Source organism: Argiope bruennichi, chromosome 9 (genome assembly GCF_947563725.1).
Source record: "Argiope bruennichi chromosome 9, qqArgBrue1.1, whole genome shotgun sequence".
NCBI classification, from domain to species: domain Eukaryota; kingdom Metazoa; phylum Arthropoda; class Arachnida; order Araneae; family Araneidae; genus Argiope; species Argiope bruennichi.
Window position 1 is genome coordinate 51,429,810 of NC_079159.1, and position 122,930 is coordinate 51,552,739.

Sequence of the window (122,930 nt, forward strand, 5' to 3'; positions counted from 1 at the left end):
ATACTTCGTTTGGATGAAATATTAGTCCTTTTCTGCCGTTAGGGAAAAAGAAAGTATCAATCATTAAAACTCTCCGACAGGAAAATCTAATGAAACCGGGAGAAACAAGCACCTCTATAAATACATGCGCCACTTAAACGATAATATAAATTAGCCCTTTCTAGTTAATTCAAAGCAATATTCTTTTGTTAGAGCAAAAACAAATTAAACATTCTAGACATTAAAAAAAATGCGTAATGACAAATGCCAGTACTGTAGTTGAAAATGAATAAGCAATGCTTGCATCGCTTGTCAAACCTAAATATTTTTATCGATTTTAATTAAATTGTTATCTAGCATTTTTAAGCGACATTAAGAAGATATTTTAGAAATCTTTTCAGAGAGAACAATCTAGTTACAAAATTATAGAAACTTCCTTAGTAAAATGCCTAATCACAAATCAAACGCTAAAATGTCTTAATAATATGATAATCTGTTTCTTAACACAATCTAAATTATATAAGAGGATCGGATATTTTTTAAATAATAAAGCAGCATATTATTTCAGGATTATAAAATAATATCATTTAAAACTTGCTAATAGTAATTAATTAGGAATGCTACTAGAAAAATGTCCCAGAATTAATTTAAAAAAGTTTTCAAAATACCGCAACACCATTTCGAAAAATCATGCGATCCTAAAGTTGTGAATATATAGGACATTGAATACATTCCGGCCCTGGAGGTATAGAACTACGCGTCAAATTCCGGAAACTAGTGAGTCTTCTTGTTTGCAATATTAGTGTATTGTCCGTTTCAATATCCCGAGACTGCCACTTTTCAACGATTTTACTTCGTGAAGGGGTTAGACGCGGAATGAAGAGTGCATTTCCGGATTTCTTCGTCATTTTTTGCCTTGATTTCTACCGCATTCTAGAATGTATCGATGCACTCTACTGCATTCGATACTTTCTGGCTCAATCCCCCCCCCCTCGAGTATGTGAGTGTCTTGTCTTTTCTGATCCTAAAATTTTATTTAAAAATTGCGTATTGATCATTTATCTGGCTAGTTCCATTGATACTGTATATTTTCTACAGTTCTATTTTTTAAAAATTTATTTGCATTTATTATTAAAAGCTTTGAATTTTAGAATTACAAAGCATAATTTTATAAGCTAGTTTGAAATGTTATTAATTTTTTTTTTCTTCAGCAGAGCATTCTGTGGACTATCATAAAAAATATTAAGTAATTCATCAACAATCTTAAGAACATACATTTTTATCTACTCATAACATATTTGATTATATATATGTATATATTGTTTGACTATTTAAATTTTATTTCAGTAAATTTTAATAATCTATTTTTATTATGCTATTGGGTCGCTCTATTTTATCCATTCAGCAACAGAATATCTACAGAACTTAAAAGTTTTATCAATACTTTTGCCTAGTGAATATTTTCTTTAATTTATGACCACTGAATAAATAAATATTTCAAAACAATTCATTATTACATAAATAATGAACTTCAAAGTTTTTAATGAATTTAATTTTTATTCATCTGCATATAAAGCATACTTACACATTTATCAAGTAAACGCAAGGTGTACTCTCAATTTTTTGAGCCACTGTATATATAATCATTCTTCGTATCCTAAAGAATTGTTCTTTGAATGGAAAAAAATGAGTTTATTTTGCCTCCTAATGCTATTCATTTTAATATATAATTGACTTTCGACTTCGCTCTGGCTGTCGGTACTTTTTTTAACTTTATATATGTACAGATTTCGTCAGTATTGTTTAAGTAACAAAAAATGTGGCATTCAATAATTTAAAACAGGCAGATAACTAGCGGAATCCCATAATCGAAAGAATCCACTTATGCATATTTTTTTATACTTCGATTTCTTTTCCATTACGAATCTGATTTAAATAAATGTTAAGACAATTTTACTCCTACTAAAATGATGTGTTGAAAACTATTGATATTAACAATTTTTCATACTGTTATATCTACAACAATTATTATTGAAGTTTGTTATTCTAAAATTTGATATATCCATAGTTTTTAGTGCAATTTTTCCAACTATTTCAAATTCTTTTCGACTATATTATAATCAGGGTAGTAATTAAATGATTTTTTTTCAATATGTAGTTTAAATTAAAGCTTTGCATGGTATGATATCCAAACAAATAAAGTAGTTCGAAACGAAAGGTTATAAATGTAATCATTATTTTATTTTCATTGTTTAAAAATTTGAAAATTGATGATAATTGGACATTGCTTGATAATCTCGAACTCTTCTTTCAATTTTTGCTAAGTGTTTCTTGACGTCGATTTGAGCTTCAGCCGGTTAACAAAAATGAGACATTTCAAAAAGAACATTGTTGTCTCTTGTTTTCCGCAGTCCTTTAAACTTTTCGGACCTTTCGTTAATGCAACGCCATGCTACCACAGTTTCAAGGCTAAAGCCATATTGACATCCATTATATACAGCTGATGGCTTTCCTTTTTATATTTCGAAAACTCCAGTACTTCCGATTTAAAATCGGATCATAGTAATGGAGATAAAAAAAAAATCAAACACACCAAGCACCTAATCTAAAATAAACTTTCAAAAATGTTCCCAGCGTTTTTAAAGAAAATCACATTTACTATGATAAAAAAGGCGAATATTTCAAGAAAAAGAACTGTCAATCAGCAATCAATCTCTTTTCAATATGAGAAATGGGCATTCTCCGTAGCTCCTCCAGATAAACGCCAAGTTTTCCTGCAAAAGGTAATTAAATCCCATTAAACCTACAATGTTAGCGCACAAAATACTATTTAATGAGTTAGAGCAAATGCGACTAAGCGCAAGTTCCACAATCCCGATTTTCCTGTTACCTTTTCATCTCTTACCCCATATGTCCTGCTGCGAGTATAATGAAAAACAGAAACACACACAAAAAATATTAGATTTATATATGCTTTGTCCGAAAATTAAATAGCTAACTTAATACAATAATTTTACAAAATCCGATACTCCATATTTTGAATATCACTTATTGCATAACATTACATTACAGCAAAAGTTTCCATTAAATAACTTATCAAATTACTCATCAATGAACCAGCTACATCCATTGGCAGGAAACAGAGTAAGCTGGATTTTAATACAGAATAATTGAAACAAAATTATTATTTAAATGAAATTGATTGGAATACAGTATAGGACAAAAGGTGTTTCGACTTTGATATCATTATTGTACTTACTGAAAAGCCGAAATTTAGTAAATAACTGATCATTTGTAGTGAAAATTGTTCCTTTCGACCATGCACATCATAGCTCAATCGGCTTAATGAAGCACCTCATAGCTGAACGGAAGGTTGCGGGTTCGAACACAAGCGAGGCAAATTGCCAAAAAAAAAAAAAAAAAAAACCGATTTTTAATTTCGATTTGCTTTATGTCAAAGTTATGTTAATTATGCAGATCTATGTAAATTTAAATTCCCAATTTTCTGAGAGCCTTCAAAGTCTGGAATGTTCTTTAAATGTATATAAGTAGTTTCTCGATCAGTTAGATTAGTAATAAAATCTTGAGTGCGTTCATTTCCATTGACTTTACTACATTTACCTCATCTATGCGACAGTTTGGTGGAGGCGCCGGGTACAACAACGACAGCGGAAGAGTTACGCCAAAGCCGACGTATTCAAGGACTCGATCTTGAATTTGGTCTCCTACCGGATTCGACTAGACAATTAAGGAGAATGGCCGAAGGAGGGGAAGCCGATCAGAAGTTCGCAGCTGGGGCTAGTTCTCCTCCGAGTAATATCGCACCAGTTCTAGTTTTGACCTACCAGCTCCCCAGAAGCCCTTGTATATTCTCTGGAGACAACCAGGAAGACGCTAACAGTGGCTCAAGGATTTTGATAGAATAGCGAACTATAATCACTGGGATGACCAAATGTGCCTAACGAAAGTCATCTTTTACCTCGCCGGAACAGCTCGACAATGGTTCGGTAACAATGAAGACACTTCCACTGACAACTGTTTTTCGGAATTCACTGAAAAACACATTTTGTCGTGCAGCTGATATAGTTGCATTCTGAAATAAGTACTTTCTTCCACATTTCTGACCTATCCTTCGCTATTTAAAACTAAGCATATCTCTGCAAATTTTCTAGATAGAAATGTAAAATTTTTTACGTATAAGTGAAAATAAAAAGAAAAATTATACCAATTCACTTTCAAAATTATGATAGATATATAAAAATTTAATTTTTGCAATTTTCAAACAATTGCCTATCTTGTTTAAGGAAATTTTGTAATTGGAAGTATGTTTAGATGCAATATTTAAAAAACAAAACAAAATCTTGTGCCTAAGTGCAACCACCTAATGCTTTTCAGAGAAAAAAAATAAGATTTCAGAAACCCTACTGTGATATTAGTTTTATCTTACGGCCTAATATTTAAATATTTACTATTGTAATTTTAAATTTTGATTACGATAAAGGTCCTATCTATATGAATCTGTAGTTTTTGCAAGAAATTCAAGGGGAAAAAAGAAAAAGAACGAATAAAATATAAACTAATATATTTTCTAGCTTTCTTTTGTGCATAGATTTAAGACAAATTGAAAATTAGGAATAAATCGTTGGCAGCACTTTTAAGAAAATAGGCAGAAATTTGCTACTACATTACCTGCGAATAAAATTTTAGCTCATGATACTGTATCTGATAAGTAAACGTTTTAATATAGTATGTATGGATGTTGCATTTACATGCCGATTGCTGGTAGATTGGATTATGTATAGTTAAATCTGATAGTAAATAAGCTAGAAGATGAGGTAATATATTTGAGATTTGAAGGCACTTCAGTCATTATCAACATTTTCTTATTGAAAAGTATGTTTTTTTCCCTTGAGAATTAACCAGCAGTTACTTTTAAAATTACTAATATGATTCCTATCTTATTTATTTTAGCCAAAACGCTTATTATTTTTTGATGCAACTTATTTGAACAATTTCAACGTAAAAAATACATTAACTCATTTCATGCGTCAGCTTGTGGAATATATATATATATACTTGCATGTATACATGCATATTGAAAGAATTAAACATTATTGATATACATTTAAATTTGAATTAAAGCGGTTTATATATATATATATATATATATATATATATATATATATATATATATATATATATAATATATAACATTATTTTATGTGAAGCAGAATGCAGTTTGAAGACAGTGAAGATACATTTAATTTCGTGACGTCGTTTTATTTCATTTTGAAGAAGTAGGCATATGTACAAGCGATGAGCACACAGAGTGACACACAAAAGGAATGAGGAAAAAGCTCTTGGACATTTTATCCCTGGTCTTATATAACCTATGATTTTGATAGGGAAAGTATTTCTTCATAGTGCTAATATATTAATAAGATTCTGATAGGGATTTCTGACGCATGTCAATCACATGTAAGGGAAACACAGGGATCTTTTGAGAAAGAATGTGCTTACTGGACATTTTTTGCCCCTTCACGCCGAGCGTGTGAAAGTATCGGCGTTTAGCCGATTCAGCAGTTTTATAAAGTTTATCTTGAATTAATTAAGTAGAGAAAGTGGAATTGGATCACGAAATAAGAGAATTTTTTTAGAATGAAGTTACTATGAGACAAATTAAGATAAAATCTTGGAAATTAATTAAATTGAAATTAAAATTTAAAATATCATTATATATATATAGATAGATATAGATTCCATTTTATTAAATGCAGTTAAACGGGAAGAGTTATAAAGATTAAATCCTGTATTACTGTATTAAATTTGTATTACGCATATCAAAATTATAATTTTTATAAATGTCTTCTGTGTGGGAAAATTATAAACGTGTTCTTTTATAATATATTTCTAAAGCCCACATTCTATTTATTATTTTCAACACTCGTCTGAAACGCGGTAAGGGTCATCAGCAATTTTCTCATGGGAGCGTCGTTTCGTTATCAAGGTCATGGAGTATCATTCTCACTCTGACAGTGATTGATTACCATTTGGCGTACATTGTAAAATCGCCAAATCTTGCATGCAAAGATAAAAGTTATAATGTGGTAACCTTTTTAAAGCTTGAGCGCAAATGCCACTACTTAATGAGTTTACGCAAATGCGACTGAGCGCAAGTGACACACAACCGGAAAATCTCGGGCCTGAGGGGTTATGGAGCCAATTTTTCTTCCCAGATCATCTTGGGCAGCCCTCTCTTATGATGGGAGAAAAGTTACACCAGAGAGATTACTTACACCGGAGGGGGGGGGGAGATTAAAAATCAACTAAAAATTTTATTGATATGTGAGATGATTTAGAAAATATAGCTCGAAAATGCAACAAGCGAGATGCATGAGTTTTTACATATGATCCAATTATCAACAATGTTAAAGATTTTGAAAAAAAAAAAAAAAATACTCCATCAAACTATATCCTTAACATTAATTCAATTTTTGATATACTTTGGTAACGATAACTGAGTAAAGGACGAATTAAGATCAGATATTAAAATATCTGAAATATTCTTACACCAAATTTCAGATCCATGCCATATTCTGGATGAAAAGCGTAGAGGACTAGACTTTTAGGCTTGACTGTATGTGAACGCAAAAATTAAATTCGAATCTGGTTGGGTTGATAAAATATGGCACGACTTCTTGACACCGAAATTAAGGATCAAATAAATTTATTCAAACGAGGCACTATTTGGAATAGAACAGCTGAAAAATGAAACAAGTTAGATGGATGAAATTTAACGTATGATCTGATCTAATTATCAGTAATATGAATAATTTAGAAAAAATCCATTGTAAAAATTTACATTATCCTAATTTATGGCATTTTCAGTTGTATTAACTCACTAAAGGACAAACTAAGATAAATATATATATATATACTAAACTAAGTATATATATATATATATATATATATATATATATATATATATATATATATATATATATACTTACACCTATTTGTAGTTGCATGCCATATTCCAGATGAATTGTGTAGAGAGTCTGACTGTCGGCTTAATTGTATGTGAACACTATAATTTAAGAACTAAATGTGCTAGATGGGTAAAATGTGGCACGTCTTCTTGACACCGACATATGAGGTCAAATAAAAATTTATTCAAACGAGGCACGATTTGGAATAGAACAGCTGAAAAATGAAACAAGTTAGATGGATGAAATTTAACGTATGATCTGATCTAATTATCAGTAATATGAATAATTTAGAAAAAATCCATTGTAAAAATTTACATTATCCTAATTTATGGCATTTTCAGTTGTATTAACTCACTAAAGGACAAACTAAGATAAATATATATATATATACTAAACTAAGTATATATATATATATATATATATATATATTCTTACACCTATTTGTAGTTGCATGCCATATTCCAGATGAATTGTGTAGAGAGTCTGACTGTCGGCTTAATTATATGTGAACACTATAATTTAAGAACCGAATGTGCTAGATAGGTAAAATGTGGCACGTCTTCTTAACACCGACATATGAGATCAAATAAAAATTTGATTGAAACGGGGCACGATTTAGAATATATTAACTCGAGAATGGAATTAACTGGTTATGGTTGAATGAAATTTAACATATAATCTAATTATCACTGATGTGGAGAATTTTGAAAAAAAATCCATCCACACCTTTTTGTATATTTATCGAACATTTGTGGATACTATATATGGGTAAAATTAATCTGGCGTATTATATATATCTACGGGAAATTGTAGATCTATGTCATATTTCAAATGAAAAGCGTAGAGATCTGCGCTGTCGGCTTGGTTGTAAGTAAACACTATACATTAAAAATTGAACATGAAAGGTCGATATTTAGTGATGATTATTATTTCGCACAATAAGCATCAAACAACAATTTTCCTAGCTGCAAAACACTCCAAGGTTAAATCGTATTTCTATCACATCTTCGTGTTCAATAAGCGTATTTTAATATCGTCATTTCATGCTGTTTGCCCCATTTATAAAGGAAAAAAATAACAGTAATTTTTATATGAAAATTTAACAGCCATTACTCTCCGATGATTTATCGATTCTTTGGCAAAACAATTGCCCGCCAAGGTCAGACTGAGTTTTCTGCTGTCTTACAAGTATTATTTTTATTTGACTCATTCGATTTTGATCTTTTTTATACTGTAATCGATATCAAGACAATGATTTCAATAGTCTGTTAATGTTCGTGAAATCATAAAGGAAATAATCTTTTCCATTAATGCTACTTTTTCAGTTCATCGTTTGTAGTCGGTGCCTGACTTGCTGATCCTGCTTTGTCACGAAATTCTGACCAGTTTGACATTTTGTTCCAGCTCCATTTGTTGAAGTGTACCGTTTCATAAAACTCTTCGACATTTTTCGCTTTTTTTCAATATTTGATTATAAAACATAAAGTAAAAATTATTTTATTCGATGTTTCTATTTAACGTGTTTAGAAATTTTCTTTCAGAAGGTCAGGTCAAGCGGTGGGAAGAAATATTAATTAACTAAATAAATTGAACAATAGCCGGCGTCCAGGCCAAGTAGTAGTGTGTCTCCCCCGTGATCTGAGCGCCGAGGATTCGAGTCCTGGTTCGGGCATGGTTGTTCTTTACCCTATGTTCTATCTATGAGGTGTGTGAAAGAACCCCCCCCCCCTATAATAAGGAGTTATGCAAGCGACTGCGTGGAGCGCTTTCCTACGACCTGTCCGCCTGCAAACGAGGCACGCGTCTCCTCTTGACGCTGTCTTGTGGTTTTCATGGGTCCTTTGATGCCTGTCCAGTTTACCGACAATTTGTCGGTAGGTCGCTTAGAAACTTGGTCCTACCGGAAGCACTTGATCCAATTGGCTGAAGCTCAGCCCTATTCTTTTTTTATTATTAAATGGTGCTGAACGTGAAAATAAATAGGTGAATTCTAAAACGTGAAAATAAATAGGTTTTATTTTGTGCTACCATTTAGCTTTTAAATATATCCCGTATCCCATTTCTAAAACAATCACTGTTCATTCGGATTATTTGGACTGGGGAAATAAGTAACCATAAAATGCGAAAGATATGACTAAAATTCTAGGCTATTTCGGACATCATTTTTTTTTTTGTTTCGTTTTGTTTGACCGAATGTGTAGAAATGTTCTGTTAATGATAATCCGAAATCAAAAACTGAAACAAATTTCTTAATTAAATCTTATAACTTTAAGTGAGCAATTCTTGTATGTATATAAATTTATTTCATGTATCTCGGAAACGGCTCTAACAATTGGGGATCAAATTTTATATTTAGATAAGGTGTCGCTTTTTAAGTTTATCTATATCGCCTTTTCAGAAAAAAAGCGATTTTACACACAAAAAAAATCATTTTTTATAAATAATTATTAGAGCTTTTTTCGATCTGATCTTACATTGACAATGTCACTTAGCGCCATCTCGTAAAATTTTGTGGTACTTGCATTGTTACTATAGGATGATAACCTTCTGGTACCACAAAATTTTGTAATATGGCGACATATGACATAATCCGAATATGAATCCGTTTGTTTCACATCCAGAAGCAACAATGCAATCATTGTGTTAATCAATTTGAATAACAAGTTAAACTTACTGCATCCAAGAATATTTCAGTCAAATGAACAGTTCGTATGTAGGTAAGATTGAAAAATATTCATATGTAGTCAGCATGTGATTTGTATCTAAATATTTTCTTCGAAGAAGCATCTGCTGAGCGAAGCTCATATAATATGGCGAACTGCTTCTCAAACAATGCAAGAAAACAATAATAACAGTCAATACATATAATACATATACAAACACACACACACATATATACTGTAACATTCCCCGTTTCCCAGTACTGATAAGATATTTACAGTCAGCTGTGTCATCGCTGTTACTTACTAAACTCCTCAAGATGGCCAGATGGTGGATCTTTTCACCTGGGTGGTCTCGCCCCTGTTCATTAGCGACTACAGTGAAAGGACACATGTGGGAATTCCTCGTCCAAGAGATATTGAGAGTACCTTCAAAGAGAAAGGGGTGTCCAAACATCTGGATGCTAAATATTTCTCATTATGAAAGGACTGTGATAACTCCGTGTTCCCGAACAGTCAGTTATGAAAAGTGCATCATTAAAAAGACCTTCCCACGACCCACTGGCGCCGCTGAGGAAGCATATTACTTGACCGAAAGAGAACTCAAATGACCAATGTAAATTAAGAGGCGGAGATTGTCGCCGAAATAAAGTGAGGGGATTTTTGTTTTTTAGGGAGAGAAGAAACGAATTGCAGGCAGACTGTTGGACTACGCCCACGAGTCCGGAGTCCGGAGAACTACCCCTGGAGTGGTCTTGTTGACTAACAGCCTGTGAGTTGCCTGTGGTGTTGTTTCTCCGTATTGATGGAGAACTGAGTTTCAAGAAAACTTTCGACTTCGACTGTTTTGTCTCCTAGTACAGGTGTAAATAACTATTTATTTAACCAAGATTAGAACAAGTTTTTCTTTTGTATATATAGGGCTGTAAAATAAAGAATTGTCTGGAAATTCTGCTTCGTTATTAGATCAGTCTAGATCAAGACATTACAACACACACACACACACACACACACATATATATATATGTTTTACATCAACTTAGCTTATCTGAAAGGTGTGGATCTGACATGACTCTAATTTTTTCACGAGGAAAGACAGATATTCTCTGAATGGATGTCGATCAAAATTTGATAAGAATTATACAAATTTGGTCTTAAGTCCATATACCAAATTTCATCCGTCCAGTTCTAAGTTTTTTTCTTCAGTTGTCAAAAATGAGCTTTTTCTGATTCAAGGAGGGCTAGAATGTGACGTTTCGTTAAAATCTTTCTGCAAGAAAGTAAAAAGGAAATATTTTTTTCGGAATATCTGCAATTACAGTTAGGGCAATAATAAAACATTTATAAACTGTCTAATTCTTCATATCTCATATAGTCAGAATTTTTTTATTACGCGGAACACATCTCCATGTTGCACGGGAGACCACTGGAATTCATATTACCTTTACAATTTTGATACAGTCACGGGCTTAAATACAAAATAAATACATATTTCAATTCATTATTTGCCAAATTTTTCTCTAATTTTTTGGGATTTAACATTAAGCGGTGCGCGGCTGCTTTTCTCAAAACTTTAGTGACTGAATCGGTAAAACATTAATTATATTTCTAACCTGAACGGTTCAGAGCAATTCATTCAAAACTCAACTCTAGCAGTTGTAAGACTCTAACGTAAGTAATTTATTTTAAATAGTTGGAACCTGGCCGTGACCCTGATAAACTCTGAATAATATGTGCGGTTCGCCGCAGCCAAAATATTGCGCCCTTTGAATCACAATTAGAGATGCATAATCCACGATTTTTTGAATAACAAATAATTTTGCTATTGTTATTTTTAAATATTTGTTCCCAATAACTGTTATTTCAATCATATTATTAATTTAAAATTATTATTTAATATTAAATATAAAATTTATTAATTGTAATTAATACTTAATTTACTAATTTAAGTAACGTGTGATTGAATTAATTTATCTATATCAGCTTACTTCTTAAATTTGATTTTTTTCAAAATTATTTATTTAATTTCTGTATTGGAGTAAACCATTTTCTGAAAAATTTGAATTAAATATAAATGTCATTTCTTTAAATGTTTACTTTAGTTCTAAATTCCACCAATAGATGGCGCCAGCAGTAAATGGAATATAAACAAAGTGAAATCACAAGCAATTAAGAACGACTTGTATGGAACAGTGCATCAACACATACGAATACCAGACCGCTTACTCTCATGAAGTGGAGCGGCCACTTCACACTTTCCAGTGAAATCACCGCTCCGATAAATTTCAGTGATATGCAATTCAGTGATACGATAATTCCAATAACCGGTCCGTTCACTTTTCAATCCGTTCACAGATTTCTCCTTTTCTGTTATGTTCGAGAGCTTCCATTGGACAGATCGTATCGATTGTTACTTTCAAGTGAAGTCACCGCTCCGGTCAATTGCAGTGATATCGTATCGATTGATACTTTCTATCGTGATCCAAAACCTGTAATCGAAATATTACCAGTAAGATCGTATGAAGGATTTGAATCACACCCCTCTTTGAAAAGTATTGATCACTTGTATTTGTGACTTTTTGATATTGGTTACGTAATAACCGCTCGTAAAATATTCGTCATCCCTAATCACAATATCTTGTTAGATGATTATTCATTAACGAAAAAGAAAAATACCAGCGCTTGCAGTAAATATTTTCGATTTCATTTCACTCGCATTGATTGGCATCGATTATAATAATTTTATTTTGCTTGATATATGTGCCGTTTACTGTTTTTCTTTTGTCAATTTCAAAATAATGTTGATTAATATAAACATATGAAACGATTTGTTTCTAAATTTTATTGTGTTCAAAATAAATGGTAATAATTCTGGCATATAACTTTCACACAAGTGCAAGCAATAAGTTGGCAAAATTTTATTGCAATCGGATGAATGGTACAGCAGAGAGAGCCTAAAATACAAACAAATAAAAATTCATTTTTATATATTATTGGGTTGGCAACTAAGTAATTGCGGATTTCACTCACAGATGGCTTCAGTTGAATTTTTAGGTTTGCAGATGTAGTACAAATGTAAAACACATTTTGTTATTTGATAGTTGGCAATTCAGCTGTCAATCAGTAAAAAAAGTCTTTTGATCGGTTGCGTAGTTTTCGTTTGGCGTTCGTTGAAAAATGGAAAATCAAAACGAACATTTTCGTCAGATTTTGCTTTTTTTTATTTCCGCAAAGGGAAAAACGCATCGCAAGCTCATAAAAAGTTATGTGCTGTTTATGGTGACGAAGCCTTAAAAGAACGGCAGCGTCAAAATTGGTTTGCCAAATTTCATTCTGGTGATTTTTCACTCAAAGATGAAAAACGCTCTGGTCTTCCAGTTGAAGTTGATGACGACCTAATAAAAGCTATAATCGATTCGGATCGACTCAGTATAACACGGGAGATTGCAGAGAAGCTTCATGTATCACATACATGCATTGAAAATCACTTAAAACAACTTGGCTATGTTCAAAAACTCGATACATGGGTTCCTCACGAACGGAAAGAAACGCATTTAACGCAACGCATTAACAGCTGCGATTTGCTAAAGTTATGAACGTGGGATTATGATGCTGCCTGAAAGATGGCAAAAGGTCATTGGTGAAAATGGGCAATACATTACAGAATAAAGTTATTTAGTTCCATGAAAAAATTGTCTTTGATTTTCTAAAAAAAACCCGCAATTACTTAGTTGCCAACCCAATAGTTTACACCCTGACCAATTAATGTTCATTTCGAAATGTCAGATAGAATCATATTCAAAATTATTTTACTGAACATAAAAACGTTCTACTCCGATTTCATCTTTCTATCAACTTTAGTTATTTTCATCGATTCATACCAGCTTTTACTCTCATGGCATTCCAATCGAAATTTTCTTCTTATAAGGTCCATCAACTCCTTGCCTACACATTTCATTTGTCCTATGCTTTTTTTCCCCCTTTTCCCCCGCTGTCACACCCTGCTCTTATTTACCAAAGAACTCAAACTAGTGAGTGAGAGGGAGAGGACAATGATGAAAATAATCTTGTGAGTCACGTGGGGGGATTCATCCATGTGAAAAAAACCCACACATTTTCTTCCACTTTCCCAAGTCCATTGACTGCTGGCGTGGGAGCCAAATTGGATTCCGTTTGTTTATTTGTTGGAGAATCATTCGAACGTTTTGTTATATCGAATATAAAGAAAAAGGATGACAGTCTGCCCATAAATCATTCCTTTAATGACATGCACGCACTTTCGCTTGACGGCATCTGTCTTTTCGGATATCGTGATGCTAAAACATCCCCCTTTCCTTCTTCCTAGTATCTATTGTCTTCGTGAAATCGTTTTGTTTACGAATTCGTAACAGTTACTTGAGCTTATTGACTGAAAAAAGGTTAGTTATAGGGTTTATTAAGCTAATGCTAATATAATCAATTTGTATCGGTCGGCATATCCGAAAAGTTATTAGATATGATGTGAGGGTCATCTGAGGGGAGGGGACGAACTGGTCTCCGCTAAAGGCGTAGGAAAAGTTTTGGAGAAAGGCAGAACTGATCATAAAAAATGGCATTTAAGAGTTAGACTAGTATAATCTATAGCACAAAATAAATAAATAAATGGTCTTCCAAGTCTGATAAAAAAAAAATACGGAAATTGTTAGCTGATGTTCCTGGTGTTATCTACTTATTACACTTTATTCAGTTGGCTTGAAATTACCAGAGAAAAGTATAAAATTTGATTAATCTGTGTTAAAAAAATTACAGGGTGTTGATTTTGCAAGAGGAGGTATAAAAGGGACGAAAAGCTAACAAAATTAGCACATAATGTGCGTACATGGAAGGCACAAATTTAGGAGTTCTTTCAGAGTCGTAGTAATCACTATGGTACACCCCTACTTCAACTGCATTGATTGCTGATGGGATCAATGCTGTTTCTGATCAATCGGATCAGAAACGGATATATATACATATATCCGTTTCTGATCCGATTTCTTTTTGATCAGAATCAGCCCGAACAAATGCAAATTTCAATTATGGAGCTTAGAAATAAATTTCATATCACAAAATAATAATTTATTATATTTTTAATACTTATTACATTGCATAGATTCATCCAGTAAAGACTTCTAGAATGCATGATAATAATAAGTAATTATTTTTATAAAGTTAATATTTAATCAGATAAATAAATTGTTAATAAATAAACAAATTGCTCTATAAACTTATAACAAAAAATGTTTTATGTGAATTTTTAGAATAAGGTTGCAATATTCGAATTTTGTTTTATTTTCTTGCAAGTTTATTAAACAAAATTTATCAATAACATTTGCATTTTTTCACCTCATTTGGACCTGACTGGAAAAATGAGTAAGAAAGTAAATTGTTCTAGAGTATAGCCAGACTTTAAATATTTTATTCTTAGTTTCATTCGTTCTGCAAACGCGATAATGACTGGCAAGAACAGCATAATTTCCAGAACAGCAGCAAAATTTAGATGCAATTCAAGCAAATTATTTTTGAATGAAAATTGCATTATTTGCATTATTCTGATTCTGGAAGTGAAAAATTCGATATCCTTAAACTTTTCAAAGTCGCTTTTAAGTCTTTATAACAATAGATAAAAATATCTTCTGTCATTTTATTAAAAAACATATTTACTCTCTTGCTCGTAAAAAAATAAAGAAAAAAATATAATCATCTTTAAAAGACTATATAAATTATAGTTTTTTTTTTTTATGGCAGGGGTTTCTGTTATCGACCATGAAAAGATAGTCATCGTCGAAAACTTTCCCGGTAAAGATACAAGAATCGTATCTCATTCACTATGTGACGTCATAGAAACCTCGAGTCATTAGCTGACATTTCTGACAAAGTTATTATTGCTTGGAATTAGTTCTTTTATATAAATGCCAGTATTCGAATCACTACTAAACTTTGAAAGGTATGTACTTGAAACTGCCCATCTTCAAACCTACCTGATGCTTTGCAAATCAATCATTTAATGCCATCATTAATGCCATCGATTAGTCGATATCTTACAAACAAGTATTACAACAGAAATGCATATACGCATAATTCGAAGGAAAAAAAATCTGGCTAATGCTAAAGTTTGGCTTAAAAGTCTGAATACGTATAGAAATAGAAATACAAGAAGAAAAAAAAATGATTTTTTCCTCTTCAGTTATCTTTACTGAAACGTGATTGTCGAAAAATAAAAATATAGCAAACGATTTCAAACACAAGAATCATATTCTGTTCCGTCTTCTCAAACCACGAATAGAGCCGACGAATCGATATTTTTCTTTCTAAATATAGTTTCCTGGTCAAACCTCAAACAAAACTCAAATAAGATATGAAATTGTGTTTTGATAGAGTTGCAGCTGTGACGTCCAACAACCGTAAGTAGTTACAGCTGCGCTCATATTAAGAGTAAATATATGTTTAAACGAAATTGATTAATACAGCAGACGGTTCTTTTTATTTTGTTTCGAGTGGCCTATGCTCCCATCCTTTGGTACTGATCAATATCATTTCTTTTTAAATTGAATGCACTTGAAATGGGATATCATTTTTATCGGCTTTTTAAAAACGATGGTCGATTGATTTAGATGTGACAGTTAAGTAAGTTTTGACGTAGGAGACATCTGTAATACATTTATTCATAATTTTTAATAAAACGGAAAAAAGTATCCGATAAAATGAAATATGAAAGATAATTTAGGAATATGAAGAAAGTAGTATTTTAGTATTTGGTAATGGTAGAAGTATTTTGGTTTCTTTTTTTTTTTTTTTCTTTTTTTTTTTCTTTCAGAACACAGTTTTAAGAACTTAAGAAGCGTCTCTACTTTAACAAATCTTCATATCATTACCACTAAACGTAATTAAAAAATGTATATTTAAACTAAAATAATTTAGAAGTTCTAAAAACCTTTATAATATAAAATGAAATAACTCAACTAAGTATTGAAACGAATTTTGTAACGAAAAAGAAGTTTTATGTTTTTATGTAAATGGCAACAGTGTGAAAAGAATTGGATGTCGAGTTTAGTGTGGTTGTGGTTTTATTTTAACTAACCTGCTTTATTATAATTTGGACAAAATGTCTTGTCTAAACTAAAATTTAGTTTAAATATATATATTTTTAATTACGTCTCGTGGTAATGATATGAATATTTGTTAAAGTCGCGACAAACAGCAAATATGAGTTTGTTCAAATAATGATAAAACTTTTAAAAAAAGAATAGAAGAAAAGCATATAGATGTTTTTTATATGTTCCATCTAACAATTTTCTATTACCACATTTATAATTCCCTCACAGTTAATAAAAAATAAAATTTTCAATGAAATCATTAAAAATTATCAAAACTATTTAAATATTGTAGGTAGAAAAAAAAATCGATTTACTAAATTTTAAGTAAATTATGTCAAGGAATAAAACTTTATTCTATTCGATTTATTTCAAGTTTTATGACCACCCACCCTATATATATATGTATGTATATCATATAAAACACAGACATTATCTAGCCAATTGGCCAAATGCCATTCCACTTCACAACATTATGGTTGCGAGAAACTTCAAAACAATTCATATCGTTTTCTCGATATTTTGACCGGAATAGCAGCGCCATCTTTGGGCACAATTATTAACTATATTCATCACATATTTTGTTCATTGACACCGAATTATAGGCGTTCTGACCGAATTTATAAGAACTTTTAAATCCAAATGTTTCGATTGCTTAGACAAGGATAGAATCTGGATATATCTTACCAGTGACGGATATGCAGTTCTGTAAGCCACTTGGCTGATGGGCCGTGCAGGCGGTTACAAATATTTTCATTTCTCTCACTCTTTTTTTTTTTTTAAATATTGTTATAAATTTAATTACCATATAAATTTGTCAGAAAAATAGTATATGATTTATAGAATTGAATATTCTATAGAATTGAACTATATAAATTATAGAATTGAAAAGTGTTTGAATATGTAAGTAAAGAGTGATGAATTGTACAAAATAAAGAAAATGCTATCAGTACTTAGTCAAGTATCATTAGTAAAAATTCCTATCTGTTTCATTACGGTTATTTATTGTGATATTTATGAATACCAAATATCTGGTAAAATAATATTGAGAGAAATTGTGAGAACTCAATTATGAGTCGTAATAAAATAAATAAAGTCGTGCATTTTTACGAAGTTACTGAAATAAAAATTAGAACTCAAATCACTAATCAACTTGTCTATTAAGATAAAAATTTGAACCTAAGTAGATGAAAAAAAGTAAAATATGCACAGTCAAAGGTTTCAAAATCTCTAAATACTTCATTGCATCCAACAGACGAATAATTACTAAAAATATTGTCACTTACTGAGAGAGTTATATTATTCATTGAAAAGTTTGTTAATTTCGAGTTTTCCGGTATTATTTTTCTATAATATATATATATATATATATATATATATATATATATATATATGCGTTTATCTGTAAGGTCTCAGTACAATAAATATTAGAATTAGATACCAAATTGACTTTGATGTGAAGATGAACGTTTTCGAGAGATTTTTTTTCCAAAGCTTTCATTAAACTTTTAATTAATTAATCATTTGAAACAAAAAGAAACTGAATCATATCTTGAAATTTCCTGTTGTTTTTCTCTACATTAAATAAAGGTAAACAAATCGAAATCATCTCACCGACTTCGGGTATGCAGATAACTGTAGTCTTCTCCCACCCCCTCCAAATTGTAAGCTTTGGATCTCGACCCCCAAGCGGGATAATGTAAGATGGCGTAGCAAAAACACTAGCAGGGATACCCTCTGTCATAGTTCTGAAATTTCTGTGCGTATTAAAAATAAATATTTATCTTCTTGTTTAGTTTCCATACGTATTTATTCACGTGGAAGCATGTTGTCTACGCGGAAGCACTTTTCGTTGATGTGTAGTTGCCAGATACTTTTGTGCCTCAAAAAAAAGAGAAAAAAATGTTCAAGAATCCTGTTCTTAGGCAATAAGATGATCACCATTTTCAAAAATTTTCCTTTCAAGTAGGAACAATACAATAATACTCAAAAACACAATATAATGTTAAGGAATCATGGGCAAATAAATAAATAAATTAATTAATTAAGGTCATGTTCATATCAAATAACAACAAGTAGGAATGGTCTCCTCGAAACTTTCTTGCATACTCCCTAATAAAGGTGATATTTCCCCTTTCTCCATACAAAATTGTGGACATTAGGTAAGCCAAGAATATGAAATAGTGCTCAGATTTTTCTTTTTTGATATAGTGTGTTTTGTTATGTAATAAAGAAAACTGGTACTTGTGTATTAACTGCACGCAATGGGTGGTCCGTATTTCGAAAAATCAATCTCTGATGACTCATTGCAGACATACGGTTAATACGCAAATATCAGAAAACTGAATATGTATTTTAGATGCCTTTTTACTGACCGACAGACAACAAACATTGACAAGTGCAGACACAAGGTCATGTACCAAATGTCCAAATGTTAAATGTACCATTTAAGTCATTGCATTTTTGAGTAGTGACGTTTACAGTGCATGCAAAAATATGGATGGCCAACTCCTTGACGGATTTGGTTCAAACTTTGACAAGGATTTACATTTTAAGAAACATTACAAACCTGTGATTGAAATGTTTATCTATATGGCTTTTCTTCTTCTTTTGTTGTTGTTATTGAGTTCAGTTGCACTTGAACAACAAGACAAATAGACTTACCTCCTCTCAACGGTTTTCATTCAAAATTTGATAGAATCCATATACCAAATTTCATCCATCTAGCTCAAAGCCTTTTTGAGCTATCGTGTTCACAAACAGATAGACCTAATTCTAATCAGCAGAAGTGGTCTCTCCAGAACATTCTCGCATGCGCTGTAATAAAAGAGGTGTCCAAGAGAACTCTTGGCATGGCATTGGCGTACAATAGCTACAAAATATTAATCTGTGGCGTGAATGTAGCATTTTTACTGAATTTGTGAAGTTATCCTTGGCGATTATTTTATTTGCTTATTTATTTATTTTGGCTATTAATTACTGGCATGTAATTAATAATATCCGAAAATCGAATTTCTGTTTTAGACAAATATTTTCGATTGAAACAAAAATTTTACACAGAGCTATACTTGTAGCCAAAAAATCCCATATCATATTTTTAAGTCAATGCGTTTTCAGAGTTATCGCGTTTGCACGTTTCTGAAAGTACAGACCGACAGACAATCAACCTATTGTTATATATGGCTCAACATTTTATAAATGTTTAGAAATGTATATCTAGAGATGCTAAACTATGTACTACATTTCATTTATTTAAATCTCTTTTGTATTGTAGTTATCGTCAACTTTTATTCGAATAGCCGGACAGCCAGACTTTCTCATAAACGGATTTTGCACAAAAGTTAGAAATCTACACATTTGATCTGAGGATCGTATACCAAATTTCATCCGTCTAGCTCAAAGCGTTAATGAGTTTATCTTTGTCACAGATGAACATTTTTCAAAGTTGTGTTTTACGAACTCAGGGAGATGTAAAACATGGAGATTCGTCGAAATCTCGAGTTGGAATTTTTTGATGCTCACTCTACTTTCTCTATAGTATATATTCGAGAAAGTAAAAATGTATCTTCTGGACTCTAGAAGGTCTGACAAGCGTAGATTCATCGACACCTTGAATTCGAATTTTTAATCGATTACAATTATCCCTATTCTTCGAATACAAGAAAATAAAAATGAATCAAGGGAATCTCTTCGGCTTTCTGATATGCTTATCCATTACAGCACTTTTTATTCGGCTCGCTTTATAAAAGTCTGCATTCCCTGAATGCATCATGAGGGTAGAGGCTGGTAAAAAGAAAAAAAAAAAAGAATCAAGATCACAGCAAGTCCATATGAGCGAAACTCCCCCATCCGTCCACCCAAGCTCTGCACCAATAGACATAACATTCATTATCTCAATACAAACATGGTTTAAAAAAAATATTTTACTTTTTGTTTTGAAGTTTCTCGTCCGACTTAAAAACTCTGGGCTATTTTCTAAAGAGGATTATAAAAGGAAGAATGCGAACCGAGTTTTCCACGACATTGAAATAAAAATTAAACTTTTTCCTAAGGGAATAAGTGATTTGAAAATCTCAAATACATTTATTGGAGTTTACTAAATTCTTTTAAATATATAATGTTTTGTGTTCCGTGCTTTAAAAATCAATATATGGATTCTGGAGGAATTTTTTCAAGAAATTAAAAACTGAAATTTATCAACAGATCTACAATTTTTTAAAAAACGATATACCATATTGCCTTTTTCTAAGCTATTCCATTTTTAATTTATCGTGATTTCAACTATTTAAAAAGACATACACATATAAATATTATTTTAACACACATATAAACAATACTATTCTAAAACATATAAATAATAAATAAACTGGGTGATAACACATATATAATAAACTGACAGACGAAAAATGAATCGTTTGCTAGATCTGGTGCAAAATTTAATGCTATCTAAATTTATGACGATAAAATTATTTGCCAAAATTCATCTACATCTCTTACTGCTTTGAGTCATCGTATCCACATGCAAATGGACTGACAGACTTTCTTGCAAAGGATTTTGTCCAAAATATCACAAAAATCTACAAATTTGGCGGTATAACAAAATGTCAAATTCCATGCGTATTTTGAATTATTGCATTCACAGACAGACAGACGGGTATAAATTTTTTGACGATTGCAATCTTTGCTTTTTGTGAAACTTTGCGTTAAAAAAAGTGAAAAAGAAACGTTCATAAACACCAATGACTGAGTTTAAAAGCAATTCCTTTTAGAAATTAAATAGCAAAAAAAATAATATATCTATGGCAAGAAGTTTGCAGATCAAAGTAAGAATTATACTTATTTGATGCATTGATGTAAATCTTATAATTAAACTAGAGTTGTAGTAAGTTATAACGTATTTTCATTTTAATGAATATGAATTTTTTTATTATCATTGCGGCTTCATTTTCATATTATATTACTTTTATCGTCTGGTGAATTTTTGATAAAAGCAGAATATTCTGCTTTTTAATATACTAAAAGAGAATCATTTTTTAAAATTTATTATTTTTTATTTCATAATTTTTTTACCTTTAATACACCTCATTACTCATTATTGTCAATATCATACAATGCTATAATGATTTTTTTTCACAAATTCACTAGTAATAATTCAAAATAAAATTTTATTCAAATTAATCGATTAATGATTATCAAGTTCTGAAATTTTTTAAAATAGTGTATTATAATCAGAAGCAAACAATTATACAAAGTCTCAAAAATATGGCCTACAAGGAAATGTCTGAAACATCAATTCCAAACTTCTATTTTTACGAATCCGTAATTCACTACGCATTAAAAATCAAGCTCGTAAAAAAGAAGCACCATTTTCTATTTTCCAGAAGTCTGGTTGTCTCTTAGTCCATCTCGTGTGATGTGTGTTCAAGCTGAAAAATTGCAATAACTGAATTCAGTGTCAATGCCGACGATCGTAAAATCAAGTCGATTAGGGACAGAGATGAAATCGCAACTGTGATTCAGCTGTCGTGTTACGTGAGGTGTATTTATTTATACAACAACAACAATCAATGAAGGTCGTCTTCAAGGTTGAGGAAATGGGAAAACATTTCTACTGCAGTTTTGAAAATTTTATGAATCCGCATTGGATTTTAAAGAGAAATGTAAGGATCGATTTCTGCTGAGGTCAAATCTGCTGAGAAGACCGAATATGAAAAGTAATGAGCATGTTGCAAGTGAAAATATATACATAGAATGACCTAAATGCAGGTTATCGACTTTAATTAGTTCTAAAATCTAATTTTTAAAATTGTTGAAGATAGATATAGTATACTTCTAATTACAAAAATACTTTAAATGTCATAAAACTATTTTACATTATCTAATAAATAAATGCATTATTAAAAAAAATCATGAAATTAAAAAAAATTTATATGACCCTCTGATTTAATATTTAGGAAACTTTCTGGACATACTACCATTTAATAAGCTATTTATAATTTTTAAAAAATTATACTTTGAGAACTAAAATCTGACCGAGTCATAAAGCTTTGAATGTTTTAAAAGATTTTGAACTATTTCGCAAGCTGTCTCAAAAGAAATAAGCTAACCAATGAATGGCTTTTCTTCAAAGTAGACGTTAATTGACTTACAATATTGAAATTTATAGCTTCATAATGCAGCTAATTTTGGCATATATAGGCATTTGACATCTAGACAGATTTCATCCCAAATTTGATATAGATCTCCAAATTTGATGTACGGACCACCTACCAAATTTCATCCATCTAGTTCAACACATTTTTGAATTATCGTGTTCATTAACAGAGATTCTTTTTTTTAAGGTCGAAGACTCATCAAAATCTCGAGCTCGAATTTTTTGCCTACTTCAATATTTTCTTTCTATATATCTCATGCACAAGAAAGTAAAAACGGGTTCATTTAACTGTACATTTAACTTCAAAATTGGTGCAGAGGGCAAAAACGTCAAAAATCCAAAATGCCCCGCTTAATCCAATACCTTTTATAACCACTTTTTTCATATACATATAATGTCCCTTTTTATAATAATATATGTGTAACTACATTTGTCCCGTGACTTTAAAGTCACGTGGATGGTCTTCGTTACAATCTCCAGTATTTAATCGTCTTCACCTCTTCTACAACAAAAACTGCTTAAATGACAATCTCTATCTTCTTACGTGCCGTTTGTAGAATTTAATACGCTCATTTGAAATTCAGGTCGCAGCTGAAAGGTGAAAGAATTCACACAGTTTTATTCAGCGCTTCCGCATTTAAATTTCGCCGGATAAATATTTTGAGTGGGTGAAAAATAACTAGAAAAGATGACGCTCTGTGTTATTTAAACATTTTTTGTTTGTTTGTTTGTTTGAAATGAACTACAGGAATATTTACACCTTAGAATTCTCCACGACGAAGTTATTATGGAACGATTTTATGTTACTGATTGAAAGGTTCGAATATGCATTTAGCTCTCTTTGACTGGTATCAACAACGACACACATGCCGGCTCGTCGCTCTTCTAATTTACGCACCACACCAACAAGCGATTGCATGAATATTAATTGAAAAAAAATGCAAAGAGGATTCGGAGTCTGGAGTACATAAGCCTGATAATGCTTCAGACGTGATTTGTCCATTTTCATTTTAAAATATACTCTTAATAATAACAATAAAGTACGCACACAAAAATGCATCTCATATAATCACAATGTCTTTTAGTATAAGTCCAGTAATTAAAACAATGAAGAGTGTGATTGTAAACTATGATTAAAGATTTATTAAAAGCAGAGAAATATGTTAGATGAAAATTAAAGAGGTTGCATTACAGAACTTCTAAGACATTTTTAAATTTGAAAATGATGTAAAAATGTTTTTGTGGAATAACATTCCCCGAAATAAAAGAAAAAAATGCAATAGAATTGATTAATTCTAAATTTAAAATATAAATAAATATTTAAGTACTATTTTTTTAATGTATAACTGTTATCAATAAAGTAATTGCTTGCAAAATAAAGAGTTCTAATTCCAAAGACTTGTTTGGTAGAAAATGTTGAAAGATTTTTTTTTATTATGTAATTTGCAGATAGGATATATATATTACCAAATATTATCTAAAAACAAAGTCTTATCCAGGCTATAAGTATTATCATATTAAAATTATTTTCTCAGCTTTAATGATTAAATGATTTGCTCCGTCTTTTAGCAGAAAATAATTTTTATTAAAGATTTTTTACATTATTACTTTAAAAACTTTTTATGAAAAATTCTTCACAACTTCAGTTTTATTTTTTTCAATTTCATCAATATATAGACGATACCTAGTATTTATTATACAATATTTTTGATTGAACTGACTGAGCAGCTGCAATTTTAAGCACTGAATTGGCAGTGTGCCATGACGCTGATTGAAAGTCCAACTTTTAAACAAACAGACTTTTTTTGTTTATTTTATAAAATGGATGAATATTTTTAAACTCACTTTGGATAGTTTATGTTCACGTCTTTTCTTTTGTTACAGTAACAATCAACTTCTTAGAAAAATTTTAATCAAAATTCAGTGGATATTTTTGTTCGAAAAAGACAGATCCATAACTTACTTACTAATATTAAAATGCCCATTGATTTCAAATCAGAAATCTATTGCTATTAATATTCCTGAGATGTTTCTATCATGTTTTTTAAATAGCTTCAAAATCAAATTGTAGGCTATGACCTCTAAAGACTTCGTGGAAATTAATAGGCACATTTCAACTCACATAAACAGCTCTAGGGTTAAAAGAACATTAGCGATTTAAACCTACGGTTAAACCATTTGATCATCTAATTTTTAACTTTGTTGCCACTTTTTTCTATCTTAATGATATACGAAAACGTACAATAATCAAGTAGCATGCACAAACTCAATTAAAATTAATAATTGCCAATAAAAAAAATCGGTTTACACAAAACAAAACTCAAACGGCTTTTAGATTGAAGTTGGAGCACTTTTTGCGTGGGCCCCTGAGCCCGGAAACGACCGGAATGGACTCTGATACCTTGATCACGTGACAACAAAATTTACCTTAAGGCAGCATGTGTTCGACAGGTCAATGTTATTTGAAAAGTTTCAGCAGTAAAAAAAATTATAATAATAATAAAATAAAATAAATGTATGCACACTTAAACGGAAACACAAGGCCGGAGTACAGCCAGAACTTGCAAAAGGCCAACGCCTATTTCAAGCGCACGATTCGCTTTAGATAATAAATTCTTTAAAAAAGGATCGGGTTTACAACGGGATACAATCTAAGATATATCTTAAGTCGACCAGAAGACTTATCGAATATTGCGATCAAACATGGAAGCCAAAGAATTGAGATATTTGATGATAGCGGCTTTTTGATTAGAAGTCGGACAGAAAAAAATTGAGCTGACAGAACGAGTAGTTTGCATTTTGATAGGTGACGAAATCACGTTTTATTTCGGTTTGTTATTATAATTTTTTTTTTTGGCAGCGTCATGATTATACAGCTCATTTTAACATATTCGCTCGACTATATTATTAGGCTTAACGAATGAGAACTTCCCGTCTGCTCGGCTTCCTGAGATTTTAATTATTCACGCTGTACTGATTTTAAAATGTATTTTTAGATTCTTTATTTTATAAGCAAAATTCTGAATTCAAAAGTCAATGAATTGTAGTTTTAGCTTTTTTTTTATTAATAATATTTAAAAAAATGGCTACACTCACAGTTGTGTTCGATTATATTATATATAATGTAAGTGTTCGTTTTTATTCAAAGTGGAATTCCAAGTTTATGATTATTATTAATGGCAACAATTCACGCATAAATGTTGAGTTCACTTCGTCAAATTAAATATGTCAGCAACTGCTGATTGTTATTTGAACTTTGAAAAAGTTTTTATTTATTTTATATTATTTTTGTGATAGTTAACACATTTTTTTTCTTATATATTAGTACTTAAAACATTTATTAGCTTATACAATACCATTTTTTATTCACATCATAAACATTTATATTCATTAGCGCCACTAGAAGAAGTCTAAACTCAGTTATATTGAATTTTTTAGGATTTATAATATTTTTATTACTTTTAAATAAATTATCCATTAGAATATTTTTTTTATAACGTGACCAATAAATATGTACAAGATATCCACTCTAATCTTGACTCAATATCTAATTTCTTATCCGCTAATGGTATGCATATACTTTCAGATGGAAAAATACTCTTAATTGTGTTAAAAAAATTTTTTTGTATTATTTGAGAATAAGTATATTTCTGGGGAAAAAAAAAAAAACGCACACAAGGAAATTTAAACTTTTATATAATTCTTCTCCAATTCTTTTAGTTATATTCAACTAAATATTCTTAAAACGATTACATTTAAACAAAGGAGAATTGTTTCATTTTTCTGTGATCAAAACTGACGAAATTATGAAGCTCTGAATATCCCTATTTTCGATGATTTTAGATCATTTCAGTGACTACCTCAAGGAAGATCATTCAGACATTCGTGTCAAGTGAGATTGCTCAGCTGTACATTTATTAAATGAAAAACCATAGAAAAAACAATTCTGTAAAATATAATTTATTTTCATTTAGCGTCTTGGGGCTATTCCAACAGTTATGTAATGAACCATGATTATTTAACACCCTATATATTGATAATAAATGAATTTTAAGTCATAGAAGTGATTTTGAACAAAATTTTATTATTAAAATTTTTCTAAACTAATTATTTAAATAAAATTCTTCATTACAAAACTTGATTTTTAAAAACTTACTTAAATCACATTACTTTACTTAAAATTTATATTGTTTGCAACTTCTTTCCCTCCTGCTGCGATAAAATTTTCAAACAATTAAAAAAAAAACTTCAACTTCATGGAAATAACCTATTATTATTACACATTCTTTTTTAAAATTTAACCTCTTCAATGAGCAATTGTAAAAGACTACATCTATGATTATAATTTCAAAATTCTTAAATCTAGGTGTTAAAAAGAACGAATGCGTTTGACTTTCATACATTTGTACAATATTAATTTCGTAGTATAAAGAAGAAATCGTCTGCATTTTGTGTCTATTTTGTATGAACATATGTATCAAAAATTCGGCACAGATCCTCACTTTTGATGTCACGATCGCATCCCTAATTTCTACTACTAATAGTGCATTTCTGAATTACTACGTTCATATGCTTACAAAAAAAAGAAATCGATTGACAGTCAACTTTTTCGGGAATTCGGTAAAATATTTGACATTTATCTTTAGTTTTGGTGATAAAACCTGGCGAACTCATATTTTTAGTTCATTACTTTTTAGAGTTCACATGTTTACATGATCAAGAGTGATCAGACAACTTACTTTGATGGTTTTCATTTCAAATTTAATGGGAATTTTAAATTTTGGTATATAAAGCCAAATTTTAACCGTTTATTATATTCTATTTTTCAATCATGACATTCATAAGCAGACATAATTCCGGAAATGAACTTTGAGGGCAAAGAAAGATCTAATATCTGGAAATTCATTAAATTCTCAAAGTCAAATTTTTTTTCCTTTCTTTTTTTTATAACTACAATATTTACTCTTTTATACATTTCGCATATCAGAAAGCAAGATAAAAAATATCAATATTATAAATAAAATATAACATCATAAATAAATAAGAAATAAATCTATACTTATAATAAAGTTCAATGCGTGTGTGTTTACGCTCTACAAGTCAGACCGTTCGACCTACAGATACCAAATTTCGCACATACATACCTTGGAGGTCGGGAATGGGCACCTGGGGTCCCTTTTTTGAATTTTTAATTAGAATTTTACTTATTAATTAAAAACTAACTTTCCCGCCAAATAATCTTTTCATTTCTCCACCGCCAAATGAGTAAGACTAGTTTTTTTCCCACTCTAAAGAGGTTAGGCTTAACAAATTTTCACCCAATTATTTCAAACGATATTGTTTATTTTCTTAATGTTTCATGCATTTAAAATTAAACATTGTTAATTAATCAATCTTTGAGATTCATTCTGAAGTACTTTTGAATTAAAATAAAACAGAATAAAGGGAATTAAAAATTTCTAATCTGCATAGCGTTACCCCAACTAGCCTAGAAAATTCACGCATTTGCGTTACCATAATTGACGTTGAAAATTCAGGCATGCGCATTGTGTTCTGATTGTTGACACCTATTTTCAACGGATACGGACTTGGTTTTGAAGGTTTAACATGTTTTCGACCGATTATTTCAAATGATTCTGTTTATTTTCTTAGTGTTTGATGCATTTAAAATTAAACATTGTTAATTAATCGATCTATTCATGATGAATCTGAGAAAATTTTGTTAAAAACTTCTTGAGATATTATACAAATTATGAAAGATATTCTTTAGTGCCCATAAGGTTTAAATACTCAGAGATTCTGTTTTCAGTATTCATATTAAAAAAAAAAAAAAAAAAAAAATGCTTCGTTTTAGTAAAAAAAATGTTCTGATATCAATTGAATTTTAATCATTTCCACTTTAACTTAAATTCTACGGTAATTAACAGAAAATTAGAGAGATTTATATTATGTTACGGCTGAAGGCCTTTTTAATATTATGAGTAAATTATATGACTACCAAAATTTGAAGCTTTAAAATATTTTGATAAAGTAGCTTTAAAATAGGAGTTACATAAAATATTTAATTATTAAAATTTTAACGAGTATTAAGATTGGCGAACCGGCTGGTCGCCAAAGGCGGCTAGTATATAATAGAAATAATATAAATAAATAATAAAAAAATATAAATAAATAATAAAAAATAAATAATGGAAATATCAATAATAAATGACCAACCATAACTGCAACTGTTGGCAAATTTTTATTTCTCACCTATTTTGATATCAATAAAAAAAAAAAGAGAGAGAGAGGTGGGGAGGGGAGAAGAACAGCTTTCGATTATTCACCAGCTGATGAAAAAAGTAAAAAAGGTGTTAAAAATGCAGCCTATTTTTGTTCTCACTTTGCGACACGTCATAGCAGATGGTGAGTCAAACGTCTGCTCTTTTTATTCTTTTATTCTATCAGAATTTTTTTCTTTTTCTTTTACTTTTGTGGAGGAGTTGAAGCCCTCTCTTGAAGTATTATTAAAAGAGGGATAGGGGAGCTCTATACCAAACGATTCCAAACGTGCTTCCGTTCCTACTAAGAGAAATGATTGTTCTTTTGTTAGATCGGAAGCAGCGTCTTTCACTGAAAGAATACAGGGGAAGGACTAAAAGGATGGAGGAAGGAATTTGATATTCTTTGAAATGGTCGAAGATATTATTAATATTTTTATATTACATTCAGATGCGCTAAGTATATAAAGGAGTATGTATTGTAGTCATAATCCAGTGAGAGTGGTCTTCCCGAAACTTTCTCGCATACACTCAAATAAAGGTGTTATTCCAAAGAAAGCCATGAATGGAACTGGAATATAAATGTTAACCTTTGGCGTGAATTTAGCATTTTTACTGAATCTACAGTGTGATCCTTGGCGAGTTTTTTGGCAATTTAATCCCTCTCATGCGGTTAATAGTATCGGAAAATCAGATTTGTGATTTAGAGGTGTTCTTCCTGATCGATTGTAATAAAAATGTGTCATATAACAATATCTGTTACAAAATCTCATATGAAATTTAATATATATAAGACATTGCGGTTTTGAATTATAGTGTTTACAAGTTTTTGAAAGTACAAACTAATAGAGAGTCATCCTCTTGTTGGATTTGGCTCAAAATTTGATAGATGCTTATACTAATATTGTTGCGAATCTGTGATGCGGCTTCCCAGCATAGTTGGTTCCATAGGAGGTCCCAGAGCTTGGCTACAAATTTGGCGACTTTGGCGCCAAAATAGATTATACCCGAAACATCGGGAATTTTCCCGATCTGTCCAGTAGGAACGGAGATTCACCTCGAACGTTCCAGATTGGTTGAGAGGCTTCTAGCCCCGCCTCCTGAGACCTATAAAAGGAGCAGCCCGCAGATGCCGGGCAGTCGCGAACCAGCGCAGTAGAAGAGTAGTCGGAAGCGAAAGAGTAGTAGTCATCGTGAATTGAGTCGTGGACCAGTGGAGTCGAAGAGTAGTCGGAACCGACGATAAAGGACTGGCCTTCCAGAGATAAGAGGAGCAGCGACGGAGTGAAGCTAGTGCTGAACTAAGCTGTGTGCTACTGTCTGTAGTAGAGTTTTGTATGCTGCTGTGTATGTTGTTGTATGCTGCACGTCTCGGCTGAAGATAATCGTCTTCTGTGCTGTATATAGTTGTCGTCTTTGTGCTGTCTTGTGTGTCTTCGTGTAAATAAACGTCGTTGTTTTATTTTCTACTGCCGCCTGCTGATTGAGCGTTCTCCACACCATATCACTTCCACTATCCAAACGAACCCCTGAAATTTCGTAACAATATGTTAAATACGTGTACTGAATTTTATCCATCTAGCTCTCTTCATTTTGTAATTGTCATGTTAACTTATATTGGAACAACCGTACAGGCAGAACATATTTTGCTCAAAATTTGATAGAAATCCACAAATTTAGTATAAAAAACCATATACCAAATTTCATCTATTCAGTTGTAAGAGTTTTTAAGTTATCTGTGACAGACAGACAGATGGACATTTTCCAAAAATCGGTTTTTTTTCCCCCCGAACTTAGGGAGGTTTAAAACGTAGAGATTCGTCAAAATCTTTGTTGATTATAAACTTTCTCTATATCGCCGAAAAGAATAAAACTATGCCGTAAGTGACATTGCTAGTTGCTAAACCACCTAAACCTGTTTGCTACTTATTCTATTCTTCTGAACCAAGAAAAGGTACACAATTTATACTTCCAACTTCATAACTCCTTGAAACTTAATTAGTAAAATTTCATCAATCCTAGCTTTAAAAAAAAAAAAAAAAAAAAAAACTATTTACCTTCAATACAAAATGAATTTTTTTTACTTTTAATATAGCGCTAATGGAGCCGATGCAAATGCATAAATCAAAGTAGATCTTTCTGAAGGGGTTTGTTCTATGTGTTGAACCGGAAGGCGTTAAAGTGAAGAAGTTGATTAATTATTTTCTGCTGGTCCTTCTGATTACCTATGGGGTTCTGTTGTATCTGTTATTGGGTGGGGTTGTTTCATGGTAACTTGCAATGGCGTCCGCATGACTTCAGCTACGACGAAATAAGATTCTGCATACATCCGTCTTCGAATTCAATTGACATCCCGTAACGGCAGTAAGAGGGCAATTGCTGTCTATAAATTCTGAATTAATCAAAGTCTAATTGTTGGATATGAGTCCAAATTTGAAAGTCTACAATTCTAAAATTGTTATTTTAAAACGTTTTACAATTCTAATAATAAAACCAGGTGCCATATATCTAATTAGCTGTGTTTACGAGAAACCCTACTCGCATGCTCAAGTATATACTAATACGCAATTTTCACGCAGATAGGTTTTGTATTTTTAACGTAAAGATCACTTACCAAATTTCATCTAACTAGTTGAGTTACCTTCACAGATAGACAGACATTCACACTTTCTTTTAAAGAATGTTTTATTTGAACCAGAGAGATCGGGAGGGAGATTTTCCAAAATCTCATGGTAGATTTGCACTGCTTTATGTGTGCATCTAAAACATGGCTTTATATAGCAAGTATCCGGATAACGGAGAAGACAAGGGGGGGGGGAATGAATAATGTTTTTTTTGTTGTTGTTTTTGTTTTTGTTTAAATTAAAAGTTTTTGATCTGAGAAGAAGATTTTAATTAAGGGGTTTTTAAATATTTAATAAAAAACTTTAAAACGAGTCTTCAAAAATAATTAGATCTAAGGTGAATTAAAATAACATAAAAGGTAAATTTTATGAAATATTTTAATTTTTAAAAAGATTGTGTTAAAACTTTTGTGATTATATAGAAATAATCTGCTATATAGAGTAACATATCTGGTAAAAATGTGAGATCGATATCTGCATTATTTTTCGAAGAATTCAATTTTTTTTTTTTTTTTTTTTTTAAAGTTACCATGTTAACGACCTTATTAATACTTTTCTATCGATTCGAATACGAGGGCAGGGAAAAAAAAAAAAAAAAAAAAAGACGAAGAAAATCCTATTTTAAAATCGATTTTCTATAATTTTAAGTAGTTCTTAAACAATCTTTAATAAAAAGAAAAAAAAATCTGTCTAAAAAAACGCGGATAGCCAACAAAAATTAAAACAATAAAAAAAATACAGTAATATATTTAGTTCGTGCTTAAATGCAATTCGACATGCGAAGGTAAAAGGCTTGGGCATTTTCTGTTTTTCGGCCAATCTTTATATCAATCACTTCATTTAAATATTTTAAACATTATTCGTTCATGTCAATTTAAAATGATTGCTCTATCTGACCACCATTTTATAAATTATAAAGCTAAGAGCCTTCCAAATCGATATCGATTAGTTCTTGAATCTTCATGAAATACTGGAAGCAATCAAACCAGTCAGTTTTTATAGTGCGGTTAACGGTTTAACACCCTTTGGCGACACTGAAAGAGATGCGCTCACCTGCCTTCAAGCCCTTGACTACACACAACAATCAAATAAATATTGCGGAAACGTAACCATGGCGACGAATATAAAAGGAACCGTATGGTTGTCGTAACCTTGGCATGTGCTACTGACGGAGCTTGGGTTTGAGCGCCGAACAAAACGAGGAAAAATGGGGTCAGACAGTTTAGCGCGGTCCGAGGACAAAGGAGAAAGTGATTTCCTGAGCTGAATTTTTATTTAGAATTCCCGAGATTTACTGTTTTATTTGCATTTTTACAGTTTTCGGTAGATCCCTTTAGCGGTTGACCCCTTTTTAAAAATAAGTGTCGAGGTCTTCGCAGGTCACTAGGTCTCTATCCTTGTTGTCTTTATTTCTCCCTCTTCTTTTTTTTATATGGTCTATTCTAAGCATCTTCAGATTCAGTGTTTCTTGCACCTTTTTTTTGTTCATGGCCCCTTTCGGTTGCACATATTTTTCGCACCCTCCTCTCTAAGTAGTACAAATATAAAATAAAAATAGGGACAGCAATATAGAGCAAATAAAAATAAAAATAATATATTTAACATAATAATTTATAATAATATATTTTATAACTTAATATTGTTTAGGAATTTATAATTTAAGTTTAAAAAACTTGTTGTTTTATATAAAGATGATTTTCTACGGCATTTTTCCTTTTAAATATATAAAATTGTCGCTACCTAAAGTGGTATAAAATTTGAAAATAACTAGAAAAGTGAGATAAACAAATTTAGCTCCCACTATTAAATAAGAATAATCGCTACTTTAATTATTTTTTGGTAATTTTAAATAAAAAGTTTTATGTAAAAATAATTAAATAAATTAATTTTCCTTAAAAAATTTGAATTATAATTAGGAGGGATAAATATATAATTTATATAACTAAAATCAAATTAAAATGAAACTTATTTAATATTACTTGGTAAATTTATAGGAACGATTTTAATTGCAGACTATTTTTCTTCATTATCTTCACTAGCAAATATACACACAAGTAACGCAATTAATTTTTCGTTCACAAGTAACGCAAAATTAAAATATAACTAAAATAATGAGATAAACAAATTTGCTCCCACAATCAAATTAGAATAATCGCTAATTTAATTTTTTTTTGGTAATTTTGGATAAAATGTTTTATGTGAAGATTATTTTATTCAGTATTTTCATTCTTAAATATATAAATTATTTGTCAGTTCAAGGTTGTACAAAATTTGAATCATAATTAGACAGACAAATATGTAATTTTTGTAACTGAAATCAAATTAGAATAAAAACAAATTTAATATTTTTTGGTAAATTTATGGGAAAATTTTTATATGCAGTCGATATTTCTTCATTATTTTCACCAACAAATATAAATTTTTCGTTCACAAGTAATGCAAAATTCAAATATAACTAGAAAAGTGAGATAAACATATTTGCTCCCATTATCAAATAAGAATTATGGCTAATTTAATTTCTTTTTGGTAATTCTAGCTGAAAAGTTTTATGTGAAGATGATTTTCTTCATTATTTTCACTCTTAAATATATAAATTTTTTTTCGGTTCAAGGTTGGACAAAATTTGAATCATAATTAATATAATTTATATACCTGAATTCAAATTAGAATAAAAACTAATTTAATATTACTTTCTAAATTTATAGGAAAGATTTTGCATGCAGATGATTTTTTTTTCATTATTTTCACCAACAAATTTACAATTTTTCGCTTCCAAGGTAAAGCAAAATTAAAATAAGTGTGCATTTGTATTATACACAAAATGCCATGCAGGGAATTAAAAAAATAAACATTTTTTTTAGATTTTTCTGAATAATTAATTTTATTTACCGATCATGAATACAGTACTGTTCCGCTTTTACATTTGTCGTTGGTCGGTGAGATAGTGTCACAAACAGGAGGAAATTGTAAATCTTAGATAACTTCCTATACAGGTTAAAAAAAAAAAAAAAATGTCGTTTGAAATTTGAAGACATTAAAAAGAATTATTTGTAAAGACAAGAAAATGTTAAAGACGGTAAGTTAAATATGGATAATATTGTACTTTTTAAAATATTTTTCTAAATTTGAGATTATAGCAATTGCTTGAATAATAAGATAACCACTCGAATGATTAAAAAAAAAAAAAAAAATCTAAAATAGGAATTTCAAAGCTTTATAAGTTCGTCAGTTTTGATCCAAAAGAATGGTAGATAATATTTTATATAAAATACTATTGTGCTAATAGTATTATACTGAAATTTGTATTGCCTAATAAAACAAAGAAACTGCATAAAAAGTTAAATTTCATAATTTTTTCAACTGTATTAAGTGAACAGAATCAAATGTAAATCTTTGCGCTATTATTATTATTTTTCATTTTAGATTTCCGTTAGAAACATTTCCAATTCATGTACATGAGCATGTATTTTTATAATTTTTATCCTCTTAACTGATTTTCAAAATAGTTTATTTTTAAAATGATTTTTGTATTTTTGTTCGCAGCATATAGATGGCAGCACATTATACGTTCTTTATTCACACCAAGGATTTGGGAAATTAAGATTTCAATAATACCACACTGCACCAAACCAGCGTTTTCAGTTGGACGAACAGGGAGCAACACAAGTAAATCAAATTATCACCTGTCTATGTCGATGATCGATAGTAACATAAATAAAGACTACGTATTTTGACATATATTTTGAATACATATACATAATTATATTTTGTTATATATATTTAAAATTATATTTTGTAATTGTGTTAAATAATTAATACATCATATTCATATATATTTGTTAGTATTTTTGCTATAAATTTCTGAAATTTTTTTTATATTTTGTGAAAGAAGCATTGATGTTGCTTGTATAATGTGTTTTTTAATGAGCTTCCACTAATATAACTCTTTCAGTTATCCAATATTTCTCTGGTTTGATATCTTTTGGTTTACCGAGAGCCCAATGTAATGGGGGGGGGGGGAGGGGACTGATTTTTGACTTTGTTCTTTCTTTGTGCAATAGCAAAGGGTTGCTTGGTTTCGGTATCGGAGGATCCTTATCTCGAGAACCAGTCCCACTCTTGTTAGTATTGTTCAAGAGGCAGAGATAAATCTTTGGCTAGTAACGTAGATTTCATAATTACTTTATATAACTTCATATTTGTAAAGATGGAATTTTTATAATAGATTTTTCACTCACTTCTTGATGTATTAGATACAATTGTGTATCCCGGATGATAATACAATACGTTATTATCATTTGGAGCACATATAGCTTCCATATGAGAAACGGTGTCTGTTAATGAATTAAGGAAGAATCGATTACAAGATTCAGTGTTAATGAAAACAATGATTTATGAAATAAATGCAAGATTAAAAAAAGTAAATGTTAAAATAAAAACTAATTTTAAAAAACCGCGCTTATATTTATGTACATTAATAAAGAAAGTAATTTTTTAATCAAAATTTTGAAGGTTAAAAAAAAAAAAAGAATACATAACGTGAGATGCTAAATTCCAAGAAGGTAGACTACGATGAATGGTAATATAACCAAAATTAATGCTATGAGTAAGAATATTCTAAGGTATGAAAAAAAATATACCTTAGAATATTTTTATGCAATAATATTTATATGCAATAAATAAATGAAAAATGCATAATGATTATGATTCAGATTGTTTACTGATAGTATTTATATAATTGCTCGATTTTTTTTGTTATATTAATTTCACCTCCAAATTTTTGTTAAAAATGTTATTCTCAAATATATTAATATAAGCGCCTTTTTGTACAAAAAGAATTTAAAAATTGTTTTATGGTAAATTGCTGGATTATGTGATCTAATATGGATTGAGGACTATTCGGAAACTCGAATGTTCTTAAATCCTGACATGCAAGAGGAAAACGAGCATACATCCAAGAAGAAGCAAAATTAGAAAAAAGAAGAAGGAAAAATGGCTTCATTTTCATATTAACGACGAGTACAGTTATATTTATTTGTTTCGTGAGAATCATTAATTTTTATAGCTTCTAGACTGCTTTTTAAGAGACCATTGTCGTTAAGTTTGAACAGTGGTCAGTTAATATTTGTGTTCGTTTTGCAGTGTGTCATTTCAGACCACAACAGAATGCACTCCTTTGAATCCTGAACAAATTTATCGTTGCCCTAGGATTTTAAAAATGTTGCGTCATGGGAAGAATCGCAAAAATATACATCACACGCTTATGGTTTGAGGTATTCTTTGAGAAACTATAGTAACGGCTAAAATTGTGGAAACCATTTGGGGGAAAAAACGCATTTTTGAGATAAGATTGATGTTGCCATGATTATCTTATCTCATTAAAATAAAATTAAATATTATTTTTAAGATAATTTAACTAAGAATTTTATTTCGATTAAATTAAAATCTGGGTTATTATTCCTAGGCCATTCCAATAATGAAATACTGGGGAAAAAAAAAATTGTTTTTAGTTCTTAGTAATTCTATAAAATAAAACAAATAAAGAGAAACTCCTTTTAATATATAAAGTAATAATAATTGATATCAGGAAAGGGTAAGAACTTTTAAAATAATAAATACGAAAAAATAGAAAAATTTTCATAAACAAACCATATAAAGGGCTTTGAATACAACAATTGTATAGTGAAATATAAGATTGACATCTAAAGTCCTGAACATTTTTAAAGAAGCGAAAAATTCTTTATTGCTCTTTAAATTAGTAAATGCTTAAAAGCTGAATTCTGTTTTAGCATGGCACCATACAAAATAGTTCAAAATGCTCTAAAAGGAAGATTGTTTGAGCTAGAAATACCAAAATAAAAAGTTTTTAGAAAAGACACCTACAAATCACAAAAATATTTAATAACTTTTGTGAAACAGGCCGAATATTTGAATCTAATGATTAAAATGACACATTGTCGTGTGCCGAAATAGCTCAGTTGGGAGAGCGTTAGACTGAAGATCTAAAGGTCCCTGGTTCGATCCCGGGTTTCGGCATAGTGCGTTTCTTTTTTCCACTCTTCATTTTTTTGCTAAGGTGTGTAGTAACAATTTATTTTATTTTTAAAACTGTAATTCCGTACTTTTGTTTTAAATTAAAAACACTTTTATTAAAGGACGTCTTTTAAATTTTATAAGAATTATTTGTTAAGTCTTCTAATTTTTAATTCATAGTTTCTTTCATATTGCAGAGACTCACTTACATGTACATAGTTAATAAAAATGCAAAAAAAGTTAAGGGAATATTAAATAATGAAAAATTTTCAACTGTAACAAGCAAACATATATACTTTTCTCGAAATTAAATTATTTGAAAGAGGATAAAGTGAAAGAGGACTAAATTTTATTACAGAGGTACTTGGTTAATTCGAAATAAATAGAAACACAAAGAGAATGCGATTTTTTCAAAAATTCTTATTAAGAAAAACTGATTTTAAAAGTAATTACAACAAAAGAAAACAATGATTTTTAAATTTCAAAGAGAGTTTTTGAAAATATTTAAACGTTTTAAAGAACAGTAAAAAATGACTAAACTACCAATAAGTACTTTTTATAAATAAAGAAAATGATGATACATTTACTCTTAATTCATTAAGAAACAATTGCATTAGATGAATTTAAGAAATGATATGCAGCACTTGGAAGCCAACAAATGTACTGTATACTTCAAAATAAACAGTACAATTCATATCTAGCGTAAAATTTTAAAAATTGAAAAATTCTGCATGTTTTTTTTTTTTATTGAATATATTACATCAAAAGTGCAATATATTTCAATAGTCAATTAAATGAAAAAATAAATTTCACTTTTTATCATCGGAGAACATAAATGTCAGATGTATTTAACTAATAAAAGCAATTCTGATATAAAGGCAGTAATTTATAATTTTAAGTTTTGATTATTAAAACATAAATTCGAATTACAGGCTGGCTACCTCTTCATATGTATGATTAAGAAACTTAACGGACGTGGGAAAAATTCGATTATAAACGAATTCGAATTTAAAATTTGCGAATTCATTCAAAATTGGCTACAATAAATTTATTCCCTTTCCTTAGTGTATTTGAATTCAATATTAAAGATCTGAACAAATTTGTTGCCTTTGAAACAATTATCTTAATTAAATTTTTTATCCTTAAATTTAAATTAACAGTACGCGTATTTTGGTATTCAAAAAAGAATATAAGATCTATTAATCTATGATAAATTATATCGGATATTTTTTTAATCTATAATAAACTGTTACTTGAATCTCAGAAATAAATTCAAAGCAATATGGTCTTTCAGTAGAGCAAACTACTTGGGGAAACTTATTCGGCAAATGAAAGTATTATTTCTTTACGTAACATTTTCATCTGATTAGTTTATTCCGGATTATCTAGTTTCATTCACATAATTAACGGGAGATTAATTTTTTGATTGGACTCAAATTTCTGGTTATTTGTTTCAAATGTTCTAACTTATAAAATTTTTTACCTGGTACTTGTGCTGCCATCTATCTTTATTTGACGTAAATTAAAATGCAGAAATTTGTTGATGCTCGGGTGCTTTTATCTATATTCAAATATTGATACTGTTTTTCATTAAAAAAAAAAAAAAAAAATTGATGTCAAGCGCAAAACATTATTTTGACTATTCTGGGCATGCACATAAACCACTTCAAATTCTGTATTAATTCTTTAAAATATGAAAGTAAAATATAAAAAAAAATGTGCTAAGAAATGATATAAGTGTACGAAAGCCTACCTCTAATAAATATGAATGCATAAGAAATAACAAAACAGAAAAAATATAGTTGTTGTTAAAACTCCTTTTGTATATTTGTTTCAAGACATTAATTATAATTGTTAAACTAATTACAATCATGCTAAATTTTAAGAACAATGCAACTTTATTTTCTTATGTTTTGTTTCTTTTTCTATTAATTAAAAAGAGAATATTTTTTTGTTTAGCGTATGTATAGAGACATTTTAATAGCAGATATTTTGTTTAGAGTACTTTTTATAAAGCAGATGGCTAGCTTTAAATGTACGAAATTTGGCACAAAGATACATTTTAGGGTGAAAATGTTCAACTCTGAACTATGCTTTTAAAAATTTAATTAATTAAAAATTGGGTGAAACGGAAACATTTTTCCATAATAATATCCGAAAATATAGTATCAGGAAACAAACGGATTTTTATACCACCTAAAAATTTTAAATTATCTTTTCTCTGATACCAATTTACTTGTACCGATTTTTATCTAAATTTAATAAATTAATAAAAAACATTTTAAAGTTTATTTTGCGATTAAATTTAAAATTCATTGTCTTCAAATTGTTTTCATTAATATGAAATCATGTGTTTGTTGTATCATGTGTTTTTTTTTTTCAATTATAAATAATCAAAACATTAAAATTTGGACTTTTACTAGTTTATTCTTAAAACCTAAATTTTTAATAAAACTTTTAATTTGTTTTATTTTTTGTTATTATAGACAAGACTTAACTTCAAAAAGAAACAAAAAGAAGAAATTTTTATAGTTGCACATTTCTAAACACTATTCATTTCTATATTATAATTAGATGTACAAAAAATTTATCATCGCTTTTTAAGTTGTAGTTCTCTTTGCATATTGATAAACACTAAATTTCTTAATGTATTAAATAAAAATTCCTTAAAATATTTTTTTAATTATGAAGCATATTTAATATTACAGGAAAAAAACTCAATATTAAAATAGTTCATTTATCATCCTGTTCCGTTTTATGAACACGTTTCGATTCCGCAAGTAAGTTAGTTTATACTTAATCATTTTCTTTTTCTGATAAAATTTTAAATTTTAGGTGCGATAGCATTAGAAAAAGATCATAAAAGAACATTTTGTACTGAACTAAACAGCTGTAAGGCTTCTGAAATACATCGAATTTATATAGCTATAAAAATTTGAAATTTAAAAATATTTTGCAGGGAAAATCAATTGAACTAAGCGACAAATAAAAGATTTTACTGAAATAGTTCTCTCTTTGTAATTTTGGTTAAGTAGCCGGTCGACAGGGCTACCAAGAGGTGAAATAAAATTTCATTGAAAAAATTATTTTAATACATCAAAATAAATTGTTAAAGAACGGTTTTTATTCATCAGCGCTTACATATAAAATGACACCACTATCTGCAGTTTATGAGAAGGTAAGTAAGTGTAAGATGTATACAAAACATTTAAAGAAATGAATTACTGATGAAAATTCTTTTTAAAATAATGAACTATTGTTTTGCGGTTTATTTGATATAAGAAAAACAAATTTCACAGTTGTTATTCATTTATTTTATTATGTTTTTTTAATATTGTAACAACAACGTACATAATTTTTTGTAATGCACAGCACGCCACATTCACATATAAAATTAATTCAACTTGTTTTTTAATATCGTCATCTATGACGAATCAGCAAGTGAGGATGACGAATTAGGTCACGTGACCACTCATAACGCATTGATCGAAGCAAGCATCCTTTCATTGCTTGGTTGGGCAACTCGTTGCGATTGCGGAAGCAGATCCACTTGCAAAAGCTGAGCAGATGTTCCAACTGCAAAAGAAAAAAATGTTTATTATTCACTTTTGATTCACTTGACTTGTTTCATGGTTTTTAATATGTAATTCTGTAATCGATTTATCATTCATTTTCTAATATGTCAGAGTTTTAAGGGTTTGTGCCTTTACCTTTTCTGCAATAGCAATACATTATTTTAATATTTTTAAAATTTTAACTGTTAACCGATGACTTAAATATATTTTAATCGATTCGAATGACTCCACCTGGTAAATAAATTACAATAAAGTGCCCCCCCCTTTTTTTTTAAGATTTCATTCTATTTATAATAAAGAACAATACATTATAGACTTAAAAGCAAATAATGTTTAAAAAAATAAATTTTTATTTTTTTATACAGCTGAAATTTATAATACGGAGAAATAGAAGAAGAAAGAAGGCATTAGTGTACTCCTTAAAATAATATTGAATGAATTAATACAGTTTAGCTACAGTAGATTTTTTTCCATAGTAAAAGTCTAGGCTTAAAATAAATGTTTAATTTCATGGAATTCTTTCTATAATTTTAAGATGCGTAAAGATTATATATGGTTTCACATAGTCCCCCTCCCCATATTCAAGCAGCTTGAGCAATAACTTACAATGGATGAATACAATAATAACAAAAAACACGATACTGCATTTATATTAATTATTTTTATGAGCAAACAAAGATTTTTCCAATAGCTTCAATAAAATGCAGTGTTTTTCTTTTCTTTTATTTAGTATACACAGAAAAGCAAAGGAAAGCACTACACTTGAGTAATACTGATAGAACTTAAAAATTTAAATTTACTTTAAAGTGAAATGATAAGCATTTTTTCAGAATATTTAATAATAAAAAGTTAAAGATGATTCAATCTTATATTTCAAAATATCGCAGCATGAAAATAGTTTCATTCATCTACCTTTTATTCATTAATTATGTATTTACTTTTAATATACAGTAGCAATAATGAGCACACACACACACACGCACACGTACACATGCGCGCACGCATTTTATATTATTGCAATATAATTACAGAAAAGAATTATATAAAAATTTAATAATTTTAAAGATGATTTAATGAATCTAATTTTCCAAGAGTCCTTTAAATATTTAGAGGACACTCCACATTTTCTAACTAGGCTACTGAATTATTGTTTGAAAATTATTTTCCGACTTTTTTTGTTGTTGGAATGAAGCATTTTGAACTATATATTGTTAAATGCAATTATCTTTTGCAAAATGCTTCATATCTCTCTCGTAATATATTATTAAAAAAGGCAGAAATAATTTAAACTTAATAATTAAATTTTTTTATATTATAATGAGGGTTCAAATTATATTAATTAATTAAACATGCTTGAATGACAAGTATTAAATATTTTCTGTAATTATTTTTTCAAGAACTGTGGTTTTTTTAAAATTTTTATGATACATATTCTTTATTATAACTTTATAAACATGTAATTGATTTGAAAACTAGAAGGCATCCTCGGAATTCCATAAAAAATTTCTAATTTTAAGCGTTTTTTAAAAAGTAAGTAAAGTAAATAATTGGTATATTGAAATATTGCAAGTGTAATCTTTACATTTTTGCTAATTAAAAAAAATTGTTAAGGTTCTTTTTTTTTTTAATTTGTAAGATTAGTGGAATTTAAAGATCTTTATTCAGAATTAACAAGAATAATTTTTAAAAATCTTATTCCATTTTTGAAAAAAATAATATGCTCTGTTATTTTAATAAAGGAATGATTATTCTTTATATATACTATTTCTATTAACTTCGCGGTGCTGTAAGTTTCTAGTATTTTCATGATGAATGATTCATTATTAAAAACAGTTTTAAAAAATGCAGCTAAACAACAGTTTAGAAAATTACAATGAGTCTATCTTTCTTTTTTATTTATTTTTTTTTATTTTGAAATTGTGTATAAAAAGCAATTTTCCCCCAACGAAGTATTTTTCATACTGAAGAAGGTCACCAGATGGCAGCAAAAAATACTATGACGAACTTGTTTTTTTTGCTTCATTCTTGATGTTACCTAGCCTCCCTACAACCGAGGCCCATTAGCTCAGTTGGTTAGAGCGTCGTGCTAATAACGCGAAGGTCGTGGGTTCGATCCCCCCATGGGCCAAAATGTTTTTGTCTGACGAAATTTGTTGGTTCTAAACTCTAAAACCTTCAGAATGCAACTTAAATAGGCATTTGGCGTCATTAACGCCTGTAGAACAAATTAAATTATACATTTTTTTTCCACCAAGAACACTTTTTTTTACAGATCAAATTCAAATTACTCAATAGAATTTTTTTATCCTCAAAAATACTATAAAGCAAAAGATAAGTTTCGTGGTAATTGCTAAATTTCTAATTAATAAAAAATATTTTTTTTGTAAAAAGCATTAAAATGTGTTATGGATTTCCATTTTTGTCCACCAGTTCTTTGTCCACCATAGTAATAATACTAATTAAGTCATGGCAATCGACTTTAATAATATACAACCTATTACAACAACAAAAAATGTTTTAAATTATATTTACATAAAAAAAAAAAAACAGCGAGTAATTTTATTAGTTTGTTATGTCTTACACAGCAAAATCATTTTGAGAATGAAATTGGCGAAATAGGTTCAGTTGTTAAGGTTGTTGGGAGGGGACTGTCAAAGCTTTATTTCGCAATATTTATAAAAACTGGAGAACGTTAGGAAGCAGCCGATCATTGATTATGTAACTAGAAGTCGTAAGCTTTCATATGAAATAAAAATTTTCGAATTCAATTCTGTGGATATGGCTAAGGAATTCTGTCATTCCCCCCCCCTCAAAAGTCAAGTTCTAAGTTTCTAAGATTTTAGAATTCCAGAAAAAGTTTCAGAAATTTTAGAATTTTTAAAAATTAATTCTAAATTGATTTTGAGTGATAATTAACATTAGTATAGTTTATAGGTTTTTATTCAAATACAGAACATTTCCTTTTCAATTCGGGATTTAAAAAACTAGTTTAATTCGATTAAATAAAGAAATTTAATCTTGCAAATGATATTCAGTGTTTTCAAAACGATTGCAAACAAAGGGATTTTTAATAAATTTGCTTGGTTTTTGCTTGATAAAAAAATTTAATTTTGTGTTTAGAGCGTTCTTTTTATTTTTTTTATTTTTACCCCTTTTCTTTCTTTCTTTAAATCTTAAAGTTTTCTTTTTTTTCCTTTCTTTTTTTTTAATAAAAATAAAGAAGTTTTCAAACTGACGGTGTTTGTGGAATTAAGAATTTAGTGTAAAATTAAACAATTTAATTCTTTATATTTTCTTTTTATATGCATATCTTTTTCATTTAAAATTGTGAGTAAATGTTTTTTACTTACGAATGACACTGCAGATCAAAAACACCAAAAACAGAAGAACTTGAATGTATTCCATCGTTCTAGATTGTTGAGGTGCTCACTTATTATCTAAAAATGAACAAATGAAAGTGAAAAAATTATATATAATTAAATAATAAAGGAAATTGAAAATTTGAATAAAAGGGAAGATATTTGGATTATTAGCCATTCAAAAGGAGTTTATAGGGCTACGAGAAAACGACTTTTACAATTCCGCGTTGCAAACGATATTTAAAAAACAAAGAGTAAAAAGCTTTTTAAATTGATGAGTCATCACTGGTATTAACAAAGGCTATTTTTTTCTTACTTTACGTATAAAAAAGCTTATAAATCTTTTCCGAATTACTTCTTTAGTTTTCTTACCTAAAATCTCTCTCTATATATAATGGTGTACATGTATACAGTGTGTCTCAAATAACCGCGGCTTTTATTCCTGAAATATTGATCATAGACATATACTGTAAATTACAAAGTTGCGTAAAAAAAGGTGTCAAATGTTATGAAATCGATTAAAATTTTCAGGGGATTAAACTTCAAAACAAACAAAATTTAAATTTTTATTCGGACCCCGTACAAAAAAATTCCGAATGAGTAAATTGTGCACCATTCTCTAATGAGGTCATGTACAAAATTTCAGCAATTTATCACAAAAAGTCTCAAAGATATGAAACTGAATAAATGCTGACTTAAACCACTTTTCGATGCCTGGATATGAGTTGGCAAAGATTAATATTCATGTCGGATGTTCGTGTTATAGGGGTTTTATACAAATTAACAAAGAAAGTAATGATTGAATAAATAAATAAATAATAATTTTGCTATTTATTGGTTCAAAAGTATTAAAAATGTGTAGAAATAATAACTTAAAGGAAAGATTACTTAAAAGAAAGATTACATAAGATTTTTTACAAGTTCACTAACTGTGCTATTTTTAAGTTATATTCTGTAATTCATGATATAATATTTTAAAGTATTTTTCAGGAATCATAGATTCTAAAATTTGTATTTATAAAGCAAATTTTATTTCCTTATGATGCATTCCTGAGTCGCGTCATCTGCACTGAAGCTGTAAACATTTGCATTTTTATTTGTGATTGACCCTTCATAAACTTTGTTTTAATATATCTTTGAGAGTTTTTATGATAAATTTCTGAAATTTTGTACATGGCCTTATTAGAGGATGCGACACATTTTACTCATTTGGGAATTTTAAAAAATTTAAATTTTGTATTTTTTAAAGTTTAATCTCCTGAAAATGTTAATCGATTTCATAACATTTTGCACCTCTTTTTACGCAACTTTTTAATTTACAGTATATGTCTGTGATCAATATTTAAGGAATAAAAGCCGCGGTCAAGGTTTTTGGGACACCCTGTATAACGATGAATATGTATACTCATACACAATTATGTTATAACAACTTTTAATAAGTAGCGCATTTTAGAATAAATCAGTCATTGGTTAACTGCAACTTTTAATAAGTGTAGTAACAACTTTTAATAAGTAGCAAATTTTGGAATAAATCAGTCAAGGGTTAATGCCTATTGGCTTATCTATTTGTACGCTAATCCCGACGTCCTGGCATAGGGGTAGCGCATCTTCCTCATGATTGGGGCGTCCCGGGTTCGAATGCCAGTTCAGGCATGGCTGTTCTTCATCTGTGAGGTGGGTGAATGTGCCCCCCTGAAAAAAGGGGTTGTGCTAGCGAATGTGTAAGTTTCATCTTCATATGAGCTAGAAGTCAGAATTCTGCCCTCGGGTGCTCAAGGGTCTTTACCCTCAGAAGCTACTGCCTCCCTTTCCGTGGTAAAGCGGACACGACATTATCATCATTTGTATGCGAAAAATACAACGAGTAAGATAAATGAAATTTTGTAAAGAATTCATATTGTTTTTTAATTTAAATTCTGCTCCGTTTATATAGGTATTCAATGCCACTTTCATCACAATTTCAGTTTCTACTATGCTCTTTTATAATGTCATCAGATAAGAAGGAACAATGTTTTTCTACCTATGCAGCCTGCTTTAATAGTTTAATCATCTTGAAAGTTAATATTCCAGGCGAACAATTTTGTAGTCAAAGGGATTAAGTTTCGAATAAATCTGGAATCACTGTTGTACATTTTAAATTCTTTTAAACGAAAAGCAAAGTTTCAAATTCATGATTTCTTTTTTCTTCATTATCTTACATCAGTTTAAAATATCAGAAACGCGTGATGATCAGTCAATATTTTAAGGAACATCGGCGTAAGAAGAAATACAGTTGCAGTTACATTAGGAACAACCTTGAAAACTTTGTTGTGAAAACGATATACTGCAAACAAAATTGAAAATTCACCTTAAAACAGCCGAGTCACTAAGAATAATGCTTTGCATTCGAGCATCCTTTACATGTCTGAAAGTTCGTTTTGAGTTGCTATAATGTAATGCTAACATCCCTTTCAAAATTTCCCATTCATCGGTCAAAGAATCATTTTTTTTGGAAGCACAAAGGTATGAAATTATTCCATATTTGACAGTTTGTGATACATCTTAATCGTTTGTATTTCTATCGCGCAGATTTCGCAGTTAAAAAGTGTATCTCACATCGTTAGTTGAAATCGTTTGCTAAATTAAAACAGTTTTTATTTATTCACTCTTTTAGAAATATTTACAAAATTGAAATATTAAAGCTATATTTTATTTCATAAAGAGCATTATTAACTAAATTGGCATAAAGTAGGCAAATAAATAATGTGATGTATACTTTTCATCTTTAGTTTAATTTAGTTAATGTGCCATTTCTTTAAGCATGCGTCTACCAGAAAAAACAAAGTAATGTGTGTATATACATACAAAAAAAGACCATCCATGATCTTGAATCAAAATATTCAATATATCCATTATCATTTTGCAATATTTTAATTGTAATGGTTTGCGCAGGCGTACGAGATTCACATTCTTAATAATGTCCAATTGTTTTATTTTAAACTTTTTTTACTCATTTTTTTTCCTTGCATTTTGTTTTATTATTTCATCCATATCAAAAATAAAATGGATGATAGATTTAAATTTAGATATATTTTATTGTGTCATTATGTGATGTAATTAATGAGATCGTTTTTTAACGAAAGTGTAGTTTTGTTTCTATACAAGTCTGTTAAAAAATTAAAATAGAAGTCGTTAATTATGATCCCAATATTTAGAAAGTTTTATTTGTCTGAAAAAAAAAAACATCGAGATTTTCTCAATCTCCGAATTATGCTTTATGATAACGCTTAAAAATAAAAAATAAAAATATTTTAATTGCTTATGCTTTAAAATACAATACTTATGCTTTAAAATAAAAAAGAAGATAAAATTAAAAATTGTTGTACCAGTGGAGTGTGTTACCAACCATTCATAATTATCATCCATAAAAATCCTTTCGAATGCACTTGATTATTCTGGATTTTCCTATTATTTTCGATTTTATAATTTTTATGTTTTTCGATGATAACATAGGAAGCAATTAAATGAAAATAACCACTTTTATGACATTTTAAAGTCAAAATTTTTCAATTCGATTGTAATAATTTTAATACACTGCTATTTTCCCCCTGATTATCGTATTTTTTTAATCATAACTTTTGTAATAGGTATAAAATCAATCTTTACTTTATATTAAAAAACAGGCCACACGTTACAACCTCAATAATTAAAAACTAATACTTTCATGGTAAAAAAAAAAAGTGCACATTTTTGAAACAGATCTTTCTTCATTGTGAAATTAAGTTTAAAATCTAACTCAGATTAGTGATTCTGGTTTGTAGACATATGCCAATTAGGTGAATTAACTAATTTGGTAAACTAATTAGGTTACAGTTAAATTTACCAATTTAACACTTTTTTTTTCAGGTTATATTCAGTTTGAAATTGTAAAAACATTGAACCAAATGCATTTATTGAATTTAAGTGAGAAAAAATTTCCCTCATAACTTTGAGGACAGAGAAAGATACGACGAATAAAATAACTTTTGCCAAATTTTATAGATCTAAAATGGAAAAAAATCAACAGAATTTCGAAACTGATTTTTTAAAAACAGATTACACTGCTTTAGTTATATATGTTTCACATACATGGATGAAAAAAATTCCTAAAAGAAAAATGAACTCAAAAATAATTTATGATATTGCATGATTGCAGATATTTAAGATATTAATAAAAATGCTCAAAACTTTTCCACTCACAATTCTTCTACAGATCTAAAAGGGAATACGTATATCATTTTTTGCGTAATGTTTTTATGCGGCGGAAAATAAAATAGGCCGATAAAAAGCAGTTAATTAATGGAGTATACAAAGAAATTAAATTAAATTTATTTATTAAACGAAATTTATTACAAAATTTGGAACTAACATGGTTTCATAGCTACAGTGGCTCAAACAATTGAGAGTACACCTTACTTTTACTTGATAAATCCGACTTTCATTATAAATAACACATTACCGAGAAGTGCAAACATGTTTTTATTTTTACCCATAAAAAATGGTTTAATTTAGAGTAAAAATAAAGAAAAATCAACGAAAAACTTCTAAATTGAAAAATTTCAGAAGCCTTTTAAATAAACATACTCAGATTTTTGCCTCAAAAAATTCAGAGTACACCAATGAAGTTTTTGCAATATCACGCATAGAAATAAAGTGTCACTATTAAATTGCATGTCTTTTGGCTCTTATAATGGCCTCTAAACGTCATGGTACCGATTCAAACAATTTTTGGCGGTATCTGAAAATATTTTATACCATTTTATATCTAATTTTGTATTTATGAACCACCTTTTCGAGTATGGCCCACGAATATTCAATGGCATTGATGTTGGGGTAATGTGGTGGTGTGTGTAACTGCTGTTTACAATGAAAAAAACATTACATTTTGATTTTAAGTGCATTCTGTTTGGGGTCATTGTCCTGCTGGAAAATGGAATATCCATCTATACCCAAATTTTTAACATTTTCCTTTAGATTGCTGCGACTGTATGGTTCTTCCAACTTGCTGCAGAAACTTCTCAAATCCTAGGCAAAAGTGTAAGTGCTGAAATTGTGCGAAATGCCATTAGAGAAGCTAGATATAAAAGTCGCATTGTTAGAGTGAAACCGTTCATCAGCTTGCAAATTCAAATAAAGCATTTAAAGCTTTCAGAAATTCATCAATTGAAGACCAATAGCTTTTGAAAGGAAGTTATATTTAGTAATGGAAAAAAAAAAAAAAACTCAACATTTCTGGCAGTGACAGCCATCGTACTGTATAGAGAAAACCCAATACTGCTTTGGATCCAAAAAATTTACGTCCTACTGGTAAACACGGTAGTGACTAAGTCACGATTTCAGATTGCATGGCTTCATCCGGGGTAGGAAATTTAACTTTTATAGATGGCATTATAAACCATATGGTTTACTTAGATATATTTTGCAGCAATCTAAAGGAAAGTGCTAAAAATTTCGGTTTAGATGGAAATTTCATTTTCCAGTACGACAATGACCCCAAACAGAATGCTCGTAACGTCAAACTGTGGTGTCTTTTTTATAGTAAACAGCAGTTACATACACTACCACAGTACCTCGACATGAATGCTATAAAATATTCATGGGCCATATTCGAAAAAGTGGTTTAAAAACACTAAATTAAAAACAAATCCTATTTGAAATAAGTGTTGCAAGAAGAATGGGATAAAATATCTTCAGATACCGCTAAAAATTGATCGGATCGGTACCATGACGTTTAGAGGCCATTATAGAAGCCAAAAGACATGCAGCTTAATAGTGACACTTTATTTCTATACAAGATATTGCAAAAATTTCATTGGTATACTCTCAATTTTTTGAGGCAAAAATCTGAGTATGTTTATTTAAAAGGCTTCTGAAATTTTTCAGTTTAGAAGTTTTTCGTTGATTTTTCTTTATTTTCACCCTAAATTAAACCATTTGTTATGGGTAAAAATAAAAACATGTTTTCTCTTCTCGGTAATGTGTTATTTATATTGAAAGTTGAATTTATCAAATAAAAGTAAGGTGTATTCTCAATTTTTTGAGCCACTGTATATTTAATTCGACAAATAAAAAAAAGGCGCAAACGATTATTTAATTTAAAAATAGAAACTGTTATAAAACTATTGGTCCAAACGATTAATTAAAAAGGAAAAATGGGAGAAAAATCAGTAAATATTTTTACAAGATATTTTAAAAATAGAAGTCATAATTTAAAAAGAGAGACAGAGAGAAAATTCGAATATTCTCTCTTTCTCGAGCAACAAATTTTTCTTTTTGGGTTTTATAAATTTCAGAATTTCTTTTGTTTCATTTGTAATTAATTCTTTCTGATTAAACTTCATCAAACTTGATTTAATCTGTGGAGAGAGAATATGTAAGATTGGAATTTGTTTTGGTAAATATCATGCAGCAACTTTGAAAAGAGAAGAGAGAGAAATCTTCATTTGAAAAAAAAATTACGGTGCTTCTAAAAAGAATGATCTAAAAACCGTGAAATAAAGAATATAGAATAAAATCTATCCATTTTATTTTGTGGAAGCTAGTATTTTATTTACTCCTGGTTTTTTTATTTATGTTATTTCATCATTTCAGCTATGACGATAAAAAAAATCACTCAGTATTTTATTTTTGACTAAAATGGATCGTCTCTTTGGATGTCGTTTCACCTTAATCACGGTTGGTTACATCTTCGGTCTTTTACTATTCTTCTATCAGATCAATTTATCTTTTGTCTCAAATCGACCATTTATTTGCTATGTCTTAGTCATTCAACAGAAACGTCAGTTGTTTCCTGGTAACATAGAAATTCCATTAAACATTTTGTGTGTGTTTTTGTGTTTGTGCGTCTACTGTAAATTCTTAAAGATTCACTACGAATGAATCAAACCACTTTAAGAAATATTAATCTATTATTTTAACTTTGATGATAGATTTCGCCATTTTACTGTTTCATTTAATGCACCTTATGAGGCCCCTCTTTTAATCAGGACTAGATTATCAGATAGGCAAAGCAGATAACTGCCTGGGGTGTCCGTTTGTCAAAATTATTTTCGGTGTGGTGGTTTCAAGGTAATATAATTGCATGCTTCCATTCGATTTACAAAGAAGATTTATTCAAATTAAAATCAAGAAACGTTTAAAGTTTAAAATCAGTTAAGGTTTTTTTTTTTCTTCCTCATAAATGAAAGAGGATTATCTTAAGAACATTATTCTTATGATTTCTTTTTTCATGTTTTCAAATTCGTATCAGATCAGTGTGATCCAGTTTTTTTTCTTCACTTGGCTGATTGACTTAATGGCTTTAGCAAATTTTGCTTCGAACTAATTAGATTATTTAAAAAATAATATAATTTTTTTAAAAAAATGCATTACAATTTTATGTTTTTATTTATTTATTGTTTGCTCGGGATACCGAATCCAGCTGTTTAGATGAAGACTTTAATCTAATACCCTTTTAAATTTCGATTAGTTATGATATTTGTCACTTAAAAACTGCTTATACAGAGGTTAAAAAAAATCAGTAAATTTTTATCTGGTCTTTAAGCTGAAAGGGAGATTGAAACTGGCATTATCTTAGGTCTTTACAAGGTTTAATCTGGCTCAGCTTTTAATGATTAGTTAATTTAGTTTCACATTTTACTCCATGTTTGACTTAATTAATACTAGTCGCCTTTGGCGACCAGCCGGTTCGCCAATCTTAATGCTTGTTAAAATTTTAACAATTAAATGTTTTATGGAACTCCTACTTTAATAACTTCTTCACTAATATATTTTAAAGCTTCAAAATTTAATAGTCATATAATTCATTCATAATATTATAAAGGTCTTTAGCCAAAACGTAATATGTATCTCTAATTTTCTACTCTCCCGTAGAATTTATGCTTTAAATTAAAGTGGAAATGATTAATCTGCAATTAATAAATGAACATTTTTTGCTGAACATATATGAACATTTTCGGCTGAAATAATCAGCCGAAAAATCTTAAACCTAGCCTCATTACTGTTGGGGCAAAAAATTGAACCCTTACTCATTTGGCGTTGGGGAAAATGAAGATTTTTTTGGCGGGAAAGTTAGTTTTTAATTAATAATTAAAATTCTAATTAAAAATTCAAAAAAGGGACCCGAGGTGCACATTCCCGACCTCCAAGGTATACATGTACCAAATTTGGTAGCTGTAGGTCGAACGGTCTGGCCTGTAGAGTGCCAACACACACACACACATACACACACACACACACACACACACACACACACACACACACACACACACACACACACACACACACACACACACACACATAATGATCTTTATTATAATTATAGAAGATACAGATGTTAATGATTTATTTAAGTTAAATTTTTATTTTAATAACTTTTTAAAAATAAATAGCTTTTTATTTATTTTTTAATATACGGAGCGTATTTTTTAAGGAAGTACTGTTTTGAAATTCAGCCGCCTGCAGCCGCTGTTTCACGCATGCGCTTTTATTAGCTACTACTGTTAACTTGCCACAGAAGCCATTATAGAAGAACTAGACAGGATTTACATTTGTTTTTCAGTTTTTAAAATATCTTAGAGGATTGAAAATCCTGCCGACTGTGAAATACGCTCTTTCTTCCGTTTGTTGAGTGCGAAAGGTCTGAAAGCGGATGAAATTGATCAGCAGATTAGTGAAGTATATGAAATTATCATTAAGAGCGAAGGAATAGAAAAAAAATGAGTTAAAGCATTTATAGGTGGCTACACGTATGTGCCTGCTGAGGAACGAAACTGGCCATGTTGTATCATAACTGAAAACGGAAAAAGAAACGAGAAATGATGAAGAAAGCTGATGGAAAAGTTAAAACGGACAGACGCATTACGATTTTATCTTTATTTAATGAATTCCTTTCATTTTCATCGAATGAATTTCCAGCAATTAAAAAAGTATTGTGGTGATCAGGGCCCAAATGGTCGTGCTGCAGTGATTATCAAATCAGGGGTAGATTTCTATAACAATCGGTGGCGTATTTATGTGTTTTGGCAGTCCTAGGCAGTAAGCATTGTGAAGGCCCTCATTTAATAAAATGATCAATTTAGTTCCGCATTTAAATAAATTTAGTTCCGCCATTTTTCAAAATTAATCAGCAATTAATGATTTGTGTTATTTAATGTTTAATATATATTTTTTGTTAATCTTTTTTTTTGTTTCATTGACTTAGAGAAAATGAATGTTTTACTTTCTAATATGCAAAGTATAAAGAAATTATAGCAAGCGCCAAAAAATTCGAATTCGATATTTTGATAATTCGGAGGAAAAAAAAAAACATTATTTGGAAAATGTTTGTTTGTCTGTCTGTCTGTGACACTGATAATTCAAAAACGCTTTAAATACCATAATTCAAAAACATCATGAATTAAATATATTAAATTTGGCATGGTATTTTGTAACTACAAGTCTAGTTTCTTGTCAAATTTTGGTTTCATTTGGCCGAGAAAAATCCTCTAAATCACAAATTATATTTTCGGATGTTAGTAACCGCTTGCTAGGATTAATCTCCAAATAACATGCCAAAACCGACACGATAGATTCAATATAATTGCCAAATTCACGCCAAAGATTAATATTTACTAACTATTGTGCGCCAGTGCCTTGCAAGGCGTTCTCTTGTATAGCACCTTTATCACAGTGCATGCGAGAATGTTGTGGAGAGACCACTCCCACTGGTTTTATTATGACTCAAGATTGTACTTCACCCATTTTTCACAAATTGTCATTGAAGTAGAATTCGTTGTTTATAAATACTGTAATAATTAAGTAAGCGTAATGAAGCTGATTGGGATCTGATCAGTATAAAATATTCTTCAGGCATATTTTTCTTATAAGGGAAGTTATAAAATTTTGAGTTCTATCTCTAATGCATAGAAATAATACTATAAGAAACATGGAAGTTTCGATGATATACGCTTTCATTTAACTTAAAAAAACATGGAAGTTTCGATGATATACGCTTTAATTTAACTTAAGAAACATGGAAGTTTCGATGATATACGCTTTAATTTAACTTCCATACCTATAACAAACTTTTCTTAAAACAAAATCGTGCTGTTTTTTCACGTTTTTGAAGTCTAAAAAGAAAGTGGCGAAACAATATGCCTTATTCGACCATTATACTCTTTGCTCGCTAGCTAGGCAGTTATTAAAAAAAAATGTGCGATCTACATTTCATTCACATTTTTAATATGCTAGAAGGTTGACATTTTTTATGCCTGTGTAATCTCGATAGCATTTACTATTTTAGCATTTTGAAAGCTAAATTTTCATTTAATCACCATTTAAACTGAATTTTTGATTCTGTACATCGGCTCAATCCGATATGCAGAAATAATAGATCTCGAGATATAAACAGTAGAAAATAATTAAAATAAAAAATCTTACTCCTTAGAACACTAATAAAAATTTGTAATTAAATTATTTTTTGCAGTAAGAGAAAATGTTTTTATAGTGTCATTTTGCCCATATCACTTAATGAAGTTTTTTAATTATTCCGATTCTTAATTTACGTAGCCGCAGAAAACCAACTGCTAAATTTGTGGGACAAAAATCATAGAATTTAGTTATGAAATCATGATGTAATGCATCCCGCGTATTAATCGTAAAATTTTGCAATTTATTATTTAATTAAACATTTTGAAAGTTTAATGCTTAAAAGAAAAATTATCGTCTGATTTAAAGCCTTTCGTTTAAATGAGAATAATATTTACCGAACAATTTCAGAATATTCAAAGAATAATTTTAGGGAATATTTTGTTTACAAACTTTTTTATCTAAAAGGAAGTCATTACTTAAGTTCCTCAAATTGCAATTTGACCGTAATTATTCAGCAATTCCATGAATTTTATATCGCAGCTCCCGTTTCCTCCATGTTATCATAATAGTAGTTCCGAAGGAGTGACCAAATCGTTTCCTTTATTTATTTACATTAGAAAGAAAACAAAACAGACGGAACTGTGATGCAAGACATTGCACTACTGACCTAGTAAGTCCATCTTTATCTGTAAAGGTCTATTTTTAAACTATTATTAAATTATTACTATATTTAAATTATAAATTAAATTATTACTATATTTAAATTATAAATTAAATTATTACTATATTTAAATTATTTTAAATTATTTAAATTATTATTTTAAATTAAAGGTCTATTTAAATTATTATTTTAAATTAAAGGTCTATTTAAATAATTATTTAATTATTTTATTATTAATTAATTATATTTTAAGAATACTCATACTAAAAAAGGTGTGCGTTAAAGAATTCGGAGAAAAATTAAAAACTTGATATATTTATAACATGTAAAAAATGAAAAGGGTAAATAATTCTCTTGTATTAATATAATGTTGTAAAGTCGAATATAATGTTATATTCAAATATAAATAATTCAATAGCCAAATTTTCATGAGCTCAATTTTTAGGCGTCCTGCATCCCCCCTTCCCCCCAAAAAAACCCTCTTTATTTATTTAATTTTTAGAAATTCGGTCTGCCTGTACATAAAGAGATAACTCAAAAGTAAAAACTCGGCTAGTCTAATGATGACAAAGTGAGTTTGAAGTAAAAATAAAAGATTTATGGCAAATTTTGGATGAAATATTCAAAGAGCACTTTATTCTTCAGTCCCTGTGTAACTCAAAACGATAACAACCAGCTAGATTTATGAAATTTGGTATAGTTAAAAATATAGATGGGCATTTAATTTTGTAATAATTTAAAAGCGCACTAAGCTAGATGGATGAATATTAGAATGTCATCTTCACATGCAATGCCACCACAATGAGGTAGATACATGAAATTTTGATGATAACTCAAATAACTTGAAATTGTCGGTCCATAAACAAAATTTGGAGGCAATAACTCAAAAAGAAAAATTTTTCCTCCAAAAGCATGTTTTTTTGTCACTTACAACTAAGCTAAATAAAAAAACACATCATATTGTAAACCAGCTGCTTTTGGTGATTAGATGATTCGACGGAATTAATGATAACCAAAAATTCCGATGACTTTTTTTTTGTGCTACTTGGTCTGAGTGATTTTCTCAACAAACTGTTTTTTAACTTCAACTTTTGAAAGACATATAAGTCATGCTATTTTAGAAACCTTTTTATTATCTGTCGTATTGTCATTATCTTCTTGTATGTGGTTCTCTAATTTTCTATCACTATCTTTATATGTCCAGTAATATCACAAGAAAGAGCAACAGCATTAAAAAAAATCTTCACCTTTACTCGCTTCTGAAGTAAAAACGTAATTAAAAGTTTAAAAAAATCGAAAACTCTATTTAAATTATATCATACGCTTAAAAACTCACTCAACATGGAAAATAAGCCGAATTTTCATATTTTAATTATTAACAATGGGGGAAAAAATGTGAATATGAAATATTAGTAGCAACAATGAAAACATTTTGAATTTCACTTCAGCAATGAATTAAATTATATTGTTGTAAAATATGCTTAAAATATTTTTTAAAAATTTAATTAACAAAATTTAAAGTTTAAATAACAATCAAGACAAAAATTTATGTGACAAAAATTAGTATCTATAAAAAAATAATTTTTGGAGTTTTAAAATGATGCGGTTATATTTTAGGAAGTTATTACCGATAAACACCAACATTTCGTTTAATTTTTAAATAATTACAATTTTAATTAAATATTAAAAATTTGTTTCGAGATGCACAATGCCTACCATCACTATTATATTTGCGTGAAATTTGGTAGCTTTAGATCAAACAGTGTAGCTTGTAGAGCGCCAACACACACATATACAGAAACATAGACATACATTCTTTTTTATTATTAGACGAAACGGTATGCGTAAACAGACCCACTGAACTTTTTTTTAAATAAAAGTAAAAAAGAACTTTAATAAAAAAGATTGCAAATTTTTTTGTGTAGTTTCTTTATATTCAAAACAATATGAGAAAACTAAATAATGTTCCGAAAATTCAAAAAAAAAAAAAAAAAAAAAAAAAAGGGGGGGGGCATTTTACAAAATAGATGGAGAAAAAAAATCATTGTCAACTGTATTTCAATATTTGTTGAAAAATAAGATGCCATTGCATACGCAACAATATATCATCGCTGGTATGTTTCACAAGTTTTGCAAAAGATAATATATCTCGTTCTGCACTAAAAGGGTAAAAGTTATAAAATTTGTGTCAGTTGTCTGAATGAGAAAACTGGTTTTATTTTCTTTAGTCATCAATTTTTTAAAGCATAATTAAAGAAAAGGATATTTTGATTCTCAAATTCACGTCAGTACAAAATGAATGAACTCAAGTACGAAATTTTATGCCATGTATTATTTTTTAACTTAACACCTACACATTCAGTATTTTTGTAACCTAAATTTTTGTCCTTTTTGAACCAGATTTTGGTATCTTTAATATCTTTTTGTTTATTTATTTATTTTTACTTTTTCGTATGTGATGTTTACAAGGAGAAAGTATTATAATCGTCAAAAAATAGGAATTCGAAATTTCGATGAATCTCCACGTTTCAGATTTCCTTGACATACAAAACACACACATATTTTTGGGATTATTCTCTCTATTACCCTCAGGCCTGTCTATTTGCTTGCGAATATAAGTCCACTTCGAGTCGAACTAATCAAATTTGGTGTGTTGTCTTTACTTCAAATTTGTAGATTTCTAGAATTCAAAATTGTAGATTTCCGTCTCTCTGACTGTCCGATTTCAAGTTAATATGATATGTACAAAACTTAAAGGGATAAAATTTGGTACAGAGATTTTACACTTAAATTAGAAATTCGTATCAAATACAATCAAATTTACATTATTCTATATTTTGAACCAAATCCATTAAGGAGTTGTGGAGTTGACCATATGTCGGTCTGTGCTTTCGCACTCCTGTTATAAATTAACTCAAAAATGCACTGAAAAATTAAATTTGGTGCACAGTTTTTGAAATTAAATTATGGACCCTCATCAAATTTTACACCAAATCAGTAGGCAAGATTTATATTGTTGAAACATGAATTATCTATTAACTATAGTACTGTTCAGATGTTTTAAAGAAAATTTCCTATTTTATTTTTATAATGAAATCTTTTCCAATTTCTGAATTTAAAAATATATATATATACTTTGAAATGACTGGTATTCATTTAAAACACTTCTTCCCCCCCATCCCCTTTCATTTACAATTTCTGCTAAGAATAAAAAAATTAAAGAAAATTCATATTTTTTATTCGAAATTTCTAATCATAACTCCCATCTAATTTATTCGATTTTCAACTTGAAATATAAGAGAAAAAGAAATCGAATCCATGATTACTCACGGTAAAGCTAGTTACCCCCCCCCTCTACTAAAAAAATCGAATTTAGTCACAAAGAGGATTTTTTGACGTCATTCCCCCCCTGGAAAAATGGATTGAGTTTTCCTAGGGGAATACCACCCCCTGATAGGTGAGTATAAGCTTCATTCGTTCACTAGGGTATGATGTATCAAATATATATCCACAGTCTTTCAACAAAAGTCGACGGAGCAACTTTGTTTAAAAAATTTTCTCACCAAAAAAAGGTAATATTTTGCTTTTTCTACAATTTGTTAATTCTGGAAAACGGAGCATGCATATGCTTTATTTCGCTTAGTCATTTTGCATTACCTAGAATTTTCAATATGCATTTAAAATATTGTGAACAGTGACACGGAGATATATATTGCTTGTTTAATCTATTGACTGTGACAGATCATACTGACAGCATAGCGAAATCTATGGTATCACTATGCGCAGTTAAATAGTTCTGAATATGATAATTTTTTGTTTAAAAGTAATTCCAATATATCAACTCAGTACTCCAAGCTACACAATTCAAAATATATTAATATTGGATTTAAAAATTAATTGATATAATGGAAGGGATATAAATTCTCTCCGTTATATAGTTTGAAATTCATTTCTACTGATTTTAAAAATAGTTGCTATAATGGAAAAGTACGTCGTTGCAGAAAATTAAATACTTTTTAATACAATTTAAATGTAATTAGCGATTTTAATCATTGATTAAAAATAGTTTTAAATAGTTTTTAATAAATGATTTAAAATGGTTTTCAATAGTTAATAATTATTGATTAAAATAGTTTTGAATCGTTATATTATTAGTTTTTAATCGTTGATATAAATGTAATTAACAAATTAATGATTCGAAATATTAAAAGAATGAGTTGTTTGGCCTATTTTATGCAGTTTGAAGCAGAATATTATGGAATTAAAAATCAATTAATTTATTAAAATGCATTGCGATCTAAAAGTCGAAATTCTATGCAAAATTCAGATTCGTAGAAGCACGTAATATGTCATGTGATCGTTCTTCAAATTAGGTTGCCATCAATTTGAGAGAAATCTACGAGATACAGAGAGGTTTTCAAATATTTTAAGATTCTAGAAAATTTGATTTAGCTGAATTAACTAATAGTAAACCTCTCTACAGTTTTGTTATAAATATAGAGTAACAACAGCCTAATCCAGCAGCTAATTTCTAAACCAATTAAGTTAGGTATATGCTTCCATTGGAAATAGAATTAGAATGTTTATTGACTCAAATAACAGAAAAGGAATTTTATGTTATTTGTTTCAATAAATGCACTGATGAAAAAAATTACAAAATTCAAAATTTCTTAGCCTTATAAACTTATAAAGAGATATTAATTTAACATTTATATAATTTTAATGTAATTAGCGTTTAATGTAATTCTAACATTTTTAACAAAAGAAAAAAAGCTCTTTCTTTTGTGACTAAAACTGACTGAGTTCTAAAGATTTATATTTTATTATTCCGATCAATGCTTCCTCGAGCAATAATCGTCTGCTAATTGGAAAACTTTTCGCTAAACAGCCATTGAAGTGGTGTAAAATCGTTTATAAAAGTGACATTCAATATTTCATTCAAAGATCAGCTTTAATTATCGAAGAGTAGACAACTTTTTCGTTCAAAATTCTAGAACTTTCAAATTATTTTATTAAACGTTATTGATAGGACTAACGGATTTATAAAAATTTAAAACTTATACATTTTCCTCCAGAGCATTTATTGACTCTAAAAAGCAGCATTATTTTATTGTTTAAAGCATTTTTCCAACTGAAACCATATGCTTACCTTTAACAGTTTCGAAATTAAATATTAGGCTAGGACTAGAATTGTCAACTTTATATTGCACTATTGTTATTTGGTTGATGTGCTTGTAGTTTTTGAATTAAAAATTTTTTTTGAATGGCAACAGCTGAAATTATTTTTTTTTACTTAAAAGTATCTGATGTATTTTGCATGAGCAATACTTTGCATAATTACTGAGAGAAACCATTGTATTTTAAAACATGTGATATATATGTCTTTATTTTTAATAAAAAGATGATTATACTCGATGACTGAAAAATATATTCTTGAAAAATGACAATATGCGGCGTCATATAAGTGTTGCGTTTTATGTCTCATTTATTTGAAAATTGAACAAAACGCGAGGAGTTGCGTAAAGTAACAGAAATGCATCAATTGTGCACACTTTTTAACGGCAAATTCCAAGGAAAGTTGAATTACTTTTCTGAACAAAAAGTGGTGAGAATGCTGCAGTAAAACAAAAGGCATCAATTTATTTATGAGTATTTACAGTAATCATCACTTCCACTAGCTTTCTTTTCATCTTCCAATCATACTTGAAAGCCAAAATTATAAAACGACTTTATGACTCAGGTTTTCATTAACTGCATTAGTAAAATTGAATTGGTGACAACGAAGATATTGCCCGGAAAAGTCATAAGGTGCAAAAACTGAAAAATATGAAGTTTGTAAAAGGGAATTAGTTGAATTCATAAATACTAATCAATTGCGAGAAGACGCAAATTGCAGAAATCGCCGTACCATAATTCAAATAATTTCTGTCAAATTGTTTTACGCAACCACTACAAAACACTGAAACATTATTCTTTATTCACAGTATGGGCATTTGTAGAAATGCAGGATACGCAATGCAACAAAATTTTTAAAAAAATCACTCATTATTATTTAAATTTTTGTTATTTGATTTTCTACTTTCATTAAATATTTTATCCGTTCAATAAATTTTGATTAACAATTATGTTAATTTTTTTTTTAGTATTTCAAATGCATTTATAACAGGAATTGCATCACGGAAAAAATAAATAAATTAATGCATGATCTTTGCTTTATTACATTCACATTGCCATTTTGAAAAATTAAGTATTCGTATCGCATTAAAAATTAATTTTTTAGATGATAATTTGAAATTAAATACTGAATGTTGCCAGGTATTTCATAAATCGTAAAAATAACTGAAAAAAGTTTGCAAACGATTTCTAGTACTTTATATTCTTTTTGATTACAGTAGTAAAATTATTCTTCTAGTAAAACTGAAAGCAAAAAAATAAATAAAATAAAATAAAATAAATAAATAAATAAAATAAAATAAAATAAAATAAATAAATAAATAAAATAAAATAAAATAAAATAAATAAATAAAATAAAATAAATAAATAAATAAAATAAATAAATAAATAAGTAAAATAAAATTAAAAAAAATTTTAATAAAATTTTGGTTGAACGTATTTTGAGGTATGCTCTCAAAAATCATATGAAAAACAATAGTTAAGCTCTAACAGTTATGGTCACAGTGATAAAATTTTAAAATTTTCAAATGGCCACACTAACTTTTTTTTTTTTATTGGAACGTGTTCTCCATAGCAACAAACAATGTTGTAACGGTATCTGTAGCACGAAAATAACCAGCGCTAGACAGACTAAGAAGAAAAGAGAAAACAACTGTTGATGTGTCTAACAGAGACGTGAAGTTCAATAGATTCCATTTGGTATGGAACTTTCTTTGGTTCTAGGCACCATCTACCGCAAATAAAGTGTCATCGTGGTTAAAGAAGGTTAAGTACAAAATTTGTGAGACACAATAAAATATTTTTTCTATTGTTTCTCTGTTGTAATCGGTTATTTTTCTCCTTTCTTCTTAGTATAATTCTTCTTAGTATTCTTCTTAGTCTCCTTTCTTCTTTTTCTCCTTTCTTCTCTAGCGCTGATGATTTTCATACTACAGATACCGTTCTACCCATCTTCATTGTTTGTTGCTATGGAAAACAAATTCCAATAAAAAAGAGCTGTTGTGGCCATTTTCAAATTTTGAAATTTTATCACTGTAATCGTAATTATTAGAGCTTAACTATTATTTTTCATAAGATTCTTGAGCGCATACCTCAAAATATTTTGAATCAAAATTTTATTCCATTTTTGTGAACGGTATGAAAGTTATGGTCTTATATATTGGGATAGATTTTTTTTTATATAATCACCCTGTACTACTTTAAATTCGGAAATAAATTCATTTTCAAATCAATTAGATTCGTTCATAGAATATCTTTGAAAGGAGTAAAATCCCACACTTTTATGTTAATGTTAAGATTCCTCCCCCCCCCCCCCGATATCTTAAAAAAAAACTTTACATCTAACATTCCTACTAAATAAAAGGTAAAAATCTAATATTAATAAATTTTGCTTTAAAAACTGAACATAGTTTTTAGTTCATTATAATTGAAAATATAAAAATATATACACTCTTAAAGGTAAGCAATCATAAATATTTTTTTTAAAAATCTACTTATAAAACAATATTTTAAATTTACATATTTGCAACACTAAATCTACATTTTGAGGAATGAATGAAAAAGCTATTATACTTGCATCTACACTTTCATTTAGTAGAAAAATTTTCTTGCAGTGCTTTCAAAACCGTGTTATAAAATGTTATGTAATGGGGTGATTTTTATGTTCGTATTGCTGCTAAAATTTATGATATTTTCCCTCACGTTTCTAACATTGTTTCGCAAGTGTTATATCATTTCATTGTTTTCTGACTTCACACTTTTTATTTCAGGTTTAAAAATGAAGGGGTATCATCAAATTATCACAGTGTTCATCATATTTTTGATTTCTCTGAATTTTTTCATCAGTGGTGAGTAAGCATTGATTAGATTATTTATTTTTCCAAGGAATCGGCATTTCCGTTATTTTTGGAAACTGAAAATGATTCTTCATCTCTATTCAGTGACGGATTTAGGCCTTTTGGAGCCCTAGACAACGCACATCTCGATGCCTCTCTTTTAATAAGATGGGCAATTTATTTCACATTTCAATTCCATCAATACATTTATTATTTATGAGTAATTTGTATTAATTTTTTTGAAAATTTACATTGTTATTTATTTATTACTAGCCGCCTTTGGCGACCAGCCGGTTCGCCCATCTTAATGCTAGTTAAAAATGTTAATAATTAAATATTTTATGTAATTCTTACTTTAATAGCTTCTTCATCAAAATATTTTAAAACTTCAAATTTTGATAGTCATATAATTCACTGATAATATTATAAAGGTCTTCAGTCATATGTATCTCTCTAGTTTCTTTGTTAGCTCCCGTAGAATTTGAATTTGGTAGCTGTAGGTCAAACGCCAACACACACACACACACATACACACACACACACACACACACACACATTCAGCTTTATATAAGTATAGATGTCTCATTCGTCCATTGATTATTTATCCACACAAAGCGTGACATGATATTATGTCTCATCCCACAATGTAGGCAAACATGGCTTCGCAAAATCCATGTTTCACGCAATAATATTTAAATATGTGCTTGATGTTCAGTAATAATTAAGTGAGTAAAAAGAAACAAATATGAGCTTAACAAAGCTTCAATATTATCCTCTTATTTTATAAATCATAGAATTCGCTTTTAAAAATATTAGGAAACTTGACTGATCACATTTTTTTTGTTTAAATTGCTAGCAGCCCCTTCTCCGCTCAGCAGCCCTAGACAGCTGCTTAGTCAGAAAACCAGCACCGTCTCTAATAATAATAAGTACGAATATATGTATGTGCACGTCTTTTGGATTATTATAAGAGCAATCGTTTAACATATAGTAATGAAATTTGGCTTCAAAATACTTTGGAGTGTGAGAAGGTATTCATAAAAGTTTAATTAGAATATTTTTATTGATTGATTAACTAATGTAGCCCCATCCGTGTTTTTGCTATATTGTTTTTGATCGTTACAAGAAATGAAAATTCTGTAGATTTTTCATCTTCTCTTCCTTATAATGGATTTTTATTTTTTGATTTCCTTTAGTTCATTATTTTTGGAAGCTATAAGAAAACCTTTTAAGTAAATAAGAGAAGCTGTATAGTAATGCTCATTATTCGACCATATACCAAAGTTCATTTATCAAGCTTTTTGTATTTTATTTTTAAAAACGGACAACCAACAGGTGATAGACAATAAATATCGTTTGCCAAAATTAGGCAGATATTTATAATTTTGATATAAATATAATATATTAAAATTTGCCAGTGTAGCTTGTTGTTGATTTTAATTATCTTATTCACATATGCACGAACAGACAGATTGATAGACGGTCAACGATCATGGTCATTAGATCTACAATCCTTGTAATAAAAATATGAGCCAAATTTTATTTATCTAAATAATTGCAGCTTTGAGTTAATATATTTACATACATACTCCCGAAAGAGCAGATAAATAGTTTTTCCTAAACGGATTTCACTCAAAATTTGATAGAAATCTTTAATTTTCAGTCAAGACTGGATAATAAATGTCATCTGTTTAGCTAGCTGATCGCATTTTTCAGTTATCAAGTTCATATATTAAAAAAATCCAAAATTAATTTTTCTTAGATCCAAGGAAGTCGAAATCTGGAAATTCATCAAGAAATTTAGAAATTGATTTTTTTCTAATAATTATAGAATTTTTTTTCATATATCCGAAAATATAAATGGCAAGGAAAGAGACTTATGTCAATGGAAATAAAATTTTCATTCAAATATATTTAGAGAAATATTTTGTTTTACCGAGATTAAATAAGTTGGAAAAACTAAACATGCTTTTCTGTGTGAAATTTATTCCGATCTTCCTTTTTATTGATACAATTCTTTTTTATTCACAGGAACAGCTGCTGAAAACTCGAAACGTTCAGTGAGACAAAAAAGAAATGTCCTCTGCCATCTTGGATTGACTGGTTTCATTTCAGGAGTATAAAAAAAAATGTTTTTCATTCTTTTTCTTTATTTCTTTTTTTAAAAATAATTTTTAAAGATTGTAAAAATTCGAATATGGCTTCCTCGATTGTTTTAGGAATGTTAATTTTTTTTTTCGAGAATCCTACTCATTGGCGATATTTTGCCAAGATTATTAATTTGAAAATGAAAAGATAAGTTTAAAAACTTCGGCCATGATGGTATTATTATCATGAAATATGGCCATAAAATCCTTCAAGTGAATTTTCTGAAGCAGAACAAATATTGCTTCTTACTTGATATAATTCTAGCTGCAAATACGAAAAAAAAAAAAAAAAAAATCAGCATTAATATTTATTTACTAATTTAATTAAAACTATTTTTGTCTAATTAGATTAATGGAATATTTATTCTTATTACAAATATTTGCAAGACCTTATGCATTTCTAATAATCATTTCTTTCGAATTTATATAAAATCATACTTTTAGTTTTTATTGAATTGATATTGCTTTGGCACTTTCCCAATTTTTTCATTATTTCACATATTTATTGTAGAATATATCTGATATATGCCTGATTGAATATCTCTGAAAATATGCAGTGCAGTCACTTTACTAAAAGCTAAACGCCTTTGGTGACCAGTTGGTTCATCGTAATATAAATTATGTTTAATTTCACTCAAATCTCTTATGTATTAATTAATACTCATGATTTTCTAGAAAAAGTGTTTTTTTAAAAATAAATTGCTTTAGTCACTGAAGCCGTGTTTGTTACCTATTCTCTTTATTATTTACCGTGTAGACGTCGTATTGCTTTAAAAAGGAGATGTAAACATAAAAAAAAAACTTTTTTATATAAATCTTTCTAATGGAAAAAAACCCAGATGACGTCACATTTGCATGCAAACAGCGTAAATTACAGTTGGATTACCCTTTTGAAATCCAACATCTAATAATTACAATTTTTTCTAATGCGGTAACTTGTTTTCCGTTTATGAGCAGTTGAATCCAAAATTAAAATAATACGGCGCACTTTTCTTCCATATTATATGAGGGAGCCTAGCAGCATATTAAGTGGATAAAAGCATGGCAACTATAAAGACACCCTCAACCTGCCTTGGTACTTGGAAGTGAATTAAATGACCAACCCGTTACGATACATAACATCGCTCACTACATGATAGGTCCATCACGAGTAGCATTTGCGCTATTACATAGAGGCACGGCCTATCATCGGTGATGGGCCCGGAGAACAAAAAAGCCATTTTTGTATCTACCAGGAAAAGAATACCAAATGCCATTTCAGAAACTTCTCCCTTTCATATCTCAGTTGCCCCCCCCCCGATGGTACATGAAAGATGGCAATAAGAAAGATTAAAGAACAGATAGCATAATCTTACAGAACACCGGTTACTTATTTAATATCTTAGAGGCCTTTCTTAAGAAATTCCATAAAAAAAATCCGAAGAAGTAGCATATTAAAATGAAAATTTATACAGCATTGACAAAGAAATTAAAAAAAAAATATGCATAATCCTCTTTTGAAGCTTTCAACAACCGAAGAAAGTAAGTGAAATATTTTATGAAACAATAAAAAAGTTATTTCAATTCCATAGCAACGATGAAAATTATAGTTACAAAAATTAAAATTTTTTTTTTGAAAACTAATCAAAATTTAGAAAAAAAAAAGTAGTTTCCAATTGAAATAAAAACTTTTAAATAAATAAGGTTCCAATAAAAAAAAAATCTCAAAAAAAAAAAAAATTTCCCTCCGAGATGCACATTTCTACCCTCCGAAGTATTTTTTGAAACTAAATTTTCTATTTCCAGCAACAGCGCTCTGCTGTATAGAGAGCCGCCACACTGACCCTATTGCCAAAACGTTGGCCTAAGATTAAATTTTGACTTGTGACCGAAAATTAAAATATAAATTCAGCAAAACAAGTCTTCTAGTAAATATAAGAATATATATATATAAAAAAAAAACATACACACACACACACACACATGCACAAAAACAGATTAGGAGCGTGGTACATTTTAAAGACGAAATTTCGAACATAAAAAGAAATATAAAATCATATTAATATCTGAAGTACAATCAAGGTTGAGAAAAGCCTTTCATCTTGGCGTATTCAGAAGAATTTCCCGTTAAGATAAGTATTTGATTCTATTGTTCCTGGGTGTTTTTTTCTTCCTAATTGTTGAATAAGAATAGAAATATTCCTTTAATACCATTTCTGTGAACGAATATCGTTAGTTAAGAATAGAAATCAAAATTGGTTAGATTCGTATGAGTTAAAGTAAGTATTGGGATTTCAGGAAGAAATGCAGAATGCAGTTCATGTTAAATGTTCCGGATTAGCCGGTACGGTTCCGATTTTCACATGTTTCTTCAACTGAAAAATCCTGATAGATATCCTGCATTTAAATAAAATATCATAGCTCATGTTTTGCAGTTTTCTGACATTTAAAGAAATTAACATTTTTAAAAAAATTAGTTCTTGAAGATTTCTTCTGATATTTTAAAATTTTATTCCAGCCTAGGATTCATGTCATTTACTTCTAAACTTCCCCTAAATAATGTCGCAATTTCACGTCTGAGTAGAAGAACCTTCCGTTCTAATCTTTACAAATTCCGGTAATTTTAATTAAACTCTCTCTATGATATAATACCGCTAACAGGTTTGCAATAGCCATATCACATTGCCTACTTTAACCGGAGCTCAGTTTTATAGTTTCTTGTCATTTCCAGCAGAAATTTGTCAAAGTGCACTGTATGTCGTCATGGGATGATTTATGGAAATAATTGTTGTTTTACATTGATATAATAGTTATTAGTTATTTCAAATTTTTCAGTGCAAAGAAGTATTCTAAAAGGAAAATTTTCATTATTTTTGAGGAGAAATTCTTTAAATAAAATCAATAGAAATTTTTTTAATAAGTACAATTACTTTAGTAAAGATTCAATTCAAGACACTCATTTAAAGTAAAAATGACATAAAATAATGTAATGCCTTTTATACAATGATAGATTGCTTTGTGGTCAAAATGATGTTTTGAAATTTTTGAGTTGTTAGTCCAGGGCTACTGTTAGAAGAACTACGACTTATTTTGTGATTGTTTACTTGAATATATGAAAGTTTGAGTGTCAAACTCCGGATAGGTGAAGAAGAAAAGATTGAATTAAAAAAATATTTTAATTGTTAGGGACCATACATATTTAGGAAAAAATGAAAATTAGAGAAAAGGATTAAAATGCAAAAATAGCCTTCTACAATAGAAAAATCAACCAAATCAATAGAAAATCAATCAAAATCATCAAGAATCAATTCATCGAAGTGAATCCTCATGTGTCATCACCAATTCTCCTTCTGGCAAAAAACCTGAGGAAAAAGAAAGTTTTGTGACGCCATATTTTTTTTCAGATGTTGCCATCTGGGGGAACTAAATTCCTATCGCACATATCTATGGCATTAGTTATCACCAAATATTTCGCAAAATTTCATAGATGCGTATGAAATAGATGTATTTCATATAGTATTTGGCAGAATGCAATGGCAAATTCAAGCCATTTCGATGATTCCAGAAAGAAGCATTAAACTTCTTTGAGAGAGCATTTAATAAAACTTCTGCACTGTATTTGTAGACCTTTCTGTTTTATGTGTACTGTAAAAATAAACTGTTAAAAATCAGCCAGAATTGATACTTATAGACCTAACTCTTTTCAGATATTCTTCGAAGTACTGAAAGGCATGAATAAGTATGATCCATTACCCATTGGCTCTTTAATAGATGGAAAATTACAAAATGGCTTATTCGAAGGCTTATCTTCCTTGAAAAATAACTCCAATATAAATGTCGACTGCGAAGGTGAATTGATAGTGTTGAGCACAGTTCTAGATGTCAGTGGAGCTTACATCAATTATCAGTGGTCACAAAAGATTTTTCCAGTAACTTTAAGTGGTTCAGTCTGGACTAAAGTTAAAACCATTCAATTTGCTTTGGAGTTGACTTTGGATATGACATACGGAATCAAGATGGATGTCTCAAACTTAAAGCTGACCAAATTAGATGGTTTACAATTCGGATTCAGTGGACTGGGACCCCTCAATCCTTTGATAAAGATCTTTGGCAATGTGGTACTACATCTTTGGGAGCGTAAAATCACAAAGACGATCGAAAAACTCATAAGAGATACTGTGGAATCAGAACTCAGCAAATTTGAATTCTCATTTAATTAAAAAAAAATATGCTATTGTTGTACAAAGTGCATCAAACTGTATTTTTCTGCCGTGATTTGAGGCAACATTTAGTCCACAATTAAAATTAGTATTTGAAATTTATCATTAGCTGAATCCTGATAAAATAAAAATTTCAATGAAAATAACTTCAAATTATAACTGTGACAAGATTATTAGTTTAGAGATCTGAATGTTTTATGTATTCCTGAATCTCAATCTAATGGAACAAGTTGGAAGACCAGACTTGCTGATTATTTCCCTTCTTGCACGATGAAAATAGTTTTTTTCCTCCATATAAAATAGTTTTTTTCCCTCCATAACCATAATTAAATATAACTCATTGTTGTAATGTATGTATGCATGTTCTAAGTCAACAATTAACTGAACTTTTGCATCTAAATGACTAACAGAATTCACCTAAAGTTTAAAAACTTATTATTTATGAGTAAAAAAATAATACTATCAAGTTTATAACGTTCAGAAGTCAATAAAATATTTAGTTAATTATAAATTAAACGAAATTTTGCCATTTTCCCATAATAACTACGGAACAAATTATACTATAAGAAATATTTTTATACTATCTTAAAATTCAAAATTTTGCCTTTTCAATTATACCAATTTTATTTCAGTATTTTCTTGTTCGATTTTGTTAATTTTTTCAATATGGAATAAAAAATTGCAGACGATTTTGAAATAAAAAAATTATAAATAATCCATTGTTAGATTATTTTTTATTATTATTGAAGAACAAGATTATAATTGAAGAAATGTTCTCTAATACATTAACAGTATTCTAAAAGAGATCCAAAAGAACATTTTAAAGATGATTAATAATTTACAACAGAATCAACTATTTATTTGGTTTATTTTCTGTTCATTTTATTAATGGAAACGATTTTATTAAATATCTCAAAAGTTCATTAAGAACAATATTTGCAAACAAAATTTCAAATAGTTATATAATTAATATTAAGAAATGCCAGAAATCTGATATTGGAGATTTTAAAAATTCGGAAGTTAAATTGAATTAATTGAGTTAAAAATCTCTTAAGGTCATCAAACAATTTTGTGTGTTATAATATTTTGTGTAAAAACAATTTTTACATTTAAAACTTTTGACATGAAAGTATTGTTAATCCGAGGAATTCTGGTATATCAGCTATTATTTTAAAATACTTTTAATATAAAAATTTAGTGGATTTTAAAGAATTGAACAAACTTTAAAAAATGTTTTGTTGTATATTTAGAATACAACTTAAGAGTGAGAAGTTTCGAATCGTTTTGAATGAAAATAATTCTTTCTTCTAAGAGTTGTTCGATTTTTTTTCTCGCAGAAAGTAACTTATTTAAAGATTATATGGGCAGAGAATAAAGCATTTAACACTTGTTTTTTCGAAATAGTTGCATCAGAAAAAATTGGAGTTAAAATCGGTTTTTCAAACGAATTATCATCATTATCGGTTATATATCCATTTATTATAACAATACCATCAATTGAATCCAAATATAAAATATTTTTTAAAACATTATAGGTAGATTCAGGTACTTTGTAAGTAGGAGGTATATAAAATATTTTGAAATTTCCCTATACAATGCATCTTGTAACTGAAACGATTGAAATTGAAGTCGAAGTTGCCGTATCTTGAAATAATGAAACACAAATAATTTTATTAATGCCTTATCTTTTGGTATTTTGTTTTGGCTACTAGATTTTTCAAAAAATATTTCTTAGTACACTTATTAAACCAAACTTTGTGAAATGTTTTCATTGTTATTCTTTTCTGTCATTAATATATTTTATGATTTGTTATTAAAAATATTATGTTATAATTAGCAGAAGGTGCCTTTCATATGGATTTAAACTAAACTGATATTAACTATTGACTGGCATTAAGTTTTGAAAACATTAAAAAATTTGTAAAGTTATAATGAAAGTAGAAAGGCTTTGCACATAAAAAAAAAGATTAAAAAATTTTATATAAAATTTGGGAAGTCTAAAAAATTTAAAAGTAAGAGAAATATCGATTACACTACTTCCAGAAATACAAATCAAACATTAATTCATTCACTGCCAAAGAAATATTAAGACGCTTAATTTTACAGTAATTTTCTACCATATCTCGTAAAGAGCAGTGAATGGGTTAAAGAATAAATACATGCCCATGAGGAAGTTTAAGGTGTATGTACATACTTAAAACTTCGAAAATCGTTCAAAATATTGAATATTTTTTTATTGCTTAATAATGTTCTCTGATCCTTTAGCTTTCAAACGATACCAAGATGTTGTCAATATTCGAAATATGTCTCGAGTTATAATTATTTTTCTTGAGGTGCTTTCATTAAAAACTCTAGTTACGATTTTTTTTAAAACTCATTTTATGAAGAATGATATTTTTCCACTATGTTGCTTCATTCAAACAATTATAACTCAACAAGAAATTAACCAAATACAGTTATTTATATATCAAAATAATTTGCATGAAAAAGCGGATATTTTGTACCTAAAAAAGTTATATTTATAGAAATAAATTTTTAATTGCTATTTAAAAGTTAAAATTGTAGAAAAAATCTCGCTTTTTCTATTCATTGTTGATGAAAAAAAAATGTTTAAAAAAAACTATATATTTTTATAACTTGATTGAGGCAGACAACATGAAGACAAATAGTAGGCATAATTTCTAACTAGAATTGTGTGTGTGTCTGTACAAATTAGAATTTAAGATATCATGTTTCAAAAATATGCTAATTAGCTCATTAAATATTATTTAATTAATTAATAATTAGTGTAATATGGTTTTTTTCTCACTGAAATGAGTTTAAACATATATTAATGACCTACTGTAAAAAAACAGGATTTTTAAAGTTAAAATTTAAAAAAAAATCTTCTAGTAGGTCTTCTAGTAAAAATCTTCGTAGTACATACACCTTAAAATAAAATGTTTTATATTCCACGATTCCACGTTTTAAAGTAAGCTTGTATCTTGGTACGCATTTAGATAAATATGTGAATGTGTTAGTGGAGTAAAAATAATCTATACTTATAATAAAGCTCAATGTGTGTGTGTGTGTGTGTGTGTTGGCGCTCTACAGGCCAGGTCATTTGACATACAGCTATCAAATTTGGTACATGTATACCTTAGAGGTCGGGAATGTGCACCTGGGGTCCCTTTTTTTGAAATTTTAATTAGAATTTTAATTATTAGTTAAAAACTAACTTTCCCGCCAAAAAAAATCTTCCATTTTTCCCACCGCCAACTTTTCCGCCAAAAAAATCTTCCATTTTCTCCACCGCCAAATGAGTAAGGCTTCAGTTTTTTTTTCTCCCAACAGTCATGAGGCTAGGATTAACATTTTTCGGCGGATTATTTTAAGCGATTCTGTTTATTTTCTTAATGTTTTATGCATTTAAAATTAAACAATGTTAATTAATCCATGTTTCAGATTCATTCTGAAGTACTTTTGAATTAAAATACTCACAGAATAAAGGAAATTAAAAATGTATAATCTTCATAGCGTTACCCCAACTGGCGTAGAAAAATTCACGCATTTGCGCTAACGTAACCTGCGAAGAAAATTCACGCATGCGCATTGTTTTCTGATTGTTGACATGACAACCAACGGATGATTTAAATTATTTTTAGGTTAGTTGCATGCTTTTGTAAGTAAATTGCATTTATGTCAGTTATATATTTTTTGTATATGCTTATAGTTTTAAGTACATCGTTTTTTAAGTAGTTTTTTTTAACCTGTTTTCAATGATTTAAATTATTTTTAGGTTAATTGCATGCTTTTGTAATTAAATTGTATTTATGTTAGTTATATATTTTTTTTGTATATGCTTATAGTTTTAAGTACATCGTTTTTTAAGTAGTTTTTTTTAAACCTGTTTTCGAGCGATTATTTTATTCGATTCATTTTATTTTCTTAGTGTTTGATGCATTTAAAATGAAACATTGTTAATTAATCGATCTGTTCATGATGAATCTGAGAAATTTTTGTTGAAAAATTCTTGAGATATTACATAAATTAAGAAAGATATTCTTTAGTGCCCATAAAGTTTAAACGCTCAGCGACTCTATTATCAGTAATCATATTATTAAAAAAAATGCTTTGTTTCAGTAAAAAATATTATTCTATTAATTGCAGATTAATCATTTACAATTTAAAGCATAATTTCTACGAGGGGTAACAGAAACTTAGAGAGATACGTACCACGCTTTGACTGAAGGCCTTTGTAATATTATGAGTGAATTATATGACTATCAAAATTTGAAGTTTTAAAATATTTTGCTGAAGAATCTATTAAAGTTGGAATTGCTTAAAATATTTAATGGTACGACTGGAGTATTCCGGTTCAACCTATTTAATTATTAAAATTTAAACGAACATTAAGATTGGCGAACCGGTTGATCGCCAAAGGCGGCTAGTTTTTTAATATTTATTACCAATTATTTTGCAAAAAATATTCCTAACAATGTCTGCTGATTTTTTGAAAGAAATTCTTGTTTGAAATCAGTTTTTCTATCACATTAGTATATCATGTTTATATTTTCCATCACAAGTACACATGTCCAAATATCAATTTCTGTGTACATTTCTGTGTTCTGTTAAAATTACAGTTTTTCTACTTTTTGTGTTTGCTTAAATAACAGTTTATTCAACACCTAGCAATAATGTTAATATTCTGGATTCTTTTCATATATTCCAGAACATTAAACTCTGTTCTTATTGGTATAAAAAATCATAATTATGTTCTGAATTTTTTCAGATATTCTACGATTCATTAAACAGTGTTCACAAATATGATCCAATGTTCATTGGTTCCTTACTGAATGGGAAGCTGACAAATGTTGAATTTCAAGGCTTGTCCACTTTGATCAACGATTCAAATATCGATGTCTACTGCCAGAACGAAATGGTGGTCCTTGACACTCTTCTGAGCTTGACAGATGTCTCCGTCAGTTGCGAGTGGTCACAAAAAGTGCTGCTGACCTTCACTGGCACGATCACGGCTACAGTGGAAGACATCCAGTTCCAAGTGGATGCCAATTTGAATATGGAAAGTGGAATCGTGTTTGACATAAATGTCGTGTTGACAAAACTCGATGGAATAAAACTTGGTTTTAGTGGTCTAGGACCACTGAATCCTGTGATTAAAATGATTGGGAACTTGATACTAGATGTATTTAATCGTGAAGTTTCAAAGAAAATTGGGAAAGTTTTGAAAACTACTTTGGAATCAGAATTGGGAAAATACAACACGTCTTTTTGAGTACAAAAGGCATAATAAGCCTGTCTCTGATGAGTTAGTGGATGTGACGTAAGAATTGCACGATATCGGACGAGTGCATTGTGATAAGTTAGGGAGGAGGTATGAATCAGAGTTTGCCAAATATAATTCCGTTTTGTTTCCGTAAATCTTGGGATTGATCATATGTTAATAATGGAGAGCAAGTGAAAAAAACTGCTTCAAGTTCGACACAATAGCATTTATTACAACCCTAGTATTTGTTAACGATTCGATCTCCTTTTTATAATATTTTCTCTCTCTCAGCAAATATCCACTTCAATCTGAGATTGACTGTCACCCATCAATTCGTCAGAGTCATGCTATATTTGTACATACTGTAAGAATTAACTGATGTTATATTGATACGATTTCAAATTTTAATGTTAAATTAATAGTTATAGATAATGTGTGAAAAATTTACATTAAAAATGTTTCTATTTATGAATATTGTTTTTATAAGAGCTATAAGTAAATACAATTATTGATTTAGGAATCTAGTTTAGGTTCATTTTTGAAAACTTCACATAGACGGGTGTAATTTATCATTCAAAAAACAAACCCAACCCAATGTGTTGCAAACTGATCGTTTAAAAACAATAATAAATTTTGCAAAAGTGCAGCATTAAAATTTATTTCTAATATGTTTCAGGGAAATGGTTGAACCCCAAAGCATTTATTTGAGAGTTGACTTATAGTTTCATAACAACATTCCTCGGACATTTGCTGCTAATTAAAATAAAGGAATTGGATAAAAACAGTTTTTAAAAGCTTACTTTTAATAGTTTGGTGGAAAAATGAAAACTATTTTAATTATTTTTTTAATTTATTAGTATAAATTAAAACTAAAACTAAACTATTAAGTAAACTATTAATGAATTTTTAATTCATTAGTATAAATATCGCAAAATCGCCCCCCCCCCCAAATTTGCTACTATTTGGAACTGATCATATGAAATCAAAACTCAATTGTATTAATCGGTTAACTGAAAAGTTTAAATGAAAATAATCCTAAAATATTGACAATAATCTTGAAAATATTAAAAATAATCTTGAAAATATCAAAATAGGATATTGTCGTCTAAAATGCACAAACATACCAAACTTCAGAATTCTAGCATAACATTAAATGAGTAAAAAATCAATTAAGAAATTCCATCTTTACAAACAAGAAAAAAATTAAGTATAATAAAAATTTATATAAATAACAATATGCGCATAAAATGTATTAGAATTGCCTTTCATAGGACTTGTTTTTTCATGTGGAATATTTATAGTTCATTATAGATGAGCAATGTGTAAGCTATGCTCATATTTCAAATTCAAGTTCTTCTTTTGCTATTATTTTCGCTATTTAAGTATGAATTTTTCAAAATTAAAGATAATAAAAAGAAACGTGTCAAACATTGAAATTCTAACTAAAAAGTCTTTCAAATAGAAAAATGAGTGAAGAACTTATTACAAAATTCCATCATTTTTACAAGTGTTAAACTAGTGAAGTTGTATAAAAAATACGTAAAAATGAAACAAAAACAATATCTGTGTTGAAATTTCCTAAAGAACGAATGGATTCGTTTGTTATTTATATTTTCTTCAAAAGTTTTCCATACAGTTTATTTTAGTCACTTATTTTTAAAATATACACATTAAAACTAAATAAATAAATTCATACATATTTTCTACAAATTACTAAAATAAAAAAAATAACCTAAATAAATCATTAATATATTGATTATGTTTCTTGAATTGTGATTATTGAAATTTGTTGAAATGAATTGATCACTTATGGAAAGAGGTGCCTCATTGTGTGGACTGCCTAAAACTGAAAAAGGCATGAATACGCCACTGAATAGAATATACATTTTGTGGGAAAAAAGAACTCCAAAAAATATGCAAGCGCCACGTCATCTATAAGATTTTTGGATGAAAATATTTCCCTAACATGTAAGAATAATTAAGGAGACTTAACGGGTAAATATTTTCAAACAACTTAGACATTTTAATTTTCCAACATTTTTTATAGTTTACCAAAAACCTAATAAATTGGTGATATATCTTTTTTTTACTTAAAAAAATAAGCCTTTCAATGTAATCTTCATTTGCTATTTTTTTTTCTTTTGAAACAACTGATCCTATTCACACGCTTCCAAAAACACATTCACCATTTTTCCCTTCAAAATTTGCCTTTTTGACTTTCATTGTTTTGATCTTTTCTCTCATCAATCATTCATTGAATGATGGACATTGAGTAACCGGAACTGAACAGGTGGAAACTCTTAAAATACACCAATGTCAAGAAGTATCACCTGCTTTCTTTATCGCACTGATGTTGATTGTTAAATTTGATAACACAATTTTGATTATGGTGCTATTTGATCGCTTCAAAAATTTTCCCACTTATTATCAGAGTATGAAATACAGATTTAAATTGAAAAATTCTTTCTTTTTCTTGGCGACACTCGAGTAGACAGATCTTGGTTCTTTGCATTTCAAGGTAAAAGCAGCACGACTTCTTTTGCATATATTTTATAAAGTTCTAAAATTTTATGTTTTATGTTCCCAACCTGAGGTATTTTCCTTTTTTTAAAAAAACTGTAAACTCCGAGTAAGATTTAATTAAAAAATTGGAAGATTTTCTATCTTTATGCAAAACGGTTTTTTAATTCAAAGTTTTAAAGGCAGCTAGAGATAATTTTCAATGCAAATAGAAACAAAAATTTCAATTTTTTTTTGTTTCATTAAAAACATTTTTGAGAGTGAGTTCGAAATTTGAAATAGATTTCTTTTCAAAGACTTTAAAAAAAAATTAGATTTATATATATAGATATATATTATGTCCACAGTCTTTTTCTTAAAGAAAACCTCCATTCTACTTAAAACATTTCGAGTTTCAGAGCTTATAAAAATGAAATTGAATAATTTTCAATACAATTTAAAAGCCATATATTTTTATTTTTTTTAAACTAATGATTCTTTATTTTAATTCTCATTTTAAAGTTAAAAATATAGAGTTGTTTTATTTAACATCTACCACAATTAAAAGTCTAAAAAGAAAAAAAAAACTTAACAAGTTTTACTAATATTATTTTATATAAATTGCTCATCAGTTTACAAATTAATTTTCTAAAGCTCATAAAGCACACAAATATATATGTGTGTGTGTTTTATAAAAATATTTGTACTAGTTATTATTATTTATTGATTTTGATCTTAACACTGGAATTTAGTTTTTTTAAATGTGGAATTGCATTTTAAATATTACTTAGTTTGAAAGAGATGTGAAAAATGAAATATCAGGTATCCCCCTACTGATGACTTCAGATATATTATAAGAAAAAGTGTTTATGATAGCATTAATTTTATATTTTTTTTGCATGAAAGTCTTAATTGTAATTTTATTTTGCAAATTCACTTTAAATAATGAATATATTATTTAAAAATATTAAAATATTAAAAAAATTAAACTGAGAAATATTCTTAATGAATTTCGAAATCAATGAAATAATATTAAAAATAATATTGAATACTAGAAAACATAATATATTTTGAACATGATAATTATTTATGATAGATAGATAAGATAATATTTCAAAATTAAAATCGATGACAAATCGTTTCATACATAAGACATAGTTATCGATATTTAAAGAATGAATAGGAATAAGCTTGAAACAAATAAAAAATGATTCGAAAAATCTTACTTGTTCGAAATGAATATTTCGTCTGGAATTGGCTGTCTTTTCGTGTAATATTCAATATTATACAACTGTTCGAAACATTTATATATAATAGAAGAAGAGGTAAAAAGACCATTAATTATTTTTAAGAGACATGAGTTTATGGTGTTCCGCGTTGCGATATAGCTGTCAGAGACGAACATCTGTTCTTGAAATCCAGATGCAAATGTCAATTTGCTAATTATTGTTATTGATTTGTTTGGATATTACACAATGCTTTAAAAAATAGTCAATATTTGATTTTTTTTCCTTATTTGTATCATATGTATGCAAATCATTCCATTAATGCTAAATATTTGTTACATTTCTCTGAATATGTAATGAGGCAAGTCATTGCATCATTGTATCATATTTGTTGCTTATTATTATGCATTTTTTGTTCATTAATGAATTTCAGAATAGCGCATCTGTACAGAAAAATGCTGTCAATGCATTTGACACACTTTTTTGCATACTAATAAATTCCTTAAATAGCGCATATATAATGAATCGGATAAAAAACTTTATAAAAATTATTTTTAGAACAATAAAAAATAAAATGTATCATTGGAGAGAAAATAATTTTGTTTATTTCAAGATTGTTGTTTCAAAATTTCTATTTTGAAACATTTTTGAAGAAAGAATGATATATTTCTGATTTTCACTCTTTTTCTTTATTTACATCGTTTGCTGTTTACCATTTGTTTAAAAAAAATTGCAGCTGCATTACATTTAAAAGAAATCCACTTTAGTAAATATGAGCCGTTTATTTTGAAAGTGGTGTAAGTCCATCTTAGATTGAAATTATTTTTGACCGAATATATTACGGCAAAATTTAGCTCCGGTTGCTGCATGGTGAAGCAAATGCGGCCGTTTGAAATCATGTCTGAAATCTAGGGTGTTTTAAATTATTTATCTTTGACAATAAAAATCGGTGGTTGTACAGTAGTTCATAAATAATAAAAATATATATCTTAATTTTGTGTTTCAACAATAACAATATTATTATCCATAATATTATATTCGATAATCTTAATTAGATGCACCTGATTCAGATATAATTAGATGCAGACCTGATTCAGATCTAATTAGATGCAGACCTGATTCAGATCTAATTAGATGCAGATCTATTTAAAGAGGGGTCTAATTACATGCAGATCTGATGCAGGCCTAATTAGAAGCAGATCTGATGCAGGCCTAATTAGAAGCAGATCTGATGCAGGCGCTAATTAGATGCAGACTTGATGCAAGTCGAATTAGATGCAGTTCTATTTAGATACTGATCTGATGTGGGCCTTATTAGATGCAAATTTCAACATATATAGTTATTTACAGCTCTAAGTAGATGCAGTTCTGATGTGGGCCTAATAAAAAGCAGACCTGATTCAGTTATAATTAGATGCGGATCTCATGCGCGCTGAATTAGATACAAGACTGATGATGGCCTAATCAGATGCTGACCTGATATCGATCTAATTAGATGCAAACCTGATTCAGATTAAGATGTGGATCTAATTAGATGATAGATCTGATGCGGGCGTAATGAGATGCAGACTTGATGCAGGCCTAATTAAATTTATGTCTGATTCGGGCCTAATTAGATGCAGGCCTGATTAAGATCTAATTAGATGCAGGCGTGATGCAGATCTGTTGAATATCTATTTAGATGTGTATCTAATTAAATGCATATCTAATGCAGGCCTAATTAGATACATACTTGATGCAGGCCTAATTAGATACATACTTGATGCAGGCCTAATTAGATGAATACTTGATGAAGACCGAATTAGATGCAGTTCTATTTAGATGCGCATCTAATTAGATGCAGATCTGATGTGGGCTGTATTAGATGGGCATTTGAAAATATATAATTATTTACAGCTCAAAATAGATGCAGATGTAATTAGATGCAGTTCTGATGCGGGCCTAATTAGATGCAGACCTGATTCAGATATAATTAAATGCAGTTCTATTTAGATGCAGGCCTAATAAGATGCAGTTCTATTTAGATGCAGGCCTAATAAGATGCAGTTCTATTTAGATGCAGGCCTAATAAGATGCAGTTCCATATAGATGCGGGCCTAATAAGATGCAGTTCCATATAGATGCGGGCCTAATAAGATGCAGTTCCATATAGATGCGGGCCTAATAAGATGCAGTTCCATATAGATGCAGTTAAATATAGATGCGGGCCTAATAAGATGCAGTTCCATATAGATGCGGGCCTAATAAGATGCAGTTCCCTATAGATGCGGGCCTAATAAGATGCAATTCTATTTAGATGCGGATCTCATGCGTACTTAATGAGATGCATCTTATTCAGATCTAATTAGATGCAGACCTGATTCAGATCTAATTAGATGCAGACCTGATTCAGATCTAATTAGATGCATCTTATTCGGATCTAATTAGATGCAGACCTGATTCAGATCTAATTAGATGCATCTTATTCGGATCTAATTAGATGCAGACCTGATTCAGATCTAATTAGATGCAGACCTGATTCAGATCTAATTAGATGCAGACCTGATTCAGATCTAATTAGATACAGACCTGATTCAGATCTGTTGAATATCTATTTAGATGTGTATATAATTAAATGCATATCTAATGCAGGCCTAATTAGATACATACTTGATGCAAGCCTAATTAGATACATACTTGATGCAGGCCTAATTAGATGCATACTTGATGAAGGCCGAATTAGATGCAGTTCTATTTAGATGCGCATCTAATTAGATGCAGATCTGATGTGGGCTGTATTAGATGGGCATTTGAAAATATATAATTATTTACAGCTCAAAATAGATGCAGATGTAATTAGATGCAGTTCTGATGCGGGCCTAATTAGATGCAGACCTGATTCAGATATAATTAAATGCAGTTCTATTTAGATGCGGGCCTAATAAGATGCAGTTCCATATAGATGCGGGCCTAATAAGATGCAGTTCCCTATAGATGCGGGCCTAATAAGATGCAGTTCCCTATAGATGCGGGCCTAATAAGATGCAGTTCCCTATAGATGCGGGCCTAATAAGATGCAGTTCCCTATAGATGCGGGCCTAATAAGATGCAGTTCCCTATAGATGCGGGCCTAATAAGATGCAGTTCCCTATAGATGCGGGCCTAATAAGATGCAGTTCCCTATAGATGCGGGCCTAATAAGATGCAGTTCCCTATAGATGCGGGCCTAATAAGATGCAGTTCCCTATAGATGCGGGCCTAATAAGATGCAGTTCCCTATAGATGCGGGCCTAATAAGATGCAGTTCCCTATAGATGCGGGCCTAATAAGATGCAGTTCCCTATAGATGCGGGCCTAATAAGATGCAGTTCCCTATAGATGCGGGCCTAATAAGATGCAGTTCCCTATAGATGCGGGCCTAATAAGATGCAATTCTATTTAGATGCGGATCTCATGCGTACTTAATAAGATGCATCTTATTCAGATCTAATTAGATGCAGACCTGATTCAGATCTAATTAGATGCAGACCTGATTCAGATCTAATTAGATGCAGACCTGATTCAGATCTAATTAGATGCATCTTATTCAGATCTAATTAGATGCAGACCTGATTCAGATCTGCTGAATATCTATTTAGATGTGTATCTAATTAAATGCATATCTAATGCAGGCCTAATTAGATACATACTTGATGCAGGCCTAATTAGATACATACTTGATGCAGGCCTAATTAGATGCATACTTGATGAAGGCCGAATTAGATGCAGTTCTATTTAGATGCGCATCTGATTAGATGCAGATCTGATGTGGGCTGTATTAGATGGGCATTTGAAAATATATAATTATTTACAGCTCAAAATAGATGCAGATGTAATTAGATGCAGTTCTGATGCGGGCCTAATTAGATGCAGACCTGATTCAGATATAATTAAATGCAGTTCTATTCAGATGCTGGCCTAATAAGATGCAGTTCCATATAGATGCGGATCTCATGCGTACTTAATAAGATGCCTCTTATTCAGATCTAATTAGATGCAGACCTGATTCAGATCTAATTAGATTCAGATTCATGCAGGCCTAATTAGATTCAGATTCATGCAGGCCTAATTAGATTCAGATTCATGCAGGCCTAATTAGATACAGCTCTATTCACAAGCGGATCTCATTAGATGCATATTTGATGCGAGCCTAATTAGTTGCAGATCTAATTTGATCTATTTACATGCAGTTCTAATCAGATGAAGGTGTGATATGACCCTAATTAGATGCAGATTTAAATATATCTAGTTACTTGCAGGTCTAAAAAGATGCAGATGTAATTAGATGCCCGTCTGATGCAGCTGAGTTAGATGCAGACCTTATTGAGATATAATTAGATGCAAATCTACTGAGATGCAGGCCTAACTGGGTGCAGTTCTATTTTGATGCATATCTTATGCTGTATTATTATCGAAACACAAAATTAAGATATGCTTTTTATTATTTATGAAATACTGTAAAATCACCGATTTTCATTATCAAAGAGAGATAGATAGAAACACCCTAGATTTCAGACATGATATCAAGCGGCCACATTTACTTCACCATACAGCAACCGGAGCTAAATTTTGCCGTAATATATTCGGTCAAAAATAATTTCGATCTAAGATGGACTTGCACCACTTTCAAAATAAACAGATTTTCAATACTGTTAAGAGCTAAAACTTCCATCTCCAAAATACTAGAATCTGAATCTTTTTTTACTTGAAATTGTTTATGCATAAAAAAGATCATAACAAGTTTTATCTGTATTACCATTATCATCATTTTTTTCAAAAATGAACCTGCCCCACTTTTAAAATAAACGGCTCAATTTCATTTTAAAGATTCGGAGTAGAATAAAAGTTAATTAATATGTTAGAAGTAGCCAAAATTTTTTAAAATTTAGTATTTAAAGAACAATGATATTCATTGCCATTTGCATAAAAGTGAAGTTTCAAGATTTGGTATGATTTTTTAGCAGAAATTAACAATTCGAATATACATTATAATTGAAAGTTTATTTTACAGACTTTAAGTACATTGGTTTTTGTGTTAAATGAAATTTTTACTTTGGATTACATAATAAAATTATATAATTTTTGGACAAAAATTTAACTTACTTGTTTGAAATTATATAAATATCCATTCTAATGGACAACTGTTAATTTCTAAACTTCTATATTTGAACACATACTTCCAGCTTTTATATTTTTAATGCTGCAAAAAATAATTTTTTACATTATTTGATCAATAAATGTGTAGTGAAAAATTATAAATTGTAACTTTTTATTTAAATTCTTTGTCATATGATTCATATTCAGTAAAATATTCTCGGTAAATAAAAATCTTACCTAAAACAAGCACCAACATCTGCTGATCTAAACAAACACCACCAAAACTGATCTAATTTTGAAGCATGGAATATCATTATTTTAGATAATTTGAGCCCATTTGAATGGTCACCTGGTACAATTCGTTGCAATATATTTGTGTTCGTTGTAATAATAGGTAGCTAAATGTATCATTTGAAAAATATATAAAATGAAATTAGTTAATGTTCATGACATAAATGCAACACAGGTCAAGCCAACTTAATTTTGAGATATCTTATACATTCTTTTTGTCTGAAGGACAAAGGATGGATGAATTTTAAAAAGATTTCTTAATCGAAAATATTATAGCATTATAAAGTTTTAGGCTTGATCCGTTCTGTTTTCATTTTATTTTTAAATATGTTTTTTAATTATATAGTAGCAAAAATGCAGTTATAAAAATCGTGTTTAATAGCGTCGCAACTTACGACAGCATGAATCCTGTAATAAAACAGGAAAAAGCAATGTTGTCAGAATTGTGAAAAATCATATGAAAATCTATTAAAATCTATAATACATCTATTAATCTAGTAAATGTGTACAGAATTGGTAACAACCATAAAAACATTTTTTTTAATTTTAAATTACTGTAAAAGTGTAGTTTTTATTCAATAATATGCTCCTAAATTATTGAGGAAATACGCTAAAATTTAGATTTATTTTTCATTAAAGATCGAATTAAATTTTGGAAGCTCCTTTTTTTGTAATCTCTTGTTATCCAAAAAGCAACTTCGTACCAATTTTCATAAATCTAGGTTTAATAGTCTGTGCTATGAAATAAGAATGATCATTTCATTATAAATGCCGCGTAGTATCACTTTAAAAAATAAGACGTCACGATATATCACAACGTACAGTTACATGTTAAATAACGTGGCGATCCCGATTGCCGTGTGACTTGAATTGATAAGCAGTATCTAAGAAAACTTTTTTAAAATGAAACGTTGGAATGAAATTTTTTGAAGTAACGTTGGAATAAGTTAAATTAAATGACACAATAAGGGAAATAAATAAACAACTTTAATTTAATTTAATTTAAAAGTAAATTAATTGAATTAAGTAATTAAAATTAATTTAAAATAAATTAAATTCAAGTGAATTAATAAGGTAAATAAATGATAATTAATTTTTTAAAATAAACTAAATTAAATGTAAGTAAATTAATAAAGTAAATAAATGATTAGTTAATTAAATTTTAAAAAATAAACTAAATTAAATTTAAGTAAATTAATGAAGTAAATAAATGATTAGTTAATTAAATTTTTAAAAATAAACTAAATTAAATTTTAAGTAAATTAAAAAAGTAAATAATTGACTAGTTAATTAAATTTTTTTAAGTAAAGTAAGTTTATTTAAGTATATTAATAAAGTAAACAAATGATTAGTTAATTAAATTTTTTAAAGTAAATTACATTAAATTTACTTTAAATTAAAATAATTTTATTTTGAAAAAACATGAATAACTAATTTGTTGAAAACATTTTTCATCATTTTCAGCTTTAATCTAAAAATATGATGGGGAAAGGATTTATTGCAATTTTTGCCATACTTCTGATTGGTTTGAGTTCTTTCACGGGCGGTAAGTAATCTTTCACTTTGCACGTATTATATCCCCTGAATTTAGTATTATTATGAATAAACAATTTTACCCACACAAATTTCTTATAAAAATTATAAAACTTTGAAAAAGACTTATTGATTATTGTTTATGTTCTTTTATTCCGTACTATCCGTCTTTGGTGGCCATCTGGTTAGGCAAGGACGTTTGGCGACCATCTTATATACCTATACTGGTTGCATTTACTTTCAGTTTAATTCTTATGTTTAATATGATGGCCATGATTTCCTCAAGAAACTCCTTTTAAATATCGAATGTAATGGACATCAAAGCCATCTTATTTTAAAAGCCTTGTATCTGGTCTATTTAAGAACATATGAATCATCCTAATGGAGTCATATCCTACACTCATGTCCAAAATTAAGGTCACAAACATAAAATCTGCGAAAAATGAAAAACGATTCACTGTGTTGCCACGAAATTTGGCACAGAAGTACATTACAATGGAAGTAAGAATATAGACACATAACAACAGGGAAAAGATTTTAATTGGAAATTAAGAAACAGGATATTTCAAAAAGTGTTACATTATGAATCAGAGAAAAAGCATTTATCTCGGGAAACGCCTGTCTAATATGGAATGTGACCACCGTGCACTACTATACTGACTTCACAACGTGCTTTCATACTGTTTATGAGGGTGTCAATAAATGCTTGGAGCAACAAAGCCCATTCTTCCAAAAACATGGCTTTTAACTCTTGGAGGGTATTAGGAGGGGGGGGGGTTATGCTGTGCAATGGCTCTTCCGAGACCATTCCAAACATTCTCAATAGGATTGTGATCCGGAGTCCTCGAGGGCCAGTCCATACGTTGAATATTCTCTTCCTCAAGAAAATCCTAAACGATCTGGGCTCTATGTGGAAGCGCGTTTTCATCCATAAACATGAAGTCTGGGCCAAAAGCACCCCGGAACAACCTCACATAGGCTTCAAGGATCTCATCCCTATAGTGATGTGCATCGACAGTACCCGCATCGAAGACGTGTAGTGATGTACGACTGCCCAACATTATGCCACCCGGGATAAAGATTACTCTGTCACCAAATCTGTCGATTTCTTTTACGTAGGAGGGATGATAGAGAGCTCCTCGCTCTCTCCAGATGAAGATTCAACGAGTTTCACTCTGTGTGGTAAATCTCGATTCATCACTGAAAAGAACACGCCCCCATTCTTGCTGTGCCCAAGACTGATATGTTAGGTACCACAACAGCCGGGCTTTTCTGTTGGATGCAGTCAAAGGGACACACTCAACTGGTCGCCGGGCATAAAGAGCTCTCTCTGCTAGACGTCTGTATACTTTTTGTCTGGAAATTCTTATTCCAGATGCAGCAGTAAGGTCACGAACAAGTTAAGGAGCCGTTGTCAGCCTATACCGTCGGGCGCTTAGTGCCAAATAGCGATCCTGTGCAGGCGTCTTTGCTCTGTGACGGCCTTGGCTGGCCTTCCTGGTTACAGTACCACTTGTTTGGAATTGATTCCACAACCTGGACACCACTTTCGGTGCCACTTGTAACCATCAAGCCACCTCCGCTTGAGACTGCCCAGCCTCAAGCCTGCCTACGGCTCTCCATCTCAAGGAATCGTCTAAACGATTATGAGATCTCATTCCCACTTGAAACAGGTTAAATGTTTTGTTTCAGTGCAATATTCACAAAATTGCAGGAAAAAATCCCAGATGTCTAAACGGTTTAATTTCAGTAGTTCCCCAAAAACTAATGCTAAACAACATTTTTTCGCACAAAAAAGGTTAATATCGTGTTAGCGGTCCTTCACAATATATTAAATATAATTTGTTTAAATTTTATTGATAGCCATTTAGAATTCCTTTGAAAAACATTTTTGTGACCTTAATTTTGGACATGAGTGTATGATATCGTAGTACTATTGAAAACTGTAGCTGTTTGGTTCATCTATCTTTTATTTTCACGTTATTGTAAATTCACTTCTTTTGCATCCTGTGAACCCCTTTGATAACAGAATTCTTTCCTTCCTCTCCTTAACAGAATTCTTCGCTCCCCCCCCCAACAGAATTCTTCTTCCCTTAGTTTTCAATTATGGAAAAAAAAAATTCGATTAAACATTTCAGGAAACAATGAAAAGGTTTTGAATTTCATTGCAATAATAAAAATTTTCGTTGAAATTTAAAAAAAAAAACAACCCTTTAAATTGCTGTCGAAAATTAGAAGAAAGTACTCGACAATTAAAATGGTATTGTTAAAAAGAAGTTATTTTTTAATTTAAAAATGGTTTAAAAATTGTTCTTGTGCAGTAATATTTTCGGGAGTTATCAAAGTACTCCCGAAAGTACTTAAATTAAGCGAATTAAGAGCAGAAAAGCACTTAATTCGCTTAATTTTTAGTTTATTAAAATTTTAAGAAAACTACCTACTTTCAGCCACATTTTTACTATATTATCTGGCATTCAGAATATCTAACAATAATATGAAGACATCCTAAAATATTTTATGATTATAGGGTAGGATTTTCAACAAGTTTTAAGTCAATTACAGTACTGGTTATGACAATTCTTTAAAAGAGAATTATTATATGATAAAATTGATTTTTGTGTTTACCAAACTTACTAAATTCCATTAACAAATATATTAAAATAACAAGTTGAAAAAAATATTTAAAATCTATTTTTCTAATAAATAAAATGGGAAATATTTCTTTTTATAGAAGATATAGAAGCCAAAAGAAAAACATATATGATGAAAATAAAAATGAGAGGAAACTAAGTCAAAGTTCATATATCAATGGAAAGAAATCGCCAGGCCTTCATTTTTGATAAAACATTATTTTCTACATGTTAATACTAATAAAAATTTATTTTAACAAAAACTTTTTACTTATATTATTTTTGTTTTCTGATCTTTAATACATTCTATAATGCCCTATCATGCAAATTATGGATTCTTAAAACTAATTTTCTTCCAGATTTATTACCAAGAAATAATAACCTGTATCGCATCAAAATGTAATTAATATTAATTAATTAACTGATAATTAAATTTTGAAAACATAAAATTAATCGGGAACACCAATATTCAGAAAATTTCAAAACGCCATCACATTAAAAATGAGTGAAAAATTGGTTATAAAATTTTCCTTTTTGGTAACATAAAATCAATTAAATAAAATTTTGCAATAAAAGGGAAACATTAAACAATTTTATAACTTAAATTCCTTCAGTCTAGTACTTGTTCTGATTTCTTTTTCTTTTTCAGGAACTACTGAAAATAAGGAAATTAATGAAAGAGAGAGAAGAAATTTAGTTTGTTGGCTTGGACTTACTCATCTGGTCCCGCCGGTAAGAGCAATTCTTTTTACACTATCATCTGTCTATCTATTACTTGTATAAAGCTCAATGTGTGTGTGTGTGTGTGTGTGTGTTGGCGCTCTACAGGCCAGACCGTTTGACCTACAGCTACCAAATTTGGTACATGTATACCTTGGAGCTCGGGAATGTGTACCTGGGGTCCCTTTTTTGAATTTTTAATTAGAATTTTAATTATTAATTAAAAACTAACTTTCCCGCCAAAAAAATCTTCATTTTCTCCACCGCTAAATGAGTAAGGCTTCAGGGTTTTTTTCCCCCACACTAATAAGGTTAGGCTTAAGATTTTTCGGCCGATTATTTCAAACGATTCTGTTTATTTTCTTAAAGTTTGATGCATTTAAAACTAAACATTGTTAATGAATCGATCTTTTAGATTCATTCTGAAGTGCTTTTGAATTAAAATAAAACAGAATAAAGGAAATAAAAAATTTCTAATCTGCATATCGTTACCCCAATTGGCGTAGAAAAATTCACGCATTTGCGTTACCGTAATTGGTGATGAAAATTCATGCATGCGCATTGTGTTCTGATTGTTGACAAATATTATCAACGGATGCGGACTTGATTTAAATTACTTTTAGGTTTGTTGTATGCTTTTGTAATTAAATTGTATTTATGTTAGTTATATATTTTTTTTGTATATGCTTATAGTTTTATATCGCTTTTTAAGCAGTTTTTTAACCTGTTTTCAACCGATTATTTTAAACGATTCTGTTTATTTTCTTAGTGTTTGATGCATTTAAAATTAAACATTGTTAATGAATCGATCTGCTCATGATGAATCTGAGAAAATTTTGTTGACAAATACTTGAGATATTACATAAATTAAGAAAGATATTCTTTAGTGCCCATAAAGTTTAAACGCTCAGTGACTGTTTTCAGTAATCATATTATAAAAAAATGCTTTGTTTCAGTAAAAAATATTATTATATAAATTGCAGATTAATCGTTTCCACTTTACGTTAAGGCATAAATTCTACGGGAGCTAACAGAAATTTAGAGAGATACATATTACGTTATGGCTGAAGGTCTTTATAATATGAGTGAATTATATGATTATCAAAATTTGAAGTTTTAAAATATTTTGAAGAAGCTATTAAAGTAGGAATTGCATAAAATATTTAATTATTAAAATTTTAACGAACATTAAGATTGGTGAACCGGCTGGTCGCCAACGGCGGCTAGTGCTCAATAAAGATAGTTTTGAAAGAACAAATTCTTTCTAATCAATAATTTTCAATATTTGCTACTTCACTCATGGCTTAGAAATTCAGAAATGAAAAGAACAATCCTTAAATATAAATTTTACTAGAAGAATTTATTAAAAGAATGACTTGCATACGAAAGATATACGCTTTAGAATTTTACATAAACGCATATCGCCACTCATAATGTAAATTTTCGTATATTAAAATTTTATTTGATTGAAATGTATTAATTGTTACCTATACACATCGCCAATGACGCCAAGTTGCCAATGGTAAAAAATAAGAGATGGTTGCTAAGATTAAAGATCTTGCAAACAGATCAAGCATAATCTATGAAGACGGAACAATAAAAATAAGTTAAATAAATATAAATTCTTTATTCAAACTGAATTTTTTCTTAACTTTAAATGGCTAATCTTTAAGGAGCTTCATTGTGTTATTTAGTTTAGATGTTACCCTGGTATTTGATATTGATAATTTGGAATCCGTTGGCGATGTGAAGAGGTACTAAATAGTAGATTTCAAGTGAATTGAATGTATGATTCTTTGGATTGTAAGCGACGTTTTGTGTCATAATTCTTAAGGTTAAGGTTATTTTTTTTTTTTTTCATTTCTAGCAGAAGTTTCAAAAGGAGTTAACCTGCCTCTCTTCAACCATGAAATCGCTTATATAGTAATTATAAGACATTCCTCCATGGAATGTGTCCAAAACAGAAATCGGCAACCCGCGAACCCCCATATGGCTTTTGTAATTAATAATACACATGTAACAGAACTTTTATAAGACTTTTGACAATATTTGAAGAGATATATTTTTTCGAAATTTACTCTTCTGATTATGAATTTTATTTAATATCAACTAAGTAATCAACTAAGCAATGTTAATGCAGAGTTTTTTTTTGTGTGTGTGTGAGTGTGTGTGTGGAAATGTCATTGCTGTTTAACATACGTTTTTCCCAAACATTTGTCAATGAAAATTTTAACTAAGGAAGTTTTATTAGTTAATAGATTTAGTTCTTAACTTTCGTAATGTGTATATTTTAATTTTGTCATTTATACCAGTTGAATATAAAGCAAAATAGTTAAAATCTACGGATAGCGTTTGACGAAAAAAAATTCTTTGCAAAGTTATTTAAAATCACATTTTTTTCTTTAACGATTGGTTAGTTAGAATTACAAATATTGTGATAGTAATTACAAATAATTGGATTTAGCGTATTCTAACATAAAATAATCAAACAAAGCAAAAACAAACTAGTTATAGAGTAAATTTTTTAACACATTTAAGAACAGCCAAAATAAACTAAGAAATAAATATTAAACATTTATTTTTAGGCAAAATATAACGAATTTTATCATAATATAACTAAGCAAACCAAAGTAACTAGTTTCAAAGAAACAAGTAATACATAAAAAGAAAATTTTAAGTCAATTCCTACTAAGGTCAACAAAAAAAATTATTTTAGTTACTTTTTATTAAATAATTACAATTAATATAAATATGTATATGTAATGATATTTTAACTCTAATTTCAATTAATTTTTTTAACTCTAATTTCAATCTAATTTTCAAGATTTTATCTTAATTTAGCCCATAGTAACTTCATTCTAAAATATTCTCTTATTTCGTGATCCAATTCCACTGTCTTTACTTAATTAATTCAAGAGAAGTTTTTGTTAAATTGCTGAATCAGCTAAAACTAACTTTCCCACACTCCGCGTGAAGAGGCAAAATGCCGCTGATGAGGCAAATTCTTTTTTTAAAATCTCCCTGTTTTTCCCCTACCTTTTCCGCGCTTGTAACGAAAATCCCTATCGAAATCTCGTAATATATTAGCACTATGAAGAAATGTTTTCCCTATCAAAATCATAGGTTATATAAGACCAGGGATAAAATGTCCAAGAGCTTTTTCCTCATTCCCTTTCTATGTCGTTCTGTGTGCTCATTGCTTGTACATATGGCTGCTTCTTCAAAATGAAATAAAACGACGTCACGAAATTAAAAGTCTCTGTCTGTGAACACGATAACTTAAGTCAGATTATTCACTAACTATATAAGGAGAAAATTTATTATAAAATCTTTACGCAATGCTAAATCTCCAATTATATGGAAAAATTTATTATAAAATCTTTAAGTTAGACAATTTTGTAGATTTCTGTTCAATCTAGGATGAAATACATTCTAAAGAATTCTGTATCATCGACTGTCTTAATATAAGTTAACATAGTAACTGCAAATCGGAAAAAACTAGATGAAATCGATAAAAAATTGTTATACATATTTAACATCTAAAGCATAAATCTGAATCAAATTAGGGAGTAAATATGCCAAGGAGAGTAAATATGTCAAGGGGAGTAAATATGTCAAGGGTGATTGTAAGCTATCCCTTGTCAAGGGTAGCTTACAATCACCACATATATGCAAATGCGATAACTAAAAAATGCAATGACTTAAATATTTGAAGCACAGTATACCTAAGTATACCGTACCATATATATATCGTAAGTATACCTATGTGATTTTGTGACAACAATTGCAGCTCTATAACTTTGAATTGCAAACCAAAAAATGCAATTGAAAACCAAATTGCGCATTCGTTGTTCTGGTGTCTGTATAATAAGAATATTCTAGCGATTAATCATCAAAGATCACACTCTAATTGGCTGTTTCTTAACTATTGTTCGTCAGTGGCATAAGAATAATAATATATAAGTACATTTATTAGAAAATAAGCGAGAAAGTTTTGATAGAACCTGTCCAAGGGTTATATTTCCCTGAATGCTAATTCACATTTAAATTTGTCCCCATTCTATTTTACAGTGTCTTCATGAAATAAATAACTGAGCAATAGTTTTCCATCTATAATACTAATTATGCGAATTTTCTTTAGGTATTCCAAATGGCTGTTAAGCACGTTCGCAAATACGATCCATTACCAATCGGCTCTCTTGTGCTTGGAGAATTGAAAAATGGCACATTTAGCGGATTGAGGACTTTGCGCAACGACTCCGATGTCAATGTCTACTGTGATGGTGGCAAGGTGATACTGAATACCACCCTCAACGTGAACAATGCTTCCATCGATTACAAATGGAAGCAAGGCTTGTTGATCCTCGACCTGTTTGGATCCGTCTGGACCAAAGTCCAAAACATCAGATTCCGTTTCGAGGTCACCTTGAACATGGATAAAGGAATCAAGTTGGGGCTCACCAATACTAAAGTAATGAAAGTGGAAGGCTTGAGGTTTGGTTTCAAGGGATTGGGCGTGCTTAATCCTGTGGTGGATCTTCTCGGAGATTTGGTGCTGGACCTATGGAAGAATCAAGTTGCCAACTATATGGAGCAACTTATGATAAAATCTTTGGAAAGAGAGCTTCTCCACTTGAACATATTGTATTGATCAAAAGAAAGATGAGTTATGTACAAAATGTATTAAATTGCTTTTAAAATTGAGTTTTGTAAGTTTTCTTTATCCAAATGATTGGAAGTATTATTTCTGAATTAACAAGCCATAGCTGCTAGTTGTATTTATAGGTTTATAGTTCATTTAGACAGTCGCTGTGAGCAATAAAATAAATTATCTCATATTAATTGCATCTGAATTACCTGGGCCGATTATCTGTTTTGACAGTTCTTCAATTTTCTCATTTAAAACTGAGTAATGTAAACTATAGTTGATAAAACACCGTATCACCATAAACGTTCATAAAACACCGTAAACATCACCGTAAATTTGGGGTTATAGAAATAACTCCATGAAATAAAATAATTGTCATTTTCTCATCGATATCACGCGAAATATTACATAGAATATAATTTTTCAGCTGTATAAATCTAAATTAAATTAGAATATAGCTATTACGTTTAGTAAGTCGAATTATATTCAAGATTATTTAGCAAAACGCAGTGATACATCGGTATTGCCAATCTCAGCTGTTATTATCGGTAAGTACAAAAAAAAAAAAAAGTGACTAATGCCCAGCATAGCAATCCAAAATGATAAATACTGCTTTATGCCAATAATCTGTTGATGCATTAGATTCGATATTTTGGCTCACGGTATGACAAAATGAATTCAATTTTAAATATCCAATTAATTATTTACAGCCAAGCATTCACTAAATTTAAACACAATAACGGTAAATATAACGAATAACGATAAATTCTATATTTAGGATCTATTAAAATATATATTTAGGATAAATAATGAAGGGTTCAAGAGTTTAGGTCTGATTTGACCCAGTTTATTCGGAGTTTCATGGCATAGGAACCTCCTTGGTGATTATATTGCACCAAATAAGTAATTATTAGTTTCTAAGATTATCTAAATTAAGATTAAAAAAATCTCTTCTAAGAGTAAAATGTCTTGAAGACTTTCGTTAAAAAAGCAAAATTCGTCAAAGAATCATTGGCAGATCGATATTTCAATCTGGAATACCATGATAAAATTTCAAAATATAGCAAATTAAGTAAAAATAATTATTTAAATAAAAATATTTTAAAATATATCATGTTTTTGAAACGGACTAAAAAGTATGAAATGACTTCTCCGAGTAAGTCCGTACTGAGCTTAGGATTGGGACTAAGAGAAATTATTTTATACTTTTGAGCCCGATTAAAAATGTAGCACATTAATTTTTTTTATTTGAATCATTATTTTCTGCTTTATAGTCTTGTGTAGGCGAAATTATGCAATGGATTTTAAACTAACTTCTTCTTTAACTAGAGGTAAACAAACAGAAAGCGAGATTATGAACAAGTGTTAAAATCGTTCAGATTTTTAAGAGCTTAGAACATGAAATTGTTGTTGTTGTTTCTAATGGTACTTGTCATAGACAAGTCCACTGACTTTAAGATGTCATTTGTGGTTTTAAGCCAAGGGTACGTCTCTTGTTTTTTCAGTAGCGCCATCTAGGGCCAAGAGTACAACTTAGCTACAAACACGTCACAAACCTTTTTACGGGACGGACTTCATTCATGCATTTCATTCACTCGTCCACAGATCGTAATTTAGACCTGAATCAAAGAACGATCACTCCTGATCCAGTACCCCTTTTGCTTTAAGCAATGCAATATATTTTAAGAGTACAAGATGTCCTACTAAAATATTACGATGTTTTCGTATATTTTAAATGGCATTCAGAATATGAAACAATGTTTAGGAGATATTATGCAATATGTTATGCTTATGGATTATAACAACGTACTATACCTTTCTACCACAAAAGATTTTGCACAATGACGTGAAAATATAAAGACTTTAATTACCAGATCATCAGCGAATGTAGATTAAAATATTTTTCATAACATTCTTACAACACCATGATTACACTATTACACTATTGATTGATCACCATCATGTTCTCCTGTCAATATTTTATTTATAATATTAGAATGAAAGCACAAGTCAATATTCGTTTTTTCATCAAAAGAAGTTTAGAGCTTTTAATCTCTTCACGTCATGCATGTACAATCAATTTCCAACACATTTCGAAGCAAAACTTGTTTTTATTCAGTAGGAAACTGTAAGTGTTGTGAGGTGCATGGTACATAAATAAGAGCATTTTTAGTCTGAAGTCCTTTTTCGAAGACGTTTTCGTATTTCTTTATTAAATAGATATAATAAAGAATGAGATTAGTATGAAAATGGTACAGAATATTGTTAAAGAAACAACATCTAAAGCTGAAGTAAATTTTTTCAGTGAACAACAATCTGAAGTTGAAATGGCGGAACCATATGTAATTTTCAAAATTGCTTATGCTTTCGGAATACCAAAAGCACAAAACAACAAGCAAAGGAAACTATGGAAGGCATTAGGTTTCACACTCATAACTTTTAGTTACATTTTCTTTTTATACAGCATACTTTTTAACGTGCGTTTGTTGTTTATTAGGTGCAATGATTTTCGGTGCACTAAATTTGCACTATCTTATATTACCCGCAGTCTGGCAATTGCTGTAACACTTCACGTTACATATTCAAGACGATTTCTAATTGGACATTTATTGAAGGAAATCAGAAATGGGGAACGAAAGAATGAATTTAAATCAACCAATAATCGTAGTACCAATTTCATTGCAAAATCTTTAGTACTTTTTTTCTTAGTTGCTCTTAATGCAATTATTACTATTTTGTGCACGGATGTTACATTTGTAGAGATTTCTTTTAAAGATTTCATGCTTCGATATGATATTCATGCGAAATTATCGACTAAAATAATATATAATGCTATTTGTATTTCCATTAAAGAAATAGTGAAGGATGCCACACCTTCATTTCTATCATTATTTTACATTCAAGTGTGTTTGATTTTAATTAATTTGATAAATAATACTAAAGAACAGTTGAATTCTTTGATTGATAATACCAACAACAGGTTTCAGATTGTAAAAAATTTCATTGGCCAATACAGTATTCTACACAGATTGACTTTGCTAACAGAATCAGTATTATCTGTCCAAATATTTTGGCTCATGACCACTCAATTCATAATTCTTTACACATCGCTGTCGCAAATACTGGGATATTTTGGCAACGAAAGTTTATTGTTTTACTATGTTTCTTTGATTTTCAGTTTAATGCACAGCATATCGTTCTTTGCTATCATTTTCTTTGCTTCTCGAGTACAGAAAGCAGATGATAAATTAAGAGATGATGTGAATGAAATGGTGTTCTGCCTTGGACAAAGAGACGAAACTAAAAAGAGCAGTAAAACACTCGAAAAATTCATGAAATCTAAGAAGCAGTTGGTTCTGTCAGCCTGGTATGTTTTTAAATTCAAAACGAGTCTTATTTTTACTTCTGCTGGTGTTCTGACAACTTACAGCTTACTTATGTTGCAATTGGATAAGTCTGACGAAGTTGTCAATCCCTGATTAGATCGCGAGGTCTGTTCATTAAGGGCTCGAATTGGATAAAAAAGAAGTCAACTTTTCGTAATTTACGATACATTATTCTTTCATTTATCAGTATATTCCCCATTTGTAGCAATACAGTTATTTCATCTCTATATCCATTAATCACTGTGTTCTTCGAAGCCCTCAGAACTTAGGTTCTTCAGCTGCCTCGCCGTTTCACAATTTGGATAAGTATCACGAAGCTGTCAATTCCTGATTAGATAAGCGAGGTATGTTCATTAAATGTTCCATATTGTCTCAGTTCATCCCTTTTTGCATTTCATGTGTAAAAAGATATCACAGGTGACTAAATTTAGAAAGTTGGAAAGGTAAAGTTAAACAATTAAAGATAAAGATTAAGAGATAAAGTTCTACAATTATCAAATCATGACTATATATTAATGGATAATATTATATTAAGATTTTGGAACGATTTTCACACCTAATTATTTTACCCTTATTGCTTTATGAGAATCGTTAGAATAAAGTATTTTAAATATATATATAATCATTTGGAATATGAACAAACTAACAGAAAGCACTTAGATATTTTCTTCATCTCATGAGAAGTTTTATATAATTAATAATATTGTGAAGCAAATTTTTCTAACATGCCATGAATTGAGCCCATTGTATAGATACAATGAACTGCCTTTTAGAAGTAGAAAGAAATGTTCTGACACACAAACATATACAGAATATTCTTTGAAAAAATGTTCGTCTATATATTCATTTCACATATTTGAAAATTTAAAGTACGAGTTACTCTGTGAATAAATGGAATTATTTTACTTCTCTGTGGGCGTAACATAGTTGTCAATGTTGCGTAATGAACACTCTGTGTATACATAAAACATTGCTGGCTTCTACATCAAGAAGGAAAAACCGAAACAAATTTTTTTCACAATTTTGGGCCTTTTTTTTTCCATCCCATTTTATTGATATTTTACCGAAAAGTAATAAATTGAAAAATTACGTACCGAAAACGTTTGATTAGAAGGAAGTCCATCTTGATCACAAAGGTTAAATGCAAAAGGAATGTTTTTTCGGTACCCACGCTTTTACTCATTGAATGCACGAGGAGACCTTGGGATGACCTTCATCACGTTCATGATTTAAATCAGAACATTGCAGCTGGAAATAAAAAAGAATTTTTATACAAACATAGAAATACAAAATGAAGTAGAAGATCGCTCCATTTATAATACGGAACATTCCAATTTTAAACATAGGAGAGAACCATTCTGTAAGTAATATTTTTAACTTAAAACCTTTTTGTATAAAATGTTAAAGCATACAAAATCTTTTTTCAAAACGTTATTTTTGAAATAAAAGACAATTAAAAAAAAATTGCGATAGAGTTTTAAATTCTTAACGTTAATCAACATAGGAGAACGTATAAATTCCTTTCTTGCAAAATTGTTTGCAATAAATTTTTTAAAGAATTTATAATACTTGAAGGACAAATTTCACATAAAGGAAATTGGTATTCTTTGAAAAGGTAAAATTTTAATTTTAAGATTGTGAAAAAAAAATTTCGGAATGATTTCCTCAGAAATTTCTATAGAAAAAAAAGCAAAATATTAATTAATATCTCATAGCCTGTTTCATCTGTTTCATTTTTTCACTTCGGTTTGAGCGATTGGCCTTTTGCTTGCTTTTGAACATCGCTATATTCCTAGTTTTAAACCAAGAAAAAGATGTGAAAAAGATATGTTGTTAAATAAAACAGAAGTTTTGAAAAATGGTGGTAGGATAGCTCATAGTCGATTTTAATGCGTTTAATTTTATTTAATGATGATAAAAAGAAATATTTGCAGAAATGAAATTAGCATCATTGAAATGGTAAAATTTTTAATTTTATGATCCTATAAAAATATTTCTCCTGAAATAATTTCACCAGAAGTTATTATGGTTAGAAAAGTGAAATTTTAATTCATTTATAAATAATTGAATAGTAAATTAATTTTTAAATTTTGAAAAATGGATAGTATTCTTTCTTTTGCCTTAAATAATATGCATGCAAAATTTGGTTGAATTTGACATGTTTGTGTCGGAGAAGACGTAGACCATACACAAATATATACATACACAGACACAATGACTTTTATTTATAGTAAAACAAAACTATCTAATGTGCTAATTTTCAAATTTATTTAAACCAGATTTCAAACTCATATAAAAGAATTATTGAATAAAATTAATAAGTATAGCGTTTTAAACATAAGATTTATACTGTTGTCATTTAACTGATTGAATGTAAGCTTAAAATTCCAAAAAAGATTTTTGTTTTTATAGTACAATGTTTTATTGAATTCGTTATTGAAGCTATGGAAATGAATGAAGTTTAATATGAATCTCAAATTTAATAACGTTTGCTTATATTTTTGCAATTTTTTCAGTGTTAGCTACAAATTTTTAGTGTTACCACTTGTGACTATTATTATAACTATCATTTGTCTTCTTTATACCTTTAAAGATGTTCGAGGGAAAAACCTATTGGTTATCTTATTCATTTCCATAATCTGACATATTTTGCTTTAAGTTTCATCGAAAGGGATTAGAACAAAATTTGCATAATGAAACAGTTCATCTTCTTATTGATCAATTGGGTTCAACATTTTACACTAATCAAAATTAGGATATAATTATAGCTCGCTAAAATTTATGCATCTAGTTTGTGTTTTTGATTATTACTTTCGCAAATGCACGGTAAAACATACGAATTGGTAAAAAAATCAATTAAATGATAAATATAACAAGAGATTACACGATTCAAAATTTGACATACCTATTATCGATCGTGATAATAAAATCTGATGCCAAATTTCATCTGTCTAGTTTAATGCATTGTTTATTTAATGTTGTCATATAACCATAGAAGCAAAGACAGGCATATTTCTCGTAGATAGCTTATGGCAAAATTTGATAGAGGCCTAAAATGTTGATTTAAATTCCACGTACCATGTTTGAAACTTATACTATGTTTTTAAATTATAACATTCACAGACTGACAGATATAATTTTAAAGATATTCAACTTGACCAAATGAATCCTTTTTTTTAATCATTAGAATAAACTTAAATGATAAAACACACTTGTTTTAACTAATATCGATTAATTTAACTATGGTTTTAAAGAAAAGTTAATAAATTTTAAAAAAATAGACAATTTAAAATATTTAATCAAATTTCTGTTTTTCTTTTCTCTAAATAAAATTTTTAAAATTAGTAACACTTCATTTATCTAAATATATCGTGCCAATCTTGGCGAGTTTTTGGTGATTAATCCCTGTAAACGTAAACGAGAAAATAAAAAAATAAATCATTTCTGTAATTACCTTAATTTTTTCATCTCACTATAAATATCATATTTCGTATAATTCCTTTCAGGCTGAAAGATGGCGGAAAAAGAATTTTCTCGAGTTGGCATTTCATTCTTTTTGCTTTTGATTACCTCTCATTTTTTTACTGATGGTGAGTAATAAAAGAATACTTGTATTAAAATGTAAGTGAAATGAAATGATGTTTAATTTCGAATTGGCAATTCAAACAAAAGCAATATTCAATGTTTAAAAATTAATATTCAAACCGTTCATTAGAATCTTTTATAATTGCGGAATGAAACAGACAACATATTATGTAGGAAATATTTACAGAAAAATTATTAATAAATAAAATTAACAAATATATGTTACAACGTGCTCGTCACAGTTCTAAAGTTTTATTAGAAGTATATAATTTTTTACTTCATAACAAGCATTTGTTTAATTAGCATTCCCTTTTGAACTTAGACAAGGATATGTTAATATGAGCATCAGAATTTCGAATCATAGTTCAGTTGAAGAGGATGACACCATGACTGGCCACGTACCCTCCATTGTAAGAAAACTTTGCTTTTAGCAGATTTCGTATAGCATGTAACAAGTCGGTGTACATTGTAAATCTTTAATGAAATAAAATATGAATTAACGATCGTCAGATACCGTCTACTATTATGACACAGTTGTCTTTATTAAAACAATGGTTTCATAGTGTAATCCAATAGCATCTAAATTTTATTGCACTATGGCTGAAAGTTTTGAAGTAAAACAACATCTGTCTTCTGTTTAGTTTGGGAATCCGAAACTTATCGTCTGCAATTTGAATAAACATATCTTTATTCTATCTGGCAATATTTTCACCTCATTTCGCGGTATTTGCTCTATGTATGATGCTTTCAGTCTTAACTATTAAAATTAGAAGAGTACAGATGCCAACTCAATACTATTTTTGGATTATAGCAATATACCTATAATTGCAACTCATGGTTTGTCTCATCTAATGTTGCAGTTCTCTCTCTTGATAAGCTTCGTAAATGGAAAATAAAAAAATAAATAATTAAAATGATAACTATATTAAGAAATAAGGTGTTTTTTTTTAAAAATCATTAACGTTTCATAATTGATTCTTTTTTTTTTCTCTCTCTCTCATTCTTAGGAGCAGATGAAAATGAAATAGAAACTGTTAAAAGCGAAAACAACGCCATCTGTCGACTTAGACTGACAGGCTTAGTTGCAAAAGTATGAACAATCGGTTCTTTATTTTTAACCCATTCTTTTACAACATAATATGTGACTATGAAATATGCGATTTATAAATCGCCTTTGGCGATCAACTTGTTTGCCCAGAATATTGTCTTTCCTGGTTGTTAAATATGGAATATATTTATTTAAAATTTCACTTTACTTATTTCAAAGTTAATATAAGATTGAAATATATAAATTTAATGAAATCTAGCAATAATTGCACTTAAAAATTAAAAAGTGTCTATATTATGCTTAAAATGTATAAATCCGTTATTTTAGAGAATTCCATGTTTTTTTTAATGAAATAACGTATCATATTTTATGAAAAATGCATTTCATACTTAAATAATAATCTATATACTAAAGTAAAAAGCGAATGTAAAAATTTTAACTCAGGAGTTGCTGTTCCAGAGAATTAATTTTTAATTTTAACATTAGCAAAAGCATATGAATGGAAGGTTTGATGGGCATTAAAATAAGCTTAAATTTTATTATCTTTATTCAAACAATATTACAGATTCTGCATCAGAATGAATTTTGAAAAAGTATTAGAGTTAAAGAAAATGCAAAGAAATTAAATCGTTATTATTAGAAAAATAATTTTTTGAGCTCTAAGAAAGAGTAAAAATAATTTCTGTGACATAATATTTTGGAAGATATAACTGAAAAAAAAAATGCTTATTTTTTTAACCCACAAATGTATAAGGAACTGGACATTCTTTTTTTTTATTGTTGTATCAGAACTTAACAAAAAAATTTCTTGATAATAATCGATTAATTTTCTTTTTTCAGAGATTCTATGCATCATTAGACGAAATACATCAGTACGATCCAATACCAGTCGATTCTCTGCTATGTGGGAATTTGCATAATGGCGTATTCCACGGTTTATCTACTTTGAAGAACGGTTCAGATATCAATGTCTACTGCGATGGCGAGAAAGTGATACTCACTTGTCTCCTGATCATGGACGATGTTTCCATTAAATATGAATGGGAACGGAAACTTTTCTTCACCTTTTCCGGTTCCGTCTGGACTAAATTCAAAGCCATACAGTTTCACCTAAAGGTAACGTTGAATACTACCAATGGGGTCAAAATGGATGCCTTGAATATTCAACAGACCAAACTGGAAGGTGCCAAATTTGGATTTAGTGGAATGGGGCCGTTGAATCCTTTTATTAAGATACTAGGCAACATGGTGTTACGTCTGTGGAAACGTAGAATCACAGATAAGGTGGAGGAATTGCTACAATCTTCTTTGGAATCGGAATTGAAGAAATTAGAGGCAACATGGTGATCAAAGGAAAAATTATCATTGTAATTATGATGTATCAAAACTCATCAGTTTCGCTATAGCGAAAATGTCCAAAATGGGCAAAGACATCAATTATAAGAATCATTATGGGTGCAGCAATTTGAATTCAAATATTTCCAAATCCCCCAAAAGGCAAAAGAAATCTATTAGGAACTAAAGAAAATTCTTCTGAAGTAGTTCAACGTTAACTTATACAGATTTTACAGTTCTCTTCAGTTTCTGTTTCAGATACCACATGTTACTACTCATGGAAGGCTGGTTTGGAGCAACCCGTGAACATGGTGTTACTATTCCAAAAGATTCATTAAAAATTCCTAATATTCCAAAATTTATCATAGTATATAACTCATCAGTTTTACTTTGGCGGAGATGTGCTGAACAGGTAGAGACAAAAACTATAAGAATCATTGTGGACGATGTATTTCGAATTTAGACATTGCCAAGTCTCAAAAAGACAGAAGATATCTTCTTCTTGGGTACAGCCGACCACCTCGCCACCACTGAACGAAGCAGAGCGACATTATTTGTTATGAGCGACTGCTATCTTTAGCATAGTCCATCCATAACACTGACCTATACATCAAACTGATATCCTCTTCGAGACAGCTGGCCCCCAGACATAAAATGGTCAATTACTGACCTTCCTTCTCATCGTCGCATTCACCTATTTTCCTCTTAAACAAGAAGCAGACCCTCACTTAAAAAAAATCTCCTCGAAATTTATAGACAAAAGAGATCCATTGGGACCTCAAGAAAATTCTTCTGAAGTGGTTCGGTGTTAACTTATACAGATGTTACACTTCTTTTCAATTTCGAACAAATACGTTTCTGTATCAGATATCACGTTATTCGTGGTAGTTGGATTGGGGCAATATGGCGTTAGTATTCCAAAAGATCTTGTTGAATGCATAAAATGTTGCTAAGGAAAGGCAGCTGGCTGAGAGAAAAAAAAATATTTAAAATATTCCTTAGAATATGCTTATATTAAAGCATATTATAAGTGATGTAAGAAGAATATTAATGAAATGTTCAAATAACGTATCTTCTGGATTGGCATCCTACTCCAAATCAGATTCCTAGTATTGTCTGACCTTTTATTCACATTTGAACTCATATATTATTGTGGAAATGTTTCAAAAAATATTTTAGTCTTTCATCAGTCGATATGAAACCAAAATGGAACCTGCCTATAGTTTTATGAAGCAGGATGTTCCACGATTGGAATGAAACAATATTTAATTTGGTTAATTTACAAAATGCATTAGGTGTAGTTGATGGCGTGTTATAAAAGTACTTAAAATAAATTTAATTATTTTAGTACTTTTTGTGTTCTTTCTTTAATTTTGAATCTGATAACTTTTAACCATTCTCCAAAATTTCAATATAAAAATAAAACTTTTTAAAAACATCAATAAATCTCAGTTTCAATTAATCAGTAAATATTAAGATGGGATTACACTCAGCCTATCATAAAATTCCAGTAAGTCACGCATGCGCTGAGAGAGTGGACAATAGTAAGTTCTTGTCTCGAGGGACAAGTACTTGCTACTGTACAATTTCTGAAGATGCATGATCTTACTGGATGGTTTGCAGCTGGCTAAATGTAAACTCACCTCTCGTACTAATAATAGTAAAATGAAATTAAAAGATGTTGTTGTTCTCATGTTGTCGAATCTCATGGCGCTATAAATTACGGTAAAAGCATATTTTCGATGAGAAGCTGATTAAAGAATTTTACAGATGTATATGATAAATTCAATTTTCTTTTGTAATGTAAATTTTTTATTAAACCAGAAAAGCTATCAAAATTGAATTTAAACTAATATCAGAATTTTTTTTCTCCCATAATAAGCATCAATCTTCCAAAAGCAAATCTTTCATCTTATAGTAGTTTATGATAATTATCATCCAAATTTTAGATTCTACCAATAAAAAAAAAGGCTAAAACCAAATATTCCTTTTTTATTTTTATATTTAATTTCGCATTTTCCAAATAGTAAATCTAATAGCAGAATTTTGTAATCCATTATTTTTACTCAATTCCTGTCGTGATATTATTTAGACATTTTATACACTTGCATTTTCTTGATTACGAAGAAAGGTTTTAATCTTTTTAATTATTAGTTTATAGATTAATCTTAGATAAATTTTTATTTCATATAAGTGATGCCATCTGAGAATCAATTTGGGGAAAAAAATCACTTCAAGATTCCATAGTACATATGATAATCCGTTATAAATTGAAAATTAAAAACTAAGAGATAATTAAAATGAAAATAACTTCTACTTCTAATTTCCTTGATAGAAAGTACTTTTAAAAGCAATTTATGTAAAATTTATTATCAATAAATATTGGATTTGAATTTTTCCGTCAATTAGCCATTTGGCACGTAATTCTATACGATTAAAGAATTGAATTTTTTAATTTATTTTCTATGTTGGACATTATATAGAATAAAAATAGAAATAATAAACCGGCCACAATTAGTGAAATAAAAATATTTCGGATTGAGAGGGCTGTTTGTATTTTAATTTTAATATGTTAAAGACACTGTTTCTATGACGTAGATATATTATATATGAAGCTATTAATATGACATATATATATTAAAGACAATTAATCTTATTAATTAATAAGATAAAGACGCTATATGTATCTTAATTTTAATATGTGACTTAAATTAAATCGTCTGTTAAATATGCTACATCAGACATTTATCAAAACAAATTTTCATATAACTATTTCTACCAAAAGGTTTTGATTTTGTGTTAAAATATTTTTCGTAAATTTTTATCGTTGCAATGTACAGGGAGAAGAGGTTAATTCCTCTCCATGGTCATTTCCGTAAATAACTGCTTTTGAAAATAAAAAGCGTGGGAAATGGTCTTGGATAAACTACCTACATAGTAGAAGTGATGTGTGTCAGAGTAAACTTTCTCACCTTTTAATATTGTGTTTTTATTATAGTATTCTTGAATATGAGAGAGATATTTTGTTTAAAAATTCGGTCCTTCAGTTTTTTTTAGATAACACTCTTTTTTTTAAGCGACAAAAACTTCCATCTGCGAATATTGTCAAATCCTGTCTTTTTCAATACAGTAGATTATTTTCTGAGCTAGTTTAATTCTAATACTTGTTGAGTTAATAAATTCTTTGTGAGATAATTCCACGCAAAATGACAAATGGCGCGCGGTATTATTCCATGAGTTTTCTTGTATTTATCAAAATATATATGTGTTACTACCCTGTAACAACGTAAGTACGCGATGTAAACCTGTGCCAAAAATTACATGTTTTGTTTATTTTATATATGCCTCGAAATTATATTATTAATATGGGCTCAACTAAAAGTAGCTATTGAAGCTATTTACAGGGAGGCCAAAACATCAGGAAAAGAGGAAAGCTTGGAATCTCTGAATCCTTTTTATAAGAGGCACATTTCGGCAGTTTAATTTAATCATTTTAGCAAGAAATTATGTTTCTGAACTTCATAAGACAAGAATTCGCTTTGATGCTCTCCAAGCTATTTTGTTGGTATTCCAAATTTGGTGCACTATTTTGCTAACCTCATATAATAAAAACTGAATTCAATAAAACGGGTACAAATTAATCGAAAAGAGAAAGAATCTAAAATATCGACGAAACTAAGTAAAACGATGCAAAAGTATTGGGACAAACAGAGAAGAAACAATTTTGCACCTAAGTATCCTAAGAAAGTGCAAATAATGCTACAGCGGTTTGTGGTTTCATTGTTGCAGTAATATAAAATTTTAAAATTGCATAGATGGTAATGAGTTTAGTTATTCAATTTCCTCAAGTCGAACTCATATTGTTACGAATGTGAAAGCTTTGTTATCGTAAAATTTCAATTATTTTAATAATTGGTTCTTTATGTTAATATAATTTGAGAAATTTTCAATCAAAGGAAATAATATTTATATTTATAGAATACATAAGAAACAGATTTTTTTACTCTTAATTCACAAAATTTCAGCTCAAAGTCATAAGCGCGGAACTCCCTGCCTTATAGGGTAATACTGTGTTCAAGCACTTTTTAAAAAATTGATTATTTTTTTTAAAAAATAAACTGGTTGGACAAAAAAATAATTACTCTCACTTTGCACTTAATGGTTGCATCTAATGAATTTTGAAAACTGGTCATCAAAAAATGATTATTAGATTTACAATTACAAAATTCTCTTAGGTTCAGAATTCCTCTATTTTTCCCTATTTCTTTTCAATTTTGTCATATTTTGATTTCTAAACCCTTATCATACTTTGAAAAATAAACAATAATTGATCTGAATACAAACAAAGTTGAAACTAGATAGTCTTCCTATAAGGAATCTACCTAAAAATGCCTTCAAAACGTGCCAAATGAGAATTTGTACTTTGTTTACGAAGCTTTCATTGTTTAACTGATGAAAAATAATCGTTTGGTAAATGAAATTACTATTTGCATTAAAATTGCATTACTATTTGGTACCATTTGCGAAGAAAAAATCCTGTTTATTTAAAAATACTGAAAACAAAATTTTCAAATTCAAAGCTCGATATTCCATAAATAATATAATAATTCGAAGATAATGAGATCACAATTTTTGTAATTATTTGTATTGCGACTCGAATTACGAGAAACTGGGTCTAAAATTTAGAAGAGAGAGATAATATATAATTTTTAAAATGGAGTAAAGAATTTTTTTAATGTTTTACAATTTTAATAAATATTATACAATAAGTAAAGAAATGATAAGCTCTTTTAATAAATAAAATAACAGAAATATAATTACAATCTTTAAATAATTTTAAGAATGACGGAATTAAGACCTTAAAAAATTTCTCATGTAGATTCCTTTAGAAATTTCTCATTTTAGTATCTTTTACAATCATTTCAAAAAAATAAGCAATTTTTACGATTTTTGAGTCTGATTTCGAACTAATAAAAATAAATTCGTATTGTAGATGATATATTAATATTATGATAATAGAACATTCAAGACATTAGAGGGAAAAAAAGATTAAAAATATTCGAGTAACTAATTAAATATTAGGAAAACTCTACTTTTTCGATTCGCCTGTTAAATTAAAAAATATATATATGCGTGATAAAAGGAAAGAAATCAGCTTAACAACTACGATTAGAGAATTGTTTCTATTTTTATAATTTTAAAACAGAATAAAAGTGGGAGTTTTCTGCAATTTTACTACCATTAAATTTGGATTAATTTTGCTCAAAATGATACCAGTAAACTGATGAAATGCTTTTTATGCAAACATGACGTAACAAATGCAATGGATTTCCGCTCCCATGCAAAAACAAAATATGATATACACTGTATTTTTATATTCAGTATATTATATATATATGATTGATTTTTTTTCCTCTTGCATTATTTTACATATTCATTTCTTAATTTATATTTAATTTAATAAACGACATATATTTTGAGCCTTAAAAATATTATCAACAACTTTCCAATATTTCTATTTATTTTGCTTCAAATTGCAAATACAGTAGTAGTGCATAAGATATAAATATTTGAATTATTCCTCTTATTTACAAAACTATGTAGGAGATATATTAACAAAAAGAAGAATGCAGTCAAACATATAAACATATAATATCATTACAGATAATAAAAAGACAGTAAAAGCAAAAATTCGCTTATTTATGCAGTAAAAAAAATCTACTTCGTTGCACAAATTTGGTGGTATAATTGTTTTGGCAGATCATATTCGAAAAACTGCGATACTAAATTTTTCAAAATTTATGTTTTTTCGGAGTTTGTTGAGCAAACGATTGTAGTTGGTTCAATTTTACATTTTAATTATTTACATATAACATAAAAACATATAATCGAAAATCGATTTTTCCTTTAAATGAAGACACTTGTAAAGTTACATATCATATAAGAATTTAAAATAATGATTTGGGTTTAAACATACTACTGAATTCAAAATTAAATTTATCTAAAAAAAACACTAAATCAACTTTTCAAAAGCAACATAAAAACTAATCAATCCTTATGAAATGGAAATAATATAATACTTATACCCAAATAAATATTTTAACTATTATATAAGAAATTAAAAGGAAGTAATCTGCTAAAGATCTACAAATGTTAAATCTTGCCTACAAATTAATTGGTGCAATAATTGAAAGAAATGTATTTACATTTTAAATAGTAATTAAGTAAATTCACATAGCAAGATAAATTTCTGGAAATTATTTCTAAATCACTTATTTTGGTTTGAAAACTGCACCAGCAACATTCCATAAGATGTCAGAACACTAGTCATAGTTAAAATTAGACTTCTTTTCAAAGTAAACATTTGCCAAGCTGTCAATGATGCAGAAGAATTGCTAACATTTTGCAATAAAAGTGACAACTTCTCAAAATCATGAGTCGATTCGATGCTTAAACATTTGATTTCTCTGGCCACGTTATTCATTTCTTGAGTAACAGACGATCCAATTAAAGTTAGAGAAAAGAAAATCGCAGTGTTTTTTACTGTAAGCAAGGATTCCATCAATACCGATGCCGGATGTGTCAGCATACCACCATTGGCAATAATTTGTGTTACGACGCATAACTGATTAGTTACCAAACAACCGTACAGAAAGAAAGTACAGGCTGATAATAGATCTTCAACTTCTGACAGGACATCTAACATTCTGTTGTACAAAAAAATGTAAGAATCAAAATTCGTGTTCTTCTGTAATCGGTCTGTTCTTATTCGTTCTTTGAATTTCGAAATGGTTTTCTTGAAAGCAAGATAGATGCTGCATATAAAAATACAAGTGGCTATTGGAGTTAAATGATGGTACATGACGGTTGAAGTTACGAAAAGAGACGAGAAAATTTGAAAGAATGCGCATTCTTTTTTAGTCGTGTTCATATCAAAAATGAAATCTTTGGAATATCCGTCCATTACTCCAGCAACTCTTAGGTGTTCAAAGGAAAACAAGGCCATGGCAAACACAGCTAATAAACAACAGAAAACTAGTACTAGTAACTTTTTTCTCATTGGCTGATAACTCTCAGTAGTAACGGAGAAGTAAAATTTTTCGATAGCACGAACAGTTGGATAGACTTTATATCTTTTCAGATGCAAAATGAAATGTATAATAGCGATTATCATATTCATTAGGCTTAACGTGAAATTTGTTTGTAGCTGACGCATCAGTGGAATAACAACCAACGAGCCAATGATAAAAACGTACAACCAAAAAGCATGGATTATGTTCTGGATGGTTCTGCTCATAAACCGAAAATAGCAGGAGTCTTTTGAGTTTTTGTCCTTCGGGAATATTCCAAGTAATAAAATCAAACGAATACTTGGGCACAAATCCTGAAGAATGATATCCTCTGGAATAACATGTTCTCCCAGATTGCTTTTGATTTTTCCAAACTTTCTGAAACTGTCTTTGCTGGATGTTTTGGAAACTATTGAAATTGGCTCCATTGCTTTCAAAATTTTATTCATGGGTTTATAATCACGAATAGGAGTTCCTCTAAAAATGTGATAAAGTTAGAAGAAATCTGAAGATGATAAATTTCTAAAATCGGAATTAAGGAACTAGATATTTAGATTTCAAATTTGCCCTGAAATTTGAAGAACAAGTCTGCTTTCAATGCCAGAACTGCATAGTTTAGATAGATCTTTCAGTTTTAAAAGAAGATGTGACAAAAAATAATTTCTTTGAAGTACATGTAAAATATCCATAATGACAGGACGGAAATTAGATTTTAAGAAGAATATCTCAAGAGTCAGTCCGTAATGTCAGTTTGAGCTTTAGTTGAAACGTATTAATTAAACACGCCCATAAAGTCAACAGATTCGAATGATGTAACCCAAAAAGTTAGGAAAAATTAGAAGTTATTGATTTTCTCACTTATTTGTTTTGTATTTTAATATAGTTATACAGAAAATTAAAATTATGTTGTTCATTAGTTTCTTGATTATAAGGAAAAATATAGTGATCAAGGATTATTAAAAATTCAATTACTGCTTTTTATTCCGAAAAGAAATTTTTGGTCCTATATCAAACGCTAAATAAGAAAAGAAAATATTAATTTAAACTTTAAAAACTAAAATAATTAAGAATAGTTTTTTAAACCTTTCTAAGGCTACAAAAAAATCTGCTTACAGCCATATTAATTAACTTTTAAATATTCATGGTATTTTATCACAACTGATTAGAAGTGATATCTCTTAAGTTCAGGAATGCCACCAAATGTTAGTATGCAATATGGCTACATAATGAGGTTTTAACAATAAAATAAATAATCAATAAATTAGGGATGCCACCATGCTATATAAAACTCAAATTTTAACCGAAAGGAGGTTCAATATTTACTGCACTCTAGGGAGCAACTAGAAAAAATATCTATATAACAGAGAAACTCAGACTAGAGAACTGTGTTCGTTATTGAGGGAAACATTAATTTTTGTTTTCTTATAATTTTTGACTTATACATTAATAATGGAACATGCATATCCTTTTTACATTGTAGTGGTAATTAGCGTAATCAATCAATTCATCTACATTTACGTACGGTGCGTTATTAGTTATTTTCAGTTGCTGTGAATTGGGATCATCCGCAATATTTTTCTATAGGGGTAATAACACTATAAAATCTGGGGCATAAACAGATAGAGAAATTGTAAGTTATGGAAACTCAAATTACTTAATAGATTTTCTTCGAATTTTTTGAATTAAATATCATGAGGCAAAAGGAAAGTTTTAATGACGATTGATATGGATATTTCTAATTCATTGCATTTATTTATTTTCTAGTTGTCACCACCAATTTTTAATTAAACTTTTCTTTATTCTTAAAAACTTATTTATAACTTAGCAAAATCGGCTTCAGGAGTGTACGAAAATCGTTTGATCTAGTCAAATTATTTTAAGAAGCCATGAGATTTTAAAAAATCTTTTGGTGAAAATGATATTCTCATTTTAATCAAAAACAAAGGTGCAGACGATGGCTTTCGTATTTCATTCTAAGCTTATTTTAAATACATTTAGGAAATTAATATTAGACTTACTATAAATATTTTTAAAAGTACTTCTGGGCAAAACATTTTTATAGGGGAAAAAAAAAAAAACCCCTGAAAAAAATATTTAGTAAAGCTTTGAAAAGTGGAAAAAAAAAACAACCCAATTTAACACTGGATGTGAAGAAAAAAGTTTGTGATGATAATTGATTTCTTTCTTGCTTCAACAGAGAGTTAAAAAATCGGTATTTACTTAAATAAAAAAGTGTATTTTATATTTAGTATTGTCGATCATATTAAACACAGATATGAATATTTTAAATTCATTTGTATTTATTTGCTTTTGCGTTACCACTATCAGTTTTTTAATTAAACTTTGTTTTATTCACAAAAACTATTAATAACTTAGTGAGCAAAATTGTTTTCAGCAGAATAAAAAAAAATCGTTTGATCCAGTAAGATTATTTTGAGAAGCTATGAGATTAAAAAAAATCTTTTGCTGGAACTAATATTCTCATTTTAATCAAAAACAAAGTTGCAGACGATGGTTTTTATATTTCATACAAGGCTGATTTTAAATATATTTTTTATTTGTTCGCATACATCGTTTGTGCCATATAGCCAAAAAAGTTTATTTCATTCCGGTAACTGTCATCTTTATTATGTTTATAGTTGTCCATGCTAGAATTAGATATGAACAAGCAACGCAGTTGATAACTGTAAATCTAATATTAATTAAAAGTTAAAAATTTGGAAAAAATTACATTGATATTAATAAATTAAAAAACTACAAAACAATAATTTTTTATGAACAATTGAAAATATTAGGGATTGATAAAACCAATATGTTTTAAATTGATATAATTTCAATGTGAAAAATTCCTGATTGGAGAAGCTAGGAAAAGAGAATATAAACGTAGATATACAGATCTTGTTTTCAAAAAAATATTTTTATACTCATAATATCAATTAGGGATTATTAGCAAATAATTATGCTATATTGTTAATAAAAAATTAATGAAAAATCTTAGAAAATCAAAAGAAAATATTTCAGAATTTTTAGAACCATGGTATAATTGATGTCATGGTCATCTGGGCGTTTGCAAAATGAAATTATAAATAGTCGGAACCTATTAAAAATTGGTAACACCACCTGTTTTTGTAACGGATGTGGGCATTTGTCGCAACAAGGGGAAGAAAAATGAGGTTTTAACAACCCTGTGTTTGCATTTTTTTTTACTGAGCTAGTTTTACAATTTCTCTTTATGGATCTTCGCTGTTTGTTTCGGAAGTTTTGATTTTTCAATATCCGTCGGTATTAAGTCTTTTTTTTTTATCAAGAATTCCTATTTCCGATTGAATGACATAAAATCGACTGATTTCTGATAATTTTGCTTTCTTCCTGATTTTGTCACAAGAAAGATATTTCCGATTCCACATTTGTATAAAAGCAACATTCATCGCTTTTACAGACAGGTTACAGATCGGATTTGCCTTTCAACCGAAGTAAGTATTTGAAAATTTATATATTCTTAATATTTAAATGTAGAAAAGATAGAATAAAAATATATACATGATGTCTTAGCATTTATGATATGAAGGGGTTTCCTTAAAGTGTTTTTAGAAAATTCTAATTTATTATTTGTAAAATTATATTATTATTAGTTGAATTCAAAAATCACTTCTGTCTTAAAATAAATCACGAAAAAGACGATTCGTTAGAAAATGTACCATTCTTATTAAATGTGCTTATAATAAATAATACGATGTTGATATCTTTTTTTTCTTTGTTTTAAGATTATAGAATGAAATTAAAACTTTTTTTCTTGCTTTTCTGCTTTTGTATTTCAGATATGTTGCTTGTGTAAAAACTATAAAATATTTCCACAACTATAAAAATGTACATTATAGAAAACCTGTTTTTTTACTTTGTTATATTACAGCTAATGCTACTTTTGTTTACAAGGAGCTTTATGGTTTTATTTAATATTTTCCTAGAAATATATGCTTTTTATTTTTTAGGTCGTTAAATAAGAAAAATAAGACAAAAATCAAATGTCTTAAGGAATAAGTCGTACTAAAAAAAACAAAAAAAAAAACTAGTACTTGTACTTGATGCCTTTTGAAATAATATTTGGAAACGTTTTCCAGTAAAATGGCTTTCAAAGAACAAATTTTAAGAATAAAAAATTTTAAATGTTATTTAAAATATAATTTTCAATAAATAAATAAATAAATGAAAATAAAAAAAAATCCTAAATTCATTAACTGAAAAAATAAACATATTTTTAATAAAAAGTACTTATCTTATAAATATTTCTATAGCTTAGGAGCTCTTAAACAACTTCCATTGCAGTAAAAAAAAATTCATAACAAAATAAAAACTCATTGGGATTCCTTTTTTTTTTCTGCGACCTCAATATTATAATTATGTAGAGAAATGTAACATAATAAGAAGTGAAAAGTTGTAAAACTGTACTTTATACAATTGTTTTATAAATTTTAATAAAATGAATGAATTAAAATAGCTCTAAAAATTTTACATATTTTTATTCAAAATAATATCGTTTATCCTTATAAAGACGGAATTTTTTTAATCGGTTTTAAACTCACTTTGTAATGTACCTACAGTTTTGAACAGTGTTTTAATTCTATTCTAAAGAAATTAAGCCACAATGAATTTCTAAGATAATTCTTGAACATCCAATAAAAATGAAAAATGTTTTATAAATGTAGTTGCAATTCTAACTAATCCAAGAAAGGTTTTATTGGTACTTGACGCTTTTACAATTTTATTTTATCGTACTAGTTTTTGTTGAAAATATTATATTTTAATTCTTTTTTTAAAAAAAGACATTTTTCCAATTGTTTTTCGTTTCTATTATTGATTGCTGATGCTAATTTTCTGACAAAAGCATGCATTTAGAAGGCCTGGCATAGTTGAAGACCCGTTTTTACCATTTTGGTGACAGGTGTTTATTTAGGGTTACAACAATTTGTCATTTTTTCTTCAACATTCTAACTTTGAAAAGAAATATTAAACTTTTTCACTCATTTAATTACTAAAATTAACGTCTAAATAGGCTACTATCCTGTTAACAGTATCTCAGCTATGATTGTCACGAGATTAACTAACGAATGAACGAATGTCGTAATAGAAAAATATTATGCTCATTGGCAAAGGGCTTAAAAATATTGAAAATTTATTATTTACTGTACACTTTAGATGTAAATATAATGACAGAAGTTTTTCCCTTCTTCTTTATCCATAATGTTCACTAAAGCTCTAACAAAAACTAACCATTAAAATCGGATTGAAAGAAATATAATCCCCTATTTAGAAAAAAATGCAATACCAAATACAAAATAAAATAATGCTGAAAGAAAATATTAGCAATAACCTTCAAATCGGGCCGTGAAAAGAGAACATTATGAAGCAGCATAAATATTACTCATTCCTGCTTAGGCTTATTCGCACAATCATAAAATCAATCTCTTTAATCATAAAAAAATTCTGGCTTAGTTGCTTGTTGCCGTAACTTGCCATTCAATAATAACGTTGATAAAAGAAGATCGTATAATTTAAAACTCCGCCTAGCAGTATAGATAACAAGTATTTAGTTATATATATAAATAATTGTAAGTGTATTATTAAATATGACAATGATTAATTGATTTTTAAATTGTGAACAAATATATATTACCGAAAACTGGATTTCTTCTATCTGTTTGTGTAATTTTAAACAATGTTTTGCTAAGCAAACCAATCAGAATGTTTCTTTTTAATTTCTCATATATTAAAACAATCTAACATCTTCTTTTCTGTTCTCCTTCTGTCCTAATCTGAATCCGTTGAAACTAACCTATAGTAAAAATAAGATGGTGTAGGGAGGAAAACGGTAAACAATGACCGTCAGTGACGCATCAAATTTCCACGTGTAGTGATGTAGAATGAAAAGCTTTGTTCTTTGCAATATAGCGAAGAAAACTGAATCTGTATTTCAGATATCTCCCCATCCCTTCTTCCTGCGATTGGATCTGAAATTTAATAAATCTACAATTTTGATCACTAACCACATAACATATCTTAAGTGTCTAAGTTAGTGCATTTTTGTGTTATCGCGTCTGCATACACGCGAATACTGAAGATTGTAACATTCCCCGTTTCCCAATACTGATAAGACATTTACAGCCAGCTGTGTCGTCACTGTTAAGTACTAAACTCCTCGAGATAGCCAGATGGTGGATCTTTTCACCTGGGTGGTCTCGCATCTGTTCATTAGCGACTACAGTGAAAGACCACATGTGGAATTCCTCGTCCAAGAGGTATTAATAGTACCTTCAAAGAGAAAGGGGTGTCCAAACATCTGGATACTAGATGTTTCTCTTTGTGAAAGGACCTTCCCACGACCCACTGGCGCCGCTGAGAGAGCATATTGCTGAATCCCGATTGGCCGAAAGAGAGCTCAAATGACCAATGTAAATTAAGAGGCGGAGATTGTCGCTGAAATAAAGCGAGGAGATTTTTTTTTAGGAGGAGAGAAGAAACGAATTGCAGGAGACGGTTGGACTACTTCCACGAGTTCGGAGTCTGAGAAACTACCCCTGGAGTGGCCGTGTTGACGTGATAGAGAACTTAGTTTCAAGAAAAACCTTCGACTTTGAATGTTGTATCTCCTATTACAGGTGTAAATAACTATTTATTAAACCAAGATTAGAATAAGTTGTTCTTTGTATATATAGGGCTGTAAAATAAAGAATTGTCTGGAAATGCTGATTTGTTATTTGATCAGTCTAGATCAGGACATTGCAAGATCAATAAATGGTCATCCCATTAACAATTTGGTCCAAAATTTAAATCATATCTAGAATTATGAGGATAAATCTTTATGCCGAATATCATACAAATGGCAATTTGGGTTTTTGAGTTACCATGTTAATATGCATATGCACAGACAGACTTCCTATCGATGAATTTCGTCCAAATTGCAACAGAATATAAATTCGATACATACTAAATTTCCTTGCTTTTGCTCAATGCATTTTTGAGTTATTATTTTAACAGACAGATGCACATAATACCAAAAATGCACCTTTTCGGAGTCAGACAGGTCTAAAACTTGGTAATTAGTTAAAATTTCCCAATCAATTTTCTTTTTTTCTTTTCTTTTTGCAATTACAATATTTTCATTTTGCATACGAGAAAATAATAATAATAATAAACAATTATTTATTACTTTTCAAATAAGATGTATTCATTATTGGCTATGAATTTGAATACATAAGTAATTGTCATTGTTTCATGCTCATCATAGGTACTATCAGAACTGTAGCTAAAAAGAATCAGCATGTCTCCCAAGAGAAATGTTCTGCTCTTGGTAGCTCTTGTAGCTATCTTTGGATGTGCCAAAACTGCTTCCCCTCATCACCCTCATTCCAGGGTCCGCAGTAATTCATTCAAAAATGACGCTCTGGAAAGAGAGTTCGAACTCATCGAATCGGGAGACGACGCAATTGAAGGTAAGAAAAACTTTTCGAAATTTATGCTTAAATTTTTGATTGCCCTTAAGCGGAGTCTAAGACGCTTTCTTAAAATAAGAATAACAACAAAGGGCTTCCATCTCTTATTTCAATCACTGGAAAATAAAATATGCGATTTTGTCTGTTTTATTTAATTTCCTTAATTATTTAATCTTTATCAAATTTCTTTCATTTTAAATATGATGGATTTTTTAAAATTATTTTTGGAGGGGATATAAAAGTCTATAAAAATTACATAGGTGAGTAATTTTAATGTCAATGCACTATTTTTATGCATTTAGAACTTAATTTTTAAGGATCAGTTAATTAAAATTTTGATTCTATTTGAGTGGCGCCATCTATTAATGGATTTGGAAAGTTTTACATGATAAGTATAATAATGAATCCCCAAATATATTAACGGTAAAAAAGTAGAAAATAATCAAAATAAAAAATTCCGTAAAAGCATGCTTTTATTAATCCCCAAGATTATTATTAGAATTTCTAAGAGTGGGATTTAGTAGTGTAAAATCTACTGACACTGCCTATGAACCATGGAAAAATTCAATTCAATTTTATTAATCGTCAAGCAATTAAGCGCCATATTTTATCGGTATAATACATAGAAAAACTGCTAGTACAATTCCTTAACAACGGAAAAATTCATTCCTTAATGTTGTTGCAAGCGGTGTATCAAAAGTAAAGGGTGATACAAGCATCTGATTTGTGTAGGATAAATCATTAACGGTAAAACGCCAGAGAAACGATTGGAGGCGATAAATTATTTGATAGCCAGAAAGGCCAGAAGTGCTTATTCTCGATATTTTTGCTCTGTATTCCTCAGAGGTTGGATGGCAATTAGAAATTAATATACTTAAAGTCACAAAGCGCTTGTCCAACATTTGTCGCTAATGGTCTGCCCGGCGTAAATTTTATGTATGCACCGGTTCTAAATGGTGCTTGGGCATAACATTTTTCTTTTCCTTCTTTTTTCTTTGTGTCTCACCCACTCCGAACCATCTATAATATGAAAGTAAATATATACACAGTAGAACTCAGCCGATCGACTTGGGGGGGGGTCAGTTCTTCACAAGTAAGAACGAGCAAAGAGATTTGACTTTGTTGTACTTCAAGCAACGACAGTGGCCCAGATGATAAGATCTCGGCTACAGGACCAGAGCATTCCACTTTCGAGACTCGATAAGAACCACTGTGTAAGTCATCTGATACACGCTAAATCTATAGAAGCCAAACACCCTCTCTTTAGTATGTTGCAAAAGTTTGGAAAAGGAAACCCCTCAAGTGTCGTCCTTGATATCTGATCATCTCTCAAAACATAGAGCTCCATTCCCAAATAATCCTAGTGCTGCTTTAAAATGGGACTTTAATATAATTAAATTAAACTAATACAGAATGAAGTTTACAAAATATCAACAGCTGAGCTTTTGTAATCATTTCTAAATTATAAGTAAATTTCGTTTAAAGAAATAATCTTTTCTTCACCGCTTTTACAAGTATTCGTGTAACCGGATTGGGTTTAGCTCCTCTTAACCCTCATAATTGGTGTTTGGATTCGCCTAAGAAAGAAAGATGTATTCGGTACCTTTATACAGCTTGTCCCATTCTTTTTACGTAGCCAAGCATACCTCTCGTTTGTTTATCCAGGTTAACATACCTAACGTTTGTTTGTTAATATACCCCTTCCATAAATTAGGACAGACTTCGAGAATTTCGATCTCGAAACCGAAGAACCGCGAACTCAAAACGCAGCAAAAAATCCTTCGTATAAGTGGATATAATGAATGTAATTTTGGAAGAATCATTACCAGATCAGATGTGACCTTTTTCATCTGATTACGTTTCACAATTTCGATACTGCTAGCACAGAAGAGGATGGCCTTTGAATGGCACCCATCTGACTCTTCGCGTCTTACAATTATCTTGTGCACAAGCACGATTCTTTTTTTATATATACATTTTTTTTTGGACTAGAAAAGATCCGAAAGTAATGAATAGTAAAGTCGAATACTTGACAGTTGTTATACAAAAAATCAATACCTAATATCTAGGTATTATTTATTCTGTTTTAATTTTTAAAAATAAGAAGTTTATTCTTTACTTTCTTTAAATTTAAACTGGGCTCCATAACAAATCTCGTTTCGTATCAGAAAGCAATTTATTTTTACATTAAATCACAAGTAATCATAAATACACTCATGATGAAAAATACTAATGAAGTCACATAAAGTAGAGTTTGCATTCAGCCAGGTACAATCCCTCCAGTAAACCATATATGCGTAGAAACTGTACAGTAGTAAGTACTTGTCCCGTCAAAACAATCACCTGCTCTTGAGTTGTTCTTGCATATCTCCAAGAATAGCACAGCTATAGCAAGTCTATGAAATTGTGCACCTTGGCGGTCCAATACTAACAATGGATTGTCAATAAGATCATGCCTAGAGTCCCAGACAAAAATGAACACGATCAGGCTTGCTATTATTTTCTCATTTAACGCATACGCCATCTTCCATCTGCATATATCTGATTTTACTGGAATCTTATATCTGATTGAGTGGAAATCCACCTTAAGAATTCTTAACTAACTTCTGAAGTTATAATTAAATTTCAAACTATTTTTTTAAAAATCTTCATTAGTAAATAATAATACATCAATTATTATTTATTAGATATAAAAATACGTTTTTTCTGTATGAATTCTTCTCTATCTAACTAACGTTTTTTACAGAACCTGCACCTGAAATCAATAACGAGAAGGCCACTGGTTGTCAAGCTGCATCTAAAAAGAACACAGACGAATACATAGATAAGGTTCTAGAAGAAACCAGACCGAAAATTCCAGAACCTGCGTTCCTACCAGAAAGAATGGGCAGATTCAAACTCTTCAACGGCACGCTTGAAAACCTTTCAAATCTGAAACGAGTCGGACCTGCTTTGGTACGATGCACAGAATCTTCTGTCAGCTTCTTGGTCCCTGTTGGTCTGAACAACTTGACTGGACGTTACTTCTGGGAAATGGATACTACCGGTCTTCCCATCTTCAGAGGGTTTATCGACATGTTCATCGGAAAGGTAGAGGCCGATGTTCTTTATACAAGACAAAGAATCCCAGATGAATCTGGCACCAAGAAGGCCATTATTGAAAAATTTCAGATCAACAAGTTGGAAGGAATCAAAGTTGACTTCGATGGTCTAGGTCCTATAAATAGGATTGCTTCACGACTCACCAATCTCGCTGCAAGATTCTTCAACAGGGGTTTGTCACGTGCATTGGAAGGACCGGTTAGGAATGCAATCAACAAGGAGTTGAAGAATATCAAGAAGTACGAAAAGTATTATTTTTGATATGATTAGTTTGATATTGATTATGTCACAGATGATTGTTATTAAAATATGAAATCTTGTTTAAGAATCATTAAAATATTGTTGTTAATTTTTGAGTTGTTTCATGATTTCAAGTCTATTGCATATACATGAAAAAATGATCTTTAGTAATATTTTTTAGGAATTCCTCCAAGTTGCCATTCCTTTTATTCATTAGGAATTCAAAGTCAGGAAATTAGTCAATTCGAAGCGAAAGAAATCACAAAAATACGATTTGCAAAAAAAATCGAATTAAAAAAAATCTAAGTCCAAAATTAGTAAAAAATTTCAGTTTTTTTAAACTAAAAATAACAGTAAGAATTTATTTTTAATATTTAATGAATATATCTATACTTATATGAAGCTCAATCTGTGTGTGTGTTGGCGTTCTACAGGCCAGACCGTTTGATCTACAGGTACCAAATTTGGTACATGTATACCTTGGAGGTTGGGAATGTGCACCTGCGGCCCCTTTTTTTAAATTTTTAATTAGAATTTTAATTATTAATTCAAAACTAACTTTAACGCCAAATTTTTTTTTTCATTTTCCCCACCGCCAAATAAGTAGGGCTTCAGATTTTTTTCCCACGCTAATCAGGCTAGGTTTAAGATTTTTCGGCCGATTATTTCAAACGATTCTGTTTATTTTCTTAATGTTTGATGCATTTAAAATTAAACATTGTTAATGAATCGATCTTTCAGATTCATTCTGAAGTACTTTTGAATTCAAATAAAACAGAATAAAGGAAATTAAAAATTTCTAATCTGCATAGCGTTACCCCAACTGGCGTAGAAAAATTCACGCATTTGCGTTACCATAACTGACGTTGAAAATTCACGTATGCGCATTGTGTTCTGATTGTTGACAATATTATCAACGGAGGACTCTTGATTTAAATTATTTTTAGGCTATTTGCATGCTTTTGTAATTAAATTGTATTTATGTTAGTTATATATTTTTTTGTATATGCTTATAGTTTTAAGTACATCGTTTTTTAAACCTGATTTCGACCGATTATTTTAAACGATTCATTTTATTTTCTTAGTGTTTGATGCACTTAAAATTAAACATTGTTAATTAATCGATCTGCTCATGATGAATCTGAGAAATTTTGTTGACAAATTCTTGAGATATTACATAAATGAAGAAAGATATTCTTTAGTGCCCATAAGTTTTAAATGCTCAGTGACTCTGTTTTCAGTAATCATATTATTAAAAAAAATGCTTTGTTTTAGTAAATAATATTATATTAATTGCAGATTACTCATTTCCACTTTAATTTAAAGCATAAACTCTACGGGAGCTAGCAGAAAATTAGAGTGATATATTACGTTATGGCTGAAGGCTTTTATAATATTATGGGTGAATTATATGACTATCAAAATTTGAAATTTTAAAATATTTTGAAGCTATTAAAGTAGAAATTACATAAAATATTTAATTAAAATTTTGACGAAGCATTAAGATTGGCGAACCGGCTGGTCGCCAAAGGTGGCTATAATTAATAAATAAAAAGTAAAAAACGTAAAGGGCCAGATTAAAAAAATGTAATTACTCATGAACAATTTGAATTAAAAATA

The 122,930-nt window shown here is 29.3% G+C and overlaps 3 protein-coding genes, 1 long non-coding RNA gene and 2 other non-coding genes across 9 annotated transcripts; 5 read left to right on the plus strand and 1 right to left on the minus strand.

Moving 5' to 3' along the window:
• The first annotated feature begins 37,741 nt into the window (after positions 1 to 37,741).
• Trnaf-gaa (transfer RNA phenylalanine (anticodon GAA)) lies at positions 37,742 to 37,814 on the plus strand. The gene has a single exon. It is a non-coding gene; the product is annotated as a tRNA-Phe (tRNA).
• Positions 37,815 to 41,163: 3,349 nt separating this feature from the next.
• LOC129984607 (uncharacterized) lies at positions 41,164 to 98,625 on the minus strand. Of its 2 annotated transcripts, none has more exons than XR_008785504.1 (3): positions 98,538 to 98,625; positions 44,737 to 44,823; positions 41,164 to 41,387 (listed from the first exon to the last, which is right to left on the minus strand). It is a non-coding gene; the product is annotated as an uncharacterized LOC129984607 (long non-coding RNA). The 2 variants fall into 2 exon arrangements; XR_008785505.1 differs by lacking the exon at positions 98,538 to 98,625 and adding an exon at positions 79,121 to 79,236.
• Trnai-aau (transfer RNA isoleucine (anticodon AAU)) lies at positions 43,441 to 43,514 on the plus strand. Its single transcript has one exon. It is a non-coding gene; the product is annotated as a tRNA-Ile (tRNA).
• LOC129984605 (uncharacterized) lies at positions 47,112 to 75,863 on the plus strand. 3 transcript variants are annotated; one of them, XM_056094532.1, is made up of 5 exons: positions 47,180 to 47,247; positions 55,731 to 55,783; positions 63,718 to 63,795; positions 65,815 to 65,900; positions 69,617 to 70,288. In XM_056094532.1, the coding sequence occupies exons 3-5, from the start codon at positions 63,726 to 63,728 to the stop codon at positions 70,127 to 70,129; spliced, it is 669 nt and encodes a 222-aa protein (XP_055950507.1). In that variant the 5' UTR covers positions 47,180 to 47,247; positions 55,731 to 55,783; positions 63,718 to 63,725; the 3' UTR covers positions 70,130 to 70,288. The 3 variants fall into 3 exon arrangements, with proteins under 3 accessions (XP_055950506.1, XP_055950505.1, XP_055950507.1); XM_056094531.1 differs by lacking the exons at positions 55,731 to 55,783; positions 69,617 to 70,288 and adding an exon at positions 74,901 to 75,863 and having other exon boundaries at positions 47,112 to 47,247; XM_056094530.1 differs by lacking the exon at positions 55,731 to 55,783 and having other exon boundaries at positions 47,112 to 47,247.
• LOC129984606 (uncharacterized) lies at positions 77,790 to 94,113 on the plus strand. The gene is made up of 4 exons (XM_056094533.1): positions 77,790 to 77,913; positions 85,991 to 86,072; positions 89,339 to 89,421; positions 93,551 to 94,113. Exons 2-4 carry the CDS (start codon positions 86,006 to 86,008, stop codon positions 94,058 to 94,060), a joined length of 660 nt encoding a protein of 219 aa, XP_055950508.1. The 5' UTR covers positions 77,790 to 77,913; positions 85,991 to 86,005; the 3' UTR covers positions 94,061 to 94,113.
• Positions 98,626 to 117,769: 19,144 nt separating the features above from the next.
• LOC129984641 (uncharacterized) lies at positions 117,770 to 121,424 on the plus strand. Its single transcript, XM_056094562.1, has 2 exons — positions 117,770 to 117,968; positions 120,715 to 121,424. The coding sequence occupies exons 1-2, from the start codon at positions 117,797 to 117,799 to the stop codon at positions 121,329 to 121,331; spliced, it is 789 nt and encodes a 262-aa protein (XP_055950537.1). The 5' UTR covers positions 117,770 to 117,796; the 3' UTR covers positions 121,332 to 121,424.
• Positions 121,425 to 122,930: the final 1,506 nt, after the last annotated feature.

Excerpts from the sequence above, each read along its gene's own strand:
- LOC129984605 (XM_056094530.1), top strand. The coding sequence starts at position 47,181 with ATGCTAACATCCCTTTCAAAATTTCCCATTCATCGGTCAAAGAATCAT. Across the intron at positions 63,796-65,814 it reads TCTGAATTTTTTCATCAGTG|GAACAGCTGCTGAAAACTCG; the intron begins GTGAGTAAGCAT and ends TTTTATTCACAG. Across the intron at positions 65,901-69,616 it reads TGACTGGTTTCATTTCAGGA|ATATTCTTCGAAGTACTGAA; the intron begins GTATAAAAAAAA and ends AACTCTTTTCAG.
- LOC129984641 (XM_056094562.1), top strand. The coding sequence starts at position 117,797 with ATGTCTCCCAAGAGAAATGTTCTGCTCTTGGTAGCTCTTGTAGCTATC. Across the intron at positions 117,969-120,714 it reads GGGAGACGACGCAATTGAAG|AACCTGCACCTGAAATCAAT; the intron begins GTAAGAAAAACT and ends CGTTTTTTACAG.
- LOC129984606 (XM_056094533.1), top strand. The coding sequence starts at position 86,006 with ATGATGGGGAAAGGATTTATTGCAATTTTTGCCATACTTCTGATTGGT. Across the intron at positions 86,073-89,338 it reads TTTGAGTTCTTTCACGGGCG|GAACTACTGAAAATAAGGAA; the intron begins GTAAGTAATCTT and ends TTTCTTTTTCAG. Across the intron at positions 89,422-93,550 it reads TTACTCATCTGGTCCCGCCG|GTATTCCAAATGGCTGTTAA; the intron begins GTAAGAGCAATT and ends AATTTTCTTTAG.